Below are 119,526 nucleotides of genomic sequence, written 5' to 3' on the forward strand. Positions count from 1 at the left end.
ACTGATAAAAATAAATAATATCACTACAATATTATAGTTATTACGATTAGGTCATGTAGTTTGAATTCCCTGCCATTTGTTCATCATTTACACTCGAATTTGTCTATGATTTTTGTATTGTAAGAAGGCCTTATAACTTTACAAATCCTTATTGCGATTTTTCACCAGAACATGAGGTCATCCGATGTTCAGTACTTCAGTACTTTGATTTTAAGTAATCAACGTCACAACCAGGTAAATCAATATTATTAACTCTCTTTTCACACACAAGGAAGTATTTAAAAGTCCTAGTTTAAATTGATAATGGCGACGCCCACTAAGGATACTGGACATTTTGATGATTTGTTAACTTGCACGATTTGTTTGGAAACTTTCAAAGTTCCGAAGTATTTACCATGTCTTCATACATTCTGTGAAACATGTATTGATACCTACATTTCGTCTTCTGTAGGAAAGGGAAAGATAACCGAGGGATTTACATGTCCTGTTTGTCGAAAAGTTGTATCAGCAGGAGCAACGTTAGAAAAGCCTGAATTATGGGCGGCCACATTGCCTACAAATCATTTTGTAGCATCAATGTTGGATAAACAAGCAATACAAAAGGCAGTAAAATTGTGCGACTCGTGCCAATTAAACAAAGAAAGTACAAAAGCAAAAAGCTGGTGTACGATTTGTGAGGAGGCGTTCTGTGAACAATGCGAAAAATATCACAAAAACTTTAAGATGTCAGCAAGACATAAACTTCTAAACATTGAAGAAATGCAGTCGGGTGTTACTCCATTCAAAGTATGTGAGGTACAAAACTGTGAAGAGCATCCAGGGAAGATCGTCGAATTTTATTGTTTGGATCATTCTCAACCTTGTTGCACTTCGTGCGCAACACTTACACACCGTAAATGTGAAAATGTCACTTCAATCCAAAAAGCCGCTTCCGGTATCAAACAGTCAAAGAAAGCGTCTGATTTATCACAAAAACTAAGAGAGCACGTGATTCAATTAGGTGATATTATTGATGATCGAAATAAGAATTTAGCTGATGTTGAGATTTCAACAGGAGAAATTAAGACAACAGTGACTAATATAAAAACTGAAATTTCAACGCATATAGATCGAATAGAAGAAATTCTGACAACCGAGTTGACCTCAACAAAGAAGAAAGTTGAAATAGAAGTAAAAGACGAAGTAGGTGTTCTTTCTTCTTACAGGAGCGCCGTTAAAAAATGGAAAACAGTGATCGACAGTGTTCTAGAACATGGGACCGAGGAGCAATGTCTGATGGAAATGAATAAAATCGAACCTAAAATCTTAGAACTTGAACAAGAAATTAAACTTGTGGTGAAAAAGATAAAGCACGTATCAGTTGCTTTTAGTCCTTCCTCCCCTATTACAGATTTTATCAGGAATGCCAAGAGTTTTGGAAACATTAAAATTGATAAATCCTCTGTTAGTTCTTTAAGTTGTAACCTTGAGATAGACAAAGTCGACTTCCGCACTGGAAGTATTAACATTCTACAAGTTATCGACGTGTGTAATGGTGCCGGATCAGCGTCTGGAATATTTGTACAAAATCTTCTACTTTTTACAGTTCGTGAGAGGAACAAAGTAGTGAAGTATAACAATGACGGACAAAGTTTGCTATCAGAATTAGCACTTCCAGGTGCACCTGGGGATATTGCTGTTGTGACACAATTCAAAGTTGCAGTATCGTCTCGTGGGCAAGGAGTATGTATAGTAGATAGCAATAAGATGACATTGTTACAAACCTTGAATTTACCAGGTATACCAGTGTATGGAATAAGCTTTGTCAATGAAGAACTATTTATTACTTGTGATAGTTCCACACTTACATGGATAAACCTTTCGTCCGGACAAACAATTAACCAAAGGACGACTAATGGTGGATCGTACTTTGTGTTATCATTATCACAGACAGATTACATGTATGTCGACAGTACATCCTCCGTCGATTATGTAGTCGGCAACAAGAACAAGTTTACTTATACAAACTCTGATTTTGATTATCCTAGAGGAATTGGGATAGACTGTATAGGCAATTTATACATTGCAACAAATGGTTCTAGAAATATCCATCAAATAACGAATGGAGGTGAATTAATAAGAAAAATTCCGGCTTCCACCGTAGGAATTGAAAAACCATGGACAATACGTTTTGCACCAAGAAGCAACAAATTTATCGTCACATGCAATAGTTCTGGAAAAGCAGCATTGTGTGAAATTGTTAGCAAGTAATTTTTGCTCGAAGACAAAATATCACATTTGCCGATATAGCATGTCGATGGCGAAACTGAGGTTCGGTTCTGCAATTAATGATGGACAGTTCGTTTGCAACGACCATATATGTTTGAGTTCTGGCAAAACAACAGTACGTGAATATGTTTGATAACCATTTATAGATTAAATAAATCATTTTTATGTCAACTTATCACGTGTATCATATATGTGATTTATCAATAAAACGATTCAAACATATAGTTCATGTAGTTTAATGGGAACCCCTTATGAAATTTAAAATGTTGCTGAGCGTTGCGGTTTTAAGCTGCAACCTAATCAGGTTGCCAGAGGATTGTTGCCGGAGTAGTGCCGGATGATGCTGCTAGCGGCATTGTTTTGGCATCATTGCGACACTAATTCCTTTCAAAATTAATGAGCACCACAATATAGCCAGAAAATTTGATGATGTCATTTCCAGCGTTTTTAGCTATTCCCTGTACTAGTGTGTTAGAAATCCACCATGTTGCTTGTGATTATAATTGTATTGAAGAATTTGGTGTTCTAGCTGTTAGTGTTTTTTTGGAAGATTTGAAGACTTGTAAGTAAACTCATATCAAGTAATTGCATGTATAGAAAAGATCAATCTTGCATTGTGTATTTCAATAACATGGCCTCATCTGAGTTCACTATACATGTATCGGTGAAGTTTGTGTTGGATTTTTTTTGCAGCAGTTTAATTGCATACTTGTAGTTTGGTAAATAACCTTATATTATTTGCTAAACTTAGGGCACATTAAAAATTTTCATTATTTTTTATGCAGATACCGCTGACATTTATTTTATGTGCCTGTGCATACAAATTTATAATGCATGAATGCATGTCATATATATGCATTGACAACTTGTTTTTGCCGGCACAATACATTTTATACAAAGCACGGCCTATTCGCATGTTTTGTCACTAAAATGATGCAAGAATATAGCCGTATTAGCGCCGCAACAGCGCCACAATCACAATGCCAGAAAACTAATTTGCATACGAAATACACTATAACCGTATCAGTGCCGCAACATGATGCCAGAATATTGCCGCAACGGTGCCAGAATATAGCCGCAATTATGGTGCCAGAAAACTAATTTGCATACGAAATATGCTATCGCTGCATCGAAGCCGCAACAGTTTGCAGCAACAAAGCCGCAGCATAGCCATACTGCTACCACAACTATGTGCCAGAGGGCTTATATTTTCTTAAGGGACAGTCAACTATACATTCACATTAAGAAGCGACATTAATAAATCTCTTTACGATCGTTTATGATAACGAGATATTTACCTGAAGTGTCTTGTGTAACACTGTGGGTAAATGTTTATTATGTTTGTTAAAGATTAAAAGAGATGTTTCCTATAGATATCATTTTAACTATCTTGAATAGTCGTATTCCCACATCGCCATTTTTCATACCCATTTGAGGGGCGTCGGTTGACGAGTAGACTAAGGTGTACAATGTACATCCATTGTATCAATAGCATGTCATCACTGAGGTTGTGAGTTAGTAACCGCTAGTGTCAGATGCGTTCGACATCCATCTTAATTTACTAGGATTGTCAGTTTTCCTCCCGACTGTCGACGGTTCTCCCTGCACATTTTAGCTTCTTCCACCTATAAAAGCTGACCATCACAATAAAGTCCATAGTGCTTGAATGGGCGTTTAACACAAACAATCAACCATCTACTGTTTCACTAGCATGTCAGCACTGAGTTTATGAGTTCAAAATCGGACATGTCAGGTGCGTAAAGCTTCAATCTTAATTGACTAGGATTTCCAATTTTTTTCCGATAGTCGATGGTTCTCTCCGCTCACTTTACTTTTGCTCTACCAAAAGAAAAAGAGGGACGAAAGACACCAGATGAACGGCTAAACTCATAAATCGAAATTATACCGACAGCGCCATGGCAAAAAAAAACCCAAAAGACAAACCGACAAATCATAGTACGCAAGACGCAACATAGAAACACTAAAGACTAAGCAACAGGAACCCCATCAAAAACTGACCATCACAATAAAGCAAAAGGTGCTGAAATAGGCAATAAACACTTACAACAAATCATCAGTCAACATACCAATTTTTTTTTTTATTCGAAACATTATTATGATTAAATGTGTCCATGAGACTGCCACCCAGCCTTACATTTAATTTAAAAATTAAAACATATTTTCATAATATTTTGTTTGGGTTTTGATCGTTTTCTTCTTTGCCTTGATGATGTCAGTTTATTTGCGACTTATTTTGCTACCTATCTTTTTCAAGGGTGTTTCTTAACAAAATTGGTTAAAATGAAATGAAAATGAAAATAATTGTAGATGTTTCCAAACATTTTTCTTTACCTTTTTCTTATTTTAAAATTACTCTACCCTTAAATAAAAGTTGTGGCAGTTGTCCGAGAAAAAAAACCCGAAAATTGACTACTGTTTTATCCCTAAATATTGTGACTTTCTCATCTTAAAAATAAGTTGATTAACGAATGATTTATTATGACATCACTGACGCTTCTGTTAGTAAATAGTCTATCAGTTTTGGGTAAAACGGTTATTAAGATGTGTTGTTGATCGTAGTTAATTCGGTCTGTTTAGAAGACTAATACTTTGTTCTTTATATTCATTGATGGTGTTCTACGTAAAATAGAGTAACACATTCTGGTATTATCTAGTATAGTCTATTTATATAAAATTGAGAATGGAAATGGGGAATGTGTCAAAGAGACAACAACCCGACCAAATAAAAAACAACAGCATAGGGTCACCAACAGGTCTTCAATGTAGCGAGAAATTCCCGCACCCGGAGGCGTCCTTCAGCTGGCCCCTAAACAAATATATACTAGTCCAGTGATAATGAACGCCATACTAATTTCCAAATTGTACACAAGAAACTAAAATTAAAATAATACAAGACTAACAAAGGCCAGAGGTTCCTGACTTGGGACAGGCGCAAAAATGCGGCGGGGTTAAACATGTTTGTGAGATCTCAACCCTCCCCCTATACCTCTAACCAATGTAGTAAAGTAAACGCATAACAATACGCACATTAAAATTCAGTTAAAGAGAAATCCGAGTCTGATAATGTTTATTAATGTTACATAAATAGCTGTTACTTAACGTTTTAACTTTCACAAATGATTGGTGAATAACAGTAATTTAATTCTGTTTTTCCCGCGATGTAGAATAGTTGAACTTTAATTATTACACTATTCTTTAGTTGACAAGATGTGAAATTAATACTTGCAGAATTCACTTATGCAATGCGTTTTTGTTTTGTTTCAGTTCAGTGTTTCTGTTGTTCCGTTGTTTCCCTCGACTATAGTTTATAACCCGGATTTTTTTCTCTCTTAATCTATTTATGACTTTTTGAAAAGCTTTATACTTCTTTTGCCTGTTAACTACATCAAATACAGATTTGTCATTTTAAATGCCATTTATCTTACCAGTCGAATCTGTAGCTCTTTGCATTCATGATCCGCAACAATAAAGCTGAAATAAGTAACGAAGAAAACTTGGTCCGTGTTGGTCAGTTTTTACATGTTGTATTTGATGTTTGTCTTCTTGTGTTTTCGTTTCCCGCCATTGAGTTTTCAGTTGATTTATTCCTAATCGATTAACGAGATTTGAACATCGATTAACGAGATTTGAACATCGATTAACGAGATTTGAACATCGGTTAAGAGCTGTTGTATATATTTATTTCTCACGAAATTAAGCATAAACATAACAAGTACATGTACTAGGTTAGGAAGTGACATTAAAGCGTAACTTGTACTTTAGAAGAAAAGATAACAGAGCTGACCTGCTTCCAAAATATAAACAATACTGCTTTTTATCTGAACTGAAGATAATGAATTATTGTTTAAGCTCAAGGGAAAATTTTACATACTTATATGAGAATACGTTAATTTGATATGTTTATACAACCTGCTATAACTTTTTACTTGTGTCATTATACAAACAACCTTGTCTTTTAGTTATTTTGCTTTTTTCCAGATCAAGGAAATCACAGGAAAGCGATTCAGAAGCATACAATTTAAAAAGTATCATTTTCAATTTTGTTTACTTTACCAATTCAAAGAACCGATTTTAAACGCACTGTCTTATAAGGTAAAATCACACAGAAAGACGTAACACCTTATCCGGACGATATGACGGACATATTATTACATCTCTGAACCGGACGGGTTTTGCTCTAATTCCTGAATGTCTTATTATCATGTTTAGCAGAGACACAAGCAACATAAATAATGTCTAGGTCAATTCATTGACCCAGCCAGGGATCCAACAAACGAACTCCAACACTCTGGACGAAACCTTCAATAGATAACCGTGGCGGATACTATAGATTTAGTATTCACAGAATTATCTTTCATGCTTCGGTAAAAATATAAGTCCAGCAAAACAAAAATAGGATATCAATATGTTTGATATTTTAAAATAAACTCTATTTTTCCATATTGATAGGAAAGTTGTCTTATTGGCAATAATAGGTTACCACATCTTTTTTCTTTTTTTTTTGTAAAATTTGAGCACATATATACATGATAGAATAATGATCATCAAAGAAAATCTACTTACCTACTTACAAGTGAAATTTTGCCAATATAGTTAGTAACACTTTATAAGAGTAATTGCCTTTAAATCAGTCAGGATTTTGGGTTACTTTTTTTTTGTTTTATGAAGAAAAAAGATAGATAGAAACTAAACGGACTAAAAAATCAGCGAAAAATGATCAACAAAAAAAAAAGAGACTCATGAATTCTCTTCTCGTCAACAATGTAAGAGAGTGTACGTGGTTTGTGGAATATGACACCCTTGAAAATGCACAATGACATTTTGACAAAATTGAACCAATCCTTCTAATAAAAGCGAATAATTATTTCACTAACGTAAAATTAAATTTACTATGATATCTCGTAGTGATAATGCCCCTTCAAACACAAAGTTTATCGATGGTATCTTTTTTTATCTTATCTACCTGTTGCAACTAGGTAAATATACTGCATGTAAAACAATAACTATAAATACATGCACACAAGGAAGTATAAACGGGCAGTTTATTTTGATAATGGCGACACCCACTGAGGATACAGAAAACTTCAATGATTTATTGACGTGTACTATTTGTTTAGAAACTTTCAAAGTTCCGAAGTATTTACCATGTCTTCATACCTTCTGTGAAACATGTATTAATACCTATATTGTGTCATCTGTGGAAAAGGGAAAGATAACCGAGGGATTTACATGTCCTGTATGTCGAAAAATCGTATCAGGAGGGGACAAATTCGAAAAGCCAGAATTATGGGCGCCATCGCTCCCAACCAATCATTTTGTTACCTCAATGTTAGATAAACGAGCAATAAAAAAGGCCGAAAAAATGTGCGATTCGTGTCAGTTTAACGACGAAAGTAAAAAAGCTAAATCTTGGTGTCCGATTTGTGAGGAGGCTTTCTGTGACCAATGTGAGAAATATCACAAAACTTTTAAGATGTTATCAAGGCATAAACTTTTCAGTATTCAAGAAATGCAATCCTGTGATACACATTTCGAAGTATGTGAGGTACAAAGCTGTGAAGAGCATCCAGGAAAGATCATAGAATTTTACTGTTTGGATCATTCTCAACCTTGTTGTACGTCGTGCGCTACACTTTCACACCGTAAATGTGAAACTGTTACTTCAATCCAAAAAGCCGCTTCCGGTATCAAACAGTCAACGAAAGCGTCTGGTTTATCACAAAAACTAAGAGAGCACGTTATTCAGTTAGGTGAAATTATTGATGATCGAAATAAGACTTTAGCTGATGTTGAGAATTCAACAGGAGAAATTAAGACAAGAGTGGCTGATATAAAAAATGAAATATCAAAGCATATAGATCAAATAGAAGAAATCCTGTTGACCGAGTTGACCACAACCCAGAAGCAAGTTGGAATAGAATTAAAAGACGAAATAGGTATGCTTTCGTCTTATAGTAGCGCTGTCAAAAAATGGAAAACAGTGATAGACAGTGTTCTTGAACATGGATCCGAGCAGCAATGCCTGTTTGAAATTAACAAAATTGAACCTAAAATCTCAGAACTTGAACAAGAAATCAAAGATGTGGTGAAAAATATCAAGCATATATCACTTGTTTTTAGTCCTTCTTCCCCTATTATAGATTTTATCAGGAATGCTCAGACTTTTGGAAGTATTAAAGTTGATAAATCCTCTGTTAATGCTTTGAATGGTAACCTTGAGATAGACAAAGTCGACGTCCGTACTGGCAATATTAACATTGTACAACTTATCGACGTGTGTAATGGTACCGGAACTACGTCTGGAATATTTATACAAAATCTTCTACTTTTTACAATTCGTAAGAAGAACAAAGTAGTGAAATATACCAGTGATGGACAAAGTTTGCAATCAGAATTAGCACTTCCAGGTGAACCTTAGGATATTGCTGTTGTGACGAAATTCAAAGTTGCAGTATCGTCTCCTGAGCAAGGAGTATGTGTAGTAGATAGAAATAAGATGACATTGTTACAAACCTTGAATTTACCAGGTATACCAGTATATGGAATATGCTTTGTGAATGAAGACCTATTTATAACTTGTAATGGTTCCACACTTACATGGATAAACCTTTCATCCGGACAAACAAACCAAAAGAGAACTAGAGGTCAATCGTACTTTATGTTATCATTATCACAGACCGATTACATGTATGCCGACAGTACATCCTCCGTCAATTATGTAGTAGGCAATACGAAAAAGTTTACTTATACAAACTCTGATTTTGATTATCCTAGAGGAATAGGAATAGACTGTATGGGCAATCTATACGTAGCATCACATACTTCAAAAAACATCCACCAAATAACGAACACAGGAGAATTCATAAGGAAAATTCCGGCTTCAACCGTAGGAATTGAAAAACCATGGACAATACGTTTTGCACCTGGAAGCAACAAATTTATCGTCGCATGCAATAGATCTGGAAAAGCAGCATTGTGTGAAATTGTTAGCAAGTAATTTTTGCTCGAAGACAAAATATCACATTTGCCGATATAGCATGTCAATGGCGAAACTGCAATTAATGTTGGACAGTTCGTTTACAACGATCATAAATTTTTGAGTTCTGGTAAAACAACAGTATGTGATTATGTTTAAAAATCTTTTTTTTCAACTTATCATTCTTAGTACCAAACGTGTATCATATATGTGATTTATCAATTAAACGATTCAAACACATAGTTCATGTAGTTTAATGGGAACAGTCAACTATTCATTTACATTAAGAAGCGACACTTTACGATCGTTTATGAAAAAAATATATTTACCTGAAGTGTCTTGTGTAACACTGTGGGTAAATGTTAATTAAGTTTGTTAAAGATCAAAAGAGATGTTTATACAACATTATGTTTCCTATAGATATCATTTGATTATTTTTGACCCTGAATAGTCGTATTCCCACATTGCCATTTTTTCATACCCATTTTAGGGGGCGTCCGTTGACGAGTAGACTAAGTTGCACAGTGTACATCCACCTTATCAATAGCATGCCAGCAATATGAGGGTGTGAGTTAGTAACCGCAAGTGTCAGATGCGTTCAACTTCCATCTTAATTGACTTGGATTGTCAGTTTTCCTCCCGACTGTCGGTGGTTCTCCCTGCATATTTTAGCTTCTTTCACCTATAAAAGCTGATCACCACAATATAGTCCATAGTGCTTGAATGGACGTTTAACACAAACAATCAACCATCTACTGTTTCATGAGCATGTCACCACTGAGGTTATGAGTTCATAATCGCACATGTCAGATGCATTTCCGTCAAATACTTTGGTTTTAGTGAACGTCACTTGTGCGTTTAGGGGCGTCGTCACTTCCGTTCCGATGTGGAGCCATTTGTTGGAAAACTATAAAGCTGTATTGCACGAATTATTCGGCAAATTAAATTCTCATAATTGACAATCAGCACCGCTGTCATTAAATTATTGTGATTAAGTACCTTCTGAACAAACTTTATTTCTAGTTTATCCTGCACAATGATGATCACTAAGGCGCTTGATAAACGTTAATAGTACAGGAATGCAGTCGATGCCCTCTATCTGGTAAATGACGTCAAAAAGGCGCGCATAATTGATGAGTTTTTTCCGGTGACGGATGAACTCGAAAGGGGTCTTTTGACTAGGATTGCCAATTTTTCTGCCGACAGTCGGTGGTTCTCTCCGCTCACTTTGCATTTGCTCCACAGGCACATGTCTAAAAAAAAAATTCTCCCTATATACCTTTATATAACACAAGGTACTTAACTCGCGATTGAGAAAAATATCAGGCGATGACGAAATTCCGTTATATGCCGATTTCTCGGCTGTCGATCCCACTTAAACTTGTAATGTCGTAAATCTAAATTGATATATCTTCAAAATGGTGTATAACATGACCATTGATGACTACTTTTGTTGTCGGAATCATCCGTAGCAATCCTACCCAAGTATGTCAATCGTAATTATTTCATCTACCGACGATGAAATGGCAATAAACCCGTCACGTTTTTTTTTTTATATATCTCGGTTTCCGATTATTCAATTTTATGGGAAAGTCTAATTGATTCTCGGAGTTATCTGATCTTGTTTTATTTCATACGTAAAGTTAAGAGAGAGTCTGAATGACATTGATGTCATGGGAAAATTTGTAACTTATAAGACACACCACAAATAACACTTGTTAGATTTTTTCACGATATCTTAGAAAATTTTGCTAACGGGTTGATAAGTTCTATTCATACGAAAACTTACAGATTTTTCTGAAACAATTTTTATAAATAATCATTTACTGCGAGACGTTTATTGCCAATTTTGTGTCGGTGGACGAAATAATTACGATTGACATACTTGGGTAGGATATAATTCTACGGATAATTCCGACAACAAAAGTAGGCGTGTTATACACCATTGTGAAGATAAATCAATTTAGATTTACGACACAACAAGTTTTAATTGGGTTGACAGCCGAGAAATCGGCATATAACAGAATATTGTCATCGCCTGACATTTTTCTAAATCGCGAGTTAAGTAACTTGTGTTATATAAAGGTTTATAGGATTTTTTTCTGAGACGAGTGCCTGTGGTTTGCTCCACAAATGAAAAAGAGGGACGAAAGATACCAGATGGACGGCTAAACTCATTAAATGTATACATACATGTATTTAATATTTTTATTCTCCAAGCTCTTTTCTCCTTTAAGATGTTTAATGGTCAAAGACATTGACCTGAAATAACCGCCTTGTCTTTCCGGCGTTGTTTCTATTGTTTCACGCTCTATATACAACAGACATACTTAACAATATCAAAGTGCATAGGCTTATGCAGAATTTGCATTGTAGCATAATTAAGCACCTCTCTTGATTTGTTAAGTTATCTTGAATTTTTACAACATTTTTTACTTGACAAAGACGTGCAGAATTCACTCATGTTATGCGTTTTTATTTTGTTTCAGTTCAGTGTTTCTGTTGTTCCGTTGTTTACCTAGACTATAGTTTATTACCCGGAATTTCATGACGTCACAATACGAAAATTCAAAATAAAACAAAACATTTTGACGTCATAAACAAATTTCGACTAATCATTTGACGAGAACAGATTTTTCACAAGTTAGGAGAAACATTTTTCTCACACCGATCAGGAAATGTGAGAATAGCACAAAAATAGAGAAAGCTAAATCTAACATACTTTCATGTATAGAAAATTTTAGCAAAAGTTGATAATGCATCTGAACACGTGCAATAAACCAAAACAGAATGCTTACTGAAAACGAAAGTTCAGAATTTGGTCGCCAAACTCATTTATGCATTATTAATTAAATAAAGGTTCAATTAAATTCAAATTTTAACTAAAGTTTTTAAAAGTTGTTCGTGAGATTCAATAAAACACATAAATTAATCAGTACAACTGATCAGTACAACTGATCAATAAGCTTTAACGACTTTCAACAAAAGGTTAAGGTCAATGATCACAACGATTTAATTTTAAGAAACAAAACCGGATAAAACTTGTCAAGATGAGCTTGTTTTGTTCAGTGTTTTGTTAAGCCTGGTATTTTTCATTAGTCTTATTACGTTATAAGTAGCACTTTCATTTATGTTTCATTTCAACAAAAACTTTTGTAAAAACTTTGTTCATAAAAAGACATGTTCATATCATTAAACTGTTTGTCATTTTCCGCAATGTTTACCCGAGTCTATAGCGTAACGTGAAAGAGTAAAGTCAATCCACATGATCCGAACTATTCATAGGTGGACTGGTTGTAATTAAAAAAAAATACGTGTGACTTTAACGGTCGTCCCACTGTCTATTTCAGTCTGCTCAGCTGTTAATAAAGTTCCATATCACGGAAAATACGGTTGACCCGGTCTTAATAATTTTGACCTAGGCATATCAACGACGGCATACTGTTTGAAACGCCGTTCATAACTTTGACACCACATTAGCAAGTATACTTACGGTTGCTGATGAAACTAAGAACACGCTTACAAAAGATGCAAATACAGCCCGATTAATCTATTATCAGTTAAGCTGTTCGACACAATATGAAGGCTTATTGATCACGTTCAATGCGTTAACTCAACAAAAAGCTTCATATTGTGACTCACAGCTTATAATTTACAAGATCAACATGCAACCATCCTGATAATCGTAAAATCATAGCCATGACCTGAACAGATTAAACAGCAACGCACTTAGAAATAGGATTCGAAAGAGGCCAAACAATTTCAGAGGGACTCCCAAACTCATAATTCGAAAATAAACTGACAACGCCATGGCGAAGAAGGAAAAACATAAAAAAAAAAGTGATATAAAAACACATTATAGAAAACTAAAGATTAGGGGTGATCTGAGATGCTCCGGAAGTGTAAACAGAATCTGTCCTACATGTGGCGCTGGTCAAATAAGTTATATTGGAAAATACAGAGACAAATTAAGACTGTCGCCGAAAAGAAAGTTATAAATCAGCAATGCAGACAGCTTTTACACTAACGTGTTTCACATCCAATCTTTATATTCTATACTAAACACATACATGTCGGCATTCACCCCAAAAGCTTTTTATTAAGAAGGGATATAGTAACGATACTGTTGTCAGGTCATGTAAGATGTCATGTTTGGTGTTAATTTTTGCATCAGAAATAAACACAGTAATGTTATTCTAGATTGTTTTTGATTTTATGTTTTTTTGTGGTATTTAAACGCCACTTATAAGCACCACTTTTTGGGCTAATTTTTACCAGTATTTTATTGTTTGCGTGCCCGGAGAAAAACAACAATCTAGGAAAACTGACAATCGTAGCAAATAAAAATGGAGTTCATTGCACCCGCACGAATGCGTATCAAACTCACAACCTTAGTGTTGACTGGCTAGTGGTTACAGTAGTAACTACTTAGACCACTCGGCCACTCAGGCCCCTTTTTCTAGAGTGGCATAATACGGGTAATGTTCTGATCATACATATTATAAGGGTATGATACTAAACCCCTAACGGAAGGGATTGTGCTTCATTTTCAAATGATGAAGATATCATCTATATATTTGTTTATTATAATGCAACCTGAATATACACATAGTTTTACAATTTACAATACAAATAACAGCCAGCCTCCATGGGGTAATGAGGCACTTTGTTCAAATGTTTTAATTAAAAATTAACGGAAGACTTTCTTTCTAATTTTAGTTCCTTGTACCTAGTAAATAATGGACGGTACAGAAATTTAGGCAAATAGTTTTATTTCAATTGCAAACTCTATTACATTACTTTAGAAACTGGTGAAATCTTAATTCTATTCTTATTTAAAAAAAAGGATAAAATCGGTATGCAAGTAATATATGAGTGGTAAACAAATATGCTATTAAAATTGATAAATACCATTGTTTTTCAGCAACAAAATTATAGATGTTCCAGCTATGACACCAACCAAAAGAAATCCAAATAAGAAACAAGCCAAATGTTTTCCTCGCCGACCTTTGACAGTTATTTGGTTTTTACAAATGTTGTTGAAATGTGGTAAAGCGCAATTAGTAGGAATCACTGCTTGATCATCTATACTCTCGTATGTGTCAGAGTTACAAGAAGTTCGGGTTTGTATCTCGCTATAATAGACATCTTGTTTAACCTCTGCTGTGTTATTATCCAAAGTAGTAATTTTTGTGCTCCTTTGTACCATCTCTTTTGTCAATTGATCTACTGGTCGTGTTTTTAACAATGTTGTCTGATTTTTGTTCGTTTTGCAAGGTATCATAACTGCTCCTCGATATTAATAAGTCCGCTGGCAATAAAGTTTCATACGGTTTGTTCTTATCAAAAGTTTTTTTGTCGTGAACAAGTATTTTCATCAAAGTTAGAACACGATTTGGCCATCATATACACGTTTTATTCTCTTCCAATCTCAAATATATTTTTTTTTTAACAAATAACATTCGATACATAAAAAAAACTGTATTCAAACTGACACTCAGGGCATAACGTGAAGTTAAGTAGTTGTGTCTTAACTGGGAAATTTACAGGAGTGACTGTATTCAATAAAAATATAACAATAGCATTTCCTAATTGTTACATAATGAAAATCTAGAGTGTAACAATAGCACACATGTATCCCTTAGACGCAGTTATATACAATTATTTTACACGCACATGTATTAAGTATGTTACACTAATATCAACCATAAAATATCAAAACACTAATGTCAGATAAAGCCTTTTTCACATTGATCTAAACTCAGTGAGGTGGAAGTGTACTCAACTTCTTAAACTTAACTCTAATAAGTTCCTATTGTAAAAAAATAAATGTTTACATGTACATGTAATTCAAATCATATTTTGACTACACGTAGTTGATGTTCAATGGCGTCCTTTTTCGGCATACAAGAAGATAGTAAGACGGTGGGTTTTATCATAAATATTCAATGACGTTTCATATATTGAATTAAGATTATCATAATCATATTGTTAACGATACAATTATTTTCTTAAATATAAAGTTGAAACTGAAAATGAGAAATGAGACAACAACCCGACGAATATATATAACAAAACCTCAAAAATTGCTCATTTAAAATCATGATAAAAGTGGCTTGGATGTCTTCCTCCATCTTGGATTTTGAAGAAGCAGATAACTTAGACATTTAATGAAATATGCAAGTTTTGAGAGTTGTATTTAATTTTGTAAAATACTTTTGATATAAATATAGAAAATTGTGTTTTTTATCATAATCACGACTGTAATTTCTCAAAAACACCTTGTTTGTGTTTGATTGAATTTTTTTTCAACTTTGCCAAATAAGGGGAGATAACTCAGATATATTAATTAACCTATTTTGATATTAAAACAAGTTCGGTGACCCCATTTTTTCTTTTCTGAAAGCATTTTATAAGATCAATCTTCTCACATTTTATCTTAAAGTTCTGATAGTACGTTTTATTTTTATCACACAAATTTAGATTTTCCATGCATAATCTATACAAACTCTGACAATTCTGCACAACCTGTAGCGTGAAAAAAAGGCTGGTGGCCCCTACTTTTAATATATTTTTGAAAAAAAACGAGATAAAAACTTCATTTTGACATCAAATCTTTTTATCAATTTTATTTAAGACGCCCTAGCAACATTTAGTCGGTATCTAAAACTACAGGGAGATAACGGTGAAAAATCAACTAAATTCTGATAAAACGGTTGGTTCATTTTTTTTTGGAAACATTTATATTTTTGCTGCGGGCTCAAAGTAAATACTTTGCCAAAGTTTTATGAAAATTACACGAGCCATATAAATTTTGGTGAAGGTGTAGTCCTGTAATGTTGTGTTGTCATTTCAATGTTATATTTCATATGGCCATAGAATAGGGAGGTTTGGCATGCCACAAAACCAGGTTCAATCCACCATTTTTTCCTTTAAAAATGTCCAGTACCAAGTCAGGAATATGGTCATTATTATATTATAGTTCGTTTCTGTGTGTGTTAGATTTTTACGTTGTGTCGTTTGTTTTCTCTTTTTTTTAGTGTGAATTCACATTACTATAAGACGTGTCACGGTACTTATATATCCCAAATTCATGTATTTTGTTTATATGTAATATTTGTTATTCTCATTGGATTTTTTCTAATGCTTAGTCCGTTTCTGTTTGTGTTACATTTTAATGTTGTGTCGTTGTTCTCTTCTTACATTTAATTCGTTTCCCTTAGTTTTAGTTTGTTACCCCGATTTTGTTTTTTGTCCATGGATTTATGAGTTTTGAACAGCGGTATACTACTGTTGCCTTTATTTATTGGGTACCACCTTAAACATACATTGACCACTTGATATTCAGTAGGAAGGGTATTTGTTTGCGATGGCATGGTAATTGTATACCTGTTGAAAGAACGACTTGTTTATTAAAACAAAAATATTTTTTCTTGTAAACAACTATTTTGACAAGTCCTGTGATTTGTAGGTAACAAGTTTCGTTTTTATCCTGTCTTAGACATGGTTATACATTTTCTATAATTATAACCCGTCTAGATATTTGACATGAAAAATTCTCAAATTTTTTTTTATTGTTTCACCTTTAACGTATCGCACATGTATATAGTTTTTTTAATCAACGCAGCGTAAACATAAGTTTACAAAAGTTTTTTTAGCTAAATGGTTGTTCGAAGAGTAAAACAAGGAAGGAAATTACCAGACCAATCACATTTAAGTGTTTGTGGCTACGTAAATTATATAAGATTCATATAAGTATAACCCGAATACAAGATTTGCAAAATTTATGATACCTTGTTAATTTTCAAGCATTGTTTTCAGAATCCAGACTTGAAAAAAATGTATTTTACTGAAGTGTTTTAGTGAATTGTAAATTTAAATTGTTATGCAATCAGATTGCTTAAAACACCTAACAGGGTAATGTCATCAAGATAGGGAAAGGCTGATTGTTGTTATGTAATCTGAATAGTTACTAGATAAATGTACATATAAATCATTTAAAAGTAAATGTTCTTAATATTTATGTTCATTATTGATATCAGTTATGTACATATAAATTATATAAAGTAAATGTTCTTACATATATATGCATTATTAATATACGTTATTTCCATTTAAAAAAAAAAATTGTGGGATTTATGTTAACAGTTTGACCCATCTAGACAGAGTGATATTTATGATAATTATCGAGAAATGCTTTTACCATCAATATTTGTCAAATGTGTCCTCATGTAAACTTGTCTCAGATATGCTAGCATAATACTTTCTCAAATTTTTACACTTGTATTATAAGACCCTCCAACAATTGAACTTATTTAAAGGATCAAATTATGTTTATAAATACAATTTATCTGAAATGCATGGTATTTGTGTTTGAATTTTCTTTCAAATTATGTTCGGTACTTTACAATACCCAATAATGCGCAGTATTACCCAATAAAACCTAGTAAAACCCGCGTTGTCCAAGTACTTTCCACTAAGCTGGGCAATACCCGGTTTTGGCAACTCTGTCAATACTCTCATATATGTCGGATTTACAAGACGTCCAGGTTTGTATTTCGATATGATAATTATCTTGTTTAACATTTGCAGTGTTTTTATCCAAAAAAGTAAATCTTTCAGAAGTTTATTGTGCTCCTTTGTTTAATCGCAATGTCCTATATTTCTACTGTTTGTGTGTGTATTAACGTTGTTAACATTTTAAACGTTTTTCAAGGTATACTAATTGCTCTTCGATATTACAATGTCCTCTGGCACTACAGGTTCATACGTTTGGTTTTCATCGAAAATTGGTTTTTGGTGAGAAAGTATTTCCATCAAGAAGAACAAGTTTTGTTCATCAAGGTTAGAACATGATTTGGTAATCATATACACTTTTTGGTCTCTTCCAATCTCAAATTTTACTGTTTTCCAACAATAAACATTTGATATGTAATACAACATTTTCTCATACAGACACTAAGAAATTACCAAGTAGTTTCAGGGATTTCGTTACCATAAATTACTTAAAACGTTTACTAAATTATTTTATAGACACAAAGATTTGATTAGTAAATTTGCCTGTACCTGTAGAAAACTTATTAAAAATGGTATATCACTTCCTAATATTAACGGATATATTGTGCTTAAAGCGCGAAAATCACTATGTGATCTGTGTACACCTTTAAACCAACTTATTAGTAAGGGTTATCGTACCAATATTGTAATTAGATCTCTGAATATAGTTTACATTGGCACTTTTTGTCATTAGCAAATTAAAAAATAACTAAATGTGTATTCCTTTTCAAACAGGATGTATAGAGACACACACACACGTTCATTTTTATCTATAAAGAAGTCATTCCTAATTATCCTACTACCTGTTGATACATTTATTTTTGGCATTGCACAAGTCATGTCTCCTTTGACTGTTCATGACGTTAACATACTAAATCCCTGGGATGTGTTTTAGTTGATTTTAGTCTCTTATGCATGATTTTTTTTATTAATAATTGTTTTGGCTTTTTACACTAGCTGTCAGCAATTGTGAGTACTCTCAACTCGTCCTTTCTTATCAATATGACCTGTTGAAACTATTTTTGTTTTGTTATTTATTGTTTAAATAAATCTTGTCTATATAAAAGCTGTGATTATTTGGAATTATTACAAATTTTCACTTCTTCGTACTATGAACATCAAAATTATTTCATTTCTCATTAAAACTGTTCTTGCACCTGTTCAGTTAGTTTTATCGAGCACTAATTTTATAGCTTTATTGATGATATTCACCCCATATGTACCAAGTGTAAGATTAGTTTTAATGATATTTAAGAAATGTCTTGGTATTCCTATACGCTAGATTTTATACACACAGAAAAAGAAGTATACTAACAACAAAATTATTTTCATTTACCTGTGTATTATATGACGCAAGATTTTTCAAAAGTCATGATTTTCTAAAAAAAAAAAATTACATTTCACAGTGGTATCATACTTTAACTTAGATTCAACCTGTTTATTTACTTTTGATCTTAATTATTCATCCCTTATAATTGTTATTAACTATGCATTTACATTCAGGTATCACAGATAAAATCTATTCGATCATTGTGTGTTAATTTACGTGTATTTGATTGATTTAAGCCTTCCAATTGATATTTTATAGGGGTGTCTTTCTATTTTGTGATGTCATACTATTGTTTCAGAAAAGGTAGAAGGTTTGGTACCATTAAAACGTTTAATTCCGTTGCAAATAGTTGCACCTGTCCTAATGAATCTGATGTACAGTAGTTGTCGTGCTTGTGTGTAGACCGGGTCAACGTATTGTCCGTGATATGGAATTTTATTAAGAGCTGAGCAGAATGATATAGACATATATATTTTTTAATTACAACCAGTCAACCTATGAATAGTTCGGGTCATGTTGATGGACTTTACTCTACCATGGTACGCTAAAGACTCGTGTAGACATTAGGGAAAATGACACCAACAGTTAAATGATATGTAAATGTCTTTTTTATTAATAAAGTTTTTACAAATTGTTGTTGAAATGAAACATATATGAAATAGGTACGTATAACATAATAAAACTCATTTAAAAAAATACCAGGCTAGTCAAACACAGATAAAGCTCATCTTAAAGGAAAAAAGTGAAATACCAAAAATACCAACATCCAAAAAAGGTTCACACTGAAAGTCTTTTATCATATGGCAAAAATCAATTCAAATCACACTGCAAACAAATGTAAAACAAATGTCACAATTCTGACCTCGAGCAGGAATTTCCTTATCTACAAAATGGTGATTTAAATCTGGTGGGATAGCTAGCTTAAACCCTCAAGTGTTTCACAGTCACATAGTTTTATCTTATTGACCAAAAGATGTCAGAAAAACAAAGACTTAATAAGCAAAAAATGGTAAGATTGGGGCACAGCAATCCAAATTCATACAAAAGTGCTATAAATGAACATACTAAACACAAATTTTAAAGGTAATATGACAACATTGCGTAAAAAAGTAAAGAAAGACAATAAGGTAAAAAAGAACTCTTCATAGATAATTTTAAAAAAGTCTTAGCAACATATCAATAAGTCCAGGCCTTGAAGTCATAAAACTTTCGGGTCAATCTTGTACTCCTACTCCAAAATCAACCAATAAAAATGCTGGATTTCATGTTTCTAGCATGCTTTTTGTGCTCCGAGCACTGAACAAAGTTTTATGACTTCAACCCCACAATTATCTAAGGTTCTTAGGAAGGGTAATACAAGTTTTTGAAGACTTTAACAAAGATAATCATGCAGGCTAGGCTGTCCCTTTTAACTAGCTCTAAATAATTTAAAAGAAATCTGCATACATAATTATCATGTGAATGCTAAGGTAGCTCTTATTGGTTTATTTTTTTTGTCTAAAAGTAAAAGGTTGGATAAGGGTGGTCGAATCTTTAACTAATGCTATACAATATATATATCGTTTTGATAAACTTCACTATCACTGAACTAGTATATATATTTGTTATGGGGCCAGCTGAAGGACGCCTCGGGTGCGGGAGTTTCTCGCTCCATTGAAGACCTTTTAGTGACCTTCTGCTGTTGTCTGTTCTATGGTCGGGTTGTTGTCTCTTTGACACATTCCCCATTTCCATTCTCAATGTTATTGATAGACATCAAAGCACACAGAAAGTAACAAATATCCCTTCTCGTCTAGTATTTACAGTAACAAAAAGTAAGATAAAAAAAAATTGAAGACGGAAGGTTCCTTAACTTAATAGCTTAATTACGAAAGGAAAGAATTGCATATTCGTGACTTGATACAAGCATTAGCTTATGTCGAAAATTTTGAATTAAACCTGTTGATTTTTTTTGGCTAGCTAAACCTCTCATTTGTAAATTACCATTATTTTGGCAAATTGGCAGTCAAAATTGTTTATAATCTTAATCCCTATATACTCAAGCAACAATGAAAAGCAAAATATGGCATGTCCAATCTGTAAACACAGCACATATGCAAACATAAAAGACAAGCATACGAAAAATGATCATCATGAAAGCATAATAACACTATGACGAGATGGTTAGATACCGAGCCATTCATAACGAATATTACCACAAATGAACTAATCAGCAAGTAGAACTGTCATATCAAACTTTAACCCGTTGTCTCTTTTTGTGTTGCTTCATAACTCAAATCAATCTAAAATTAAAATTTTAACACTGAAATGAATGTCTATTAATTGTGAGTTGTTTGTGCAATCAAATAATTGAAACATTTTTCGAAGTCTACTTTGAATATTTGCATAAAAAGAGCATGCTTTGTTGAATTACTAGCTTGCTTTCGAGTAATATCATGATTAGTTTTTATTAAATTTGCAATTTTCCAATAATTGTGTAGAATTTTTTTTTGTTTAATGACATGTGTAGCGTTTTATCCTGTCCAGTGCTACAGAAAGAATTTGATTGCATATAAGATCAAAACTATCACTGGATTGATAACCCATCAAATTTCAGACTTTTGTCTTGTGAGCAAGCTGTATGCTGCCTCGGGCTTTCAACATATAAATACAACAAATAAAACAAAATGGTGGCATGAAACAACCAATATTTTTATTTCCTACAACTATTAAATTCAAGAGAAATTTAAAAAGAAAATAGCAAAAAAAGAAAAACGAACTAAGAGGGAACGAAAAGTATCTAAGCAAATGTTTAATCTCATTTAACGAATGCATTACAACTGTAATGTACAGGAAATTTCTTATGTAGAAAAGGATAAAAAAAATAAGAATATACTAACGATTTTTCGCATATAAAGCGATAATGGTTTGAACATTTGTCATCATTCCATTCAAAGTCCAATTTTTTATGAATGTTTAGACAATCTTCGTTTCCATCCAGATTATTTGGTTCGTGTATAGTACGTGTATGCCAATCCGTTACTGTAAAACTCTGTCTACTAGTTGTCCATCTCCACAAACCTTCATAAGCCTGATCTGATCCACCAAGCCAAAAAGCTGAAAGAGCATTTGTTTTAGAATGAATAAACGACGTGTTACTCAACACAGCACTTTTCACAAAAACAATATTATTTATTAAAAGTTGTATGAAATAAATGAATTTGAGATAACCATTTCTAACACAATAGATTATGGCAATAAAAAAGGGATGCATTTATAAAGCGTAGTTGACACACTTATATATGCCAGTAAACAAGCTTGGAGATCAGAAGGAAAATGAAGGTATAAAAGACTTTCGAAGTTTAAGCCATTCACTGTACATTAAAATAAATGAGGTTTAATACATTTATTGATCAGTTTATTTGATTCATTAATATATGAATAAATATTCTTAGCTTCTTAGTTTGATTGTTATTTATTATCCTCGTGTGCATAAGGCGTTCAAAACATGTTTAACACGTTTACGCACTAATATTATTTTAATATAGATACACATCACGGGTGTAATTTTGTAAGAAATAAATATTTAACAACTGCAATCTTCCAATAACAGGTACATACTTTCCCCATTTACTTGTGCGTTTGTCCTTAGAAACCTCATCTTACTTCGTGTTGTTACTTCTGCAAGCATACTGCTACGCCGTTGACAATTAGACTGGAGAGTAAAATGTAAACCACGATAAACAACTCAACGTAATGCTGAACAACTGTGTTAAATTTATAGCATTCAATAGCAGGTTTTTAAAGAAACAAAAATTGTGAATAACATTTACCACATTTTATAATTCTTCAGAGGTTAATTTCTTTCAACCGTATGCATTTAAACGTGTTTCGACCAGTTAATCATATTTTGATATACCATACGTTGATTTAAGACAATAACAAAATCACAATAATACTGAACTCAGAGGAAAATTCAATCGGAAAGTCCATACTCACATGGCAAAATCAAATGACAAAACACATCAAACGAATGTACAACAACTGTCATATTCCTGACTTGGTACAGGCATTTTCAAATGTAGAAAATGGTGGATTGAACCTGGTTTTAAAGCGCTTAACCTCTCACGTTTACAACAATCTCATCAAATTACGTTATATTTACAATGATGTGTGAACATACATCTGCAATTTCTATCTGTTTTATCTTGTTGATAACTAGATTTATTGACTCTCAATAGTAAAATATTCAAGTTGCATAGCCTATATCCCTGCAGGCACACTTTGTTGAATCAACGTTGAATCTTTGTTGATTTTAGGTTATACATTGATCAACAAATATTCAACATTGATTCAACGTTGACAATGCAACGTTGAAATTAGTACATTGTTTCAACGTTGAATTGACATTGTGTTGAAATACCAACACTGAATCAACGTTGGCTAAACAATATATATAAAACCCAGTAGTTGTGGATACCAGAATTGTCAAAAAAGAAGTATTTGACACATCACAATTATTTTCAAATTGAAAACGATATTCACATTAAATAAAATTTTAGTAGATTTATCAGTAATTGTTGTGGTGATTATAGAATAACACATAAAACAATCGCAGTGTATATATAAGCATTACTAATTAATCATGAACTTCGCACCCCAAATATTGAAATAATAGAAAATTCAAAAATTTCACCCCACCCCAAAACATAATAAAAAAACCAGCGTGTATACAGGATCATACAGTAAATATAAAATTAAATATTTGTGAATAACTCCTTCCCCTTAAAAGATCCCTCCACCTTTTTCCTTGACTTTTGATGTCAAATATCTTGTTTTCATTTCTTTTTTTCTATTCTTTTTATTAATTCCAAGAGAAAGACGTATACATCAGTACATAAACAATGGTTGACAACTTGAAATATAAACAACGGATAGATCTATTTAAATAACGATTTAAATTTTCGCGGCATTGTAACATTTCTATTTTAAGACTTCAGGTATGCGCATGCGCAGTTGTTTTTGTTGCCAAAGTTTGAATATCCGCCAACGAGACCACAAGTGATTTGTTCAGAGTTTTTATCAATATCTTTCCTCTATACAGCTTTTACATTTTTATCGTAAGTATTTATATTAATTGTTGTGATTACGTTATCGTATTTTAGAAATGTGAACATATCATGTTGTTATGAAACTGTACAGTACTGAAAAGTTGAAATTTTACACGTGAAAAAGGGGGATGTTTAGGACAATCTATGGATTGACCTTAGGATCAGGATCAGGATAGCATGTTACCATTCCCAAGATATCTTGCAACATCTCATGAATTTTTATCATTGACTATTTGAAAACATATGATTGAATCAAAAGTGAAAAGAAATTTTAATCGCATAAAAAGGGGGGCTTGTTTACAACTTTGGGATGGAAAGGTCAGAAGCTATATATGACTCACCAAGTTGAACCTTTAATTTTACTGTCAAAATTGAGGTAGAGTTGGACAAGGTAATTAAACATAAAGGTTATATGAGGGTGGTAAAAAGTTATTTGAATTTATTGCCTTTTTATTTCACGTGTTTTAGCGTTTTATTTCTCGTAACTGGTTTCGATATGCATTATTTTTGTTTCCTCTTATTTATTTTCCGTGTTTCGTCTGGGTACTCTTTAATTTCTCGTGCTAGTCCAACATTCAAGATAAAAAAAAAAAGTAAACCAGGATTAAATTCGAAGTCCAGTCGGGAGATTGTTTTAAATTATGTGTTCCCAGGATATTAATTGCGATCAAGTTATCTTTTCCACGATTAGGATGCAACAAGCGGAAGCGAAAAGGTGACTGCAGGGTCTTCGTGTCCATTATCATGACTGTGTGATCTCCAATAACGACTGAGTATTAACTTCTAGTACTTTTTTCCTTAATAATATTCATGATTTAATTTTTCGTGCTTCCTTTATCCAAATTTTTATTTTCAGTGCAGTGGTTTTTTTTTTATTTTTATTTCACGTGTTTCCGTGTTAAGAACCCCCTTTACCATCCTCTAATATGTCAATTAGTCAGATATCCATGCCGCAGCACAAGTAATACAGAAAAAGATATAAGTGGATAAACCTTCAATTTGTTCAAATTAAAACGTAGTAGTTAGGATTTTCTTGCAGATTATACCTAAGTCCTTCTAGTCTATCTAAAAGGAAATGTAGTTGAGACTTCAAAGGAAAACTGTTATTTACTTTAGTTTTCACCGGTTCTTATGCTTTTTATTTATACTTTAAAGTAATATCATTATGAAGTTAAAATAGTTAAATGTGTTGAACAGAATACAACTTTACAATGTTATAACTTTTGATTTTGTAGATGTCATCATGAAGACCTAGATGGAATCACGGAACAGCAATTCAAGTGTCTGAAAAAACAATAAACTTTCTAAAACGTGCTCCAAAAAGACAAGGTGTGAGAAAAAAGAAGTTGAAGTTTCACTATTAATAAATAAAAAGTTTCAGTATTAATAAATAAATTTATTTTAATTTTATCATATTGAATATTTCTCTATAATCAGTGGTTGGACATTAGAATACATAGGATAGGAAGTGTCTGAACAGCAAACTTTGTTTTATATTTTGACCACTCAGATATTTCAAATAGACATTGAGCAAAATTTGTGTATTAAGGGTTGTGCGCTTTCGAAATCAATAATTCTCTTGGATGATAATTTGTGTTGTTATAAGCATGTTGTTAAATGTTAAAAACATCTTGGTGGTTAAATTATGGTTCGTAGGATATCCCTCAACACCCATATTTTTTATTCAGTTGATTGGTTGTTATCATCATCATTGTCAAGCCATGCTCTCATCACACAAATGTGGTCACTCAGTTTTATTGTTGAAAATTACTGATATTTTACAAGTAATTGGCAGTCAATGGCATCTACATTGTATTAAAAGTTTTGTGCACCAAAACACTTTTTATTGTTGTACCTATTGCAAGGCAACCATCAACCAAAGAACATTATTTATATATCTTTGCGTTACCATACAGTCTTCAACAATGAACTAAAGAACACACCATGTCAAATATAACCAGACAATGACTTTATTTAGAGATAATCAATTTTGTTTTGAGATTATTTTTCAAACTTGGGTCTAATGGAGCAGTTATTGGATCAGGTTTCCTGAGGCAGAATGTTGCTATGGCGTTTTGCATATTGAGCGCATAGAGAAGACAATAGCTTGAACATTGCTACAGTATAAAATTATGGACTGCAAGACAAAGAAAATACAGGATGAATGAAACATATTAGTTTAGGTGGAAACACAGTTGAACACAATCACTAACCAATTTTGATTCCGTGTTGAATACTAGTATTGTATTCACCCTGAATTCAATCTGAATTCAAATTAAGCTATTGGTTGAAACAATGTGGAAGCAACTATTATTCTATATAGATTCAATGTTGAACATCAACGTTGATTCAACATAGGATTTCAACGTTGATACAAATTTGCAAAATCTAATAATAATTCAACATTGATTCAACATAGAAAATAAACATTGATTCAATGTTAAATCAACGTTGTGTGCCTGCTGGGATTCTATTGATTTCTTAAAATTCTATTATCTATTTATCAAGATTTAAGATTTAATCATTAATTATTCTTTTTTTATTGGAGCAATTGAACAAATTAGGGTTTCATCTGCTAAGCAATAGTGTACTTTTCTTCAAAGACATGATCGTCTTAGTTTTACATGCACAATATTTTCTATTTCATAATCGGTATTTACGCCTGTAATTGATATACGATTACATGTTTTTTCGTTAATTAACACAAAATAACACACTCGCTCACGTGGATTCGTGGATTCCAAATATCTGGCAAAATTTGAAAACAAGAGGAGTGAACATCCTTTTTATGTTTGGGTAATCAATCTTTATTATGTATCTCCAATCACTAGACTACTTCTCTAGTTTTCTTTCAAAAATTTGATAATATGAATTCAAAACTTTGTTTACTGCTGCTTTCATCCGAAGATTCAGTAGCTTGAATTATTGTTTTGAAACATTTAATTGTAAATACTTAAAGTAGACAAATCTTGACAACCTTGGCACTATACCAATTTGTGCTTCCACTGCTAAAATAATAACATTTGTTTTCATTCATCTTCCAACCATAGGGACATTGAGGTCGAACTGTAAAAAATGATTAATTAAGAATTAAAAAAGAAAAAAACGACATTGTCGACGGAATTAGAGTAGGAAAATTCTCTTTTTAACAATGTGAACACACTATATAAAATATTAGATGATATGATATGTATACAAACGCTAATGAAGAATGGTTAAATATTCATTAGTGTAATCGTAATTAGAAAAAAAAATACCAGACAGATATCACAAAGCTATTTTGTGTTTAACTCAAGGATTTCATAATACTCTATGTTATTCAATTTCTTTGTGGTCATCTGTGGATTGTCGTTAGGTTTAGCGAGTTTTTCAATATGAGGCAGGCATTACCTGTAAATGGGGACGAAGTCTGTATGAATTATTTTTTTGTAACTTAAATATTTGTAAAATAAAAAGTAACATTTCCGATTTTGGTTCTGTTGTTAGGGATTTTAGTTGTGACGTTATTTAAGTTATGACGTCATATGCAATGTAAATAAAGAAAGTTAACGCTATCATCAGGTAACGTTTTTTCATATCAAGGAATTATTAAGAATGAAATTGGTATTGCGTTCCTTCCTATTTTATACTAGACTGATAAATATATATTTTACTCAAAGTTTCATACAAACGAGACCGGAAGAAGGAAGTACATTGTAGATTTCTGCGCAGATGCGGGAATTCAAAACATGACATCAAAAAAATTGAACGATTTTGAGTTCATTAGTACAATGAAAATTTCGGGAAAATTTTCCCGATTTTTATTTTTTTTTATTTTTCTACTGTTATTGGGGACTTCGTCCCCATATTAGTTATGGCCATCGTTTTGTTTATTATCGCCACAAGAACATTTCAAACCTTTTATTCGTTTGTTTTAAGAGTTTAAAAATGCAAGCATCTAACTTTGTGTAATTTATGATTCTGTACTCTTGCGGAACAAAAAAGGCTAGCGGCTTATCATAAAAAAAATGTTTTATCCTCATAACCAGTTTTTTAACGCACTCACTGATAAGCTGCACACTTATGTCTTTTTAAATGCCATGACAATTTTGTTCTATCATGATTTAAATAAACCCCACTGTCGATGAATATATTGAAACATACTTTGACATCGGTTTCCAGAGAATCCGGTTTTACAGGAACACACAAAACCACTGTAAGTTGATGTGCATCTTCCCACATTTAGACATGGTGAACTATGGCATGGTGTGACTACAAAAATAGAATAACAGAATCTAGGTGCAATTATTATACCTAAATCTTGAAATTTATCGCGATTTGAATTGGTGCTACCTTTACTTCTCAAAACTTGATAACAAATCTCTTGTTAATTGGCTAATGAGAGATGAAGATAAAAACATTTTGATAATAGTTTGTCATTTATTAGAGGTTTTAAATATCAACAGGAATACAATATCAAATAAGAGTTCTCTATATAAAGATATAGAATGATCATATATGCATTAATACTAGTTATTTCTTTAACATTTAATAAATTATTAGTATACTATTAGGTGTGCTGTTCAATAAAGGGACCAGAGTAACAGACAATGGGTCATATTATATTATAAATTTTTATTTTAACAAATTGCTATTTCATTTGCTTTTATATATTATAAAATCGATTAAATCAAAATCAATCAGGTTATGTACTTTGTTTAACCTATTTTTATTTTACTTTACATTATGTTTGAAAATTATTTTGTAATTATTTTGCTCATTTTGGGCGCCGTGATTGGCAAATGAAATATTTGTTTATTTGTTGTTCTTGATTTTTTTTTTACCACAGTATAACAATAATTTTGCAGTTTTCTCATTAACATTCCTAGTGATATGCCGATGTACACATAATAAGGTCTATTTAACTATTTTTGATTGTACAAGACTACTTCCGGCCGGTATATTTCCCGTCATTCGAACAAGGTGAACTGTGGCATGGTGTGACTTAGAAAATAAAATAGAATTATCTGATTACAATTTTTGTATCTTTATCCTACAATATATTGGTACATCGACTTCAATATTCAATTGCTTGATTTTAATCAGTTATTCGTGCAAGTTAGATATCCTGTAATTTTTCATGATCACGACATTGTCGGGAGAAAATCCGTACCTACATTTCCAAGTTTGCAGTAACAAAAATGACGCGTGAATGTAAGTATGAATGTTAAGTATCCTTATCTCTTTTCACGTTCCTTTTACGTTTGACTGAAATATATTAAAAGTCTTGTAAATGTAACTTGTATTAATATTTCAATATTTACGTACCAACAATAACTTCTTCTGATGGTTCTTATTAGCAGACACAAATTAGATTATTTTTTTAGATAGCAATTTTATAATCATTTTCAATGAAAACAAAATTCTTTGTGTAAAGTAATCATATTTTTTTTTAAAGTGTATTTTTTGTGCTATCTTTAATTTCAGAAAACCAAAAGTAACTTATATTTTAATCACACAAACTTTGACATTGTTTTCCACTGTATCCAGTTTGACAGGAACAAACAAAACTACTACCAGAAGGATTGCATGTTCCTCTATTTAAACAAGGTGAGCTGTGGCATGGTGTTCCTAGAAAAAATAAATTAATATTATTGGAGTGCAAACATTTAATCAAAATCCTAGGATATATCAGAATACTTGCTCAACACAGGATTATATGTGACAGTATAAATATTTCAATATTTACGTACCGGCAGTAGCTGTTTACGATAAGTGTCATTTGCAGACACGAATAAAACAAATAGTGTTTTAGATAGCAGTCTTATATTTATGTTCAATGAAAACAAAATTCATTGGGTAAAGTAATCATAATTTTTCATTCATTTAAAAAAAAGGGTAATTTTTGTGCTGTCTTTAATTTAAAAAAACAAAAGTAACCTATATTTTATTCAAACACACTTTCGCATTGTTTTCCACTGTATCCAATTGGACAGGAACAAACAAAACTACTACCAGTGGGCTTGCATGTTCCCCTATTTAAACAAGGTGAACTGTGGCATGGTGTTCCTAGAAAAAATAAAATAATATTACTGTAGTGCAAACATTATATCAAAATCGTAGGATATATCAGGATTATATGTGTTGGTTCCGTGTCTGCTAAACACAGTCTAGATAGAACTACTTGTTCTAAAAATGTTTGCAGTTACCGCGGTTATTAAAAGCCGTGCGTAAAAGTATCCACAGCATGGTCTACGATTTCACTAGTGTTTGTTTGAAGTAAAGCCTCGGTCACACCTTACCGGATAGCACGATCTGACGCCTAACTGATGAAAAGAAAAGTTGTCCGTTGACAAAATTGTTATCCGTTGGGAGTCCGTTGATGTACTGACCGAATAAAATGGACGTGTAACAGATGCATAACAGACACACACTGGAAATGAAACGTACGAGAAACGGACAGAACGGATGTCGAACGTACACCAAACGGACGAGTAACGCATCAAACGGACACCTAACGGAAGATAGAACGGATGAACAAGATATACAGAAAAATCAAAGGCGACAATATTAATACACGTAAATCGCATAAATATTCAAAGTGTTTCTGTGTAACTGGTTTTGGTTTGTTCTTCAAAATTCCGCCAAAGGGCAGTGTCTGGCCTGAATAAGAACTGCTTTATTGTGAAGACGTGCCTATACTCTAAGATCAATTATGAATAATAAGAATTCACGAACCTTAAGAAATCTTACTTACCAATAATTGGTATTGCTAACGCGAAATTTTCAATTGACATTTATCCGTTTTAGTTCGTTCATCGTCCGTTCTATCCAATATAAGTCCGGTAGAAGTCCGTTTCTCATCCGTTCAACATCCGTTTTATCCGTTAAACGTCCGGTAGAAGTCTGTTGGTGAATTTATCTTCCAGACCTCCAACGGATACAAAACGGAAACAAAACGGACGAGTACCGTACAAAACGGACGCCTAACGGACGTTCAACGGACATTTTATCCGCTGGACATCCGTTCAAAGTTTTGAACATGCTCAAAATTTTCCACCGGACAGAACGGACGTCAACGGATAAAACGTACGCTTAACGGACATGCAACGGATATGGACGGACGTCTAACGGATAAAAACGGACGTCTAACGGACATGAACGGATTGAAAAAAAAGTTATCCGTTAGGCGTCCGTTCGAGCTATCCGGTAAGGTGTGACCGAGGCTTTAAATATGAACTTTTTGTCATCATAATGATTTTTTTTTTCTATCAGACAAAATCAAATCTTTATTTGTCAACCTAATTGTAATGATAATAATTATCAAATACTAAAGGTGGCACTTTGTAAATACAGCTGTTTCTTAGCCATGCCTTTTTTGGGGAGATATACAATATTCGTAGATAGTTTGTTTTGATAATCTATATTTTAATCAAACGCACTTTGACAAAACTACTACCAGTGCGCTTGCATATTCCCTCATTTAAACAAAGTGAATGTGGCATGGTGTCCCTAGATAATATAAAAAAATTACTTTGAGTGCAGTCATTAGATTAAAAGCTTATGATATATCAGAACATCCACTGTAGATACATCAAGGTATATTATTACATTTGTCGTTTTGTTAAATAAAATTTGTACTTTGAATTTTGACAGATATTAAAATTATCCATATCCACATTTTCATCATTATATTGCATTATTAAGTCGGAGTGGCAAATTAAAATCTATATTTGTCAATCTGATTGCAATGATTAAATATTAAAAAGTAATCCACCTTGACATTGTTTTCCGAAGTATCCAGTTGGACAGGAACATTCAAAACTACTTCCGGTTGGTGTACATTCTCCCCCATTCGAACAAGGTGAACTGTGGCATGGTGTAACTTAGAAAATAAAAGAAATTATTTGAGTACAATGTAGGAATCAATCTTCTTAGATATACTGAAATAAGAATTGTTGGTACCTTGACTACAATATTTTATTTATATTTTATTTATTGAGCAACTCGTGCAAATAATAATTTCCCGCATTTTTATGTGATCACGGCATAGTCGGGAGAAAATGAGTGACAATATTACAATATAAGTTTGCATGTTTAGAAGTAAACTTTCTCGTTACATTGAATACCTGTTGGTGACCTTCTGCTGTTGTTTTTTCCCATGGTCGGGTTGTTGTCTCTTTGACACATTCCCCTTTTCCATTCTCAATTTTATTTTAACTCACTTCATTCTAGAGTGAACACCAATAATTTTAAGTGTTTCATTTTTATACAGGTAAATTTGTATATCCTCGAATTGACAATTATCTCATTTCTGCTTAAGTGGTGACTGTCTATTGCTTTGAGAAATATTCTTTCTAGAACGTTTTTACTCCTCACTCCTGTATTATTATGCTGTCCAAGTCTGCTTTTTAACTGATATCTATTCTTGTGGTTTTTGTTTTCTATCAATGCTTATGATATATAGTTATATTCCTTTTGTGCAAAACAATATCCCGATTTGATGTACTTGAATTGTTTTTTTGGGTTTTTTTTTTAATTTATACAAGTCGTGCTTTCAGTCTGCATCTGCATTCAAAAGCTATCTACAGACGTTAATTCCAATAGATATTTTTCTATTTCTATTGGGCATTGTATAATCAAACACTGTAAATGTTATACATCTTGTGAAATTAAGAAACCAAGTTTGTATGTACATAAAAGTATCTGTGTTGTTTTTACCCTAAAAGAGGGACGAAAGATACATGAAGGAAAGTCAAACTCATATATTAAAAATAAACTGACAACGCCATGGCTTAAAATAAAAAGACAAACGGACAACAAATAGTTCAGAAGACAAAACATAGAAAACTAATGAATAAGCAACATGAACCCCACCAAAAACTGGGGTGATCCATGCTGCTCCAGAAGGGTAAGCAGATCCTGCTCCACATATGTCACCTGTCGTGTTACTTATGTTATTACAAATCCGGTAAAAAGTATAATTCGGTCAACCAACTGGTGATGGCGTCCGTAACGCTTATGAAGGAGTGATTTTAACTTCACCATTTGGAACTCTTTGTTTTATAGCTTCCTTGTGAGCAGCAATCCTATATCAAGAAAATCATGATAGGAAATAAAAGCCGAGGAATATCGTATCAATTTGGAGATATATACACCGTGTGCAGGCGCTGCTGGAATGTTGCTACATATAAATGGAAAGTTCATAATTGGGAACCTGAAATCCTCTCCATTGTCTAACCTTTGCCATATGGATTCCAATTTCACCGCGGATATTTCTCTTTCAATGTGGCATTAGCATTTCAAGTTTTGTAAATGTTCTTTATGCTTTAATATATTTAGAGAGCGCAATTTGGACACCTGGACAACCAGAACTCCAGACGCCATTAATCATATCATAAACATAGGGAGGATTCATCGCTTATCTGCTAACAAAGTTAATAACCTTCACATCTTGATCCGTTGTATCCATCACTACAAGCACAGGTTGGTAAATTACCAAGTTCAGTGCATTTTCCATTGTAGAAGCAAGGTTCTCTAGAACACGGTGTTTCTAAAAGTAAACGAATATATTATCACGAAACAATTAAATGATTATTTTTCGATACAATTCAAAGCAGGTTTGATACTAATATTAAAGTTATATTTCCCGTTCAAAATTAAAGAGTACATGTATAACAGTTATTGTTTCGGACAATGTCTCATTTACCTCAGGGTAGTAAAAATCAACTATGTCTATTATACTATTTGTGTTTTATTGAGTAAAATATAAACAACAGTAGTACATCGCTGTTCAAAAGTAATTAATCGATTGAGAGAGAAAAAATCCATGATACAAACTAACTTATATGGAGGAAAAAAAGTAGCTGTTAATACCTATTGTAATCATTATCAATCAAGAGAACAATTGTGTCGATGAATATAATGCTAAATCCCTTTTTGCTCGTAGCTACCTCGATAATTAGTTTCCGTTTCTCTAAAAGGAAAAGAATAGAAAAAACAGGTGCACTTGTGTTTTTATGTCCACCTTGACATATGTTTACCTTTACTTTCGTGATAATCACAGTAATGATTGAATGAATCTATTAGTATCAACCTTTTGCGTTCAGATCTTATAAAGCAAGAATGTCAATCGAGTTTATGAGTTTACTATTGTATATACCTTGACATTCAGTTCCATTAAAACCAACAGGACAATGGCATTGGTATGAATCCTTTTGTACTTTACATTCTCCATTGTTTAAACAGGGTGAACTGGTGCATGGTGTCACTGTAATTATATGAAATAACCTAGCTACTTTATCGTTTGATATCAAATTATATAACATAGGGTCTGACATGATAAAACATGAATTTCAAGTTTCTGATATATAAATAACGGATGACTTTAGTTTTCATTTTCAAATAAGTACGGAGCCCGGGAAGGGACATGTTATATATTTTTTAATCCGTTGCCACGGATTACTAATCCGTTGCCAAGGGTAACTCATCCGTTATAACGGATTGCTAATCCGTTCCCACATATTACTAACCCGTTGCCAAGGGTAACTAATCCGTTATAACTGATTACTATTCCGTTCCCATGTGTTAATTATCAATTATAACAGATTACTTATTCGTTCCTAAGGATAAACACTTAATTTTTGAAATCCCAAATGAACTGTAGATATGAGATGTATATGATCTGTGCAATACCATTGTTTCCACTCGACCAATACAAAATAATTCGATCAATATATATATATATATATATATTGGAGGACTTCGAACTCAACTAATACAATATTTCGGGATGTCTCTGGATTTTTTATCTAACTTTATGGTTAATAGACTTTATTTATATTTATTTATTTGATATTATCATTTTTAACAGACAATGAAAGCAAAGACAGAATATTTCTTAAGATCCAGACAGATATCTCTAGAAATAAAACAGTTCAACTAAATAATAATTTTAAAAACTATATGTAGACAAACATCTGCCTACTAGTTTGATCCTTGCTTAACTACGTGTTCATTCAATTTGATTGTTTTGGCATCGGCACCATTTATATTTATTGTCTCTATTCTGATTTTGAACATTTATACTCATTAATATGGTTATATTTATAAATAACAGCTGTATTTGGCAAAACTTTTAGTAATTTTGGTCCTCAATGCTCTTCAACTTCGTACTGTTTTTGGCCTTTTTAACTTTTTTGGATTCGAGCATCACTGATGAGTCTTTTGTTGACGAAAAGCGCGTCTGGCGTATATATAAAATTTAGTCCTGATATATATGATGAGTTTGTTTATATCTTTAACGTTCAAGTGTGTCACCAGTTTTATTTTGTTCCTGGAAATTTTTGTATTCAAAAGTTAAATACGCTTTCAGAATTAATCTTTATTTGCTGGTTTTTCGTCATAGTAACTAACTGAGTGAAAGAATATTGAATACTCTGTTGGGACAGAGAACAGAATAGCATATCAGTCCATAAAAAAGTTATTTACACGTTCGATTTTTTTCTGCGTTTGAAATTGGGGTAACTTTTATCATAAAGTTTTCCACTAAAAAGAACGATTAAGGCAACACTAGTATACCACTATTCACACGTTATTAATATTAATAATTTAGAGAGAAAACAAGTACCGGTACTAACTTAAACTTATCGAAACACTTCAACTATAAGAGGAAAACATCGAAACAACAGAATCACTGAAGTGCAACAAAACAAATATAAACGGGAAAAAAAGACATACATAAAAACGAAATATTTGATAACAATTCAACACACAGTGACGTATTTTTATGACGTATATATAATCTTGAAATGCATCAAAGTATATGTAACAAGATCGTTAATTTAAATTACTTTCACAATTATAGTCCAAACAATTATCATGATTATGAAGGTATTGAACATGTTGAAATACTGTTTTAAAATAATGCTGTGACGACGTTATAACTATTTGGACTAACACAACACTTTATTTAAGGAAAATGAAATAACTCGACTGTACTGAATAATAATACATATATGACATATACTGAAGATATCCTGAAGATATAGAATTAGAACCACAAACGATAAGACATAACACAATATCCAACCAAACCCACAATAGAAACATCATTACTAAATACAAAAATAATAAAGTCACTAATGATAGTTTACTGAAATATTTCCTGAATTTATTTTGATATTTTATCAGATAATTTGTTGACATGACATCTTTAATATATATATATATTTATATATTAAAGATATATATCTAATAATAATATAATTATTTAAGTAGTTTTCCTCGAATTGAAAATCCGATGGATGTAACGGAAAGCTCCTTTTATCTTCCGGATTTATGTGTGGTTATTTTCTGCACCCGGTTGTTGATCTCTTTGTTAGATTTTAACCAAGTGTTAAATATCATAAGTCTTGGTTTAAATTTAACCCTATGCTATTTTCAATTGTTCATCCTTGGGCTGTGATTAAATCTTATTCTTTTTTAAATCATTGGTTAATCGATTCAAATTTAATTCAACCTTAATTATTTGTCCTGGGAAAATCCTAAGTTTCGTTCAACATTTAGATCATTGATTTTGTTGTATATACCACAACAACCATGTACATGACAATGTATTTATATAAAGTATTCTATTAAAATAGTAACTATAAGAAGTGTCTATTGAACAGATATACTTCAAATGATAGAAAATAACAGAATAAACCTAGCTTCAATTCATCCTAAAATGAAAACAATCTTTAGATGCTATTCTGGCAAATATCTCTTCAGCCAATCTTTTTATCTCAGGTGTCTAGTGGTCGTGTGGTCGCCTCGAGGTCGGTACGTGTGAGTTTGACTCATAGTAGGGTTTACCAAATTAAGGTGTATTGGTTGCTTCTAAATTAAGCGTGGGACATTTAGGAGTAAAACACAAGAAAGATCATAATAATGGGTTCGGGAGACTTCATTATCTAACGACTTCACTTCAAAGAGTAGAATGGTATATTCAAAGTAAGCGAATCATTGTGAATTGAGCAAACTTGTAAATAATTGTAAGTAATGTAGATTTTGTTTTAATTTCAAAATATTATGGAATTGTTATCAAAGGCACCAGGATTATAATTTAATACGCCAGACGCGCGTTTCGTCTACATAAGACTCATCAGTGACGCTCAGATAAAAAGACTTTTTTTTCTAATTGCAATGCTTTGTAAGTAGTGGAAGTTATATATTTTTAGGCTAATAGTTTAATCTGTTACTCATCTCATAAACCATTTAAACTCTTTTCCCATGTGAACTAGAATCTAATCAAAATCTTTATTTTAAATAAAAAACAAATATGTTATAAAAATGAACTTACCTTGAGCCTGAGTGTTTTGCTGGTCGGGATCTTGCGAATTATTTTTCAGTAACATAAACGCAGTCATACCGACTATGACACCCAACAAAAGAAACCCAAATATAAAACAAGTCAAACGTTTTCCTGGCCAAGATTTGAAAGACAAATGTGTTGAAGCGCAATGAGTAGGTTTTACTGCTTGAACTTCTATACTCTCATAAATGTCAGAGTTACATGAAGTCTCGTGTTGTTCTTCGATATAATAATATTCTTGAGTTTCGTCGCCAGTGTTATTATCCAAAATATGCTCCTTTTTACAATCACTTTGCTCTATTCTTTCACTGGTCTTGTTTCTATTAATCATGTCGGCATTTTGATCGTTTTGCAAGTTATCATAATTGATGACAATACAAAGTCATCTATAATTTCATGCGTTTGGTTTTCATCGGAAATTGTTTTTGGAGAACAAGTATTTCCATAATGGTTAGAATATGATTTAGCCATCACACCTTGTATTCTGTTCCAATCTCAAATCTAACTTTCGTTTTGATCAATAATCATTTTATATATCAAACAAAATTTATTCAAATTGACAATTAGTAGTTAAGTAGTTTTCCCGTTAGACAGGAACTTTCAGTTTCGATGATTTACCATTGAATACACACATAATAATAAAATTTCCTTATGGTCACGCGATAAAATGTATGGTGTATTAATATGACACACGTGTTCCCTTAACGCAGTTTTGACAATATATTAACACGAGGGGACCATTTTTGTAAATTGAATAGGCTGTAAGTTTTCCTCGTTTTAATTATTTGACAATTATGATTTCGGGGCCTTTTAAAGCTTACTATGCGGTATGGGGATTTGCTCATTGTTGAAGGCCGTAGTACAGTGACCTAAAGCTGTTAATTCATATATCATTTGGTCTCGTGTGGAGAGTTGTCTGATTGGCAATCATACCACATCTTCCTGTTTTGTATAAGGAATATCAAAACACCTTTGATGTATACATATTTATATAATATATCCGAGTGAACTTGAAATGAAAGATACTACCGACACAGACAAGTCTGCTTCATATTTAGAACTTTTTCTCGAATTGACAACTGATGGTAGGTTGAATACCAAAATTTATGACAAACGAGATGATTTTAATTTTTCTATATTCAGCTTTTCATTTCTGTGTAGCAACATCCCAGCGGCACCAGCATATGGCATATATGTGTCTTAATTGATACGTTACTGTTAGACTTTAGCTAGCTCAAAGTACGCTGATTTTGTTGAACGAGGAAAACTGCTTTCTCACAACTTGCTAAGACAGGGCTATGAATCAATCAAATTAAGGTCATCACTTCAGACATTTTACGGTCGCCATCATGAGCTGATTGGACCTTATGACAAAAGTGTGTCAAAAATCATATCTGATATTCATTCTCAGCCATAATAACCTTCCATCATTACCGAACTGAACATAGAAATAACACGACGGGTGCCGTATGCAGTGCAGAAAATGTTTACCCTTCCGGAGCACCTGATTTCATTCCCGGGTTTTAGTGGAGTTCGTGTTATTTCTTATTTCTTATTTTTAACTGTTGATGTGAATGTCCATTGGTTTTGTGAGTCTTTGTTTACTCCTTGGTTTTGATTGTTATTGTCTTATTGTCCTTCACTATGAAGTCAATGTCAGATTAATATCAACTATTTTGTTTGAGAATATAACCGTGTTCACATTAATGTTAACTCGGTGTGATGTAAGTGAACTCAATACTTAAACTTAACTCTAATACATTCCTTTTGATAATTATAAATGTTTACATGTAGTTTAAATCAGTTTTGACTACATGCAGTCGAAGGTCAATGAAGTCCTTTTGCCGGCTAAGTGTAGATACACTTAAATAGTAAGACGGTTGGATTTATTATGAATATTCAATGACGTTTCATACAAATTAAATTACGATTATCATAATTATATTATTATTGATATAATTACTGACCTTTTTATATATGACAAAACCTCAAATATTGCTCATTTAAAACCATAATTAAACATTAGTTAGTTCGAACATGTTTATTTATAGTGGATTGGGAAACAAGTTATTGCAACTTATATTAATCCCTTTCAACTTTGTGTGTGCAAGTGCCTTTTTGTAGCGGCATTAACCTGCTCTTCTACGACATCGACAAGGGTGTCTTATATGTGCAAGACATATGGCTATCTCTTTACACGGGTCCGCCATTTATCGTCACCTTCCGACAGTCATCATCGTTTCTTCAAGACCATACTCGCAATTGGTGCCATGGGAGAGCCGAAAATTCAGTCCCTGAAATTTTCTGTCCGGAACGAGGATCGAACAAGAAACCTTTGTATTAGTAGTCCGATGCACTAACCACTACACCACGGCTCTCGACCACATTAGTTGACCATCTGATTTTCAGGAGGAAGGGGAATTTTTTTGCAATGGAATATTAATGGTATACATGTTGATAGAACGGCTTGTTAATTAAGAGATGAACTATTTTTGTTGTGCTTAACTATTTTTCCTGTGTTGGTTAAAAATTTCATTGTTATCCTGTCTTCATGGTTATATTTTTAAATAGTTATAACCAGTCTAGATAATTGACATAACTAATTCTCAAACAATTTTTTTCTATTATTTCACGTTTCGCACAGGCATATATATTTTTTTAATTAACTCAGTTTAAACATATGTTTTTAAATTAAAATCATTAGCTAAATGGTATTCGAAGTTTAATGTTTGTCTTTGAGCGTTCCTGATGAAGGTAAATCCTGAAAAGTGTTTCGGACGTGTTGTTTTCAAATTTTTACACCACTGGGTCGATACCTCTGCTGTTGGACTATCAGTCCCCGAAGGTATGATCAGCTCAGTAGTCAGTACTGAAATGATTTAACAAATTTAACTAAAATTGTCCGTTTATAAATTTTGTAACTATTAAGAAACTAAGGTTTCAACTCGCTCAGGCAAAGTTGGCTTTAGATGAATTTGGCTATTTATTTATTTGGATTTCAAATGTTTGGATTTGAGCGTTCCTGATGAAGGTAAATCCAGAAAAGCGATTCGGACGCATGACATTATAAATCGTGTTGTTTTTAATTTTTGTTTTAATCTTAGTTGCAACTTCGATCACTCATGCTACTGATATCGTTTTTAAAATCATTGTGTATAAAGACTAACAGTGGGAATGTAGTTCCAGAAACCTGGTAAATTTTAACCTGAAAATTCTGTTGAATTTTATCAACAATGCGTTTCGGGTACTCGTTTGATACTTATGATTCGTGTATGTTTATCTTTTCTAGAAATAATATTTCCCGAGGTCAAAAATGAAGGTCATTATGTTACGGTTATTTATTAGGCTTTGAAATTCCCTTAAAACGTCAAAAGACCAATGATTATTCTGATATCATGCTCCATTTTAAACACATCTAAATCGGATCTTAAAATTGATAAACAATACTACTTATATAATTAATTAAATAAAGTATTATTTTGTAGAAATTATTAGTTTTTTTTTTCAGTACATGAAAACCTTTGGCATTGATTTGAAGCATGGATGCTCATTTTTCTTTATTTATAACACATAATGTTCAAAAAGTGCACGACTTAACATTTCTAATGAAGTATCATATGCCATAAGGTACAAGAAATTCTGTACTCTGCTGCACCACTATTCGAAAAGTAAAAGATTTGATATGAGTGATCCCATTTCAAAATAATTTTACAAGAATTATGCATATATACACATGCATATTATGAGAACATTGTTCGATAAAGATAAACATAAAAATTGAAAACAGAAGTAACATTAAAATTGTTACAGGTATATGCTCATGTTCTATTAAATGTCACCACGTGTTCTGGTCTGTCTTTGTCCTATTGTTTACTCCAATCTGAAATAAGGATTATAAAGATATAGGCGTGTATTTAATGTGAATGATTGTGTATTCATTTTTTATTTTTTTGTTATTATATTGGTAATTCACTTATAACACGACGGTTTCCACATATGGAGCAGCACCTGAAATCACCTCAGTTTTTGGTGGGGTTCGTGTTGTTGTTGTGCCCATATTTGTGATATTTTGTCAATATGATGGAATTTGATGCGACTGTCGTACAAGTGAGAGGTTTAGCGCTATAACACCATTTTGAAAATGCCTGTACCAAGTCAGGAATGTGACAGCTGTTTTCCATACCTTTGATGTGTTTTATTATTTGATTTTACCATTTGATTAGGGACTTTCCGTTCTGAATTTTCCTCGGAGTTTAGTGTTTTTGAGATTTTACTTTTCACTTTTCACTGAAAATACGGAACTCCTAGGAAAATTCAAAAAGGAAAGTCCCTAATCAAGTGGCAAAATCAAAAACTCAAACACATCAAACGAATCGGAATATCATAAGAGACCATAATATAGGTCTGACCTCATTATTTACTGATCGTGTTACGGTACATGCTATAAGCTTATTGATATCATACAATTGGTAGGTGCAGTAATAGATAAATACAATAGTGTCTATTTCTCTTGAGTTGTTATATGCAAAGTGACAAGTTTAGCGCACATAACACGTGCTAAACGGAATTGTAAGTAAACCCGTAAATATGTCGATTACCAAATATGTGATGTCAATGAGAACTCAAATAATCTAGTTAATACCAAAATGTCGAATACAAAAACGATACTCGTTTATTGGTTTCATTCTTTATGAAATTAATGTTCTTCTACAAAAGTCCTTCATCATAGGTTTCCTGCGATTGGGCTAAATTGTTATTTTAATGCCTCAGGAATATTATGTTTAAACGAAGTTATTGTCTCTAGATAAATGGTTCATAAAGGGAACAGTATATAACTTGCAATGTGTTTTACATACACTTTCCAAATTTATTTCTTTATATCTAATGCAAGAAAAAAAGGTTAACAAACAATGTGTCAGAAGCTGTCCCACTGAATTTTAGACCCCCGTAACATAAAAGTGTCCATATTTTAAGTTAAAACTGGTAGTCTTTTCTATAATTTTGATATTATTTGTCCCTATAGTAGTACACTACACTTTAAAAATCTGTTTAATATAGAGGAGTTGCTTATTCTTTTAATTTGATTTTAATGTCTTACGGAAATGCTTTATGAAAGAACTGTGTATTCGGGCCATATGTACGATTAAGCTCACCAATCTTTTCCATGGTCCTGCCCCTACATATTCATTTTCATTACGTTTACAAAATTTTATATCTCTTTAATATAAATAATCTATGAATATAAAGAAGATGTGGTACGAATGCCAATGAGACAATTGTCCACAAGAGACCAAAATGACACAGACATTAACAACTTTTGGTCACCCTACGGCCTTCAACAATGAGCAAAGCAAATACCGCATTGTCAGCTATAAAAGGCCCCAATATGACAATGTGAAACATGAAGTCATTTTTATTCAATAGATATTTGATAGTTGTTCATTAGGTTGGTCTTTCTCAATGATAACCAGTAGCTAATAATCGTAAATTATTAAGAAGATAAGTTGAATGTTTAACGTTCATTAGACAACGACTCACAAACCAATTCTGCTCCCTTTTTAAAGATATTTTCCAACGGAGTACTCGAATATACCTATGTATAATAAAAGAGCACTTGATCAGTAAACTTTCACCATGTTGACCCCTAATGATATGATAAGATTTTCCTATTAAGGATTGACACCAAAAAAATAGTCATGATATCCGACTTATTCGAACATCTATCAAAAGGGGGACAGAAGCAGCCCCAATATGTACTAATATATATTTGATTTATTTACCATCGATATATGCATACCGACTATACTCCGTTTTCATTGTTAGTTTAATGGGTGTTTACTTTATGCTAGCTCATTTCTTTACTGTCATGTAAAGTTGTATATTGCAGGTGTTTATTTTTCTGCACATTGGTGTCCACCTTGCCGTGCCTTTACACCACATTTGGCCAAGAAATATGAGACATGGAAGAATGCTGGTCACCCATTTGAAATCATCTTTGTTAGTTCCGACAGGGACCATTCGAGTTTTGACGATTATTACAAAGAAATGCCTTGGTTAACAGTTCCATATGACGACGAAGAACGAAGGGTAATCATTTACGTTGTTTTTTGTTTTTTCCCCCCTTTCTTGCACAGTTTCGGTAATTTTGCAGTAAGCGTTACTCGCCTTGACTGTGACATGGCATGTGTTCGCGCATCTTCAATTGCGCTATAGCGAAAAACAACAGTTTTGCATAAAAGCAAGAAATCTTTAACCGCACAGTATTGCGCAGTAGCACAGTATTGAACAATAGCACGCACAATATCACTGTATTAAACAAAAGGAAGAAATATTCAATTGCAAACTGACAGTATTTATAGATTTCAGTAATTCACAACTTCATCCGATGAAAGTTAATACATGTATCTTTCACAACTACAAATGAAGCAATTATCGCTATTATATTTACTAAGTTTAGCTGGAGGCTAATAATCAAACTGTTTTTGCATATTATTGGACAATATAATTATATTTTATAAAAACCTTATATAATATTTGAGATCCTTAAATTAAACATTTGTGTTTTATAATTACCGTTTTTCAAACTTTGGGTTTTGAGTGTCCCTGAACCGATGCCATGCGTACTGAAGTCGATTTCGTACTATTATCTAACTATTCCCTATTATCGGTGCTTTTCTGACATAATTTATTGAAAAGTCATTTTAATAATAATAATAATAAAATACGATCAGGTGGTATGGTTGCCAATGATACCACTCTCCACAAAAGACCAAAAGGACACAAAATTAAACAACTATTGGTCACCGAGCGGTCTTCAACAAAAAGAAAAACCGGTCGATGTTGTATTCATAATTTTATAACCATGCATGTGTGATATAAATAAATACACGAATTTTACTGCATATATGGCAGTCATTGTTCATTAACCCTATTGTATGTTATTTCATCACATCTTATTTTATTAGAACAAATTGTCTAAAACGTTTGAAGTGCGGGGTATACCTACATTATCAATTGTATGTGGAAAAACTGGTACTGTCATCAGCGAGGACGCTTTAGAAGACGTAGGAGAAAGTGATGAGTTTCCTAAAACGTGGAATACAGATCCGGTTAATATCAAAGGTAAGATCGGTCAACGTGGTTAAAATTTTGTCGAGCATACTTTTAAGCTCACCTGTTACGAAGTTTACCCGTTATCTTCAATATTGTGGAGCTTCAATGTAGGTTTAAGTGAAAAATGCAAAAATGGTAAGCACATAAAGATTTATTCTCTCTAAAACTTTCAGAAAAATCAGTTTACCGGTTTTGGAAATATTGCACCTAATCAATTATTTTTTTGCAATTTTTTGTTGTGAACTAACTTCTTAACTCATACTTTGAATATAGGTGCATTATGGTGTGAAGAAGTCCCGTAACCTTGAACGACACAAACAACCGTTCTGGTTTCTGGAGCTTCCGAAATTTCCATGATTTTTTATTAAATCATTCACAGATGTGTCTACGAAACAGACAAAAACCAAAAGACCAAAAAATCATACATATCATCGCCAGTTACAAACCGCGATCGTGACGTCATGTCGATTTTGTTTTTAGATATTTACAATTTTAATGACATGGTAATGTGCATAAGGATCGACTTACATGAAATATGATCCTACCACTATATATAATGGTTGGTTTTCTTGTGTATACGCTTTAATTATTCTACAGAATTAATTAAATAATACCCTTGGCGAAGGGTAAGATATTTATCTGCTGACGTTGCATGTTATGAAACACAGTATAGATTGTTTAATTACTCTTGTATCCTATATAATTACCAAATGTAATGTACTGTGGATTCACTTATGTTCGTGGATTGCTGAAAACTTTCGAAGATATTTGAATTCGTGATTTTGCCAATCTCTGCATTTAAAGCCTATTGAAAGTATGGTATTCGTTAAACATTTGAAAACGTAGTTAAAATTAACGGTACCAATTTTGTTGCACCAGATGCGCATTTCGACAATACATGTCTCTTCAGTGATGCTCGTGGCCAAAATATTTGAAATCCAAAGCTTATATAAAAGATGAAGAGCTTTAATCCAAAAGGTCCAAAAAGTATAGCCAAATCCGTGAAAGGAATCAGAGCTTTGCATGAGGGAGATAAATTCCTTAATTTATAATAATTTCCATCATTTTGTAACAGCAAATTTTAATAACACAAAAAATCCGTATTTTCATGCCAGTACCGAAGTACTGGCTACTGGGCTGGTGATACCCTCGGGGACTAATAGTCCACCAGCAGAGGCATCGACCCAGTGGTAGTAATAAAATTAACGGTACCAATTTTGTTGCACCAGATGCGCATTTCGACAATACATGTCTCTTCAGTGATGCTCGTGTTTAAAATATTTGATATCCAAAGCTTATATAAAAGATGAAGAACCTGTACCCACGAACCCACAGAAATCAGTATCCAACAAATAATAATGAATCCACAATAATCATTAATTTAAAGAATTTAAAGTGTACTAACGTTTTTTCGCATACAAATCTATTCTCATTCCAACAATTGTCATCGTTCCATTCATAATCTAAGTTTTTATGCATGTCCAGACAATGTTCTACTCCATTCGCATTATTTGGTTCGTGTACAGTACGTGTATGCCAATCGGTTACTGTGAATCCCTGTCCACTAGTTGTCCATACCCACACACCTTCTGTAGTCAGATCTGATCCACCAAGCCAAAAAGCTGAAAATTTTGTTAAAGAATTGATAAACGACGTATTGGACAATTCATTTTGTGTTTGACACAAAAAAGTTGCGCTCTAATGTGAAAGTCTATATGCTTGATAGGTCAGAAGTAATAGTTATACACCGAGAGATAGGTGTCTCTGGATAAGAAATCCCGTCGGCCGGAAGACTGCATTAGATTGGAAACGCGACAACCGGATACGCTCTACATACAAAGATGCAGCTTGAATATTTAGCAACTCCCATTTGAGGACAAATTTCTGGGGTGAATTGAGCCATTCTGAAAAGAGGGTTCCGAACCCAGGAGTAAAGAGCGGTGGGGAATTTTTCTCCTTCAAATGCATTGGTTGCTCAAATTAATTGGGATTCAAAACCCCAGACTCCGCAACTCATAGGGCGGCTCCAGTCATTTTTAAAAGGGGTTTCTAACCAGGACAAAACGGGGTCTAACCATTTGTTCCCATTCAAATCTATTGATGATTCAAATGAAAGAGGGTTTTTCAACACCCGGACCCCGTACTCCGCCACTAGACAATTCAGAGGGGGTCCGGGTGTTAACATCCCCCTTTTTTTAGATCGATGGTTTAAGATAAAGACATACTAGTATGACTGGTATCAATCATTTTAAGATCCTTAATGATTGTTTTTCGCTATGGTAATTTCCTAAAATGTCGGAACCATCTCCACTTCGCCCAAAGTTTTTTTTTAATACATGGAAATAACTTGGAGTGAACACTATTAAAGGTTCATGCTATCTAAAAAATAATCAATATCTATTGTTATGAATAACATTGGACTGTGATTTCGGGATGTAAAAACAGGGGTTTCCAGAAACCTCTCTCGTCACACCCTGTGGTCAATATCCATTGTTATTCGTACCAAAAGATCTATTCAATTTACACTTATTTCAGAAATAGAATCTATGAAGTATAAAATAGAACTGGGGTGTAATGTATGGAAACTTATCGAATACCTTTTCAAAAATATAGTTCTTTAGGTGATAATAATAACATAGTCCAATAAAATTGCGCACGTTAAATACATTGAATGTAGATTGTTTAAGAGGTCAAAAGTATGACAAATGTATACTACAATAATTGTTAACAACTAAAAGTGGTTAATCAAACTCATAAGTATAGAATAAACTGAAATCGTCATGGTATCTTAGGAACCAAAAGACAAATGTAAAATAACAAAAGAAAAAAACTCCATGGAAAACCTAAAACGGAAAGTCTTTTTTTAAATGGAAAAAATCAAGAAATAAATATAAAAAACTGTCACATTCATGATTTGGAACTTGCATTTCCTTGTGTTGAAAAAAGATGGATAACACTTGGTTGTATAGCTAGACAAACCTCTCACTTGTATGACAAGTAACAATGTACAAAACACAACATAGACACTAGAGACTTAAGTAAAATTATCCTACCCAAATGTAGGGGTAATCGCAGATGATTCGGTTGATCTGGTTGAAGGATATCAGAAGATGTACTTACTAACTTTTTCCAGAAACTGTCATTCTTCGATTGAACCACTTTTCGGAACTAACCTATTAGAGAGTTTAGTAATGTGTGTTCGAAAGGAGTGCGTAGGAAAACAGACAACAATAAGTCAAACAAATTAAAATACATATCTGTACGTACTGGTTGTATCTTGTTGATCTCTTTGTTTTCTTTAATACGCTTTTGTCAATATTTATAAAAATAATTGCTGCCACAAAAGGTGGAAGCAAATATCCAAATTCATTTAGAGTACTGTTACCCTTATATTTAATTTAATTATTTGAAGTAATTTTAAAATAACTGATACGTACTTTTCCTGAACTTTTTGGCTTTTGCTTTAAGAAAACTTATTTCACTCCACTGTTTTGGTTCTGCAAGCACACTGTTAAGCTTATTACAAGCACTCTGAAATATTTAATTTTGAATGAAATATTATAAGAATGTGTACGATTGACCAACTGTGGCAGGATGTTCGCTAATCTTGTTTGTACTATTATCAGATATTCGGATGTACTGTCGTAAATTCATGGGGAGTGTCCGTTGTTATTCTGTTGTTATTTTGGTTTACATGTATTATCATATTACGTATGTTTCTGTCCTGAGTGTTTTGTGTTTATTTGCACTGTACTCCTGTCACGTTATGTTGACATTGTAGTGATGTTTTCAACATTGCCATATAAGCAGGAGGTTTGGCATGCCTTTCAATGCAGGTTTAACGATAATCCGTAGTTTTTTTCTTAAAGTATCCTGTGTGAAGTCAGGAACATTGCAGTTGTTATCAAATAGTCCGGTGCTATGTATGTCGGCGTTTGTTTTTGATGTTTCACAATGATTTTGTTTTCTCGACATTTCCTCTTATAGTTAATGTGTTTCCCTCGGTTTTGGTTTGTGATTCAGATTTGTTTTCATGTAGCCCATAATTATTAAGTGCGTTATACATTTTTTATGGTCATATTTAAAAATCTTATTAAATTCTTTTTAGCTTTTTAAAGAAAAAGTGTATGTCAACTGTAACAAAACTCTAGATAGAACTTTGCTCACCAATGTTAAATGCAATGACTCAGAAAGACAAACAGACAATTAAATGGTAAGATTCGACATGACTTTTGTGCATTTAGGAATCAATGCATAATTTAAGTTGCTTAGCAATGGCGGTTTTTTGAATGTTCAAAAATTTTAAAATATGAACACAATTTATGTTTGTATTGTTTTCATATGTTTGTTGCAACCAAAATTCATAAATCAGTTACTAATTTCCAGTATAAATTAATTATTGTTTGGTGCAATATAGAAAATCGTATAAAACTATTATGGTACATACTACTTTCAAATGACTATTTTTATGTTCTTTAATATTCACTGGGGCCGTATGTCGATAATAAAAATGACAAACAAAGAGGCAACGTGTTCATTTGTATTCGACACGAATAATCATATATTAATAATATATGGGGTTTACATAAATCATATTAGAATGATATCAAAGGAAAGTAACTCAACGAACGTAAATCAAAGTACGTAAAGTACTATAAAAGAATAATGTTACATGTTTTTAATGTATAGATATTCCCAACCTTGGCACCTCTCCAATTCGTGTTGCTACTGCTGAAGTAATAACATTTGTCTTCATGCATCTTCCAGCCGTATTGGCAAGATCGTTGAACTGTAAAATGTAAGTCATAGATATTAAAATTAAAAAGATATTATTATCGATGGATTGAAAATTTTAGTTTGAGTACGTAGTTATACATTAAAAAAAAATTAATCATATCAATTAACTGTTAACTAATAATCACGTATTTTGCGTACGCTAATGCAACGAATTCAAAACATCTATGTACTAAAATAGTACATTTATTTTTATTTTGGGACTAGCTTAAGCGCACATACGGTTGCGGGGTTGATGACCCTTTGGAAGCCTTTGGCTGCTTTCTGCTATATGGTCGATTTGTTGTCTCTTTAAACATTTCCAATTTCCCTTCTTAATTTCCTTTATTGTTTATGTTTTTCTTCGTTATGTTCAATCGGGAGGTAACTAAATATTTACTTGATCATTGTTCTTTTTATTTGCTTGGTTTAATTATTTAAGTAATGGTATTCATTTCCATCCGAATACTGTCATCTCTTTTGGCGCCTAATTTTAGATTTTGTTATAACTGGTATCTTTTGTGAGTTATTTATAACTTTGCACAATTTACATTATACTTGTAGACACTTCCAATTGTTGTTAATCACTTTTTATTAAATCAGTGTCATATTTAAAAAAAAAAACAATTAAACCCAAAATTGATGTTGTAGTTTTATGATTCCATTTCTTTTAAATTTTGAGTTTGTATATTTTGTCCATCATGAATTAGATAAATCGCACTGATGACCAAAATATTGATAGAATATTCAGGCATAACAGACCTTGACATTGATTTCCAAAGTATCCAGTTGGACAGGAACAAATAAAACTACTTCCGGTTGGTGTGCATGTTCCGCCATTTAAACATGGTGAACTGAAGCATGGCGTGACTGTAAAAATGAAAATAGAAGCAATGAAGTGGAATCATACTATTATAATAAAGTTATCTATCCGGATTACATTTTTTTTTTATATAAGGCAATTAGTAAGTAGTACGTAGCAGATATTAAAATTGGTCTTGGTTTATATTAATATACCATTTCAAAACTTTCAAAACTCCAAAACGCATGCTGAAAATTCAAAATTATGCTTTTTCGATAAATACCAGGGAGAGTATTTCTTGGCGGTCCATGGTTAATGGTTATCAATGGCAATTTCTCCATTCCAATTTTTTATGATATAGATCGTACTTATTGGTATATATCTTTTTTCAATCGAGAATTACAGAAACCAATATAAAAATATAGAGACATCAATGATTCATTCGTTATAATCTTATAAAAATAAGACGAAAAAAATATCAATAAGAGAAATCTTTCTCATGGGGCATTGGTGTAACAAGTTTGTAAAAAACTGGACCTATAGTAAAAATATGAACATTATGAAACAAAATATATAGTCTTCCTCTTTGACTGACATATTATAAAGACATTGACCCTACTCAACTTGAGCACGTGTATTGTATCGTTGTAACACTATATAAGGAAAATCGATGATTGATTAAACATGGATCACTCAATCGCACTTTTTGACAATTTAGTTGAACAAATAGAATAAAAGTTTGGAGGTATTTTTTTTTATTTTCTAATGTCATTGTCATTGAATCTTGCGCAAATCGAATGGATAAAATATTTATATTTTTCACCTTTACATGTATTTTAGTCAATATGCTTTATTGGACAACATAAAAATAGTTATTTATAACACAGGAATGGCAATTCTAGATCTTAAGTTAAAATTGCTAACGAAATTATAGAATTATCCTTGTTTGAGGATTAACAATTGACGTGATGATGTTATCTTTAGCTTACTAAAATTCTTCGATACATGAATTTGTTCATTTTTCATTACTTATACTGTATGGTTAACAAATAAAAGAATAAGGTGTAAAATTTGTCCTATAACATTCATGATAGAGAAATATGGACCCCAATCAATTTCATTATAATTTAACTTTGATAACTTCCTAATTTGAATGCCAGTAAAATATCATTAAAAAATTAATTATAATTTCTCTTTAATAACACATATACATTACTTCAATAGACCATCTTACTTGAGACTTGACAAGTTTATGTTATTTTCATCAATGACACAAAATGTGTGAAATGTTTGATTTTCAGTTTAAAAAATAAGTTTAACACAACTTTGCGTTTTGAGCCTTTGCAAATAGATTAAGAGGATGCATTACATTACAATATATCGAACGCACGTGTACGCGAGCTTGTGTGACCTAACACAAAACAATCAGACATAAATCACCAGTTATTTTAAACATTTAAGAAAATTTAATCATTCGAAGGTCTGATACGTCTACCTCACTAAATTGTGTAAGACACTATAACATAGTTTAACAACCTTCACATTTTGATCCATTATATCCCTCATTACACGCACAATTGAATGAACTCCCAAGGACAGTACATGTTCCATTGTAAAAGCAAGGTTCCACAGAGCACGGTGTTTCTAAAGAAAAACCAAGATTATTCAGTAGATATTTTCATGTTTGAATTCAAAATATACACATTAAATATATTACCGTAATATCTCTTCAAACATTTTGAACAGTAATTATGCGGCATACACCAAAGTAGGCACAACGAAGTCTATTAAACAAATTGTGCTTAAATAGAAAAACATTAGCTTGCTTTTGTGTCATAAATTTATATAATCCTAATATACAATATTCATCATTACAACGATTTCTATCGCCGTATCAATTAACTCTAATCGACAACAAATCTTTATTTCTAATCGGATTTCAAAGAATGTGTTGACCGATACGATCTGTCGGTGTCTAAATACATTTACAACTTGTTTTCGTGTTCTTAAATTTAAGATACTAACATAAAAATCTCATCTGATTATTTCACGAATTGTTTACTATTGCCTATATGGACACATTAACTGATATGAGATAGAATAGCGGTTGATTCATGAATAGCATTCAACGCTTTCATTGTCGACGCAACCGGTCATGCTCCCTTTGTGATAAAGGCAGTTCCCTCAGTTTCTATGTGTTACCTTGATATGCTTCTCCTAATATATTTACGAGATTTTAAAATATGTAAACTAAATAAATGTAGTCTTAATTTATTGTTTCCGTTTGTGCATTCATTCCTTCTCACTTTAAATTTATATTAGCACATACTTCAGACATTATTTGAAATATATTTTTGTGCCCATTTGTCTCATGTTTTAATCCGAACTATTTTTCTTTTCAGAAAAAAAAAAGCGAAACATGTATTATGCTATACCTATTTGTTAGCTAGAGGTAGAAAATAAATATCTCCTTTTAATATATCTCGAAAACCAGGTCTTACACATCATCATGTAAATACATTCTTCTACCTATACCATCTTAAAGAATTACATTTTGTTTATTCATAATAATAGCGAAAGAAAAAGATGTCATTTTGTGTTTAATATCAACTTCTATTCATATCTAACTTAACTCTTCAGATAAAAAGTAGTCATTAAGAAAATGTTTTGATTTTGCATGCAGAGAGTCCACCAGTATCTGCCTTGAGATTCAGATCAAAGCTAAACAACGGGCCTATTTCATTTGGAAGTTTTGTTTTATATGCAATATTTTTAGATATATACATTCACCTTGACATTCAGGTCCATTAAAACCAACAGGACAATGGCATTGGTATGTATCGTTTTTGACTTTACATTCTCCATTGTTTAAGCAGGGTGAACTTGTACATGGAGTCACTGTAAATATAATATAAAACATCGTACTTTATTTTATTTAGGGAAAGGTGCATGGTGTCCTTATAATAATAAGAAAGAGCATAATTAGTTTTTATTACATATTGTGTAAAAAAGATTAAATTGTATAGGTTTTAATACATATCTTAATATTAATGACACAATTCAGGTTGTTAAGAATGTCTTAACGCAGGTGTCAATGTCAGGCGGATTTTCTAAATGTGTGCCAATGAATTCTATAGTACAATCGTTGGACAACAGAAAAAAATGTTTAGAATAGGTTGTTTATCGTTATGCCAACAACTATTCATATTATGTTATGCCAGTAAACTTAAAAAAATGTTTTATGAAAATTGTAGCCTTTATGTCTTAGCGGAGATGGAAATAAAGCTGATCTGGGGATGACTTTTGGTATATAAATGGAAATCTATGATGACATTTCGAATAAATGTGGGATTGTTACACTTAACCCTTTTCGGGGCTATTTGTAAATAACAAAATGGGTCATCTTGTTTGTTACTGTTTCTGTATCAATGATACAATCCACACAAACACTTGAGGCAATTAGACAACACTTTATTAAGAAGACAGTCTCACGATGCATTTCGATTGCTTTAAGTGCTAAACTGTTATTTAAAAGTGGTAATATAACTATGTTGGAAATTTCCACTTGTATCATGGTTGTGAAATTTAATCATATATATTACTTATACTATAAAGTACTCTTCTATTATTTAACATTTTCTTCAAGCAGACGTTTAAAGATTGTTATCCACATATATTATAGTGTCACAATTGAATGAAACATTTCATATATTTAGATTTTTAGTAAGTCGTCAAAACAAAAGGTGCAATTTTATTCATATAAATTTTCATTGTCATTTTTCATCATAGTATTACACATAAAATAAATCAGGTTTATTTCTTAGTTTGTATAGTACGTCAGATATTTTCAATTAAATTGCTATATAGCGTTAAAATCAAAACATGATGCAGATTTGACCAGACATGATCGAATTCCGTATTCATCCGTGAATTAACCCTACTGGAGAAAAAAGTAGTCACAAAAATATTGAACTCCATGGAAAACTCAAAAAGGAAAGTCCCCAATCAAATGGAAAAATTAAAAGTTCAAACACATCAACCGAATGGATAACAACTTTGATATTCCTGACTTGGTACAGGTATTTTCTTTGTCTTTGATCATTACATACCGCATTAGTCGAGTAACTGATTGTAACATATTATGATATTTTGAAAAAATTAAAATCCCCAAAAATACTTAACTCAGAGGAAAATTCTAAAAGAAAAGGATATTTCTGACTTTGTATAGACATTTTCTTGTGTAGAAAATGGTGGATTAAACCTGGTTTTATATCTAGCTAAACCACTTGTATTATTGTCGCATCAAATTCCATTGTATTGACAAAGTGTAATTTCCCATTGCAGTTGATATTGCATTACATGAGACGTTCTCCCTGTCTTGCTCATTTTTTAGAATGAACCTATTCAATCACTTTAAGATTTTCTCTTTGATTTGTATATCATAAAGGCTTATTGAGATTTAAACATGATAAAAAATGAAATAGCATTTGGTTTTGTGTGAGTTCTCGAGTCTACCAACTAACCTTACATACACCACACCATCGGACAAACTGTAACAATTCATACGTGGTATATGTTGTACATTGTATATAACTTTCTAATATCCATTTGGTATCTAAATTATCGCTAATAAATGCGAAAATACTACATAGAAATCCAAATACCAGTATGTTTGAATACTTTTCAGTTTCATTCAATATTTTTAAGAGTCAATAGATTACAAAAAGATAGACATGATCTGAAAACAGGTAATAAAGACAGGACACCCAGACATGCTAGCCCTTTAATTATATGAAACAGAGAAGTTGACGAAATTACACAGTAATTAACATAACATTTATGCATGAATCTTATCATCAAGGTAAAACCTCACTGTTATCATATACCATTGAGATTATCAAGATTATTAACGTTAAAATTGTGCTGGTGTTATTGCAGGAGTCAAAACAAATTTACTGCTTACTCGTTTAAATAAAGGTGTTTACACCTAAATAGTGTCTATTAATAACAAAATTACCGAACTCCGAGGAATTATAAAAAATTATAAATCTGTATTCAAAGGACATAATCAAAAGTTCAAACACATTATGTCGTAAATATATCGTAGTCAAGAATGTACGTAGGTGAAAGTAAGAAAATCAAGAATTCAAAATTGATTCTATAAGTATGAAGAGCGTTAGTTAAGGTACAAAATAAGCTAAAAATATTGATAGGTCATGAAATTCCTTTTCATGAAATTCAATTTTTAAAATATAACGGCAAAGGACTGACTAATACTTTTATCTTCTATATGCTTTGGTACTATTTGGGTCTGAAATCAAATGGAACAAAGTTTTGGTAAATGATATTTTATGAGCTATTAAGTCTTAAATGAAAAGCTAAATGGGTCCGAACACCTGATACAAAATTCGAAAACCTCACCTAAATACATCCTTAATTTTTTAATATTTTTTACCTGCACATTTATATCCCGTGATACCTTTTGGACATATGCAATAGTAGCTACATCCAGCTGTTACGCAGGTTCCTCCATTTAAACAAGGGGAACTGACACATGCATCTTCTGTAACAAAACAATGCATTATTAACAATTTGATATACTATGGCTATGCAGTTGTGAGACTATAATCTAACAAGCACCAAAAACAAAGATGTAAAAAACAACAATAAACATTCCAGTCAATTCTAATCTGCAAAATCGTTACTGTATATCAAATCATAAAAACTATTTTTATGATAGAATATGAAGCAATTAACCTGCTTTTAATCTAAAAAAAAACTTTGGTAACGCCATTGTTCGTATCTCATATTGAAATTGACGTTTCGTCATTGGTTGAATTTTAATTTTTTTTATTTCATTATTAACTAATTATAGCGATTACAGGAACACCTTTAAAGTATTTCTCAGAATGTATTTAATTTTAGTAGATCTGAAACGGCGGATTAGAAAGGAAACAAATAAAAAGCTGATATAAATAGAAGATGTCTTATTTGACGATGTTTGAATCTTAATATTACATTAAGAACATACATATAAAATTGTTTGTTTTCCTATTCAGAATTTGTCATGATAAAAAAAAATCTATATATTCACATTTATTCGGAGATTTTCAGAGAATCTTAACACACAATTTTCAATTGAATATCTTTTTTTTTTGCATTGAAACAGATATAACAGCACCGAACTTGACCTTGGCATAACATTTCAAATATTTCAGTGTTTGTTATGCTATAAACAGTCGGGGTCATCAGACAGTGTTCAAAATATATTCTTATCCAAAGTCGATAATGTTTAAATGTATGTGGAGCTGCACAAGTATTTGTTGTCTTTAATTTGAAATTCATTCGGAAAAATTATTAATCAACTGTACATATGTTATTAGCAAGAAAGATTTAGTCTACATGTTTTCTCCTTTAGTACAATTTCGGTAGTGGAAAGAATGTACATCATATTATACCTTTAGTTGTATGACCGTTAGTCTCTGTTAATCCTTTATAATTGGTAATATTTTCCGTCTTTTGTTGTAAACTTGAGTGTCCTTTAACAAAATAATAAATAAATTGATTTTAGAATCCGTAAGTGTTAGTTCTTTATCAACAATGCCCCCTTCTATCAGAAAATGTGTGGGTTGGTTCATGGAAGGAACGCAAAATTGTTTAATCAAGGACATCAGAGTTGGAATTTGTTCATACAATGTAATTGGAGAATGACCGAACACCTTGATGAGAATACAAATAAAACTAAACTAATGACGACGAGTCCGAATCCCTTGTCTTAAATAATATTTTACAGGAGCTCTGTAGCCAGAAATTTAAAAGTTTAAGGTGTATGAATACGCTGACACGCTTAAAAAGAAAGAGCAAAAGAAACCTAATATAATTAGTCAAATTCATTACGGTCAACTTTGTCAATAGAATTTAGAACCTTCGTTTTTTTCGTTAATTACACCTTATGTAAGAATCTTGGATTTTGATTGCTCGATAGCCAGTGTATTTTTCACCAATTCCGTTTTCTTTTCATTGTTTTAAGTAAAGTAATGCACACATGTTGTAGACAGCTATTACTCTGTAAATTGTAACTAACACGCAATACTATGTAGAATTATAAAAGTTTGCCAATGAAATCCCCTGGTTTTATTGGTAATTAACCATACAGGGCAGAACCTTAGTGCCATTGTTGTAACATTAAGGGGATTTGTTAACAACTATTATAGTGAAATAAAGTATCTGAAGTTGGAAAAAAAAAAAAAGAAAAAAAAGAAAAAAAAAAAAAAAAAAGTATTTTTCACCAATTAACTGTTATCAAATGAATATCGTTCATTTTTTAACGCAGCCGGTTTTTTTGTCAAAAGGATATGCCTTTTTTTAACCTCTCTGTCATGGTATTTGCCAAAAAATCCTCTATCCGACTGGACGTTTTGTAACGTCACGATCATCAATGCGTTTTTAAACATTAACATTCGTCATGTTCTTGAGGGCTATTTTCGAAAAATACCAGTCTTGAGAATGAATTTACCTCGCCTTACGGCTCGCAAAATTTAACATTCTCTTGACATGATATATCTGTTTAAAACATATGAAGACAACCTTCATACTCTCTTTATTCGAGAAGTATAATCAACCTTTCATATGTTGATACAGCTTTATTCTGTCCAACATAATTGTTTAAATAACTCTATATGAATTTTGTATTGTATATTGACATTAGGGAATCGCAGTTTTTATATTTATTCCACATTTAAGATCTAGTCATTTATAGGTCAATTATTTTACTACAAAACTGCATTGTTCAAAGACCTTAATGCGTTTAAAATATATCGTTTTTGAATGATGTTCTTCCTAATATATATTTTGACCAAATACTATGCCTGAAACGGTCATTCTATGTTACATACTTACTGAAGTCTGAAGTCGCACAGACGTATGATGATTATATTCATCCCATTGTACTTTCAGTTGAACTTTACCAATTGAAGGTAGCTATCTATGGTTATTAGTTTGTTGATAGAACAAGGGAATCTCCTATATTTGGGTTGGAAGGAGTGAACAATTAATAGTACCACAAATAAGATAAAACGTGTATAATACTTAATAGCATTTGACTTACCATGAGTATTTTTACTTTTGTTAGAACTGGATGTAGTAAAATAAATTGTTACCACCAAACACAAAACTGTCGTTGATATAAACAATACCGTTCCGAATCTCCATCTATTTCTACTGATTTGCATATCTTTGCTGTCCTGGAACTGCCAAGTTTTATCAGATTGATCATCTTGCAATTTATGGTCACTGTCTTTAAATAAACCATCGTCATTTAAGGTTTCCTTTTCTTGAAATGTTATAATTTCCTGGGTATATGTGGGATTGCCAGTACGTGTAAAATACGCTACATGTCCGTCGGTTGTCATTTTTCTTGTTATGAAAAATACTTTAATTATACATTACGAAATTGACAAAATATGTACTTACGAAATATCAACCTTTGAACGATTTGAATGAGTGTTAAATTTCCAATTGTATGAGACTCTAAAGGAAAAGGAAATGAACAGTTCACTAAATGCAAATACATGTACAATACAATTCAAGTGTATTTAACTCCAATTTGTATTAAACTCCAATGTCAGCCCCAGACATGTAGGAATCAGAACTGAATAAGATTTATGATGAGAAAGACATTGGGGCATAAATCAGAGCCAGAAAAAAATATGTTGATTGGATTGAATTTGTAGGAAAAAAATAATGTGTATTTTTGGGACTTCAAATGCAAAGGCAAATTAAGAAATCGATAAATAAGTTATTGAATGAAAATAACTATGTTTTAAAAGATCAACGTGATATTTTACTTGAAATTAAAAAACGATGATGAAAAATTATATTTTTTGTAAATTTTTGTTACCTTTTACAAAAATCTTTTTCTCTGAAGCTACTATGAGAAATTCTACCAAACTTGTTCTCAATCATCATTAGAGTATGTAGTTTAAAAATGTGTCCGATGACCTGGCCCGTGAACCAAGATGGCCGACATGGCTAAATAGTTATCAAAAGTACCAGGATTATAATTTAGTACGCCAGACGCGCGTTTCGTCTACATAACATAACAAAAAAAAGAGTAAATAGGGTAAAATGCATTTTTTGGCTCATATCTCTGAAACCAAAGCATTTAGAGAAAATCTGCTGAGATATAGAATTGTTCATTAGGTCAAGATCTATTTGCCCTGAAATGTTCAGACCAATCGGACAACTTGTTGTTGGGCTGCTGCCCCTGAATTGGTAATTTTAAGAAATGTTTGCAGCTTTTGGTTATTTTATTGAATATTATTTTATAGATAGAGATAACTATATATTGCAATAATATACAGTAAAGTAAGAGCAACAAAAAGTCTAAGTGGTCAATTGAAACCCTTAATGAGTTATTGTCCTTTGAAGTCAATTTTTTACAATTTTCATAAAGTTATTAAAATTTTTGTAAATTTTTACAAAAAATTTTCCGCTGTCACTTCTGGGCCGATTACATTTTAGATACAGATAATTGTAAGCAGCAAGATTGTTCAATAAAGTAAGATTTACAAACACATCATCAACACCAAAACACAATTTTGTCATGAATCCATCTGTGTCCTTTGTTTAATATGCACATAGACCAAGGTGAGCGACACAGGCTCTTTAGAGCCGCTAGTTTTACTTTGGATTCAATGAATCATTTAGAAATTGGGTTAAAACTTTGTATACTGATATTTAAAAAAAAAATGTATTATTAATTATTAATAATGGGTGGATTTAAAAAATGTTTGAGAATTCAAAAGGGTGCTTTTTTAAAATACTAAGGCTTTTCTACCTCACGGATAGATTACCTTAGCTGTATTTGCCACTTTTTTTATGAATTTTTGTCCTGAATGCTCTTCAGCTTCGTACTTTATTTTGCCTTTTTTTTTTATCATTTTTTGGATTCAAACGTCATTGATGAATCTTTTGTAGACGAAACGAAACGCGCGTCTTGCGTAAATACAAATGTTAACCTGGTAACCATGATGAGTTTATTTACAACCACTGGGTCGATGCCACTGCTGGTGGAGTTTTAATTCCCCGAGGTATTACCAGCCAAGTAGTCAGCACTACTGCGCTGACATAAATTATCATTGATTTGGTCAATTGAAACCCTTAATGATTATTGTCCTTTATAGTCAATTTTTTACAATTTTCATAAATTTTTTAAAACTTTTGTAAATTTTACAAAATATTTTCCGCTGTCACTTCCTGACCGATTACATTTAAGATACAGATAATTGTAAGCAGCAAGATTGTTCAATAAAGTAAGAGCTACAAACACATCACCAACACCGAAACACAATTTTGTCATGAATCCATCTGTGTCCTTTGTTTAATATGCACATAGACCAAGGTGAGCGACCCAGGCCATTTAGAGCCGCTAGTTTCACTTTGAATTCAATGAATCATTTTAGAAATTGGGTTAAAACTTTGTATACTGATATTTTGGTCCTCGATACTCTTCAACTTCGTATTCTATTTGGCCTTTTAAACTTTTTTTGGATTTGAGCGTCACTGATGAGTCTTTTGTAGACGAAACGCGCGTCTTGCGTAAAAACAAAATTTTATCTTGGTTTCTATGACGAGTGTATGCATCTGCTCTACTTTTTGTCATATCTCTGAAGATATTGGCACTGAGACTCAGATAAAATTTGATAGGAAACCCCATTGTATGAAATAAATCAATTAGCTGTTGACACAATTTTATTTTTTTAATTTTTAAATGACATCGAGCGAGCATTAAATGAATTTGAAATCTTTGGATCTTATTCGGGATTAATTATAAATAAAAATAAATCAGAAGGGGTAGAGTGGGGCGCTCATATTCGCCGTGGACACAATTTCGCCGTTTTATGATTTTGAGGAATAAAAACTTCAAAGGATGGTTGAAATTGAAGAAATATGCCGTTAAATTATATTTTTATAAAAATATGATTATTTTTGAAAATGAGACTAAATTTCGGCACCTACGGCAAAGGACCGAAAAATGGACAACGATTTTCAGCCAATTTCCTGAATGAAAAAAACGATTTCAAAGAAGCATTCCTTAGTAATTCTTTGACTGATTGCCCTAAATTTCAGTGTTTTACACCTTTCAAATGTCTGCTATTCGTCTATAATGATATTTATTTGATAAATATTGTTTAAAGCTGCAGTTATTTGGTTTTAAATAGATATGTCAAAACGGCGAATATGTGTCACCCGTTGACAAAAAAATAGGAAATTTCATACACCCTTTAATCCAACTTTTCAGATGATTTTACTCAAAACAAACACGTTTTCAAGCTAAGAATATTTTGCATTTGAAGTTATCTTCATATAGAAATATCTGTATACTTCAAAAAAATAAAGACCTAAACATAAACTGAAGAAAACATGGAAAGATATGGCGAAAATGATCACCCCACTCTACGGATAGGAAAACACAAAAATACTAAAGACAAAATTGCAAATATTAGCTGGACATTTTAACCTGTTAAAGCTTAGGGGAATTGTTTTGGACATGATAATGAAGAATGTGAGAGATTAAATTTTGAAAATAAAATAAATGAAATGGATCATATGTATTTCCAAAAAAATAGAAAATAGAAATAGAAAGAAAATGAGATAAATTTATCTGGAATGACAAACCAGATAAAGTTAAAAGAAATACAAAATGTACAATGATTGGTAGTTATGAAAACGGGGGTTTGAATATGATTGACATTGAAAGTCACTTTGAATCACTAAAAGCATCATGGATTCAAAGTAAACCTCCCTAAAGGGTAACTGGAAAAAGAAATATAGTTACTTGGTCTTCTTCACACCGGCGGAAAAAACGCTTGTTAAAGTGGGGCGTACGTTTTATCACGTGAGGGATGTACAGGTTTACAGCCACGTCCGGTCAGAATAAGGACGTTAAATCCGTTTAGAACCCCCCCCCCCTCTTTGTCAGTAGGTGGCCTATTGCAAGGCAATTTTTTTCCCCTATAAAATAGACCCTCATTTTCCTGTGGTAGTCAAAATTTCTCCGACCATCATCCCTGATAGCCTCGTTTACACTGAAGACCTTCCTAGTGTATTTATTGTGAACTTGTTCTCGTCCTGAATATGCATTATATACTTGCCACTGGACTTTAAGCAATCAATAATCGATCAGATCTATAGAAATTGCTATTGTTCCGGCGCTAGCAATATGGTGAAATTGTTGCTGGCGCTGGAGAATAGAAAATATGTTATTTTATTGGCATTAGTCTACGGTAAGCGGAAGCAAAGTTGAAACTATTGGTTTTTTAGCTCACCTGGCCCGAAGGGCCAAGTGAGCTTTTCCCATCACTTTGCGTCCGGCGTCCGTCGTCCTGCGTCCGTCGTCGTCCGTCGTCGTCCTGCGTCCGTCGTCGTTAACTTTTACAAAAATCTTCTCCTCTGAAACTACTAAGCCAAATTTAATCAAACTTGGCCACAATCATCATTGGGGTATCTAGTTTGAAAAATGTGTCCGGTGACCCCGCCAACCAACCAAGATGGCCGCCATGGCTAAAAATAGAACATAGGGGTAAAATGCAGTTTTTGGCTTATAACTCAAAAACCAAAGCATTTAGAGCAAATCTGACAGGGGTGAAATTGTTTATCAGGTCAAGATCTATCTGCCCAGAAATTTTCAGATGAATCGGACAACCCGTTGATGGGTTGCTGCCCCTGAATTGGTAATTTTATGGAAATTTTGCTGTTTTTGGTTATTATCTTGAATATTATTATAGATAGAGATAAACTGTAAACAGCAATAATGTTCAGCAAAGTAAGATTTACAAATAAGTCAACATGACCAAAATGGTCAGTTGACCCCTTAAGGAGTTATTGCCCTTTATAGTCAATTTTTAACCATTTTTCGTAAATCTTAGTAATCTTTTACTAAAATCTTCTCCTCTGAAACTACTGGGCTAAATTAATCCAAACTTGGACACAATCATCTTTGGCGTATGTAGTTTAAAAAATGTGTCCGGTGACCCGGCCATCCAACCAAGATGGCTGCCACGGCTAAATATAGGACATAGGGGTAAAATGCAGTTTTTGGCTTATAACTCAAAAATCAAAGCATTTAGAGCAAATCTGACACGGGGTAAAATTGTTTATCAGGTCAAGATCTATCTGCCCAGAAATTTTCAGATGAATCGGACAACCCGTTGATGGGTTGCTGCCCCTGAATTGGTAATTTTATGGAAATTTTGCTGTTTTTGGTTATTATCTTGAATATTATTATAGATAGAGATAAACTGTAAACAGCAATAATGTTCAGCAAAGTAAGATTTACAAATAAGTCAACATGACCGAAATGGTCAGTTGACCCCTTAAGGAGTTATTGCCCTTTATAGTCAATTTTTAACCATTTTTCGTAAATCTTAGTAATCTTTTACAAAAATCTTCTCCTCTGAAACTACTGGGCTAAATTAATCCAAACTTGGCCACAATCATCTTTGGGGTATCTAGTTTAAAAAATGTGTCCGGTGACCCGGCCAACCATCCAAGATGGCCGCCACGGCTAAAAATAGAACATAGGGGTAAAATGCAGTTTTTGGCTTATAACTCAAAAACCAAAGCATTTAGAGCAAATCTGACAGGAGTAGAATTGTTAAACAGGTGAAGATATATCTGCTCTAAAATTTTCAGATGAATCGGATAACCCGTTGTTGGGTTGCTGCCCCTGAATTAGTAATTTTAAGGAAATTTTGCTGTTTTTGGTTATTATCTTGAATATTATTATAGATAGAGATAAACAGTAAACAGCAATAATGTTCAGCAAAGTAAGATTTACAAATAAGTCAACATGACCGAAATGGTCAGTTGACCCCTTTAAGAGTTATTGCCCTTTATAGTCAATTTTTAACCATTTTTCGTAAATCTTAGTAATATTTTACAAAAATCTTCTCCTCTGAAACTACTGGGCCAAATTAATCCAAACTTGGCCACAATCATCTTTTGGGTTAGTATTTTGAAAAATGTGTCCGGTGACCCGGCCATCAAACCAAGGTGGCCGCCATGGCTAAAAATAGAACATGGGGTAAAATGCAGTTTTTGGCTTATAACTCAAAACTCAAAGCATTTAGAACAAATCTGACGTCACATGGGGTAAAATTGTTTATCAGTTCAAGATCTATCTGCCCTCAAATGTTCAGATGAATCGGACAACCTGTTGTTGGGTTGCTGGCCCTGAATTAGTAATTTTAAGGAAATTTTTCTTTTTTTGGTTATTATCATGAATATTATTATAGACAGAGATAAACTGTAAACAGCAATAATGTTCACCAAAGTAAGATTTACAAATAAGTCAACATGACTGAAATGGTCAGTTGACCCCTTTAGGAGTTATTGCCCTCTATAGTCAATTTTTAACCATTTTTCGTAAATCTTAGTAATCTTTTACAAAAATCTTCTCCTCTGAAACTACTGGGCCAAATTAATCCAAACTTGGCCACAATCATCTTTTGGGTTAGTAGTTTGAAAAATGTATCCGGTGACCCGGCCATCCAACCAAGATGGCCGCTATGGCTAAAAATAGAACATGGGGTAAAATGCAGTTTTTGGCTTATAACTCAAAACCCAAAGCATTTAGAGCAAATCTGACATGGGGTAAAATTGTTTATCAGGTCAACATTTATCTGCTCTGAAATTTTTAGATGAATTTTGCTGACCCTGAATTGTTAGTTTTAAGGAAATTTTGCTGTTTTTTGGTCATTATCTTGAATATTATTATTGATAGAGATAAACTGTAAACAACAATAATGTTCAGCAAAGTAAGATTTACAAATTAGTCAACATGACCGAAATGGTCAATTGACCCCCTTAGGAGTTATTGTTCTTTATAGTCAATTTTTAACAATTTTCATAAAATTTGTAAATTTTTACTAACATTTTCCTATGAAACTAATGGGCCAAGTTCATTATAGATAGAGATAATTTTAAGCAGCAAGAATGTTCAGTAAAGTAAGATGTACAAACACATCACCATCACCAAAACACAATTTTGTCATGAATCCATCTGCTTCCTTTAATATTCACATAGACCAAGGTGAGCGACACAGGCTCTTTAGAGCCTCTAGTTTATATATATATGCAAATCAAATAACTAACCAACTTATTTACTATCATTTCAAAATGGATGCTCAATATTTCTATTTAGTTTTTTTCTTGTTATAAATTCTTAATAGTTATTTACACTTTGACTGATATGTGTCCCAAATGTCGTTAGCTGTTTTCTTATTTAACGACACTAGTATTTCAGTAATTGTTTGATTCTTTTATGTTGACACTTTCATAGTATCTAGTTTTCAAAGAACTTGCAAAATAACAAATTCACTATATTGCTCAATGGTTCCAGTAAAATTGCAATTTCTATAGATATATATATTGCCGTCTTGAATTAATATTTTTTTTATTCAGACTGAGAGCCGGCAAAATAGCCACTGCCTTTTATTATTAGTTAGTTTCTCCTGCTTTGCATATTCTTTTCTTTTCGGTTTTAAGATACTAGAAAAAGGTATTTTCCCAAATAAACCAATGAAAATACTTCACGTGTTTCAACCGGAAGCGGGGAATTCCAGTTTTTCCTCTCTAGAGTTTTCTTAGACGTTGACGTTACTGACACCATGGCGTTCATTTCCAGTGAAATGATTTCTTGTATTTTACTGTCATTTCTCATTTCATTGATAGAAGGTAAAACATATAAAATGTCCAATTTCTACTTAGAAATACGAAATTGAATCTGACACTCCAATTTAGAGTCGTAATCTTACTATACAAAATCCTTGATCTGCTGTACACTTCAGTATACACTCATTAGCAAATGCAAGTTAAACAAGTTACAACTGTGGAAACAGTTGTTTCACAGTTGTTTTCACTTGGTATATATTGCACATGACATTTCAAAATAAGATTCCCCTGTGCTTCTAAAGGGGTCCAATATTTGTGTTTACTTTTGTAATAGTATATCCAGGAATAACTATACAGGCACAGAATGTTGTACTTGCGTGATTGGTCTTAGACCCTTTGTATTTCAACGATGTAGATGTAGAGTATACACCTTATCGCTATTTGTCCGCCATTACTGAAAATCACACGGGTTCCCATAAAATTTTGATGTCATAAAACAAAATATCTGACGCCACAATGGAAAAGTGATTGTTGTATCATTATGCATCAAAAGTTCAAGCCGCCGGGTCAGCCGGGATTAGCGTTAAGGTGTATTAGGACAGGTATATTAATATAACTTATAAGAAGATGTGGTATGATTGCCATCATAGCAGTTAATAACAACAATAATGGCAATTGTCAAATTCTTACTAAAGTTAGATTAAGTAATCACAAATTAAGAGTTGAAACTGGTCGTCATGAAAGCAGGGTAAACATGTCAGGTAAATTAGAGAATATTCCACGATGTGAAAGACTTTGTCAATATTGTAATTTGAGTGTGACTGAGGATGAAATCCATTTTTTGTTGGAATGTCCTCTATATGTAACTTCAAGAACCATTTTACTTGATGATTTATTTATGGAATATCCAAAACTAAGAATACTTAATTCGCAAAACCTATTTATATGGATTATGACAAATGATAATGATAATTTTATTAAAAATGTATGCAAATATTTGACTTCAAACTTAGAAGTGAGAAATAATACTGTCAAGTAGAAATTAATACAGGTTTTAATGATAATATTTGGGGAAGAGTTGTATTTCTTTTGCAGAACTGACAATGTTGTATATATATACTGTTCTTTTGTTTTTATATGATATTATAATGGTTAATTTCATATTGTTTCTAAACATGTATATATTTTGTCTATTATGATTTATTTGTTTGTAATTGATATGCCTATAACGGCCCTTTGATTAGGAAATAAACAATAACCACAGGTCACAGTTAATTCGTCAACAGTGTCTGTGGGCAAAACCATTACCACCAGTCAGAAGTACTACTTGTTACACAGTGTTCATGCTTGACTGTTTTAAGAGGGCAGGGCATCAGCCCTTTTAAGAGTGGCGCCCTTTGCTTTTTTTGAAGATTAATTGTATTCTATTTTCTTCATTTAATGATCTGCCATTATGCAATTAACCTTCCTTGTCAACTCGTAGCTGCGGAACCGTACATGTAGCACTTAGGTCCTTGTGTTATTTTTTTACTATTTGCATACCATTTATTTTTGTGTCCATCTTATGAGTTGAGCCTTTTTCAACTCATTTGTATAATTTGTTCTTATGTTATACTGTTCCAAAAATGTTCATCACTATCCCAGGGTAGGGAGAGGGATTGAGCCTTCAAACTAGTTTAACCCTGCCACATTCTGTATGAGGAGGGGCAGGACCTTTTCATGATGTTTTTAAGCTCAGGATTTCAGGATTGATTCTTTTGGGATCCGGAAATTCTTTTTTTCGAAATTTCGGGATGTCAGGATTTAAGTTTCTTTAAATTACAAAAATTAGACCGTTAGTTTTCTCGTTTGAATTGTTTTACGTTTGTAATTTTGTGGCCCTTCAAAGCCAACAATACGAAATGGGCTTTGCTCATTGTTGAAAGCTGTACAGTAGTGTATAGTATCATTTGGTCTCTTGATTTTAAACATATTTTATTCTTGTTAAGAGTTGTTTCATTGGCAATCATACCAAATCTTCTAATTTTTTGCCGTATTCATGAGTATTATGTTTTAAGGTCTGTGCTTCTGTTTGTCTGTCTGTTCATCTGTCCGTCTATCCCAATTCAGATTAAAGTTTTTGGTCAAGGTAGTTTTTAATGAAGTTGAAGTCCAATCAACTTGATACTTTGTACACATGTCCCCTATGATATGATATTTCTTATTATAATGCCAAATTAAGAGTTTTTACCCCAATTTCACAGTCTACGGAAATTAGAAAATGATAGTGCTATTGGGGCATCCTTGTACTATGGACACATTCTTGTTATATCATGTTGAGGAGCAAAGGTTTTAATATAAACTTTCTATTTTTACAGGCAGATTTGACTACCATTATGTGACGTGTGGGTCAACATTAAAACTATTCAATCCATACCACAATATACGGCTACACTCACATGATGTCAAGTATGGGTCAGGCAGTGGTCAACAGGTAAGTACATCTGTAGGTTTAGTGGTCAAGAATTTAAATTTGCTGTAATTTCAGAAATGGTTGTGTGTAAACATATTTATAATAATGATACATGTATTACCATTTGATATTGATTCAAATGAACTATTGTATTTGTAGAGAAAACTGCATTGAAATTTTGCTATCTAAATTTACAATGCCAAGTTTTTTACTTTTTAAAATCTTAAGTATTAAAAAAATCCTTTAATTGGCTTCATAGACTATTTAATAGCATGCAGTCAGCTTTAAAAACTTTACTTCAGAAAAGGGCTCAGCTAGGGGCACACTCCTTCAATCAGGATGTTGTAGAAAGATCTAAATCTACTTCCATATACATGTATGGATAAGATGAATTGAAGGCCCATGATTGAAGGGATAAATGGAGATAGAAGGGAGGGATAGGGGAAAATTTAGATTCAAACCATTTATTGCTTTTACTTCTTTTGCAGTCTGTAACAGGCGTAGAATCTTCAGATGATCACAATAGTTACTGGCAAGTTATAGGCAAGACAGGCAAACAATGTGAAAGAGGGTAGGTACATGAAGGAAGTAGACAATTTTTTAAAAGCGGCAAGCATGACAAGCCATAAATAAATTTTAAGAAATATTTTGAGAGACTGATTTTTCAGGCTTGCATGTCAAAAACATTTTTTCTTAAAGACTTGGCTTGTATTTGAATGTAAATAAAAAACTACAATGTATTTTAAAAGTCAAAATATATTTTAACAACAGGTAAAGTTTACTGATGGGTTCAATACATGATTTTCCAACATGTGTTTTTCCCCTGAAATATTTGAAGTCACATAGAAAATATCTTCATGTCACAAAGTTCAATAACAATTTCCTATGATTGCAACCCAAGTTCAACCAGGACAGTTCATTCATAAAATCAAAATTGGAACTTGTCTATTAGGTTAAAACAAGCAAGGCAAAAAAATGTACTATGCATTAATATGATTGACAACCTAATGTTGAAAACTGGAACTGACCAGTCCATTCCTTAATTGTCTTTAACCATTTTCTGAGAAAAATCTTCATGATTGTTTCAAGTCTAGCACATCTGTTATAAGCTGTGGAACCCTAGCCCATGAGACCTATGGTACATAGGTACTCAAAAAATGTATAAAAAAGACTTTGATCCATATCAGCGGCGGTTCAGCAGCTAATCTAATGAGATTATCAATCATTTCATTATCCAGTTTCTGAAATTCTTAGGATTTATAATGAACAACTAGACTTTAAATTTAAAAATTGAATATTTTTTCAGACAGCCAATCAAATGTGGCCAGACAATTAGATTGTTACATCTGAATACCAACAGGAATTTACATAGTCACCATTTCCAGTCACCATTGTCCAGAAATTTAGAAGTAACAGCGTTTGGAGAAAATGGAGTAGGAGATGAAGGTGAGTTTATAATATATACATAAACATTATATGTAAATTATCCCTGAGCTTTTCTAGTGTTTCGAAAGAGTACAAATAAATTTTTCTGGCAATTATTTTTATTCTGGGCACTTTAAGGCATAGTTATTGAGTAAACTTTAACTAACTTTTGTATGGTTATAACTGTGGTTGCATTGATTTAATTATTTTTGTAGACACTCAATTAAGTCATTTTAACAAATGTCATGTACAACTGTTCTTTATCTCAATTATTTTTGGGGTTTCCTTTTCAAAAAACATGGACGTTGCAAGGAATGTACTATTTTGTGAGCTTTACTAACAGTTCCTTTAGTCAGTAACATGATGTTACATACTTTATTTATGTATTTACAGGTGATCACTGGGTTATTATATGTTCTGGTAATTACTGGGACAGAAACCAAAAAGTCAGGATTAAAAATGTAGTTACAGAAAAGTAAGTACAGTGCATTTAAATATACCATTGAAAGTTCATTACCATAATTTGTGGTTGAACTGTAGCATTGTATAGACAGGGTTTTCTCCACGAGTCTTGGATTAATGACCATCTGTCTGAATTCGCCATTTTCAAAACTGGTTACTCCAAAGATGCATCAAGATTGAAATATTTTGAAAACTGAACACACAAATCATCATTTTATAGCAAAAGTTTAGAAATGACTTATTTACATTTTGGGGTGTAAACAATGAAGTCATCTTAGTCCTTTAGATTCTGAATTGGTAAATTGATTAACAGTTTATTTATGACAGTATATTTAAACAACATGGAAGGAAAAAACTCTCAATTTTTCAAGAAGAATTCAATTTTAATATTGTTTTTACATCTCTTCTGAAAAAAAAATCAACATGTACTCTGAAACTACAAGACGATCGACCTAAAAATTTGCAGTCAGCAGGGCATACATGTATTGAAAGTTCATAAAACAACGTGGTGCAGATATCTCTCAAGAATTTTCCTACAGAAAAGAAATCGTAATGCTGTAAATATCGCTTGCTAGGCCCGTAAATCTCAGTGAAATCCTACAAAAAAAATGTCTGCTCCTAGATTGAAATACTAATCTGTGTTACAAACAGGTGCTGAAAAAGGTACATTATCAGAAAATAATCCTTAAATGTGTTTTAAAGTTACATGTCCTTTTAAGTGCTATATCACATGACTAAAAAGACTTACTTTAGTTAACAGAAATAAGATGTGGTATGAGTGCCCATAAGACAACTCTCCATCCATGTCACAATGAGTAAACAGTAAACAATTATAGGTGCAACAGTTTTTTTCTATGACATTGTGTATGCATTGGTTATTAAAATTTCCTCTTAATTTTTCATCTCACATTTCAGTTTAATTTTTTAATATTTTACAGCTATTTACATGTAACTGGTGACACGTTTGGTCGACCAATCCATGGACAGAAAGAGATTTGTGCTTACCCCTCGCCAAGTGAACTGAATTATTGGCAGGCTGCCGAGGGAATCTTTATCAAGCCTACAGAATCTCCAGTCCCAACAGTCAGAACACCAGCGCATGATGAATTCTGATTTCACCGTCACTAGACACTTTTATTAGATGGACTTTAACAACAATTTATTATTTTTGGTTACTGCAAATTCAGAAATTATTGTGATGTTTTTATGGATGCTAAAAAATGCATAATGATAAAAACTAACATTCATAACGTCAGGAGTTATTTTCATTCACAAATTTTTTGCAATTACATTTATTAGTTCTCACACTATTGCTACTTATCTGTGATTAGCAATTATAAATACACACATTAATTTCTGAGATTTCAGTATTTTTAAAATTTTTGTAGATACATCAAATCCAAAAGTCTCAGATTTTTCTTGACGTTCCAATCTACACTTAATATTTACATTTCTAATGTTTCATCGCTTCTTTGGTTTGAAAGTTCTTCTCAAATTTTCTGAATGTTTGGTCTCGTTTAAAATGTAAAATATCTGACTTGACCAATATTTACTATGACTTTTGTCTACTGACCTGCAGGGAAGCAGTGGTCAATTAAATGTTGGTCAGTCAGGCACTTTTGTATTCACTACACTTTCTCACAAGATCAAATAGAATGGAAATGAATGACTATGTAGGAAATTTAGTGAGATCTCTGACATTTTACTTCATGTTGTAGTTGTACATTTGTACTAGGAAAATGTGTTTAAGGGGATGTAACTCTTTGTTAAAAGTGTGAATGTTAGGTTTGATTGTATCATTGGAGTTGATTGATGATTGAAATTATCATATTTTCACACATCTTCTTCAATATTCGGTAATTTAAAAAGAATTACTCTGTTTTTTTAGGTTTTTTTTAACTTTTCATATTCATTTTCACAATTTTAATGATTGAATCCAAATTTTCTTTGTAACAACAGCTTTCCATACATGTCACAATGTGTATTATTATCAAATCTGACGCTTTATTTTTACTGTAAAAAAACTTGTATTTTCTGAAGAAGAAACAAATAATTAAGTCCTTTCTAACAAACTTTGTTTTAATTCAGAAAGAAGATTCAAATTTGACATGTTGGAGTTATTGTTGTACTAATTAAGGAAAGTTGTGAAAATATAATGCTCCTGAAAATAAGTTGGTTTACAATTTTTCATACATCAAAGTGTTGTCTTGCTTGTATTACCAGAGAGGGATATTATATTTCTATGGGATATATTTGTATTTGAATGTTTTTTTACCAGTTGAAGTTGTTACTTTTAATGTTCTAGATTTGTAAGCTTAACATGTGGTATTGCAAAATTAAATGTGGGATTTCTTAGTATCTGTTGATTAAAACATGATTGGATCTATAAATGATATTGACATATGATGTTGTATTGTTTGTTAGAGTTTGAATTGAAGAAAAGCATTCGTAAAACAAAAAAAAATGTATTAATTTAACTGTTTTAAATTTGGTAATATATTATAGAATTCAATACTCTGTCTTGTTTTTGTTAAGAGAATTCTTCGGAACAAGTTCAAATGAGGGAATAAATGATTAGCTTATTGTGTGTCAGATTGTATGTGTCGTGCTTATAAATTATTCTAACATTTGAAATAAACTATTTTATATATTAACTTGTTTTTGATATCATGCTATACATGAACATTCCAAAATAATAATTTTGGTTTGAATAGTGAATATTAGCAATGTGATTATTGACATACATCTGATACAAAACTAACAAGGTTAATGGCATATATTAAAAGTCAAGATTTTGTAGAAGCTGCATTCAGGGTTTCTGTACATTTCATTGTTTTCACTGGAGATTTCATTTCACTGCCTCAATGGTCTTGTGCTCACTTGGTCTTAAGTTTTCTATGCTGTGTCTTTTGTACTATTATTTGTCTGTCTTTTTATTTTTTAGCCATGGAATTGTCAGTTTATTTTTGATCTGTGCGTTTGACTGTCCCTCTGGTATCTTTCGTCCCTCTTTAAGAGTATAGGAGGTCGCAGGTATAATCATCAGATAGGCCAAAACAAAGACTTTAAAATCAGTAATTGCTGCTGCTCCAATAAAAGATTTTTGTACATACTACATGCCCCCATATAGTCACTGGGCAAACGAACTCATTAACTAACAAGTTCATGGAATTCTCTTATGTAGAGGAGTTGAAACGACAAATAAAACTGTTGTAGTAGTATATTAAGGCCAAATTGCTATGTTTAAAGGGGCGAAACTTGGTGTGTGTGGTTTCAGAGAAGTTGCAATGACAAGAAGAGGACCAATGGATGGGTCAAAAACATAACCTATGCAACTTTTTTGTGTAGATTAAAGAGCAAATAAAGGCAACAGTAGTATATATATCCCAGTTCAAAATTCATAAATCGATAGAGAAAAAAAAAAATCTGGGTTACAAACTAAAACTGAGGGAAACGTATCAAATATAAGAGAACAACGACGTAACACACAGAGAAACGAACTATAATGTAACAATGGCCATTTTCCTGACTTGGTACATACAAGGCAGTACAAAGACAGGTGGGCTCAAACACAGAATAATATATGCTAGATAGGGTGACATATCTTCCAGAAGATGTTACCTTGTGTAAAAGAATGTCAAAAATTTGACCAAGCATGCTGATATAGTACAAAGTAGGATTCATAATAATATTCCTATCACATTAAATAAAACATCAGATTGTGCATGGTTTTGAACAAATTTTTTTGAATATTCTTATCTGATTTGCTGATACATTTTTATATCCGATATTTGATTACATGATACAATTATCATTAAATATAAAGGGAACGGTTTGGTGTTTTGAAATAATATTACTTTAGCCGACATCCAATTAGGTGGAGTCTACTGTAACAGGGGCGGATCCAGCCATTTTAAAAAGGGGGGGTTCCTAACCCAGGACAAAAGGGGGGGTTCCAACTATATGTCCCCATTCAAATGCATTGATCGTCCAAAAAAAAGGGGGGGGTTCCAACCCCCGAAACCCCCCCTCTGGATCCGCGCCTGTGTAATAGGAAACTATTCCATCAGATAATTCAGAAAAGGGAGACAACTCTGAAACTTCTGCTTAATTAGTTTTTACAAGAAGGGAAGGGAAAAGCATAATCCTTCTGCCCTACAAGTATATAAGCAAATGTGTGTGAAATTTATTTCCTTTTCAATATTCAAACACATCACAAATTGTAATACATTGTACTTGCAATAAAATGACTAAGAATTTGGCATACATACTAAGAATAAGAAAACAGCTTGTAAGAATTGGGCATACATACTAAGAATAAGAAAACAGCTTGTAAGAATTGGGCATACATACTAAGAATAAGAAAACAGCTTGTAAGAATTGGGCATACATACTAAGAATAAGAAAACAGCTTGTAAGAATTGGGCATACATACTAAGAATAAGAAAACAGCTTGTAAGAATTGGGCATACATACTAAGAATAAGAAAACAGCTTGTAAGAATTGGGCATACATACTAAGAATAAGAAAACAGCTTGTAAGATATTTTAATTCATAATCAACAGACATATCATTATACAACAACACAAACAATTAACAATATAACAGGTACAAAATAAATTGTACAATAATAGGCCAAGATTCTACAATGTACATAAATGCTAATAAAACTTAGCTGAAAAGCAGCCTTAAACAATACAAAATGCAGAAATTCTTATTGAATATGCTACTGAAATACTTCGATCTGACCTGGCATGGCGAGGTAGATTATAGGGTGCGTTGTATAATGAGGACAGGTAATATTAGTAAGAAACAGTGAAAGATAATACTTGTATTTCAAAAAATTAATTACATTGGTAGCTATCTAATTAAAAAAATAAAATTTCAGACTAGAATATTCATAATGTTAGTGTAAAAAGTAATTTACAGTATTGAACTTTATTTTATAAACATGATTAAGTAAAAAAAATCTTATCTCAAGGTACAAGATAAAACATATTCTAGTATTAAAGATGAATAATTATATAAAGTATAAACAATAAATTAAGAAATATTATTTGTATATGATGTTTTATGTGTAGATGTTCTATATACAGATATATTGAGGTATTTTTTTTTATTACAAATTGATGTCATGATTGTATTAAATGGTTACCATTCTTGTGTTAATGGATTTTATAAAGAAATTAAGACAAGCCATGCCAGATCAGATAAAAATATAATCAGTGAATTCACTGCTATAACTCATTACATATACTTGTTTTGCTATAACTCATTATAATATATTACTTAAATATCAGTTTCTTTTTTATACTTTATTCAAGACTTAATTTTTAAAAACTTTTATAGAGATATAAAGTTTTTTTGTGAAATTCAGATTGTCATATATGTATAACAAAATATTGTGTTACACTAAAAGAATTTGTAAAATGTAATTTTTATTTTAGCTAAAATTGCCTGTTTGGAAGTTTTTACAGTACAATTGCATGCTTGGAATGATGAACATTTTAACACTTTTTCCTAGAACTACAAAAGACAAAATTGCAACTATAATACAGTGGAACACAAAGTATCTTAGCACTACTGTACTGGGCCTCTTCTCCTCCCAATCCCCCCCCCCCAAAAAAAAAAAAAAAAAAAACATGAATGCATGAACATTTAACCCTTTCCTCCATGGATTATTTTTTTTACATGATTGATTCGCATAGAATTTTTTCAATAATTTTTTTTTATTAGGTTTAAAGTATAAATGCATTGTGAAAACGAATGTTTCATCAATGGAATTCCAGTCAGATATTCTCATGAGTATGCTTAATATATTAGATACAAATTTTATTAAGTCTGATACAGATTTTTCGTTGGCAAGACATTTTAACTGAGGCACTCACAGGCGTCAAAAGGCGTCATTATGGAGTAAAAGGCTGGCGTCATGGAGGAAAGGGATAACAGTTATATATATACAATATTTCAATAATGAAATTAAATGGAGGTTGCTGCCTTTTGTTCATAAATAAATGCACCCAAACATTATGAATATAAATGTGTAAATATGAAAATGTTAAGAAAAGTGAGAAAGAACAAACAAATAACAAATAGACAATACAATGTTAATCTCATGTATTATGGCAGAGGCCTCTTACAACATCATACAATAAATAAACAATTTCAGGCTTTGTGATGTGACAATACATTATTTTCTTATACTGTAAACTGTATTTAGTGGATACTTTATTTCGCATTTTACCCTTTCTAGTCCACTTCGCGGCTATTTAATTTCGCTATTTTCTACTTTACTTGATTTAGTTTGATAAGGAAAGATCCAAGTTTTACATATTCGCCATATTTTTCCAATTGCGAAAGTCACGAAAATAAATCGCTCGCAAAAATAAGTTGGTTTACTGTACATGTACTACAAAATAACAATTTATCAAATCAAAACTGATTGTGCAGATCAGGCACATACATGTTACAAAATATTGAAAATTTTAAACTGTTGTAAGTTATGCTTGTAGAAATAAAATAGCACTATTTATAATAATGAACTATAAGAAGATGTGGTATGATTACCAATGAGACAACAGTTATAATCAAACAGAGTCAAAAATGACCTGGATTTTAGCAATGTAGTATAAATATTATATAAAACATCTTGTACATCAATGATCCAAATAGTTTTTATTCCCCTGTAACTAGTCAAACTTGCTTGTCCATTGAATTTCATACATTGTTCTGTATCATTTTAAATTTCTAGTCACAAACATGACAAAATACAATATACAACTGTAGTATAAAATTCTTTTTTTCTTCTGACATGAATTCAAAATTTGTCAAATTACTACCAAAAAAAGTAAATAAATGCTCTTTACACTTCAGAGAAGGGCAACACAGGGATGCTAATTTTGCAATTTCCCACTTTTTCTTCTTTTTCCCTGATTCAACTTTTTCAACCCTACCCTGGTATATCCCAAATCCCACTTTTTTACCACCTATACATGTAATTCACATACTAGTTTATTTTTACCCCCTTTATCCCACATTCCAAAAGGTGGTACCACCTCCATCACACTGCAAGCATATGAATTCCTACACAAGTTTCTATATCTCCCAGTGGCGGATCCAGGGGGTTGGAACCCCCCCTTTTTTTTGGCCGATCAATGCATTTGAATGGGAGCATATAGATGGAACCCCCCCTTTACTCTGGGTTGGGAACCCCCCTTTTTAAAATGGCTGGATCTGCCACTGTCTCTGATAACATGTATAAATATCTTATCATTTGGGAAAATGTGTTGTGTTATCATATCATCTTTGATAAGAGGCCATCCTTCATATTCTGACCAGATTGTTTTGTACATGTGTATAAGTATTATTGTATCATCTACGATAAGCGGCCATCATTCATCCTTTGACCAGATCAATTTGTAACATTTGTAGTGTTATTGTATCATCTATGATAAGCGGCCATCCTGCTCACTTTGACGAGATCGTTCTGTAACATGTGTAATGATTTCTTGATTGACGGAAGGTCTGATAATACATCTGATGGGTTATCTTCAGTATCGGTACTTTCCAATGCTGCAAGTAGAAACAACATGTTATATCCTACAACTATATATACAATCAAATATTTTTTTCTCTTTTTTTCTTTCTTTGAATATGCATGAATTTATAAATGACCAATAGCTAGAATTTCAAATAATTAAGTATGTTTTTTCTGGCTTTGAAAATTAACAATAGCGAAATATTGATTAATTATTCGTCATCAACAGTCAGTTTGGTTCAATTTTGTCCAGATAAGCTGAATCACATTGCTGATTCATTATTGAATTGCAACACCTTAATTTGACCTTAGTAGGCATTTATGTATATTATTAATCAGATTTGCAAATTTAAGTCAATAGGCCATTTCATGGTTATGCAGCCATATTGAATAGTAGGTAGATTTTATTGGATAGAGGTGGGAATAGTATAAAGAAATAAGGGAAATCTTATGCATGTTTCCAAGCAACTTTCTGTTTCAATGTATTTACCCATATTTTTCCAAGCATTTTCACATCTACTATAAAAAACTACCTCCGTTTCAAAATGGCTGCATTCACTGTGAAAAGGCCTATTAGCTTGAAATAAATTTGGCAGTAAATACTACTTTAATAGTGAAAGTAATGCAACCTAAAATATCAATCAAATTGATCTTCACTTTAAAATTTAACCATGCTGTTCTCCGACACCTGAGTATTTAAAGATCCTGCTTAACAAACACATTTTTCTGGTCCCAAAATACAACTGCAGAAAAAACCTGAGGTTTCCGACAGCCTGCATAATCGGACATTTTTTTCTGGTCCCCTAGTGTGTCAGAAAACACAGGTTGCACTGTACCAGTTTGCGTTTTCCCGTATTTTCTTACCTGAAACTTGTTCCTCTATTAAGTCCAGCCTTTCATCTAATACAGACTGCATCTTTATAATGTGATGTAATAAATTCTTCTCACAGTTCACATACGGATCCACTTTCTCAACATTTACATTTTCTTCAACCTGTAAATAAATTAAAAGTATATATTTCAGATTTTCAGACATAAGTTACTAAGGTAACAATATCTACAAAAAGGTTTCATCTTTAAATATTCTAAATTGTAAAAATCTGATAACCTTCACATATATTTGCTTACATCCATATCATGTAGACTCAGTTTTATATTTGTCTCATTGTTGAAGGCTGTACAGTGAAATATGTTTGCTTACATACATGTCAGGTAGGCTCTGGTGGATATTCGTCTCATTGATGAAGTCTGTCATTTTTATTGATTTCTAACTTTGCTGATGTCTTCATACAAGGGAGGACCTATCATACCTCATCTGTTTTACTATTATAATCATGTTTTATTATAAATTATAGCGAAAAGGCATAAAAGGACATTTTGGTGTTAAGATATTTTGCTTTGTGACATTGGAATTTACATTGTGTAATAGATCTGATTTATTCGCTAACTGTTTGTTCACTTGTGTTAAAATGTCTTTTGATTGAGTTAAGTCATTTCAATTGATATTTTGTAGTCTGTCTTTCTATGTTGCCATGTTGGACTATTGTTTCAGATAAGGGTGTAGGTTGGTAAACGTTTCAACCTGCTGTATTTGTTTGTACCTGTCCTAAGTCAGTAGTTGTCGTCCATTGATGTGGTTAGTAAGTGTTTTCTCGTTCCTGATTTTTATGTAGAATCGACTGTTTGTTTTCCCGTTTGAATGGTTTTACACTGGTAAATTTTTGGGCCCTTTATAGCTTACTGTTTGGTGTGAGCCAAGGCTTTTTGTTGAAGACAGTACTTTGACCTATAATGCTTTGATGGAGAGTTGTCTCATTGGAACTCATACCATATCTTCTTATATCTTTAAATATCAGTCCTTACTCAACTTTTAAAACTATGTTATCCTTTTACACTACACTACTGACCTCTTCAATTTTCATTTTTTCTTCAATTATCTCCCCTTGAATGCTCTCTTCAGCCATGGAGGCTTCATGATCCTGCATGTTTTGATGAGCAATGGCCTCTGGTGCAGACAATGTAGATTCACTATCAGCATTCACTGAACTTTCACCTGAACTGTCCTTTCCAGCCTCCTCCTCACTCTGAGCTCCGTGGTCCATAGAATCATGAATCAAATTTTCATCGTCATGCTTGTTGCCATGCTTATCACCTCTGACCTCAGCACTTTTATCCCTTGGACAGCCAGAATTTATAGAGTTTTCTGATGTTTTGCCTCGTTCAGAGTTCATCATTGCAGCACTTTCTAAATGATCCAGATTTTCACATTTTTCATCATCCATTTCCATGGTAACACTTTCATGTTCGTCTGCTATTATGTCTTCAGGCTCTTCATCCCAGTTTTTCTTCCATAATTTATATTCTGGATGATTTTTGTCTCTACAAAATTTACAATTTTTTTAATCTTAATCAAAAAATAAATAAAGATACAAAATTAAATTATTCAAACTTTTATTTTATTATGAAGAAATAAATCCACAACTTGACGGGAATAAATCATCTAGAGGTCGACAAGCTAGAAATCACCCAGTATTATCCATTTAACACCATGTTTCACACTTCTGGTGTTAAGCATCTCTACTCTATACTATCCAACCAGTATTTCTATTTCACACCATATTTCACAATTCTGGTGTTAAGCATCTCTACTCTATACTATCCAGTCAGTATTTCTATTTCACACCATGTTTCACACTTCCGGTGTTAAGCATCTCTACTCTATACTCCCAAGTCAGTATTTCTATTTCACACCATGTTTCACACTTCTGGTGTTAAGCATCTCTACTCTATACTCAAGTCAGTATTTCTATTTCACACCATGTTTCACACTTCTGGTGTTAAGCATCTCTACTCTATACTATCCAGTCAGTATTTCTATTTCACACCATGTTTCACACTTCTGGTGTTAAGCATCTCTACTCTATACTATCCAGTCAGTATTTCTATTTCACACCATGTTTCACACTTCCGGTGTTAAGCATCTCTACTCTATACTCTCAAGTCAGTATTTCTATTTCACACCATGTTTCACACTTCTGGTGTTAAGCATCTCTACTCTATATTATCCAGTCAGTATTTCTATTTCACACCATGTTTCACACTTCTGGTGTTAAGCATCTCTACTCTATACTCAAGTCAGTATTTCTATTTCACACCATGTTTCACACTTCTGGTGTTAAGCATCTCTACTCTATACTATCCAGTCAGTATTTCTATTTTACACCATGTTTCACACTTCTGGTGTTAAGCATCTCTACTCTATACTATCCAGCCAGTATTTCTATTTCACACCATGTTTCACACTTCCGGTGTTAATCATCTCTACTCTATACTCTCAAGTCAGTATTTCTATTTCACACCATGTTTCACACTTCTGGTGTTAAGCATCTCTACTCTATACTATCCAGTCAGTATTTCTATTTCACACCATGTTTCACACTTCTGGTGTTAAGCATCTCTACTCTATACTATCCAGCCAGAATTTCTATTTCACACCATGTATTACACTTTTGGTGTTAAGCATTTCTACTCTATACTATGCAGCCAGTATTTCTATTTCACACCACGTTTCACACTTCTGGTGTTAAGCATCTCTACTCTATACTCTCAAGTCAGTATATCTATTTAACACCATGTTTCACACTTCTGGTGTTAAGCATCTCTACTCTATACTCTCAAGCCAGTATTTCTATTTCACACCACTCACACCATGCATGTATTACACTACTAATGTTAAGCATGTTAAGTGTGTCTATACTTACTCTAGAGCCAGTATTTTCTGTTTCACACCATGCATGACACTACTGATATTGAGTGTGTCTGCTACAAGACTGTGAGTTGCCTGATTAGTCCTGCTCTTATTTTCATCTTTCATCTTATGTGGTAAAAAGTTAAACTGAGCCAACTCTCCTGTCTTTAACCAATCCTGATCATGGATGTACCTACAACTATCTCTGACAGCTGAAAAATAGAAATAAACTCATTTTATTACATACTTGGAATTTTTATGTTCTTTTTTGTATCAATTTTCATGGACTGAGGAAGACTTGCTTTTTGAGGATATTTGATTTTGAGGTTTTGTCAAAGTCTGTATCCCTCTAGAAGCTGAAAAAAATTTGTAAGGGTTCCGCGGAACCCAGTGTCTCGCCTACTTTTGCTGTTAATCACTCACTCAACAAAAATGATGAAAGAAATCAATAAAAATGTTCCTCTCAATACTATCTTTTGATTGTCAGAAGCTTCTGTCCAAGTTTGGTAAAAATCCAGGATAATTTAAGGATCTCAAAAATGTTTTAAAAACTTTAACTGCAGACTTTATGTAATGTTAACTGGAGGAAAAACTAAGTCCATTTATTAGTAAAATAAGGGAAAAATGGGAATTTTTTTTACAAAATTTACCTTTGGATACTATCTTATGATTAGAAACATGCTTCTGTCCAAGTTCGGTAAAAATCCAGGATAATTTAAGAAAGTTATCAAAATTTTAACCAGATGCTCCGCAGGGCGCAGCTTTATACGACCGCAGAGGTTGAACCCTGAACGGTTGGGGCAAGTATGGACACAACATTCAAGCTGGATTCAGCTCTAAATTTGGATTGTGATTAAATAGTTGACACAGCATAGGTTTTGGACACAGAATGAATGTGGTCTAATGAACTTAAAATATTTTTTTTGCCTTCGAGCAATCACTATGCTGTTGAATATTAATCCTCTCAAAAAAATGTTTGAAGAAATTTTCTTTTTATTTATGAAATCTGAAATGAGAAAAATTTAACCCCCCCCCCCCCCCCCCCCCCCACACCATTTTTTTTCAAAACTGATCTCAATTCAAATTTCTAAAGGAGTTTGCAACAATAACTACTCATTTAAATACATCATAAAATATTAAAATGTAACACAAAGTGCTCGTTATCACTGAATTGTAAAGATTGTTTAAATTTATCAGTTGGTAGTAAACGTGAATATACATTGAATATTGTATAAAGCAATGATTTAAGTTGATTCAACTACTATTCTGGACAAAGAAAGATAACTCCAATCAATTGAAAATTTCTTGCTATTGCACAATACTGTGCAATTAGATATTTCTTGCTATTGCACAATACTGTGCAATTGAAAATATTTGCTATTGCACAATACTGTGCAATTGAAGATTTCTTGCTATTGCGCAATACTGTGCAATTGAAAATTTCTTGCTATTGCACAATACTGTGCAATTGAAGATTTATTGCTATTGCTGAATACTGTGCAATTGAAAATTTTTTGCTATTGCACAATACTTAATATAGTAATTTTGGATCCTGATTTGAACCAACTTGAAAACTGGGCCCATAATCAAAAATCAAAGTACATTTTTAAATTCAGCATAATAAAAAAGCCAAAGAATTCAATTTTTGTTAAAATCAAACTTAGTTTAATTTTGGACCCTTTGGTATTTAATGTAGACCAATTTGAAAACAGGACTAAAAATTAAGAATCTACATACACAGTTATATTTGGCATATCAAAGAACCCCAATTATTCAAATTTTGATGAAATCAAACAAAGTTTAATTTTGGACCCCGATTTGGACCAACTTGAAAACTGGGCCAATAATAAAAAATCTAAGTACATTTTTAGATTCAGCATATCAAAGAACCCCAAGGATTCAATTTTTGTTAAAATCAAACTAAGTTTAATTTTAGACCCTTTGGACCTTAATGTAGACCAATTGGAAAACGGGACCAAAAATTAAGAATCTACATACACAGTTAGATCCAGCATATCAAAGAATCCCAATTATTCAATTTTTGATGAAATCAAACAAAGTTCAATTTTGGACCCTTTGGGCCCTTATTCCCTTATTGGTGCGAAAACCAAGAATAATGCTTACTTGGGCCCCTTTTTGGCCCCTAATTCCTAAACTGTTCAGACATCAACTCCCAAAATCAATCCCAACCTTCCTTTTGTGGTCATTAACCTTGTGTTTAAATTTCATTGATTTCTATTTACTTATACTAAAGTTATTGTGCGAAAACCAAGAATAATGCTTATTTGGGCCCTTTTTTGGCCCCTAATTCCTAAACTGTTTGAACTAAAACTCCCAAAATCAATCCCAACCTGCCTTTTGTGGTCATAAACCTTGTGTCAAAATTTAATAGATTTCTATTTACTTAAACTTAAGTTATAGTGCGAAAACCAAGAAAATGCTTATTTGGGCCCTTTTTGGCCCCTAATTCCTAAAATTTTGGGACCAAAACTCCCAAAATCAATCCCAACCTTCCTTTTATGGTTATAAACCTTGTGTTAAAATTTCATAGATTTCTATTCACTTTTACTAAAGTTAGAGTGTGAAAACTAAAAGTATTCGGACAACGACGACGACGACGCCAACGTGATAGCAATATACGACGAAAAATTAAAATTTTTGCGGTCGTATAAAAACTTTAACCACAAAGTGAATGTTATGTTTCCTGGCAGAAAAACTAAGTCCATTTATAAGTAAAATACAGAAAAATTGGAATTTTATTTTTACAAAATTTACTTCTGGATACTATCTTATGAACATAAACAAGCTTCAAACATACACCTTATTGCTATTCGTCCGCCATTACTGGATATTACACAGGTTCCAGTAAAATTTTGACTTCACAGAACAAAATATCTGACGCCACAATGGAAAAGTGATTGTGTATACGTATGACGTCAAAAGTTTAAGCGGCTGAGTCAGCAGGGATTAGCGATAAGGTGTATGTTTGACATGTGCTACCCTACTAGTTGTTCTTTTATACTTATGAAAGTTTGAATGGCTTTTCAAATGGCTGACAGTGTAAGCAGATGCCGAATTACTTCCCTTGTTATACTTATACATATAGGAATCTGATGTTCAGTAGTTGTCATTTGGTGAAGTGGTTCATAAGTGTTTCTCGTTTTTCAAATAAAGTAAACTCTGGGTTTTTTCCCGCATGAATTGTTTAACACTAGTAATTTTTGGGGTCCTTTATAGCTTGCTGTTAGGTTAGAGCCAGTGATTCGTGTTGAAGAATGTACTTTGACTAAAAAAGGGTTAACTTTTACAAATAGAGACTTGGATGGAGAGTTGTCTCATTGGCACTCATACCACATCATTTATATCTATGAAAACAAAATCTAAACGAGGCACCGGTCTACAGACTTACCAGGAGGGTCTTTACACACAAAACAAATGTATTTTCTAGGTAATGTCTCCTCTGTTAAATCAAAGCACAGAGCATGCTGCCAGCAAAGACATACTTCACACTAAAATATAAACAATATGTTGCCATGGTAACATAAACGAATTTGTTAATAAGTGAAAACATATCAAAGCCTTCTAACATATGATTGCAGTCATACTATTGTATATGCAATGCCTAAATATTAGAACTAGACCCATTGGTGGCCATTGGCTATTTTTTTATTTATTCTTTGGTTGGGTTGTTGTCTCTTTCACACATTTTTATTTTCATTCTCAATTTTATGACATAGTATGTACTGGCCTTTGTTAGTCTTGTATTATTTTAACTTTTAGTTTCTTGTGTACAATTTGGAGTTTAGTATGGTGGTCATTATCACTGAACTAGTATATATTTGTTTAGGGGACAGCTGAAGGACGCCTCCAGGTGCGAGAATTTCGCATTGCATTGAAGACCTGTTGGTGATCTTCTGCTGTTGTCTGCTCTATGGTCGGGTGTTGTCTCTTTGACACATTTCCCATTTCCATTCTCAATTTTACTTTTTGTTAATTAGACGACAGAATGTTAATGCCTTGTTCGAATCAAATTCATTAATCGCTTTCACACACTTTTCTTTTTTAAATCAAATTGATTCTCATTTTTATTCTCAATTTTATGACATAGAATTTAGACACTCTTTGTTTGTTGTTAACAGTGTTGCTATTCGTTTTTTTTGTTGTTGTTGTATTGTTTGCTTGCCATTTCATTCAAACACGTATCAACATCATTGGTTAAGGAGTGAACCTTTCACCAATACCTGCCCTAACAGAAGCTACACGATGGCTCCCTGGTTAACCAGGACTGGTAGTCAGCTGTCTGAAGCGTGAATCCCAAGCGTAAGGGTTAAGACAAAACTTTATTTATATTATAAGTTTACCTGAATCATCAAGCCATTCTCTTCATTGACCATACAAATACAATTAACCACCTCATCCTTGCTTAATTCATCCTCTGTTTCAATGGACTCTTCCATCACCATGGTATCAACTTCCTGTTTAAGTTCTGCTTCAACAATGGCTTCCTCCCTATGTTCTGCCTTATGCATGTCTAAAATTATAACAAAATTGTATGATAAATGTTATTTGGGGTTTTTTTTGCAGTATTCTTTCAAAACCCTTATAAATCAAGGCTGCAATAATGAACCTGTGTTCAACACTTGTAAATGAATACAAATATGGCATATGTGGGATTTTCTCGCTGTGTTGGAGACCCATTGGTGACCTATGACTTTTTTCTGCTCTTTGGTCAGGTTGTTCTCTTTGTCACATTCCCTGTTTCAATTGTCAATTTTAAATTCTGATAATCGAATAAATTCAAAATAAAGAGAGATAATTAATTTTATATTTGTTCTGTTTAAAAATACTTAGCAAAACTAATGTTTTAGATTAATAACATAACTATCTCAATTTTGTTTTAAAATGCTTAAATAAGCAAAACTGATGTTTAGATATAAAAGAACTTTACTATCTAAAGTGGATCAATATCATTATCTACAGGATGAAGATGAGTGGTAGAATCTGTATGCCATTAATAGGGAATATAAGGAAGGAAAGCTATAACACTAGTACTGGAATAACAGGAAGGAAAGCTATAACACTAGTACTGCTTCTCTTTTAATATTTTGATTATTGTCTAGCATGCAATGAAACTTCATTCTAAAATGTTTGGGTTTTTTTTCCATTTCCCCACTTGAAAAATCATATTTTAAAATTTCCATCATCTATTTTCTTTTTATTAAAGATTAAAGATTAAGTTATTTAATTTTTCTGTTTCTACAATTGTAAAATAATTAAATACTGCAGATTCATATATTTTCACAAATACGAATTTAAGAAAAAATGCATTTTCATGGATATTTGATTGGATTTCATGGTTTAGTGAAAGTTTGCTTACAAGCATGAAGAAAGTTTTACTTGATTACTTATTTAAATGGTGATTACCCTATACTCGGGAAATCTACTAAAACTAATACCCTACGAATCATTATGAATCCACAATATATTTTTTAAAACTATTCTAACATAACAACTTTGTTGACATGGGTATAAATACAAACCATCTACTTCAACCTCCTCATGTTCTTGGTTAATAGTTAGTAGAGCACTGTCAGCTGACATGTGTCGCTTCTTAATATCAACCTGTGACGTATCAGAGTCAGTTGAACCTATGAAATTAAGAGAAGTGGTATAACCCAAACAGCGTAACAGTTCAAATAATTGCACATGTATACAGTCATGATAAATATAAGGAGTTATATTTTAGTGTAAATACATTTTTGTAAATTTAGTAGCTAATCTGTGCAACTTCTTGTTTATAGGGATGGTGCCTAAGAAAAGACTTGGAACAATAGTTTTAATCTTTCCCAAAACAATATGGCCTATTAAAAATTACAAAATTTATAAAAGGGTCAACCTTTAAATATCGAAAATGACATGTAAGTGACAATGGAACCTACTCTTACCATTTCTAGTGAGACAATTTTATACTTACAAATGCTTGATGTTTTCCGTCTTTTGCGTATAAGACTTGGCCGTATAAAGTCCATGTGATAATACTTGATGTGGGAATCAAGGAGCTGTTCCTTACGGAATCCTTTGTTGCATCCTTCAAACATACACTTAAAATGATTGTGGTCTTGTTCTACGACAAAACCTTTAGGTGGTAACCCTATAGTAGGAGGAGTATACATCACAGCAGCTACAAAATACATAAATTTATTTATAATGGTATTAGTCCTGTTCAATAAAGAAATGTTTGGAAATTAGACATGGAAACTGATATCTCAGGTGAATTTGTTTTTATATTTTCATACACGCAGCAGTGAATGAGATATCATTTTCATCATGATATTGAATTCATTTGAATTGTCAGTAAACATTTAGTCCCTTTTTATCTAAGCGGCTTATCGAAATTTCAAAAGCATCTTACTAAAACTAGTATTCAAACTTAAGAACTACATTATCTAGGAGCAGATCAAACTTCCTACAGATGACAATATACAGTTTTTTTTATACCTCTATCTTCTGCTGTAGACGATCGACTCCTTCGTCTGGCTCTAGCCATGTGATCCTCAGACTGAGATTCACTGCTTGTCTCTGAGATTGCTGGGGACAAAATTCTCTTCTTGTTCTTCTTTTCAGCTGTAGTAATACAAGGTGAACTTTTATTAATCATATTTCAGATACAATAACATGTTTTAGAATTCTTATGCTTCCCAGAAAAAATTTGTTCATGAAATTTTTGTTGCACAAGAGTTAAATATGCTATGTACCATGTTATAAATAGTTAATGGATGATATGTTGACAACACACTTAACTGGAAAAATCAAATTGACCAAGTTTGTGCTAATATATCATCCAGAATATACCTTCTTTCTAAAATAAAGAAATTTTTAGATATAAATGCAAGGAAAACATATTACAATGGGTATATTCTTGTGCTTAATTGACTACTGCTGTATTATTTGGGGTGAATGTAAAAATGAAGGGATAACAAGAATTTTTAAACTCCAAAAAAGGGCAGCAAGATTAATTCTAGATGCAGATCCTTTATCCCCCTCAGCCCCCTTATTTAAAAAACTTGGGTTGATGACAGTTGACAATAAAATACCACAAATATTTACTTCTATATAAATGTATGCATATGAAAGCACCAATGTACCTAGTTCAAAAATTTAAACTGAAATCAGATAATAATCCTTACTCCTTAAGAGGTGTCGCGCAAGGTAATCTGATAGTTCCTAAGCCAAAAGCTGAGCTATATAAGAAATCCTTTGTTTATTCTGGATCAGTATTATGGAATGGACTACCACACAAAATGTGTAAAGCTAAAAACACTTTTACTTTTAAGCAAAGTATCAAGAAGTACCTAACACAACCCTGATAAGAAATATTTGCTACAATGTATTTGTATATTTTTATTTGATTTTTTGGTTTCATGTATACATCTTAAACACCATTATATCTTATGTTAATGACATTGAACTACATGACTGTAAATTAACTATGTGTAAATATCTGTTTTGATTGTATTGTAATTTGTATGTGAAGGCCTCAGGGAAGATTAGTTTATTGTAACTAACTGAGTTTACCCTCTTTAAATAAAGAATTTATTATTATTATAATCCTAACACAAAACAATGAAAAAGCTCTTTATATTGCCTTTCTTCGTCTCATTGTCACAGTAAGTCAGCAATGTAGGCTATTTCATGGGGACCAGTTTTTACTGGTGGGGTAAGCTAGAGTGCAATTGAAAGTATCATCAACTTTCAGCATTAAAACTGACAATCTAAGTCAATCCAGGTTAAGAGTCTTCTGCACTTGAAAAGTGCAGGGTTTGGATTTCACATTTGAGTATTAATAGCTTTGTGATACTGTTCTACTTATGGTACAGATTAAACTGTGGAATTTATAAATTCAGCTTCTATTGTGACAAGAGAAACAACTCACTTCATGATACAAATGTAACTCTGAAAACTGTACATGTTGTAAATTCAACTTCTATATATAGTTCCAAGGGACACAACTCACCTGATATAAATGTAACTAGAAAATTTACAAACTATGCTTCTGTGGTTACATGGAAACATACCACATTTCATGAAACAAATGTAACTTGGAAAAGTTGTCGTATTAGCTTCTATATATAGTAACAAGGGACATAACTCACCTGATATTAATGTTACTGGAGATAATGATGAGGGTGTTGATGGGAAGTGTCCAGCCAAACTACTTGTGATTTTAGTCTCTATAGTAACAAGGGACATAACTCACCTGATATTAATGTTACTGGAGATAATGATGAGGGTGTTGATGGGAAGTGTCCAGCCAAACTACTTGTGATTTTAGATGATGATGCTATAGGAATGTTTGGTGTAGAAGAAATGCCGGGAACACTAGGTGAAGAAATTGGCGTGCCTACTGGTAAATTCTGTCTTGCCAGTACCTGCAACAAATATGTGTATATTGAAAGTTTGATGTCTCATATTGTAAATTCAGAAATTATTGTGATTTTTTCAATATCATGAACAATTTGATAGTGTTATAAATGGCTAAAATGCAATAATTTAAACCCACATTTTGAATTATTTTACATGAATTAAACAGTATTTTTCTCAATATCCCAAAGATCAAAATCGCATTTTAATCTAAAATGACAAATTTGCAATAAAAAATGCACGCAATAATTTCTGAATTTACAGTAGTTTCTTATCCAACGTCACTGCGATTCATTTTAACGACCTCATTTTCTTAAAGTTTTTAAATAAAGTCTGAGTTGAAGGTCCAAGATTCTCATATTTGCATTTATTTCTACTCCCAAAAGTAGGAAGAACTAGATACTATTGAGATGGGAGCCATCTCTGTGGGCCCCGCTGTCAATAACGTGGGGTAAATAAGTTGTATGGATAATCTGATATGAAGCATTATTTGAAGTTATTACATAGTCTCATGTGTGATTTTATTCTAAGATTTTAAGTTAAAACTGATAAATATTCTCAACTTACTTTCATAGTATAATAGTGATATGACTCGAGAGGTAGAGGGGACACAATTTGTTAAGAACAACTAACGGATGGACAGACCGACGGACTGACCTTTGACATAGGATGCATACATTATGACACATTCTCTGGTGTTGGTTAATATATATGTTAAGTTGAAAATGTTTGTCAGGTATAAAGTATGAAATAATAACAGCTGTCCTCTCAAAATATAGTGTGGATCAAATTTGTTAGCGATGGACAGACCAACAGACAGACAGACCTTTGACCTAGGAAGTTGTACATACATCATGACACAACCTCTGGTGTTGGTTAAAATGGATGTCAAGTATAATATTTGAAATCATAACGGTTCTCAAGATATAGAGCGGACACGATCTTCACCACAGGACACGAGGTTGTCAACTGAAACCAAAGTTTTTGACCTTGAACTTTGACCTAGGAACAGGGTTTCCGCTGGTGGTCGCCATTTTCGCAATTTGCGAAAAAATAATAATTGTGGCGATAAAAATTCGTCATTTGCGAAAGAATTTGGCGAAAGAAGAATATATAACGAATTATTTTCCTCCATCTTGTTTATTTACTTTTTTCGAGTTTCTCGGACTTTACCCGATCAGACAATACTCGGAATTCACCTTGACCTCATTAAGATTTGGACAGAAAATCAATAATCAGTTGATTGCATTTTATTGCTATCGACAACAAAGGACTTATTAATAAAGGTGTTGATTGATTGTTTGACAAAATGATATGGTTAAATGGCTTCCGCTAAATGTCACATACAAAAATTATTTACCACTTTGCGACGCACGTGATTGAAGCAAACTTTTGATGTCTCTTTTTCTTTTTAAGGATAGTTTAGAAAAGAAAGCTGTTTCGACGAAAAATGTTCAAAAGCAAGAAAAATCTCTGATTTAAAACTTTAATATCCTTTGACTTCAATATAGGTAATTGATTAGGGAGACTACTTTAAAGTTGTTTGAGTGACCAAGAGTTTCAATAGTTTTACAATTTCAACTTTTTCATTTACGATGGTCAAGAAAAGAAAACTGTCGTTATGAAAAAAATATATCCAAAAGGTTGGAAACAACCCCTCGAATGAGCATAACCCTTCAATGTAATGACTACACATGAAATGAGGGATCAATGTCATGGGATAAAAGCTTTTGTTTTGTTGTAAAAACCGCTTCTTAGTACAAAAGGGCACATCAGTATTTTTCTTTTAAAGAAACTTTCCCTACCAACTATACTGGTATTATATGATCAAAACATGTCCATTAATTTTGTTATATTCCAGGAATTATATCTTCTTTATAATTAAAAGTATAGAAAAGTTGTTTAAAGTACAAAAGTACAATGAATATTTTTCCCTTTTAAGTTAAAGAAAAAGGTAAATTTGAAACGATATGTTACTTGGCGAAAAAAATAATAAAGTGGCGAAAAATATATTGTTTTGGCGAAAGAGGTGGCGAAAAAAATAATTGACCCAGGGGAAACCCTGCCTAGGAAGTTGTACATACATGATGACATGCCCTCTGGTGGTGGTTAAAATGGATGTCAAGTATAAACTTTGAAATCATAATGGTTATCTAGATATGGAGCGGACAGGATCTTCACCACAGGACACGGTGTTGTCAACTGAAACCAAAGTTTTTGACCTTGACCTTTGACCTAGGAAGTTGTACAAACATCATGACACACCCTCTGGTGTTGGTTAATAAACATGTTAAGTATTAAGAATAAAATCATAAAAGTTATCTAGATATGGAGCGGACACAATCTTCACCACAGGACACGGGGTTGTCAACTGAAACCAAAGTTTTTGACCTTAACCTTTGACCTAGGAAGTTGTACATACATCATGACACACCCTCTGGTGTTGGTTAAAATGGATGTCAAGTATAAACTTTGAAATCATAACGGTTCTCAAGATATAGAGCGGACACGATCTTCACCAAAGGACACAGGGTTGTCAACTGAAACCAAAGTTTTTTTACCTTGACCTTTGACCTAGGAAGTTGTACATACATCATGACACGCCCTCTGGTGGTGGTTAATAAACATGTAAAGTATAAAGTATGAAATCATAATGGTTCTCTAGATATGGAGCGAACACAAAGTTAAAGTGTTACGGACGGACGGACACTGATCACTATAGGGCGGCCCACCTAAAGGCGAGGCCCTAATTAGTTAGTTTACAGTATTCAAAATAAATAAAATGTAACCGTATCAGTTTTTTGTAAATCATATTGATATAGATTATGCAGTTTGTTTCTTCTTTGAAATGCTTCACATTTTTCATAGATGACTATTCAGTATGGGTTCATGACAATTTTGAAGGCTATTTTAAGTTATGCAATGCTTTGAAAAGAAATGTGAGATTTATAAAGAAGCATTTGATTTTGATACATATCAGTTGGTGTTAACATTAAATCTTTAAATCAGGTAACAGTTTTAAGAAGAATTAGGGGTGCCCTACACAATTTCAATAAAAAAGATATTGGACATAAACAGTTTAGATGGCAGGTACTGTTTAACCCATGTTTTATCAGGAACTTCTAATTATTAATTACCCCACGTTTAACTAGTGACTTCTTTGGCTTAGATTTTTATGAGATAGTTCTTATTATCAATTACCCCACGTTTAACCGGTGACTTCTTTGGTTTAGGTTTAGGTCGCCGTCTGCTGACAAATAATGACCCTGATATAAACATTCTTTGTCTTTTCTTGGCCATAGCTTTTCTCCTGGTTTCAGGATTTCTTTCTCTCTTAGCTCTTTTAGCCACTGGTCCTTCTGCCAAAGGAACAACAGGAGCAGCTTCAATTTCAAATCCACAGGGTGCAGCTAAAAGAAGAATATTCAGAAAATTCAATTTCATTCACTAATTACATGTATAATGCAGGAGTTTTTTCACAAAAAAACTTCCGACTAAGATTGGTCGTAAGTCATGAACAATCTGGTTAACTTACGATCAATCTTCATAATGATCTTAGTCGTAATTTTTTATTTAAAACTGACTCAAGATTCCAAAAAATATGTCACAAGAACAAAAATTCCCATATTAAATTTTGATAAATTATTTCGTATTGATATATCGTTGGTCCAAAATGACACTTTGTTTTGAAAATTCAACTTAATCTATCCTTTCAGCCCTGCTCAAATGTAACTTATGTTTGGTATTAATATAAAAGTCAACAATGATGCACAGAAAACAGAATAATAAACTGTGATTTTAATAGTAACTGCAGTGTTTTTATTTTTGTTAAAATTGCCATAGGATAAGCATCCAAAAATTAATATCCTGCATTTCAAAAATTAATATCCTGCATTTCAAATTAATATCCTGCATTTCAAAAATTAATATCCTGCATTTCAAAAATTAAAAAATATCCTGCATTTCAAATTAATATCCTGCATTTCAAAAATTAATATCCTGCATTTCAAAAATTAAAAAACTGCATTTCAAAAATTAATATCCTGCATTTCAAAAATTAATATCCTGCATTTCAAAAGTTAATATCCTGCATTTCAAAAATTAATATCATGCATTTCAAAAATTAATATTCTGCATTTCAAAAATTAATATCCTGCATTTCAAAACTTAATATCCTGCATTTTAAAAATTACTATCCTGTATTTCAAAAATTAATATATCCTGCATTTCAAAAATTACTATCCTGCATTTCAAAAATTACTATCCTGCATTTCAAAAATTAATATCCTGCATTTTAAAAATTACTATCCTGCATTTCAAAAATTAATATCCTGCATTTCAAAACTTAATATCCTGCATTTCAAAAATTAATATCCTGCATTTCAAAAATTAATATTCTGCATTTCAAACATTAAAATACTGCATTTCAAAAATTTGCTACATGTGTATCAATATTTGTATGCAGTATCCCCTAAAATCTCAATAATGAATCTTGCATTCTATACATTATTATACATTGTTGAACAATCATAAAAATAAATGCAATCAATATTATTATTTCCAGTATATTTTTTCCCTAACCCTCCATCCATTGAGATAAATCTATATAACCAAAACTTTTAAAGTACTTCAGCAAAAATCCAAAATGTACAGGCCAATTAAAAATTCATACAAAAAGCAAAGCAAATATTTTTCTCAAGTACAGCAAATATATGTAGCAATATCTAATCTTTTATCAATCATTTAATTGCAAATTATGAATAACCATGTATAGTTTTATTAACGAAATAGTTTCACAAGCTTTATGTGAATGACAACAATTGCTAGATTTGGAAACTTAATCAAGCAACAGAGCATTTGTCATTTCGTGGACTTTTATATCCGACTATGTTGTACGGGCTTTGCATATTGTTGAAGGCCGTACAGTAATCTGTAGTTGTTAATTTCTGTGTCATTTGGTCTCTGGTACATGTGGAAAGTTGTCTCATTGGCAATCATACCCCATCTTCTTTTTTTTATATAAGACTATTTCCTGTCTCCCGACATAATAAAAGGGGGAAGGATTTTTTTTGTTTTTATTTGAATTTTATTTGCTTTTTTCAAAATCTTGAAAAATCATCTTTCACACAAGTCGAATCTACAAAAAACAATCAAATTGTTGCCTAAGCATACATAATTTCTGCAGAGTGCTTTTTTCTCTCTTTTTTATACCATTGGAATATTTATATAATCAAAGCCTTAAAGGCTGTAAAAGCAATTGCTGCCATGTTAATGTTTGGGGACTTTTATTTTTCATCCACATATATACAAGAATTAAACCTGACATGAGTGTTGTCTAGTTAAAAGTAAGAAGGTTTTAACTTTATATAAATAAAAGACTTTAGCAGAAAGTCATTTTTAATATGTTTTATATTTCACAAGGAGACAACACGTTTACCAGGCTAAAGTTGGGGTCAAATATACATGTGCTGAAACATATAACTCAAAAAGAAATCATCATGGATTATCCCCTGGTAGTTTTTGTAACTTCCTTGGCAATAATTTCCTTTATTGATTTAATTTTAACAATTTTCATTATTAATTTATATTTAACCATTAACACAAATGATTAAGTTAAAACATTTCAACTTTCCAGACGCAAATGTTAAAAAACGGGAAAGAAATAAAATATCTTACAAGACATAAACATGTAAAGAATAAATGTATATTTCAGCTTAATAAAAATATTTTCATAATGTTACTTTTTCATCATTTTTAAAACTAAGTTCCAAACATTATTGCTCAGTTGATATGTGTCAATCTGATGCGGTACGAGCACAGGCACTTGTTTCTATCCATAGGAATATAAATAGTTTTATATGGATAGTCGACCTTCCTATGGATAGAAACAAGTGCATGTAGGTACGAGATAGCTATAATTCTCATGCAATCCCGAAAAGGGGGGTCATCACAGACAAACATGACATTAAATCGTTATCACTGAACTAGTATATATATTGTATAGGGGCCAGCTGAAGGACGCCTCCGGGTGCGGGAATTTTTCGCTGCATTGAAGAGCTGTTGGTGACCTTAATTCTGCTGTTGTATGCTTTTCTATGGTCGGGTTGTTGTCTCTTTGACAAATTCCCCATTTCCATTCTCAATTTTATTATACGAACAAGAACAAACAGCTCTACGTTGCTTTGATATTTATCAATTTTCAGGAAACATTGCGAAAAATGACCTTCAATATTTCGAAAACATGTGAAATAAAATTGCTAACACGGTGGACCGTCGAGTGTCAACAAACGTAGTAGACTTGTTCACCGAAAAGACGAGGATAATGGTTTCATCTGACATTTGTTATGCAAACCCAGTTTTGATCATGATATTTAAAAAGACGTACTTTTTTTCAATCCATGTATTAATAAACTAGAAAATTCCAAATTGAAAATATCTCTTCATCTCGACCGACTTGGCATCTACTACGTTTGGACGGGTCCATTTCATTAGTAAGGTGATCGATAAATATTACGGAGTTTTGACAGAAAAGGAAAACGAACTTATTGTTATGTGTTTTCAACAAGGGTTTCGTTCCGCTAAATGATTTGCGCAAATAAAGTTTGTCTATTTTTAGATTACAGGTAATAATTTGACACTACGCATTAACCTGTGTAGTGATTTTGATTTTACGATAAATGTATGAATGAACGATAATTTTATGAATGAAGAAGAGCACCTGACCTCTTAAAGAAACACAAATTAAACATAAAAACCGTATTTATTAGGAGATAATTCAGTTAAATTTTAAATACTAAATCAACAACTGAAATGAATCCATATTTTGTTGAAACATCGTACGAACGGCGGAAAACGGAATCGCATTTATAAAAATGTACTTTTTTTCACTCGGACTTCTATGTTATTTGATAGTCAAACGGTTGACCCTTTAAATACAAAAATACATTTACAAGAACATATTCTGAAACTTCTTAAATCCACTATCTTTTTTTTAAACTTTCAAGCTATGTATTGCATTAGAAAACATACATAGGTGTTAAAGAATGACTGACCAGGAGCCTGTTTAACAAAATACTATGGCTTGATCTGGGCGGAGTCTCTGATCTGGGTCACAAAGATGGCCATACGCGACGGCATAAAAGCAATTGCTTTAAAAATGTAAGAATTTGAGCTTTAATATAAATGTACTTAAAAGTCATCCAGAATAAAAACATATCCTGGAATTTTAATTTCAAAATGTCAATTTTCTGTATGGATACAAAATTACAATACTATGCATGTAGCAATATAGAGGCAAAATCTTGAATAAAATACAACTATCCCCAGTACAATAGGAAAAATCTTGAATAAAATACAACTATCTATATATAGCTATCCCCAGTACAATAGGCAAGCAATTTACGAACAATAAAGAATCGGCGGAAAGCATATTGAATATTCTTCCTTTATTACCTTCATCACTTTGATAACGCCTCTTTTTTCTTCCTTTACAAAGAGAAAGAAGAAATAAGGAATAAAAAGGATTATTTGAGTAAGGTCCCTGCCCAGGAGTTACAGAGTAATAAATGCATTTACTTTGTAATTTCCCCTTTGCATCAGACAGGCTTACTATTCGTAAGATACAAGATAAAAATAGAATCTATAGCTTGCTAAACTACCTTAAAAAACTTTAACAAGAATGTATCCATAGTACATGGATGCCCTACTCGCACTTTTTTTCTATGTTCTGTTGACCGTGAAATTGGGGTCAAAACTCTAATTTGGCATTAAAATTAGCAAGATCATATCATTTGCAACATATGTACTAATTTTCAATTGATTGGACTTCAACTTCATCAAAAATTCCTCACCAACAAAATGGGACAGACAGACGGAAGGACGAACAACACATGGAGAACATAATGCCCCTAGGTGGGACATTAAAACATTAATTACTTTGTAAGGAGATAACTTAACAACTCATGAATATTCTCATACATTAGCGTGACAAGGTAGAACCAATAGAGCAATTAATAAATATATGGTCGCTGTAAATTAAATTGAAGTCTGCTAAATGTGAATTTTGGACCCATCAGAACATTCAAAACAATTACATTCCCATTTCCCAGAATGCATCACAATTTCTATTATAAAGACCAATGAGGTTCGTTAATCTAAATCCCTCTTTGTATGTGTACCTATTGAAAAGTTAACTTTCTGGTAGTAAGACTTGTCACTTCCAGGCTGAGAAACTGGGTAGGCAAATGCTCACATTAACCTGTATCAATACAGTGTGTTAAATGTCTATCTTTACACCATAACCCATGGTGGTGCCCCTAATACAGGAGGAAGATACAGATTAACATACATACCTTCACTTTCCGTCCAAGGTTCTATTTTAACATCTCCCATGTCTGTTGATAGTCGTTGTTTGCCATCTTCGCCCTCCATTGAGAGTCTGTGTTTACCATCTTCACTTTCTGTTGACAGTCTCTTCCTGCCTTCTTCATTGTCTGTTGATGATCTTTTTCTCGTATCTTTGGGCAACACATGGACTATTTCTATTTTCTGACAAACAAATAAAATTGTACTTAATTACTGCCTATTCACAAGTGAGAGGTTTAGCTAGCTATACAAACAGGTTTAATCCACTGTTTTCTAGATAAGAAAATTCCTTCACCAAGTCAGGAATTGGACAGTTGTTATCCAATTGTTCTATGTGTTTGAGCTTTTGATATTGTCATTTGCTTTCCTTTTTTAATTTTCTTCAGAGTTCAGCATTTTTTGTGATTTTATTTGGTTCCTTATTCACTGGTATTAAAGAGATAATAGTAACTGCAATTACGATTATCCCAATATGGCGACGGCAGATATAGGTAAAATCTTTACAGTCATTTTACTCAAATGTAACATGTTTTTGTCACTAGTTACTCAGCTGCAAGGTTTTTCTATAACATTACATCATATTTGAATCGTAACGGTGCACTGGAATTGTCTAAGCGCTTTGAAAATTGCCGTTGAAAAATTCGGGATGATAATCGTAACTCGGAAAAAAAGATAACCGTAATTATGGTATTAAAAAATGCGAAGATAATCGTAACTGGATAGTGTTTTATTGATATTGACACTAAATCGTACGTATATCTGATAGCACATGATGAAATTATGGTGATGAATTAATCACGTTTCAACATCTTATGACATACCTTTTTGTGCATATATTATTAATGGTTCTAATGAAAACAGCTACATACTATTATATCATAAAATTGGAAGGGTGAACAAGCTTTAAGAAATTTGGATATGGGAAAAACACAAACTATGTTAAAAAACAGAAAACTCCCAAGAACTAGGAATGTCACAAAATATGGGAATGAGCGATGAGGCAATTGTAAAGGAAGTTATGATATATGGCAATACTTGTCAGGGAAAACGCGTGTCAACCTACATCAGATTTGTGATTATTAAAATTGAGAATGGAAATGGGGAATGTATCACAGAGACAACGACCCGACCATAGAAAAACAACAACAGAAGGTCACCAATAGGTCTTCAATATCGCGAGAAATTCCCGCACCCGGAGGCGTCCTTCAGCTGGCCCTACGACTGTTAAAGAACATTGATTTATCCTGAATAAAAACAAAGTAAATATAGTAATTATTGTTTTAAATCATTTAATGCAGGTGGCTATGTGTGCTATTTCTTCCCCCGGGAAGCGACTGCTGGTTCAATTCTAGTCCATACCCGTTATGCCATAATGAAGTAGGAAAGACGTTTTGTATTCGCCAGAGACAGTTTGACGAGAAATTAAGAACAACAGTTTTGCACTTTTGGGATATGGGATATTGCTTATCCCCCTCCATTCACCCCCCCAAAAAACACATCAAACGCGCACATAACATTGAAACTTTGATAACAATTAGAATATTTACTTACCACAATACCTGACCCGACAGCTGCTTCATTGTCAATATATTGAGCAGGTACATAGATATAGGAAGATGCGTTGTGAGTGCCAATGATACAACTCTCCATCCAAATAACAATTTTAAAAAAGTAAACCATTATAGGTTTAGTGTACGGCCTTCAACATGTATACATTAAAAGGTAATGCATATTGTTGTCTGTTATTAGGGCATTTTTCAATAAAAGTGTGAATTTCAGACCTAAAAATCAACTTGTCGAAGTTTTTATTTTGAATACCTCTATTGTAGACCTGTTTGTAAATAAAAAGTGCAATCTTAAATACTCTTTAAAATGATATCATTTTCATAATGTATGTACTGTTTCGCAGGGGACATTTGTCCACTACGAAACTGCTTTTAAACGCACATCTTATTGCATTGTAATGTCTCCTTTAGACATTCTAACTTGTTTTACTTTATAAACTAGAAAGATCTCATTTTTTTCTGAATGTGAGAACCATTTTTTATCGATAAATATTAGACAGTACTTCACATATGAACGTACAACTTATGTTACGTAGTGGACATTTTCATGAGCTAGTGTCGAGTGGACAAAAAGTTTCGTAGTTGACATCAACCCTATACTATGTTGATAACATACTGAAAATTACATGAAACTAACCCCTGCTATTTGTTTTGCACGAATAGAATTGAAAAAAATAAAAAAATCTCCAATACTTGTTTTGTAGGTGACCGTTTTGTAGTGGACATATTTACATGTTTACAATCTCCATATTGCAATAGTAACAAGAATGATTATATTCATCAAAACACGTATCAAGCTGTACACTGATTTTGTTTCATAATTTTAAAACCAGATACTGAAGGAGATTTGAACCGTTTCAAAGTGAACATTAACCATGTTAACCAAAATACGGTATCACTCTGGTCTATTTAATGTGCTCTTTTTTGTCAACAATTAAAGTGCCGTTATTAAAACATCATTTCTTTTGTAAGACCCTTATGTTTATATCTCTTGCAAACATTGAGCATAAATGTTGAATAGGGCGTCTAGGGAAATGCCAGGAATCCATAGCTTAGGGAGCTACCATTTGATTTTTATGGGGGGGGGGGGGCTAGGATGAAATTTGAAAAAATAGGCAGGACAGGAATTTTGAGTAAAAAAAAAGGCAGGATGAGACAATTGCAAAAAAAAAAAGTCAGGATGACAAATTAGGTAAAAAAAAAGTCAGGATAAACTAAAAAAAAAAAGGCAGGACCGAATAGAGTGAAAAATAAAAAGGCAGGACAGAGGTTACAACTAAAAAAAAATGCAGGACAAAATTTTTCATCCTAGCCCCCCCCATAAAAATCAAATGGTAGCTCCCTTATTGATCCCTCTAAAAATAGTATGTTTCTCTGCTTAAAAAAAGTTAAATCTAATTCCATGTACTGACTGCACAAAAAAATACTTGTAAAGATCAAAAACAATTATTTTAAAGTGGCTGTGACAAGAAATCACGGTTTTGTAAAAAAAAAAAAAACGCCAATAAATCTAGAAATATATAAGTAAATTTGTCTTAAATATTAACCTGTAAGTTTCTTCATTTTTTTTATTTTCCGTTAATGTCATCAATTAACTGTACATTTGCATTTTAATACACACAATGCCATTGAAATCTGAAAGACACATTTAATTTTTCAGTTACTATTATCCGATAAAGAAATTACGATTATCAAACAAGAAAAAATCCATAGAGTTACGATGATCATCCCGAATTTTTCAACGGCAATTTTCAAAGCGCTTAGATAATTCCAGTGCACCGTTACGATTCAAATATGATGTAATGGTATAGAAAAACCTTGCAGCTGAGTAACTATTGACAAAAACATGCTACATTCAAGTAAATTGACTGTAAAGATTTTACCTATATCTGCCGTCGCCATATTGGGATAATCGTAATTGCAGTTACTATTATCTCTTTAATACCAGTGCTTATTATTCTAGGGATACCAATTGTAGTGGGTACATGTATGTTAACAATGAAGTTAAATGCTCAACACATTACAATTTTCTATAAGATTATGTGCCAACTTTGGTAAAACCCTGCTATCAATTATCCCAGAAAATTGGTACCCATGAAAATAAATGAATTCACAGTATTAGGTTTGCTTTTACAAAAATATGTAATATAAATCTATCTTTCAATATCAGATACACAAATAAAAAACATGTTAAAAAATTAAAATTAAATTCTCAAGTGTATTTGTTCATACATTTAACAGCTGATTCTGGATTAATGTTAATTCCTTTCTGTTGCCTGGATATATAGTAAACATTTCTTTATTCTAAATGTAATAAATGTGTTAAAACTTTTAAACCCAGTGAGAACATTGCCCAAACTTTTTTCTAAAATACTGATATCAAATCATTTGTTATTTTTTCTTTTATTTCCAGGTCAGGATCTGAAGAAAAATTGGGTTTAAAATAAAACAATGTAAATGGCAGCCTTAATTACAAATGCTCTTAGAAACCAGGTGAACAAATACCAATGCCCAACAGACCAGGTGAGCAAACAGTACTGCATCTCTTTGTTTCTCTTACCTGTTGCTTCAGCTCAGGTGGCATTGGCTTTACGTTCATCCCTTGTACAACTTTCTTGAAACCATCGTAGAAAATAACCTCAAAAGTATCTATAACAAGAATTAAGTACATTTAACATTGAAACATCATATTATTGTCCTTAAAAAAACATCTTATAATGAAAATAAAGCAGATACACTCCATATCTTGCACTAATGTTATTCAAATTGCATAGAATGAGATTAAAATCGAGATGTACCTTCAGGGCTTCCAAAACGGTCATATATTCCGGACATTTGATTAATGTCCGGTAAAAGTCCGGCTGGGCAAAGCATGAAACGGTCATATACATTTTAGTTTTCAAGGCTTTTTCGGCCATTTTAACATAAGTCACGATCTTTTTGACCCAACCTTTTGCCTTTAACATCTACACATTTCCGGTCATAAAAGTGACATGATGATTAATTACTATCAAAACAACCCCTACTTCAATACTTTCTAATTTTAATCAAGGCTAATTAGTTGTTGGACAGGTGATCAGGTGATCTACCTGTTCAGTTGACAGGTAAACTATGTTCAGTACCGGACATCGTATAAATTGATTGGTCTATTCACAATTATTTTCTTACATTTCGGCGGTTTGTAGCTCATTGATTTAGTCCAAAAGATTAAAATTATAAGAAATTAGTTTAGCTACATGATTTGATAAAAAAATTTAAAAGGTTTGAATGAAAAATCGTCAGAACTACGTCGAATGAACTAGAACATGTGTGCACATGTGCAAAGGTGGGAAATTTAATTATGCATCCTTTATTTCTTCAAAATGCTAAAATTATCATTGATACCTGTATCTTATCGTTCATTTTAAGCATTTTGTTGAAGAAATAACGTGGAAAGAGCTTCTTCACTCCGTTTACGATCCATGTTTTACCATTGTCAAGTCAACATCCGGTTTTAGAAAAACATGATTTTCAAAACGAAAATGAAGTTTTTGACATGTCATTTTGCACAAATAAAGAGTCTATGGCAGATATGAGAACGCTGATGTGCACACTTTGAATGATACACTGCCAATTTAAAAGTTTACATCCAAACATCCAAAACAAAGTAAAGTTTAAAATCGTTTTTTAATATAAATGTCATTATCATTGGAATGGCCATCTGATTACCATAATTGCCTTTTGTGACTTAGTCTTAAGGGATTAAAATCGGGATCAGATATAAAATGTCCGGCTGGCTCAAATGTTTTTTGGAAGCCCTGGTTCCATTAAGCATTATTACCAATCCTACATTTCTAAAACATTTTTTCACAACGTTTTTTTATAGTATTGAAATATGACTATTACCTTCAGCTAGTATGGCTGTTATTTTAGCTGGATACATTTTACAATCTGTCCATCTAGCATACACCTGATCACCAACTTTATATTCCTGAAATCAATTCATAAAAATGTTTAAAAAAATACATATATGAGATTCAAATTTTTCATGGGTATCATCTGTATACATGTAATTAAAAAATGAATTTAAATTTTCAATAAAATACAAATATCTCATTGGCTTGAACACGAAAACCATGAATGGAAGTATTGAAGAAAATGCAAGTTGCCCAGAATCCAGGAAAATTAGTACTCAGAAAATTACATGAATCCACTGTGTAGCCTTTTCATTACATCAACTGATAATGTGCCATGTGTTGACCAGGATCTGCTTACCCTTCCGAGGAACCTGAGATCATCCCAATTTTTTGGTGTGGTTCTTGTTGCTTATGATCAGAATTAATTTTTAATGTTGAGTTTTGTGTACTTGCACTCTGTCTGCAGTTTTTTTTTTTTATGCCATGAGGTTGTCAGTTTATTATTCAGTTATAAGTCTAAATGATTCTTTGGTATCTTTCGATCTCTTCAGACACGTATAGGTTTAGCAAATGTTCTTGTCAATATTTTCATTATATGTACATGTTCATCAAACCAAAAATATCATTTATTTTAAAAATCGTACATTATTAAGCGATTTTCTCTTTTCTTTTCTCCCAGAATGCCTTGCTTTAGGTCGTATCTTTTCACTGCTCATGTCCATCCACTGGTCATAACGTTGATTCCAGCCTTCAAAATGTACAAGTACAGCGATATCCTCTTCATCTATTTCTATAATCTTTGCTGGGTACCTGTATTAGATTGATAGATTTAATTAACACAATATAAAAGGGACATAAATAAAGTTGATACTGGGTATGTAAGTGTCAATGTGAAAGCAGCCAACAACAAAAAATCTGACATACTAATCCAACTTTTAAAGAATTACAGTTCTGTGACAATTAAGCATGTTAAGCTTTATTATGTTTATTTTGTAAAGCCACTTAATAAAATATAATTATTTTTAAACATTTCATGCATGGTTTGCAATATAATTAACAATCATTTTCGAACTAATTTATTTTTATACATGTAGATCATAAAGGTTAAATCAATATATATATATAAATCTGTGGCTATTTTTGCTTAAATTACCATTTTTCTATGAAATCCATAGCCTCTATTTTCTCCCCTTTTCTCCATACAATACCCTGTCTGCTTGGGAACCTCTTGTTAAGTGGGGGTACAGAGGAGGTGGTTGTCGAGGATGTACTAGAACAGGTACTAGCATTATCATGGAACAGGTCGCCAGTCACAACAGAGCTACGAGGTTCATAAGAATGTTTGAGAGGTGGTGTTTTCTCTGAGCTACTTTTATTACTGCTACATTCTGATGAGGCTCTACTCGGAAATTCTTCCATCCTGTCTTTTGTTGTTTTAGATGGTGTTATTGGTTGTGAGGGTGAGCTTGGTACTTCAATTGGGTTTTCAATTTCACCTTCCATGGCTTAAGTACACTAAGAAATGAAGAAAATATAAAAATATATATTTATAGAACATCGATAATCTATTGTTGATTTTACAGAGTGACATATACATGTATATCATACTTTAACCCTTTAGAATACAAATACCAGTTTCAACCCAAGACAGATGAGGATGTGTCCCGGTTTGCTAGGATTCGCATACCTCTATTGAATTTCCTGTTTCAAAACATTGAAAACACAAATTATTTTTCTTTGTATGTAGCCAGGGTAAAAAAACTTCTGTTTGACAGAAATTTACAAATAATTTTTTTTGATAAAAAAAATAAATTTAAAAAATGTAGGAACTACTTGACTTTCATAGCTCATAATTAACGTGTTTACAAAGTTATATGATATATTGTTAAAGATTAGTTTGCTTCAATACTAATTACATCAACTTACCAAAACATAGATTTTATTAAACATGTTAAAGTCTGAACATTTTTAAATTTTTTATTAATTTTATCAGTGTCGGTTTTCTGATATAATCACGTCGGTTTTCTGATATAATCACAACTTCCTGAAAAGATCTGACTAAATACCCATATCTCTATATCGTCAGGTGAAAACGCTAAGTACAAAATGAAGTATATGACTTTGGAGGGAGTTCCATTTCAATAGGCCAGTTCCGGGATACTGTTTTCAGACTGATTATAATCTGTCATGTGACTTCCATCATCATGTCATGCATCATCATTTCCAACATATATTGAGCAAACAGGTGAAAAAGTTTTATTTTATACTGGACACAATATTTGGGAAATTAAAATCTAATAAGATGGTCACCCTCACTCAGTCGTACAGCAATCAAGAGTACGTACTTACGGAACATAAATTATTTCAATAATACCCTACAGAATGACGATTTTGAAAGTGATGGAAACTTTTGATAGAGCAGGGATACAGGCGCGCCTTCTATCTGGTAAATGATGTCATCCAGATGTGCAAAATTGACGAACTTTTTCGGTGAAAGACATGATTCCAGAAATGAAGTATACTTTTTAAATAAAAATCAATGTTGATATCAAACATCCTTGATCTAAGATCTCCACATTCTCAACCCCAAACCAAAATTTCCCAGTCACCTGAACTGTACATAACAATTAAGGATAATAAACAAATTACATTTTGTAAACCTAATCATACAACTCTTAGTTTGTTTTACCGTATGTCTTCTTTTCATTTGTTGTTTTAAACTTGTTTCGTTTTTATAACTGCATGATCGGTATTGTACAAATCTGAAAGCTTGACATTCTATCAGTACTTACAAAATCTGAAGTGCAAAATTGACGAACTTTTTCGGTGAAAGACATGATTCCAGAAATGAAGTATACTTTTTAAATAAAAATCAATGTTGATATAAAACATCCTTGATCTGAGATCTCCACATTCTCAACCCCAAACCAAAATTTCCCAGTCACCTGAACTGAGTTTCAGAGTCCATCACATGTATAAATTATTTAAATAAAACTAGATGTGTCAAAGCAACATGAATGGCCCCCCGTCTCAAAAAGTTGAAAAATCTGCAATTTCAATAACACATGTGGACACAAACATGATGATAGTCTCAAAAATCAGCTGAAAACCTGGAGGCGTACAGAAAAAAAGTCTGTATAATTGTGATTTTCAACAATTTTCAAAGATGTAAATCCTTACTTTTGGCAAAAATTAGCGGAGCAGAAGGAAACTTAAACTTGATCTGTAACTCATCATGAGTAACTCACATCATGCACATACCAAAAATCAGCACAATATCTGAAAGTGTTCAGAAAAAAATTCTATATAACTATGATTTTCACCAATTTATCGAAGTCCATAGCCCAAAAATAAGCTGAGCAGAACAAAACTTAAACTTAATCTGTAACTTATCATGGATAACTCACATACCATAAATCAGACCAATATCTGAAAGAGTTTAAAAAATTTCACACAATTTATTTAAGTCCACAGACCATGATTTCGGTAAAAAAAACGTAATGAAATTTAAACTTGATCTGTAACGCATCATTGTTAACTCGCATACCAAAAATCAGCCCAATATCTGAAGGCGTTTAGAAAAAACTGTGTATGATGGTTTGTTGCGGAATGACGGAATTGCAGAATTTTGGAATTTCGGACAAGGGTAAAACTATATGGCACCGACAACTTCATTACGGGGCCATAAAAATATAAAATAATACTAAAGATGATGAGTTACTTCCCCTGTCAACCTTTCTTTATTTTCATCATCTTTTAGTTTATGAAATGAATATTGTAAAAGAGATACAAGAAGAACGATTACCATTCAAATTATTCCATTTTATTTAAAATATATTTTAATTTTTTGTATTATCTTGTCCTCCTTCAGAAACAAACGAGACATGACTATATGTTATGTAAACAAAAACATCATGTCATGCCGCCATGCGTCGGCGTGGTCGAACCGGTGACGAATGTGACGGGATAAAATACAACTGTGTCACCTCTTAGAAGGTCTCCAGTTCTGTAATACACTAATTTCTTATTATAATTATCGATTTATATTTACCAATGATATGAGTTTTTCACATTAACAGCAATTCACTAGCTGCAAACATTTGACGCATTTCCATTTTCTCCATTTTGTGTTTTGTAAACATAATTCGGAACATCTCTTAAAGTAATATAACTAATTACCGAACAAATATAACAAAAGTTATGAATTGCAACGTACCATCGAAAAGATACGGAAGCGTATTGGAGACATTGATAAAATAAAATTGTCATTAAAAATGAATTCTAAGTTGATATTAAACAATTAAAATTTGAAAATTTCGACTTCAATTCGAAATTTCAATTTTTCATTTCTGAAAATGTGATTTTTCTTTTAATAATTTCGACTTTAAACTCGAAATTTCACTTTTTAAAAACTCGACAATTCAACTTTAATGGAACACAAGCTACGAGATATAGCAGAAAAAATAGAATAATAGAAAGAAAAAAAATTGTACTTATTTTGTTCAATCATTAATCAAAGTGAAATAGTTAAGTAAAAAGACTTTTAGCAATTAAAATTGAGAAAGGAAATGGTGAATATGTCAAAGCGACAACCACCCGACCATAGAGCAAACAACAAACAAACAATTAGTTTGGTTCAGTTTTGTCAAAATAAGCAGATAAATTTTGCTAATGAAATATCATCAATAGCAAGTAAATAATAAAATCCGTTTTCATGTGAACTTTAATTAATTAGCTAGAGATGGGTTACACGTGCAGCACTAGGCGTGATCAGCTAGTAAGAGGGAAACATTTCAACAATTTAAAAAGGGAAACAGGGGTAATTTTTAAACCATTTGATTGACTATTGGATCTACAAAAACTTATTCCATACACGTTAAATCGATTTTTCAACTATTGCTTTAATCTATAATATGAAATCGAACAGACTGGATATATGTTCAATTACACGTCCTTGCTATCTATTTATATCTTTGTGTATGTTTTCAACAGAATATATTATCGTCGACATTCTTCGGAAGGACACATCGATGGTTAATTAGATTGAGTCTAGACTAAAATGCATACGAAATGCTGATACATAATTTCGAGTTTATGAATTGTAAATTGTTTATTTTGGTCTTTTTTATTTGGATATACGTTTTAGTATGTTATATTTGAATATGAAAATTTGAATCAAATCGGTGAACATTAATTTGACAGCTAGTGCCCCTTTAAGATCGTAAACTCAACTTTGAAAAGCTCGAAATTCTTATTTTAACTTTTCAATTTAAGGGACGGGATTGTAGCTACGAAAATTGAAACAAATACATTATATCGACATACAAGCTTGTCAGCCTTCTATCGAACCATTTGGATAGTTGAGAACAGGTTTGATCACACTAAATAGTTATCAAAGGTACCAGTATTATAATAATTTAGTACACCAGACGCGCGTTTCGTCTACATAAGACTCATCAGTGACGCTTATATCAAAATATTTAAAAAGCCAAACAAGTACGAAGTTGAAAAGCATTGAGGATCCAAAATCCAAAAAGTTGTGCCAAATACGGCATATGTAATCTATTCCTGGGATAAGGAAATCCTTAGTTTTTCGAAAAATTAAAAGTTTTGTAAACAGGAAATTTATAAAAAGGACCACATTATTGATATTCATGTCAACACAACAGTGCGGACTACTGGGCTGGTGATACCCTCGGGGACGAAACGTCCACCAGCAGCTTAAAATTCAAGACATTAAACATAATTCATTTTTAAATTTATGCTATACAACGTACATTTGCTTGTTTTACCGTATAGTGCCTTCTTTTTTATTCCTAGTTATTAATTTATTTCGTTTTTATAACTACTTGATTGTTACTGTACAAATCTAAAAAGGTTGACACTGTATGAGTACTAACAAGGTACGTAAGAAAGTTAATCCAGAAAACGCATTTTGTTCTACTGTCGAATACAGATTTCTGAATGTATAAAATATTGGCGTATTTATAACAAATAATGAATGAACAGTGTCTGATTTTTTTTATTTCTGACATTTTACAATCTTAGTTTTTATCTTTGAGAGTCCACATATGATTGTCATAACTGGTTGAATATACATCTAATCATGCTAATCTGGAGACCATCTTTTACTGTAGAAAGAATAGAAGTCAGCACTTTAGAAAGATGTTTTTATCGAACATCTTGATGATCCAACATTGTATCGTTCTTTTATGTATGGAGTTTTAGTATCCAGTATAATGACGGTAATTTTTTTCTTCGTTTTCTCTGATGTTAATATCATAAGAAAAAGGATAACTTTGTGATTTTGTAAAATTTCATCCTTTGTAAATGATGTGAGAGAATTTATGTAGGATTACCAGTTGTGCTGTTTATTCCAAGTTCTTTTGTGAGACATTGTAAATAATTATTTTTGCGTTTGTAAACCCCTGTGCTCATACCGTATAGCGGGTTATTTTCGCGGGATGCAAAGTTTCGCTTATTTTCGCGGATAGAACAAAATCGCCAAAATAAATTCCGCCAAACTAAAGGTGTACATACAGAGGTATTAATAAAAGTTTTTAATCCGCCAAAATATTTCGTATACCTTGTTCAATGAAAATCGCGAAATTTTACACCCGCGAAAATAACCCGCTATACGGTAGTACATAACAATTAAGGATAATAAACAAATTACATTTTGTAAACTTTATCATACAACTCTTAGTTTGTTTTACCGTATGTCTTCTTTTCATTTGTTGTTTTAAACTTGTTTCGTTTTTATAACTGCATGATCGGTACTGTACAAATCTGAAAGCTTGACATTCCATCAGTACTTACAAAATCTGAAGGGATGATAAACAAGACAACGAATTTTGTTCTACGACGGTAATCATATTATACAAAGCCTTAGTATTTTAAAAAAAATCAGAGTTTTGTAAACAGTTAATTTATAATTTTACCATATTAATGACAATCCATGCCAACACAACAGTGCTGACTACTGGGCTGGTGATACCCTCGGGGAACAAAAACTCCATCAGCAGTGGGATCGACCCAGTGGTTGTAAGTTAACTCAACATAACCTGGAATGATCCTAGGTGCTCCGGAAGGATAAGCAGGTGTTAATCCTAATGAAATTCTCACTTGGCCTTTTTTCATGGATCAAGGCTTAGTCTGTATCGCAGTTACTATAGAGCGACTATGGAAAATACTACGTATTGTTATATGTTATGTTTATAATGATTTTTCTTAAATACAATATCCTTTTAGGTTATATAGCTCTGCAACTGTTTAGGTTTTTATACATCCTTGGCTTTAAAATATTCGGCTTTGGGGATTTCCGATGGAGGTAAATCCAGAAAAGTGTTTCGGACGCATGCAATTTTAAACGTGTTGTTTTCATTTACAGATACATTTCACATGGAGGTGGATTTTTAAGTCCGATTAAAGATCGATCTTTCTCTTTTACATTAGACTAAAGATCGATATCAGGGAATATTGATTTTATTTTCTAATGCAAACATGGTTTGAGACTTATTTTTTTGGGTCCTTTATAGCTTGCTGTTCGTTGTGAGCCTAGGCTCCGTGTTGAAGACCGTACATCAACCTATAATGGTTTACTTTTATAAATTGTGACTTGGATAGAGAGTTTTCTCATTGGCACTCATACCACATCTTCCTATATCTAATTAAGCATGCTCACAAATTTATGAAATAAGGTCACGATCAAATTAATTATTTACACCTTACACTCTTTCAACGCAACACATAAAGTTAGTTAATTGCTTTTTATATCTAAGAAACAGACTAGACGTTGCACAATGAACCTTGAAAATGACGTCCATGTCACGTCAGGTGTGCTAATAATTCAATACACGAAAAATATTTGACCTTTTAAATATGTTATCTGAGATACAGATTTAGCCTTGATTCTCATGCATGAAGCCTAACTGACAGACATGGATACCTTGCAAATACCCCCATACCAAGTATAGTTTTTTCTCAATCATCAGTGAAAAATTCAAGTGACAAACAATATTTTTTAACCTGTTGCTTAATCATCAAAATGATGTCAAGGACATTGGACATATGACAGATTGAAATTGGTGTAAGGCATCTCTATACATGATATACAAATACTAACACAGTGACTGCATGTTAATCACACCGCTGTATGATAAGCATCCAAGGACGGGCAGGCAAGAACGATAATATTATTGCTTGATTGATTGCTGTTTCACAAACTTTCAGTGAAGATCAACATCAACATTAATATCGCTTAATTGCAAGAGAAAATAATGTGAATGGTATTCAGAAACGAAAACACAAAATTAATAAGACTCTTTTGTATCATGTGGTACAGAAATAATACCGAGGGTTTAGTAATGGTAATAATGATAATTGTTAAATATTGCAATATTAAGATCTCGCATTCTGATATTTGATATAATATCTGTATGCTGATTTTCACAAAAATCCCAACAATTTGTGATCTTTCTTAAAAAATCGTGATAATAAATCCACACAATAATTCATGAATTTACAGAATTCACAGATAAATAAACTCATCATAGATACCAGGACTAAATCTAGTATATACGCCAGACGCGCGTTTCGTCTACAAAAGACTCATCAGTGACGCTCGAATCCAAAAAAGTTAAAAAGGTCAAATAAAGTACGAAGTTGAAGAGCATTGAGGACTAAAATTCCTAAAAGTTTTGCAAAATACAGCTAAGGTAATCTATGCCTGAAGTAGAAAAGCCTTAGTATTTCAAAAAATTCAAAAATTTGTAAACAGTAAATTTATAAATATAACCATATCAATGACAATTCATGTCAGCACAAAAAGTTATAACTGTCACTATAGAACACATGCAGATTTTTTCCCATGAACTAAGTATGATCCATATTTAGGATGATAGCTGTTTTCCATCTTTATTATTTTAAGAGTAAAATAGAAACGAGTTTCAACGAAAATCCTTGGAACACAGAATTATAATAGAGAGAACAAACACGGCAACATAAAGGATATGTCACCTACATGACACATTATTCAGACTTGAATGGAGTCAACTAGTCTTTGCCTTTAATCCTTGCATTGCTGACTTAGTGGAGGAGGAAATATGGTTTGAGACTTCCAGGGTTCAAACCATTGACCTCCAGCACTTGAAGTGAAGATAGTACATCAAGACAAGAATTTTTTGTGTGATGCAAGATTAGCAAATATGACAATTAAACAACCTTTGTCAGCTCACTCACATACCACATGCGCCCACTTGTCACTGGGTAAAGAAAACCTCACAAGATACTTAAGATCATAGACTCATACCTCCTACCGAACTCAACTGCTGAATATTTCTGGGGGATATGCACATACACATGTTGTCCTTATTTTCTACAAAGTTTCCCGAAATTCTGTGCATTCAGAAAAGTTGCCATGACAAACTGTTGTAGCAGTATATTTAGGCCAAACTTCTATGCTCCAATGGGACAACATCTAGAAAAAATGCATCCAAATTTCTTTTGGATATGCACATATACATAGTGTTTTCTTATTATATACAATGTTTCAAGAATTCTGTTGTATAAATAAAGACAAAGTTGCGATGACAAACTGTTGCAGTAGTAAAACGGGGCATTACTTCTTTAGAAAAAAATTGAATCCGAATTTCCTGCCAATTTGCACATCTACATAGTATGTTTTTCATATCTAGAAAGTTTCAGGGAATTCTATTCTGTGGTTTCAGCGGAGTTGTGATGACAACAACAGGACGGACGGACTGATGAGTCAAAAACACTATACCTGGAACTTTATTCCTTGGAGTATACAAAGATGCAATGTTATGCCATAATATGTAAAGTATGTATTGAGGGATATATAAAAGAATTAAATTCACTTTTCCCATTTTAATTTTACAACTGCCAACAAATACAACAGCAAAAGTACAAATAATAATGTACATGCCACTTTTAAAAAAAAATTATATACATATATGTGTACATATATTTCTATACAATTCTGATAGTGAATGAAAACTGCTGCTGTATGAAAAAGATTCTATTGTAAATGTACTTTTACAATTATAAACATACAATTCATATAGAACAAGCTACAGCGGATTGTATGCATTAAGTCAATAGGGGTAAATTTCAATAGTTGTCAAATGGACATAGAATGATGCATATCAGGACATGAAAATTATTTTAATAGAAGAATTTGCATTTTGACGAATGGAAAAGTAAGATTAAAATAAATAGACTAACTGAATGATGTCTAAAGTAAACTTTTATGCTCTTATCTGAATGATAATTGAAGGCAACAAAAATTATGTTCCATGCAAACATCCGTTTTAATATCATCAATAGACTCGATTTTTGACTCCGGAGATTATATTTTTTTCGACAAGTTACCTTCTCTGTAGTTGCACATCCTCGTACTCGGTCAAGTAGGTTCTGAAAGAGGTAAAATCGAGCCTACAATCGGTACAGTTTAGGGGAAAACATTATTGTTTTATAACAAAATAATTGGAATTCAGGAAACTTTCTCCCAAATTGAACTGAATTTACGTCTGTTGGTTGCTCTTACTTGAACGAGTCCTAGGATGTCTTACCACATATTAGGTTACTTGTCGAAATATAGTGTAATCCGAAGTAAAAAGTCGATAATATGAAAAACGTCTTGTAGTTTTGCGTTAATTTGTATGTTATATGAAGCATTTCACATATCCCTTTTTAAGGTACTTGTTCTACATAACGCGCATCACAAAGCTTCTGAATTTTTTTTATTGCTTTTTATTTGTTTATCATATCGACATTATACACGGGTTCAGAGAAAACTTATTAGTCCATGTTTGCGGGTTTATTGGCAACAACTCAAACATAGCTATAGTGTCGGCATATAGAACAATTTAATCCTGTTGGTTTCATATCCTTATCAGTGGAATCAATATAAGTTTTAATACATTAGTGAAATTCTCAAGACAAATTGTTCACGTTAATAAATCATCAAAGTTTTCTTTCAAATGATCTTCTTACAAAGATACAAACAAAGTCACAATACATTTTTTTGTATTTTGTTTGTTATAAAATTACTCTGTACCCAGTGGACCGTTGTGACGTACAATTTTGCATAGCTATATATGTATATCGTATTTAAAGGGGAGCTATGAGATATAAAAAAAAATCTTGCTCATTCATTAATGAAAGTAAAATAGTGAAATAATAATTCGCTTTGACTTATTCTTATATCGTTTAAAAATATATTTATTAAAGGTATTAAGTCACATGACGTTGTTACGGTCAAGTGATTGTTTACTATAAACACGTGTGTGTGTGTGTGTTTATATCAATCACATGGTGTGTGTTTACGTTCAATTTGATCGGATGGCATATACCAGTATTGCCGATTTTACGGGTATATGCCCTCATGATTTTCGTGAAAAGCATGATTAAGTATTACTTAAGGGGTTAGTTTGAGAAAATTAAGTTATTCGAAGTTTGCCTATAGTTCAACGTAGCAGCATTCGTTATTATGTTTACCCCCTCCCCCAACCCCCCTTTTATGAGATGGTTATCGTTAATGGGAGTATATGCATATATTACATTATATTAATATGAATTTTTCCTCTTTTGTAGATAGTTTTTGATTGTGTTACTGTTACTGTATATTACTGTGCTATTGTATGATTGGATTGGGAGTGTGCCTGAATTTAAAGTGAAGGACTTTAGTTTGAGAATCATATTGAATGTAAAGTTAATATTAAAGGCTGCTACAGCTGAAGGCACACGTATCTTATTTATGTGTTGTTTTATTTTTTAAATAATTTATATTCGTTTGAGTTGGTGAATTAGAATATAACGATGATTACTATATATCTTAACCTATGATACGGAATCAAACGAACCTAGAAAAATCCAGTGATTCTTTTTTTTTTTATATTGATCAAGTCTCTATTCTATTTCGCATACACGTACATTTCCAGAACCGTGAAATGTCAACAAAAACCTGTTACTATCCTTTTGAAATCGCATTACCCACGGTTCATCATTCAATGTATTGTCTATTTCAGATAACGGAATGATTCTGACGAGCTCTCCAGCGGAGGTTAGCTGATGAATGTTTTTAGATTGATGCCCAACAGCATAAACATTTCCATCATAGTCAATAGCCTGACTGAACGGATCTATTAAAGTTTCACTTTTGTAATCGAAACTTTTTTCAGTGGTCGATTCCAGTCTAATAGAATTATTGCCATTCGTATAGATGTACTTAGTTGACTTGTAACAAGTAACAAATGGTGTATTTACATTAGTATTACAACATCTAAGTTTTGCACCGGTGTCAGAGTTCAACCAAGAAATAGCCTCACTTTGAGAGGCAATATATTCGTCTCCTGTAAAACACAATCCCCACACATTAACACCAACGGCCAGTGTTTTCAATAATGTCATTGTTTCAACATTGATTTCAAAGATCGTGTGTGGGTATGCCGACACAGCAATGGTTTTATCATTCACTTGAGTTATGTCAGTCGGTTTATCAACAATATTTAGTTCTCTTTTTTTTTGTCCGTTGGGGTCATGGCTAACTATCTTCTTACTATTATAATCTGTTATGATTATATCATCATTAAAGAATATTCCACTTATATAATGTCCGCTGATATTAATTTTAAATATAACTTTTAATTTTCCTTTTTGGAAATCTATGATTTTTATTCCAGGGATGGGAGTTCTTTGTTCGTTCAGGCTAATACTTCCAAGAGCGTATACTTTTTCGATATTTTTTCTAGCTTCTATTTCTACTGATATTTGCCTTATTTTACGAACTTCTTGTGACATATCATCCTCTAACTGCGGTAGTTTACTTAATATGCCTTCCATTGTAACCAAACATTGTAATTCAGATCCTTGGGATAAACACGCCTCAAAAATATTCTTCCAGTTCTCAAAGGTGCTATTCAGTGCTAATAGTACTGTAATTTCATCGTTCAGTTTTAGAATATTAGATTTCCGTGTGTTTCTAACTTCGTCTTTTAACTGTTGTTCGATTTTATCTAAATGTCTATTCAACATTTCCCGTAAGTTACCTATTTCTTTCTGAATAGCTTCTATTTCGTTTTCAAATGTTTCTATGTTCTGTTTTCGATTTTGAATAATTTTGCATGAGTTATCGTTCAAATTTTTCAACTTATTCATAAGATCACGTGCCTTTGTAGATTCTTTCACACCCGATACAGCTTTATCTATGGTAACGACCTCTGTACACTTTCTATGATGAACAGTGGCGCAAATAGTACAACATGGTTTTGTATGGTCTTTGCAGTATATCTTTATTCTCTCGTCAGGATGTTCGTCACATGTGATAGCTCCAAACAAATTTAAGGCATTATTATCAGTATTTATATCTTTAATAGGAACGATTCTATGGTTTCGCGTTATTTTGTATGTTTTGTGATGAACCTCGCAGTTTTCGCAATATGCCTCCTCACAAACTGTACAAAAAGACACGGCATTCTGAGATATATTTCTGAAACTGCAAGCATCACAAAGTTTCTCTGATGTTTTCATTGCTTTTCTATCTATCATTGACATTATCAAATGGTTCAAAGGTAACTGTTTAGCCCATGTTTCTGAGTTTTTTGTATTGTCAACAATTGAAACAAGGCGTCTACATACAGGACATTTGAACCCTATTGGTTTCTCCTCCTTATTAGTCGAATTGATATAAGTGTGTATACATGCCTTGCAGAAGGTATGAAGACAGGGTAAATACTTGGGCTCTTTGAAAGTTTCAAGACAGATAGTGCACGTTAATAAATCATCAAAGTTGTCTTTTAGAGATTCCACCTTTACAACGGTCGAAGTCGCCATTTTGTATGTTATCAACCTTCCCTGTTCAAAGTTAAACGATACGAAGATTATTTTTAGATATACCTGTAAACGGTGATCATACAGTGATTATAGCCTAAATAGGTGTTTTTTTCTATTTTTGATTTGACTTAAATAAACGGCAATAAAACAATAACTACTGTATAAACACAGTAAACCATTTTCAAACAATAATGCCTTTTTTAATCCATATCTCTGTAACGAGTTTATGGGACCTTAAACAAGAGGCTCTCAAGAGCCTGAATCGCTCACCTTAATTCTTTTGGTTAAATCTCTCATCAATGATTATTTTGGCTTTTCAATTTATTTAAATGTTTTTTGGATCGTCCTATTTTCTTCAAAAGCCAAAAAAAATAATCATTTTCTCCTATGTTCTATTTTAGCCATAGGAGCTATGTTTCTTGACATACAATGAAATAAAATATAAAATTTATACTAGATACTCTGAAACTCATTTAGCCTAAGTTTGGCTGAAATTGATACAGCAGTTTCAAAGGAGAAGATTTTTTAAAGTAAGTCAACATGATGAACAAATTGTGAAAAAAGTCTTTAAAGGGCAATAACTCCTTAAGGGGTCAATTGACAATTTTGGTCAAATTGACTTAACTGAAGATCTTACTTTGCTGAACATTATTGCTGTTTACAGTTTATTTCTATCTATAATTATATTCAAGACAATAAACAAAAACAGCAAAATTTCCTTAAAATTATCAATTCAGGGGCAGCAACCCAACAACAGGTTGTCTGATTCATCTGAAAATTTCAGGGCAGATAGATCTTGACCTGATAAACAATATTACCCACGTCAGATTTGCTCTAAATGCTTTGGTTTTTGAGTTATAAGCCAAAAACTGCATTTGACCCCTATGTTCTATTTTTAGCAATGGCGACCATGTTTGTTGATAGATCATAACTTCGGATACAATTTACAAACTAGATACCCTAAGGAACATTCAGTTAAAGTTTGGAAGTATTTGGCCCAGTAGTTTCAGAGGAGAAGATTTTTGTAAAAGATTACTAAGATTTACGAAAAATGGTTAAAAATTGACTATAAAGGGCAATAACTCCTAAAGGGGTCAACTGACCATTTCCGTCATGTTGACTTATTTGTAAATCTTACTTTGCTGAACATTATTGCTGTTTACAGTTTATCTCTATCTATAATAATATTCAAGATAATAACCAAAAACAGCAAAATTTCTTTAAAATTACCAATTCAGGGGCAGTAACCCAACAACAGGTTGTCTGATTCATCTGAAAATTTCAGGGCAGATAGATCTTGACCTGATAAACAATATTACCCCATGTCAGATTTGCTCTAAATGCTTTGGTTTTTGAGTTATAAGCCAAAAACTGCATTTGACCCCTATGTTCTATTTTTAGCAATGGCGACCATGTTTGTTGATAAATCAAAACTTCGGATACAATTTATAAATTAGATACCCTAAGGAACATTCAGTTAAAGTTTGAAAGTATTTGGCCCAGTAGTTTCTGAGGAGAAGATTCTTGAAATAGTTTACGACGACAGACGACGACAGACGACAGACGACGGACGACGACGGACGCCAAGTGATGGCATAAGCTCACTTGTCCCTTCGGGACAGGTGATCTAAAAATGGTAAATAAGGGTAACAGTAGTTTACCGATGTTCAAATCTCGTAAATCACTTAGGAAGAGACACATCAAGGGAGTATACAAACCGAAAACGATATGGCAAAAATAACAGTAAAAGGCGTATCCTGCGAAGCATTCATTCCCAGTCAGCTAGTCAGTTAGGCGAATTAACGGTCAGTAAAAATGTCACAATCGGGAATAGTTATCAATTAAAGGTACCAGGATTATAATTT

General features: G+C 32.4%; 7 protein-coding genes and 1 long non-coding RNA gene across 11 annotated transcripts; 4 read left to right on the forward strand and 4 right to left on the reverse strand.

The window, feature by feature from the left end:
- The first annotated feature begins 212 nt into the window (after window positions 1–212).
- LOC139499472 (E3 ubiquitin-protein ligase TRIM33-like) lies at window positions 213–2,492 on the forward strand. The gene has a single exon (XM_071288150.1). The coding sequence runs from the start codon at window positions 304–306 to the stop codon at window positions 2,248–2,250; it is 1,947 nt and encodes a 648-aa protein (XP_071144251.1). The 5' UTR covers window positions 213–303; the 3' UTR covers window positions 2,251–2,492.
- A 4,843-nt stretch (window positions 2,493–7,335) lies between these two features.
- On the forward strand, window positions 7,336–9,555 carry LOC139499473 (probable E3 ubiquitin-protein ligase MID2). Its single transcript, XM_071288151.1, has one exon. The coding sequence runs from the start codon at window positions 7,343–7,345 to the stop codon at window positions 8,705–8,707; it is 1,365 nt and encodes a 454-aa protein (XP_071144252.1). The 5' UTR covers window positions 7,336–7,342; the 3' UTR covers window positions 8,708–9,555.
- A 10,184-nt stretch (window positions 9,556–19,739) lies between these two features.
- Window positions 19,740–38,073, reverse strand: LOC139499484 (neurogenic locus Notch protein-like). Of its 2 annotated transcripts, XM_071288166.1 has the most exons (11): window positions 37,563–38,073; window positions 34,383–34,490; window positions 33,666–33,773; window positions 31,998–32,105; window positions 30,182–30,289; window positions 29,744–29,851; window positions 28,385–28,492; window positions 27,219–27,307; window positions 22,752–22,845; window positions 22,031–22,247; window positions 19,740–21,433 (listed from the first exon to the last, which is right to left on the reverse strand). In XM_071288166.1, exons 1-11 carry the CDS (start codon window positions 37,903–37,905, stop codon window positions 21,424–21,426), a joined length of 1,401 nt encoding a protein of 466 aa, XP_071144267.1. In that variant the 5' UTR covers window positions 37,906–38,073; the 3' UTR covers window positions 19,740–21,423. The 2 variants fall into 2 exon arrangements, with proteins under 2 accessions (XP_071144267.1, XP_071144268.1); XM_071288167.1 differs by lacking the exons at window positions 28,385–28,492; window positions 29,744–29,851.
- On the forward strand, window positions 24,008–25,652 carry LOC139498716 (uncharacterized). Its single transcript, XR_011657997.1, has 2 exons — window positions 24,008–24,250; window positions 25,477–25,652. It is a non-coding gene; the product is annotated as an uncharacterized lncRNA (long non-coding RNA).
- Window positions 38,074–41,114: 3,041 nt separating the features above from the next.
- On the reverse strand, window positions 41,115–58,802 carry LOC139499485 (neurogenic locus notch homolog protein 2-like). Of its 2 annotated transcripts, XM_071288168.1 has the most exons (11): window positions 58,370–58,741; window positions 56,721–56,801; window positions 55,718–55,825; window positions 53,053–53,160; window positions 51,799–51,906; window positions 50,223–50,330; window positions 49,388–49,476; window positions 48,125–48,218; window positions 46,093–46,309; window positions 44,749–44,787; window positions 41,115–41,454 (listed from the first exon to the last, which is right to left on the reverse strand). In XM_071288168.1, the coding sequence occupies exons 1-11, from the start codon at window positions 58,671–58,673 to the stop codon at window positions 41,445–41,447; spliced, it is 1,266 nt and encodes a 421-aa protein (XP_071144269.1). In that variant the 5' UTR covers window positions 58,674–58,741; the 3' UTR covers window positions 41,115–41,444. The 2 variants fall into 2 exon arrangements, with proteins under 2 accessions (XP_071144269.1, XP_071144270.1); XM_071288169.1 differs by lacking the exon at window positions 44,749–44,787 and having other exon boundaries at window positions 58,370–58,802.
- A 7,056-nt stretch (window positions 58,803–65,858) lies between these two features.
- On the forward strand, window positions 65,859–72,930 carry LOC139499486 (stromal cell-derived factor 2-like). Its single transcript, XM_071288171.1, has 6 exons — window positions 65,859–66,000; window positions 68,295–68,410; window positions 68,878–68,960; window positions 69,696–69,835; window positions 70,208–70,289; window positions 71,215–72,930. Exons 1-6 carry the CDS (start codon window positions 65,934–65,936, stop codon window positions 71,387–71,389), a joined length of 663 nt encoding a protein of 220 aa, XP_071144272.1. The 5' UTR covers window positions 65,859–65,933; the 3' UTR covers window positions 71,390–72,930.
- Window positions 72,931–77,215: 4,285 nt separating this feature from the next.
- LOC139499487 (PHD finger protein 20-like protein 1) lies at window positions 77,216–107,980 on the reverse strand. 2 transcript variants are annotated; one of them, XM_071288172.1, is made up of 18 exons: window positions 107,859–107,974; window positions 104,961–105,322; window positions 104,452–104,617; window positions 103,797–103,881; window positions 102,472–102,560; window positions 98,334–98,529; window positions 97,435–97,467; window positions 93,184–93,392; window positions 89,819–89,990; window positions 88,060–88,185; window positions 87,536–87,742; window positions 87,102–87,209; window positions 85,923–86,092; window positions 84,971–85,070; window positions 81,575–81,773; window positions 79,721–80,192; window positions 78,678–78,807; window positions 77,216–77,848 (listed from the first exon to the last, which is right to left on the reverse strand). In XM_071288172.1, exons 2-18 carry the CDS (start codon window positions 105,308–105,310, stop codon window positions 77,718–77,720), a joined length of 2,943 nt encoding a protein of 980 aa, XP_071144273.1. In that variant the 5' UTR covers window positions 105,311–105,322; window positions 107,859–107,974; the 3' UTR covers window positions 77,216–77,717. The 2 variants fall into 2 exon arrangements, with proteins under 2 accessions (XP_071144273.1, XP_071144274.1); XM_071288173.1 differs by lacking the exon at window positions 97,435–97,467 and having other exon boundaries at window positions 107,859–107,980.
- A 7,667-nt stretch (window positions 107,981–115,647) lies between these two features.
- LOC139499474 (uncharacterized) lies at window positions 115,648–117,709 on the reverse strand. The gene has a single exon (XM_071288152.1). It carries the CDS (start codon window positions 117,659–117,661, stop codon window positions 115,739–115,741), a length of 1,923 nt encoding a protein of 640 aa, XP_071144253.1. The 5' UTR covers window positions 117,662–117,709; the 3' UTR covers window positions 115,648–115,738.
- Between the last annotated feature and the right edge of the window lie 1,817 nt (window positions 117,710–119,526).

Source organism: Mytilus edulis, chromosome 12 (genome assembly GCF_963676685.1).
Source record: "Mytilus edulis chromosome 12, xbMytEdul2.2, whole genome shotgun sequence".
Taxonomy (NCBI): Eukaryota; Metazoa; Mollusca; class Bivalvia; order Mytilida; family Mytilidae; genus Mytilus; species Mytilus edulis.

What these genes read in the sequence shown, in the direction of transcription:
- LOC139499472 (XM_071288150.1), top strand. Translation starts at nt 304, where the DNA reads ATGGCGACGCCCACTAAGGATACTGGACATTTTGATGATTTGTTAACT.
- LOC139499473 (XM_071288151.1), top strand. Translation starts at nt 7,343, where the DNA reads ATGGCGACACCCACTGAGGATACAGAAAACTTCAATGATTTATTGACG.
- LOC139499484 (XM_071288166.1), bottom strand. Translation starts at nt 37,905, where the DNA reads ATGATTAATAGAAACAAGACCAGTGAAAGAATAGAGCAAAGTGATTGT. An exon ending in TAATGGAACTGAATGTCAAG is followed by an intron (nt 33,774 to 34,382) that starts GTATATACAATA and finishes GTTTACTTTTAG; the next exon opens with AAACACCGTGTTCTAGAGAA. An exon ending in CGCACAAGTAAATGGGGAAA is followed by an intron (nt 22,248 to 22,751) that starts GTATGTACCTGT and finishes ATGCTCTTTCAG; the next exon opens with CTTTTTGGCTTGGTGGATCA.
- LOC139499485 (XM_071288168.1), bottom strand. Translation starts at nt 58,673, where the DNA reads ATGACAACCGACGGACATGTAGCGTATTTTACACGTACTGGCAATCCC. An exon ending in TAATGGACCTGAATGTCAAG is followed by an intron (nt 51,907 to 53,052) that starts GTGAATGTATAT and finishes GTTTTTCTTTAG; the next exon opens with AAACACCGTGCTCTGTGGAA. An exon ending in CTTTGGAAATCAATGTCAAG is followed by an intron (nt 49,477 to 50,222) that starts GTCTGTTATGCC and finishes TACATTTTACAG; the next exon opens with TTCAACGATCTTGCCAATAC.
- LOC139499486 (XM_071288171.1), top strand. Translation starts at nt 65,934, where the DNA reads ATGGCGTTCATTTCCAGTGAAATGATTTCTTGTATTTTACTGTCATTT. An exon ending in TCTCATTTCATTGATAGAAG is followed by an intron (nt 66,001 to 68,294) that starts GTAAAACATATA and finishes CTATTTTTACAG; the next exon opens with GCAGATTTGACTACCATTAT. An exon ending in GGTCAGGCAGTGGTCAACAG is followed by an intron (nt 68,411 to 68,877) that starts GTAAGTACATCT and finishes CTTCTTTTGCAG; the next exon opens with TCTGTAACAGGCGTAGAATC.
- LOC139499487 (XM_071288172.1), bottom strand. Translation starts at nt 105,310, where the DNA reads ATGGAAGGTGAAATTGAAAACCCAATTGAAGTACCAAGCTCACCCTCA. An exon ending in AGAGAAAATCGCTTAATAAT is followed by an intron (nt 103,882 to 104,451) that starts GTACGATTTTTA and finishes AATTGATTTCAG; the next exon opens with GAATATAAAGTTGGTGATCA. An exon ending in AAAAAATGAAAATTGAAGAG is followed by an intron (nt 78,808 to 79,720) that starts GTCAGTAGTGTA and finishes ATTTATTTACAG; the next exon opens with GTTGAAGAAAATGTAAATGT.
- LOC139499474 (XM_071288152.1), bottom strand. Translation starts at nt 117,661, where the DNA reads ATGGCGACTTCGACCGTTGTAAAGGTGGAATCTCTAAAAGACAACTTT.